The sequence below is a fragment of the Giraffa tippelskirchi genome, chromosome 5 (assembly GCF_054371585.1).
Source record: "Giraffa tippelskirchi isolate mGirTip1 chromosome 5, T2T-mGirTip1v1.2.pri, whole genome shotgun sequence".
NCBI lineage: Eukaryota > Metazoa > Chordata > Mammalia > Artiodactyla > Giraffidae > Giraffa > Giraffa tippelskirchi.
This window is the reverse complement of record NC_137279.1, coordinates 73,788,422-73,929,822: the sequence shown is the minus strand read 5'-3', so window position 1 is coordinate 73,929,822 and position 141,401 is coordinate 73,788,422. Positions and strand designations below refer to the sequence as shown.

The window sequence follows — 141,401 nt, the reverse complement described above, 5'->3', positions numbered from 1 at the left end:
AATTGTGCTCTTTTTATAGAAAATATCTCAATGTGGCACCAAATATTTGGTTTAGTTTCTCCATAAAAGAAAGCCAATAATCATTAACTAATGTTTAAGTATCTTGTTTTATTAGGGAATGACCGAGGTATTCAATATACTGTCATCATTAAACTTATTTAGCACAACTTTCCCTTGTGGCTCAGCTGGTAAAGAATCTGCCTGCAATGCAGAAGACCTGGGTTCGATCCCTGGGTTGGGAAGATCCCCTGGAGAAGGGAAAGGCTACCGACTCCAGTATTCTGGCCTGGAGAATTCCATGGACCATATAGTCCATGGGGTCTCAAAGAGTCGGACACGACTGAGCGACTTGCACTTCACTTCACTTAAAATTTAAAGTTGCCAGGGTTCTTCCCTGGTGGTCAAGTGGTTAAGAATCCAACATGCAATGCAGGGGATGCAAGTTCAATCCCTGAAAAGGGAACTAAGATCCCACATGCTGCAGAGCAACTAAGCCTACACACCACAGCTAAAGAGCCCTTGTGCCACCACTCCTGAAGCCATTTGTTCTGGAGCCTGCCTGTGGCAGCTGCTGACCTCCCATGCCACAACTAGAGAGTCTTAGTATGCTGCAATTAAAGATTCCATACAATGCGACGAGGATCCTACATGCTGCAATTAAGACCCAATGCATCTAAAGAAATAAATATTTAAAACTAAATAAATCTAGTCACAGACATAGAGAACAGACTTATGGGACATGAGCAGGGGCTGGAGGAGGAAGAAGATGAGACAAATGGAGAGAGTAGTATGGAAGCATATATACTACCATGTGTAAAATAGATAGCCAATGGAAATTTGCTATATGCCTCAGGGAACACAAACTGGGGCTTTGTAACAATCTAGCAGGGTGGGAAAGGGTGGGAGGTGGGAAGGAGGTTCATGAGGGAGGGTACATATGTATATATATATGGCTAATATCATAAAGCTATTGTCATTCAATTAAAAATAAATTAAAAAATAAACCTGGAGAGAGTATTTTTAAGTAGAGATTCCTGAAACAATTTTTTAAAGAGTTCACCAAAAAACCTCTTTTCTCATCTACATTTAATTCATTTATAAAAAATTTCATTATACCAAGTTATTTTTCTTGCTAACAAATTTGCAACAGCTATAATAAGATCTCATTTGATTTTTAATAAGCCTTAAGTACAATAAAGGTATACCTAATGTTGATGACTCTAAGACATGTCTGTATTAATTAAATAAACAAACCTTAATTCCAGGTATTAATTTATAACTGAATATTTCATAGTTCACATGAACCTGTAATCATCCTGGCCTGTTTCCTTTTATATTTCTGAGAATTTTTATAAGTGCTTAGTTTGCAATTAAACCAATTAAGTAGAGCTCATTTACAAATTAATTTTGATAATACCATCCAAAGGTAAAGACATATGTGCACATATAGACAGACACAATCAGAGATCTCATTGTTTCATTTTAAAACTTAGTCATGAATCAGGTATTACAATGTAAAACTCACCAGTTTATAACAATTGGGATAGGTTAAATTTTAAAAGGTCTCCTCCTCCTTCCTTTTTTCCCCCTCAGTCTCAGAAATGATGATCTAGGTAACTGTTTCTGAGAACCCTGGTCTCAAGGCATAGTGAGAAAAAAGAAAGTGCTCCTAGAAGGACCTCTTCCTTCAAGAGTCAGAATTCTGAAGAGATGTTTTATCAAGCCAGTCTTCTCTTACAACTGCGTACACAATAAAGGAGCCCATACTGACTATTTTCAGGGCAAAGTTTTCCTTTAATTCCCAATTAAATAAGTATTTGTAAATATAAGTTATGTATATACATAAACCTGGGGCTAGGTTGTTACTCAGAGGCTGGCTTTCTGATACTCCTTGCTTCTCTGTTTGAGAGTCTCTATTTCCCATTTTAAAGCTGAATTTGTCAGGGCTAAAATTACTAATAAAATTGTGTGGTAGGCCAGCAAGGTACTTGTTAGCTTAAGTCCTCTAGGCATCACCCTAGAGTTGTTTTAGACCACTTACATGGCACAGTTTCTCCCTCCAGTGGTCTAAGACCACTGTGAGTGCTCACATCACTGAATGATCAATTCTTCTACGTGAATCCTGGACGAGCAAATCTTTTTAACTAATAAGTGTGTTTCCCTATGGGACCACTGCACAGTATGAAATCCATAAATTTCTCAGTTGCTGAGAAAGCTTTAACTGACTGAGAGGGATCTTGTTCCTCTTCTTTGGAGCAAAGCTCTCATGTAATATCTTCATTTTTATCCTGACAAATTCTAAAGACAGCCAAATTGAGGGAAAGAGTCAGATCAGTTAGTCTCTTACCTAACTTCTCAGCCCAGACCTCTCATTGTCTTTCAACTGAGCAAACCCCAGTGTCTTTCAACTTCTCCCCACTCAGCATCTTTCAACTAGGTATTTTCCCAGTGTCTTTCAACAGACTCCACCCCCCACCCCCCACCTGTATCTTTCAGTTGAGGGGGGCGGGTACCTGTTATATACCACCAAATGAAACAGAACCATCAACCAATACAGGAAGTCCAAGAACCAGGATAGACTCACCCAAATTGGAATTTCCAAGGAGGTGGATAGGTACAAGAGGCCTCTGCTGATACCAGTGTGCAAGTTCCTTGTAGAGTTTAGGTAAAGTTCCCTTCATGGTCATCAAAACAATAGACTGGAAAAAAAAATGCACATAAAAGTTGTGAGTTCAATTTCATTTGGGGTAAATGAGGAATATAGCCCAGAAGACAGTCTCTCAGATAACTCTGAAGAACTGTTCTGGAAAGGAAAGGGGAGAGGTCAGTATACATGTGATATTGGTCAAGCACACATTTTGGCAGAATGTTGCTGCTAGTCATGAGGAGTAGATGTTTCCATTAATCAGTTCAGTGATTCTCTAGATATGAGAAGACGTAAGAAATCAGGCTCATAAAATCTTCTCCTGACAATGTCTAACTATCTGAAGGCCTGTTGTGTTAGTTTTTCCTAGAGCACAGAATCCGTCATTCTTGATCTCTGCCCTAAACTCTTTTCAGGGTGTATTGAAGGTCACTAACTGCAGTGGTGGAGAAGGCAATGGCAACCCACTCCAGTACTCTTGCCTGGAAAATCCCATGGACAGAGGAGCCTGGTAGGCTGCAGTCCATGTGGTTGCAAAGAGTTGGACATGACTGAGCGACTTCACTTTCACTTTTCACTTTCATGCATTGGAGAAGGAAATGGCAACCCACTCCATGGAGGAGTGGACAGAGGAGCCCGGTGGGCTGCCGTCTATGGCGTCACACAGAGTGGTACACGACTGAAGCGACTTAGCAGCAGCAGCAGCAACTGCAGTGGCTAGAGACTTCATTTTTGTAGTGCCAGATGGTATGACAATTTTCAGTTGACACCACACACCAGCTATATGAACCTGCACAAGTCATTCATCTTTGAGAATGTTTTCTGAAGTGTAAAATGGGGATAATACCTATCTCACAGGACTTGCATAAGGTTTAAACAAGAAAATATACGTAAAGTACTTCAGATGGTACCTGGAACATAATAGACTTAATTAATGGTAATTATATTAGAAAGAGTCCTAGTTAGGTTTCAAGAATTCAGAAGTGTAGTTTCATATGGCCCCTCAGTCATGAAGGTGGAACTAAACTGGGAAGAGTAAGTGAGAAGAAGTGACAGATATTTGGGGAAAAGATAAATATTTCTGGGGTTAGGGATTAAGAAGAACAAACTTTAGGATTTAGGAGATATAGAAAAAAGTGTCTACAGTATTGGAAGAAACATATGGATTTTATTTGTTTTGTTGTTGTTTTCAGGATTCAGAAGGATTAATAGGGAGAACTTTCAAAGCTTGGGGAAGAGAGAGAGGAGGGAGGAAGTACAGCAAGTGAAACCATGAAGGTCTCTATGGGTCTGCTGTGGGGCCCTCCCAGGCACAAATCCTTTCCATGTCCCCAGTTTCTTGTCTGTAAGAAATAGGCATCATTCAGCCTTTTTGACCTTCCCTGAATTCCAATGGGCGGATTCAAACAGTTGCTAATCAGGGAAGAGAGGAATCGAAGAAAGAAAGGAGGAGCAATCAAGAAACAGTAGCGCAGTATGGGGCAGTTACTCCCTGGAAGTAACGCTTACTCCTTGGAAGGAAGGTTATGACCAACCTAGACAGCATTAAAAAGCAGAGACGTTACTTTGCCAACAAAGTTCTGTCTAGTCAAGGCTATGTTTTTTCCAGTAGTCATGTATGGATGTGAGAGTTGGACTATAAAGAAAGCTGAGCGCCGAGGAATTGATGCTTTTGAACTGTGGTGCTGGAGAAGACTCTTGAGAGTCCCTTGGACTGCAAGGAGATCTAATCAGTCCATCCTAAAGGAAATCAGTCCTGAATATTCATTGGAAGGACTGATGTTAAAGCTGAAACTCCAATACTTTGGCCACCTGATGGAAAGAGCTGACTCATTTGAAAAGACCCTGATGCTGGAAAAGATTGAAGGTGGGAGAAGGAGACGACAGAGGATGAGATGGTTGGATGGCATCACTGACTCAATGGACATGAATTTGAGTAAACTCCAGGAGTTGGTGATGGACAGGGAGGCCTGGCTGCTGCAGTTCATGGGGTCACAAAGAGTCAGACACGACTGAGCAATTGAACTGAACTGAGATAAATTTAAACCTAAACCACCAACAGGTGTTTCATCACAAAATTCCAGGTGCATGTGGTCACAGAAATATTTTCTTAATCTGTACATTTAAAACTATTATAATCCCATTCTGAATGCTCTGATTTTTGAAGATTCAGAAAGAGTTCCATTTTTTTTGTTGTTCATTTATTATAGGTTCCTTATTTTGCAGATATATTAGAACTGGCTTCAAAGAGCAGGCAAGTATCTCATATGATATTTAGCCAATCCATAATAGGTAAATCTGGCTGTAGCTGCCCTGAGAGAGACAATGGAAATATTAACCACTCTTAAGTGGCGCTTGGGAGTGTACACAGATAGGGTAGGACAGTCCTTGAAGAAGAACCAGGCATGGCTTTCTTGACCGAAGCCATTTTGTGATCTAAGCCTGGCCACAATGCTTGCCCTTGAGCAGGTCTCAGTAATTAATGATCTTAAGAGAAGAAAAGAATGAAGAAACATTGCCTATTATTAGGCAAGAGAAGTTGTAGACTCCCAGTTCTCGTTCATTGACAACCTGATTAACCTGAAGTGCTCAACAACCAGATCTACTGGAACCTAAAGGATAATGAGGTTGACCTTTTATAAACTATGACTTCAATCAACTAAAGCTTGAACTCTGTCAACCACCCAAGCCCTTCATTGAATATGCTTAAAACTTCCCCAATTTTGCAGTTCTGAGAGACACTGCTTTGAGGAAGATCCCCAGTGTTCTTCTTACTTGCTGCAAGTAATAAATCTTTCCTTCTCTTTCTTTGACTTGGTTGGGTCTTGTGGCTCAACACCCACCAAGAGGTGAACTCAGTATGCAGGCTCCTGCTAGCTCCCTCATTGGGCTTTAATCCAGTCACAATGTTACGAAACAGAGGCTCTGAAGAAATTACTTGGGTCACTAAGGTCAGAGACTCATAAAGTTCCAGCACCCTCAAGGAATCCTCATTCCCTTGACCTTAAGGTCAACAGGCTAAAGATAAAGGAGGCCTCTGTGCTTCCCACCTCAGGGGCAGGAAGGAGAGCAGGAATGCTTCAAGAAGGATTATGCAGATATGTCTTGAAACAGACTTGGAAAGATCGATGATTCAGAATGAGGTAAGAAAACATGTTGAGGCAAGTCCCATTCAAATGTTCAGGGCAGTAAAGTGGTCTGAGGTGTCCACATAAGTACTAAGAACAATAATTATTTAACAGAATTTGGCAATCTTGTCCAAACCTTTTGTTGCCATGGGACTTTTCCTTCAAACAAAAGGTTTTGTAGGAGTCCAAATACAAACCCATGTGAAAGCAGGGTTGCTCTAGTTTGGAAAGAGTAGGGGAGGGGTTGGGCGCAGTTTAAAAAAAGGGTTTATTTATAAGATTAGAAAAATTTAAATCATCATGGGAGAAAACCTTTGAATTTACATTTATATCATTGTCTAAAGAAACACTGATCGCAGAGTGAAGTTCCCCAAACCGACACTTTATTAGTTTTTAAAGTGAAGAGCTTTTGGATTTTAAGGACATTTTTACTTAAAGCCTGGAGAATGAAACGGCAACCCACTCCAGTACTCTTGCATGGAAAATCCCATGGACGGAGGAGCCTGGAGGGCTACAGTCCATGGGGTCGCAAAGAGTCGGACACGACTGAGCGACTTCACTTACTTAAAGGCATGAGAATACGGAATATGATTTTTAGTCACACGGAAATGAGCCTTGGGTGGAAATTTTCACATTTATGGACTATGTTCTGCAGGCCCGGGGCAATGAGTCCCTAAGCCCCACCAGGTGGCGCGCACATCCGGCATTTCCAGAACGTTTAGTTCTCTAACTCAAGGGTCAGATGGCCTGCCTCGTGCTTTGTAGGTTTAGGAAATCCGATTGGATATCACACTCGAGAAAACAACACTTCTGTTCTTCTGTTGTAAACTTCTCTTTCACTTTCGTCCCAACTAGACAAATCCGCCTAACCTTGGTGTTGCCAAGGAGTCTTAACTTTTCAGCAAAGGAAGGGGGCAAAATCCCAGCCATTCCAAGCAGAAAGACCAGAAAAGCCTTCTTTCCGCGGCGTCGGGCGCAGCAAGAGGAAGGCTGAGAAGATGGATACGTTTTAGTTTAAGGCTTCGCCAACCACGTGATCGTCTCTGGCCTCAGTTTCTTCATCTTTAACGTGGCTCTGACACATACCAGCCCGTGGCATCCCGTGGCAGGGGAGTCGGACACACCTCAGCTAAAATTATATACTTTATACCTCAGTTTAAATTATATAATTCCTAGTTAAATCTATATAAGAGTGATATCATCTGGTATGCTTAAATGAAAACGTTCGTCGCGCCGGTAGTGTCACAGACAAAATGGGTTTATTATTATTGCTTTCCTTCGTTAACTCATTACCCTCCGGAGGGATGTCCCCTCATTGCCCCTCAGTCTGACAAATTACCCTTTTTTCCCCTTCATTCTTTTAAAATTCATATTCAAGGGAGGTTTTAGAACTCCAAGCTGAAACGTGTTAAGGGACAGATGGCCGTGAGGGGCCGGTGGCACTTTGGAAAGCGACGGCTGTTACTTCACAAATCCTCCATCAGAGCCTTTCTCCCTCCACAGCTCCGGCCCCCAGCCCTCAGACTGCGGCCAGAGGACCTCCCCTGGCCCGAAGTCTGCTTCCCGCTCCGCATCTCCTGGGGTCTCTCCACAGGCGCTTCCCGGAGGCGCGCCCCGCGGCGGAGGACGCTCGGCCCCGCCCCCGTGCGTCACCGCGTACTTGCGCAGAGGCATTTCCCGGGGCGTGCCGCGGTTGCTAGGCGACCGCGCCGCTCCCCCTCCCGTCTCCCTCCCTAGCTGCTTCACTCGCTCTTCCCCACCCGGGCGAGTCCCGAGCGAACGCGCGCGGAGCGCCGGTGTCCGGACGAGAGTTCCCGGGGCAGCGTCGCGGCCCGGGAGGCAGCCGCCCCGGCGCAGGTGGACGCCGCCCGCCCGCCCGCCCGCCTCTCCAACCGCCGCCCTCCCCCCAGCGGGGTCCGGAGCTGCGGGATGGGAGGCACGGCTCGGGGGCCCGGGCGGAAGGATGAGGGGCCGCCGGGGGCCGCACTCCCGCCGCAGCAGCGGAGGTAACGGCGCCGCGGGCGTAACGGGCTGGGGCGCCCGGGTGAGCGGCTGGCGCTGCTGGCGAGGGTTGGGGAGTGGGGATAGACGTGCTGGAGGCTGAGCGAATCCCCAGCGGGAGGGTTAGGGAAGGGGTCTAGCCTCTGGGACTGTCCGCCGCCTTCTCCATCAGCTGCCCTCCCCCCCACCTCCCCCCCCACCTCCCCCCCCCCGCCATGGGGGAGGAGGCTAATGGGGGGCTAGGGAAATAAATCTCACCCTGGGGGTTCTCTCTGAAGCTCTCGATCGGGGATGTACGGTCAAGAACTCCAAGAAGCTGGGACTTTTGGTGGGGCTTCTTAGCAAACTGGGAGAGACAGGGATAACCGAAGCCTTTGCCGTGAGGGGTGTGGTCTGGCCTCTGGGTGCAGGTGAGGGGCTCTGCCCGGTAGGGCTTTTCTGTGGATCCTGTTTTGAGAGTTTCTCCACCTTGCTTTGTATTTTACACCTTAGTGGAAGCAACCCCCACACGCACTTTATTTGCATGGACACTTCCTTTGGCTCTTTATAGGAAATCTTGTGGGTCTTCCATCTGTCTTTTTCTCTGTAAATGTGGACGTCTGCCCCATTGTGTTTGTTTTATTCCTGCTGTTGGCAAAGAATCAATCGCATCCAAAATTTTTGGTTCTTGTCAGTGAAGCAGTTCCAGTTAAAGACATAATTCTATCAGAACGTGAGTGTTTTTTAAAAACAGAACATTCCAAAAATATTTGTAGTGGGTTGTTTGGGTTTGTTTTTTGAGCTTTTAAAAAAACTCTTTGTATTTCTGTAACACATTGATTAAGAAAACTCTAGAACTAATTCTGCAAAACAGTTTTTACAAGCCACAGAATTATTGCAGCGTGCTTTTAAAGATTGAAAAAATTCTTCCCTGGCAGCTGGGTCATTATCATTGCATTCATAGTATATCATGTAAAAATGATACAATGAAGTGCTGATGTGTGTTACTGGGAAATCCGTGTTCTTGGTGGCAGATGAAGTACATTATTCAGGGCCATCTTGTGGATTAAAGAAATCCTCTCCGTCTTTTGTGTTCTCTTCCAGTGGTGGAGGCACAGTTTTAAAGTACAGAGAAATAATCTGTAATCATTTGGCATTTAGCTTCCACCATCCACTGGAAAATTAAGTGGATAAAGACATGAAATTCTTGTAATTTTGAGAATTTCGTTAGTATTTGCTGTAGAATTCACTGTATTTTTCTACAAATTAGATAGATGTTAAGTAGGTAAGTATAGAGAAGACAGCCCTAAGAAGGCCTTTTATTTCTTGCTTGTAAGACCCAGAAAGGTGTAGACCAGGACTATTCTTCCCTTTACAACTGTGTAGAAAATGGCTTAGAGAGGGAGCTGGTGTAGCCAGTTTTAGAGCTGAAATTAAAATCCCTGTCTCCGACTTTGAAAATACAGTCCTCCGTCTTGTTCTAGTTAGCTTTTAGGCTTCAGTATTTAAACTAGTCTTTGTTTTCAAGTAGTAAGTTAAATGAGACCCTTTGATAGTCCCTATCCTTAACAACATTCAGAAAGTAAGAATTATTTTTAACTGTTTCAAAATACAAACCTAGAAATATGTTTATTTCTTTAGATACCAAAAGAGAAAAATTGGATTTCCTCTCTTCCTTTGCGAAATACCTCTGTAGTTTGTGTTCAGTGCCAGAATTCAAAGTGAACATTTTTTTTTCCACCATAATTATTTCTATTGGGATATAATTGCTTTACAATGTTGTGTTAGTTTCTGCTGTACAACAGTGTGAATCAGCCACAGGTACACATATATCCCTTCCCTGTTGAGCCTCCCTTGTACCTCCCCGGCCCCAATCCCACCTCTCTAGGTCATCACCGAGCTCCCTGTGCTGTATATACTGCAGTTTCCCAATAGCTATCTATTGTACACATGGCAGTGTATATACAGAGTGAACATTTGTTTGTATTAATTATTCTTTGTAGAAGATAAGAAGTAGTTAACACACAAGGTGTTTTGGAAATACAGATTTATTTACTTTAGTTACTGACAGATTTTATCTGTGATCTTTTCAACTAGATTGGGGGATGGTGTCTATGATACCTTCATGATGATAGATGAAACCAAATGCCCACCCTGTTCAAATGTACTCTGCGATCCTTCTGAACCGCCTCTACCCAGAAGACTAAATGTAAGTAAAGGAAGTAATTCTTTGAGCTTTAATGGTCCTCCTGAAAAGGAGGAAGTGCTACTTTAAATGATCAAGGTACAGTTATATCTCACTGGTTAACCCAGGCTCTTTTTTTGTTTCTTTTTGGTTTCTCTTGACTTTGAAATAACAGGTTGTGAGGTCCAAGTTTAGCTTTTCAGAATGATTTTGATTCGGAGCCCATTTATTTATTCCTTTCAATCACTGGGATAAATAGGGAGAAAAATAGCATGCTACTTTTGTCTAGATAATGGTTATTTTTTTTAATAGAATGATATATATAGAGAGAGTGTATTATGATGGCTCATTTTAACAAAAACAAGGAACAGAAAATACCTCTGAACTTAGAGGTGTGTTTTTTTCTGCAAGGCAGAAATGCAGTCCTAGCTTATTAGTATGTTTAAGAGAACCATTTTATAGATCATAAATAAAACTTGAACAGTACAGTTTGGTTTTGATATGCATTTATTCATTTTGGAGCTTGCAGGCATTTAGCTTTTGACACCATTTTATTAAGATAATAAAAAAAACTAATTCTTATTCCCTCGGCACACACAGAGTGGTAGGGAGAGTGGGGTTTGGACAAGTTCCATGACAGGGAGAAGCTATCCTGTGGCTTTAAAATTTGCTGCATGTCATCTAATGAACAAATTGAATAATTGAGCTGACTAATTTATGAATAATTCTCCTTCATATTCCTGTTTAAGACCTAAAATTATTTCTATATAAAGAACTGCTTGCATTTTTCATAGTCCTTCCCAGCTGTTTGTCAGCTTTGCCACTAAAATTCAACCTTTTCACTGCTTTCAAGGCTAGTAATATTACAGAATATGGGCTAAATATATCTGGAAGGCCAGTAACCCTATTTTTAATCTCCTTTCTGGAGTGCAATAAGTTTCCTCTCCATTTTCTGCCAGCTTATTTTTATGATATATAAAAACTGAAAACTCCAGAACCACATATGTAATCCTTGTGTTGAGGATCAGATTTCTTGGTTACTTGCTGACAATTAGCATATCTCTATAAGAAAGTTTTGCAGTTGGTCATCATGTGACTTAAAATACATTTTAACTTAATTTTTTAGATTAAGAGACAAATCATTTATTAATTGATATGTTATGTATAATTTATAAATATTTTTAAAATAAAATTGCATAATTATTTTTAGTATACATTATTTTGGAAAGAATGCTAGAGAATTTGGAGATGATAATTGAATACAGATAATAGACCATTTTAACTTTAGCACTGGCCATTAGTTGGCCAGTGCTAATCACTGTCTGTGTGTTAGTTGCTTAGTCACGTCTGACTCTTTGCGACCCCATGGGGTGTAGCCCACCAGGCTCCTCCATCCATGGGATTTTCCAGGCAGGGACAGTGGAGTGGATTGCTATTTCCTTCTTCATGGGATCTTCCTGACCCAGGGATCAAACCCAGGTCTCCTGCATTGCAGGGAGACTGTTTACCATCTGAGCCACCAGGGAAGCTGTGTAGTAGGGCAATTAAATTGTGTTTCACGATCAAAATGGATTTTTTAACTGTATGATACTCACAGTAATACAATTTTGGAAACACAAGGCTTTATGTTCTAACCCAATGGTGTCTTTGCAAACTTTGATGAAAAAATACTTTTGAGGGCTTCCCTGGTAGACTAGCAGTTAAAAATCTGCGTGCCAGTGCAGGCGACAGAGGTTCAATCCCTGGTCCAGGAAGATCATACATGCTGTGGAGCAGCTAAGCCCGTGCACCACAGCTACTGAGCCAGCACCCAGGAGCCTGTGCTCTGCAACAAGAGAAGCCACTGCAGCTAGACAAAGCCCACACATAGCAATGAAGACCCAGCTCAGCCAAAAATAAATAAATAAATTTAAAAAGAAATAAACCTTTTTTTTTAAGTGCTTTCTACCTGTTAGTGACACCTGTAGTTCATTATGCCATGATTCCAAGACCCTACTGCTCATTTCACAAAGTCTCTTAGCTTTGTTGTTTATCCAAGATGCCTTACAGTCTCATTGTAAACGATAAATCATCTGCTCCTAGGCTTTTAGTAGGTTAGCTTTGTGTTGCAGAGATTTAGGGTCAAGAGGGAGAGGGTGGTGTTCTATAACTACTTTAACATGTGTGTGGAATTGTAGATTCTTCTAGAACAATGAAAGAAAGATTTTATTTATAGCACAGCAGATTTGATACATAATTGATTCAGGCTAGTATTTGAGTTATTTACAAGAAAGAAAAGAAAGCTAAGAAGAGAACCCCTCCCTGTGTGGAAAAATTCCTTCCTGGAATTCTTCAGATGCATTGGAGGTTCAGAACTTGACAATCCATGGAGGCCTAGACCTGAAGTGTCGGGTTCTGTTCTGGGAGCCACGCTTGCAGGAAGGTACAAAGTGCAGCCTGTGTTGAGAATGTGGGATCACAAGCCGTGTGAGGTGGAGGTTGCGATGGGGATGATGAGTCTATGGAAAAACGGTGGGGCAGAACAGCCCTTTTAGGTATCTGAAGAGCTTTGACGTGGAGATTTGGGCACTCCTGTGTAAGTCCAGAGAGCAGAGTAAGACTTAAATTGCAGACAGATTTAGAAATTGCAGAGAGAGATATTTAGGCTCATTTTAAGGAAAAACCATGAGTCAGCAAATCCAGATGACATCCTTAATTTTATTGTAATAGTTCTATGGCAGTTAATTTTCTGTTGTATATCTGTTTTTATTAACGTTCTGTACCTGAGACCCTCTCTTGATCACAAACAGAAATGAAGACCTCTAGAGCCAGGGCAGCCTTCCTTGTAGGCAGAGTTAGGTGGAGTACCCAGGGATGGACCCTGGACCACAAATAGCTTTCCTACCAGCTTGTCGAGTTCCTAAAGAGTCATTCCTTTGGGTTAAGACATTAATCTTCTATTGAATTTCAAATAGCTCTGGAGAGGTAGCACATTAAATTGTATAGCAAGTTGCAAGCAGGTTTTATGTGGGGGAGAAAGTGGGTGAAGTGTTTCCATGCATCCTAAGAGAAGCCCAATCAAGAAACCCTTTTTGGAGCAGAAGGCATATTTAATGCCCGACATCTGGTGGACGGGGAGTCTGGAGCCACAGAGGAAGGCACCACTGAGAGAAAAAATAAGCTAGACAGGGAAGGGAGGGTGTTTCTGCTGCTGCTGCTGCTAAGTCGCTTCAGTCATGTCCGACTCTTAGCGACCCCATGGACTGCAGCCCACCAGGCTCCTCCGTCCATGGGATTTTCCAGGCAAGAGTACTGGAGTGGGGTGCCATTGCCTTCTCCGAGGGAGGGTGTATCAGAGTTTAAATCTTACTATGTTGAGAATTTTGCCTAATTGTTATCAATATTTTTAACCTGTTTTATCATTTGTGCAGGTCTTTCACATATGTTATTAATTGATTCTTACAACAAACTACAAGGAGGTATTATCCACATTTTACAGATGAAGAAATCAGGGCTAAGAAACTGGGCTAAAGGTTTTACCTGTCCTGGGACCAACAGTTTTTGAGCAGTGTGGCCACTCCAGCCAAGGCCTTCTGACTTCATATTTTTTAAGAATGTGTCCCCAAGACTTTAGAGTAAATATTTAGATGCATTTAGGTTAGATAATAAAAATGTTAAGGAAAACTGGTTGAGATGTGTGCAGATGTTTGGTTTTGTTGTGTATATCTAGCTAAAATCAAATAATTATAATTCTTTAGTTCAGCAAAGCGTGTCTCCTAATAGATTGTAGAGCCTTGAGATCACCTGTTTTTTGGTGATCTCAATTATTCACTTATATATTCACTTTTATAGTGGTAGTGAACATCCCTAAAAACAGGAATAATTATTTGACTTAACTGATGATAAGAAAGATGTTGCATTATATTTACATTTTAGCACTTCTTGACTAGTGATCATTCTCTATTTTGGTATCAGAGAGCTCTCCTGGTCCGTATCTTGCCTCTTTATTTAGAAACCCAATGTCCAAGTATGGCTACAGATGTACTGGCTGTTTTACTTATGTGTAAGATGGTGCTATGCCTCATTTTTTAACTGTAGTACTCTATAAATGTTTAAATTGATTAAAGGACCTAAAAGGAACAGGCTGGAACTAATATCCTGCTTTTATAACTAAATTAGGGTCTGTCTAGATATACTGACACTTAATTTTTTTGATCCCTTTTTTTGTTTTTATTTATATTTTTATTTATATAGATGATAGATTCGGTGTTATTTAGGTCTTGTTAAAATTCTGTTTTTTAAATGTTTGGCCACTTTGGATCCTTATAATTTGTATCGTATTTTAAGAGATGATAACTATGGCTCAGAGCTCCCCGGAAATGATCATAGAGGCTCTCAAACGCATCAGGGGTACAGTTCTTCAGATCCATTAAACAAAATTTTTCTTGGAACTATCTTGGAATTATTATTATTTTTTTTTTGAACAGCAGATTTAGCATTTTTTTCCCTTTTTTTTTCTTCTAGCTCTTTCTTATATTTTTCTCTTTTTTTGGTGTTTGGTTTTTTTGCTCTTTTTTCCATCTGTTTTCAAAGAATCTTATTTCAGAGATGTTCAATAAGTAGAGTTTTCTTCTGTGGGTTATTACTGTTCCTTGCAGGAAAAGGTGATGTAAAATCAAGTAAAAAGAGTTGCACACCTCTGTCATGTAGGCTTTTGCTGAGGAAGAGTGGTGTGTGTGTCTATGAGCCTGGGAGAGAGAGAAGGAAAGAAGGAGGCTGTCTTTCTTTAGAAAAGGCCCCTTTCCACAGGGGCCTTGGCTTCTCACTGTTCCTCATCAGATACAGAAAAAGTTGGCCTCAGTGATCTCAAGAGTCTTCTCTGGATTAGAACTTTTGTGATTGAGTGAAGGGAGGTAGAAAGATGCAATAATTTATTTGGGGACCCGGGAGTAGATGATGAGGCCTTGGTTGATTCCAGGCCACAATTAGCATTCAAGCCCTACTGGAGAGTTAGAACAGACACCAGGAGAAGCTGGTGCCAAGTTATATTAACGTTCTGACTGAGTCAGAAGCCCTGGCTTCACATCCTGCCTCTGTCCCTTTATCATTTACAGAACACTGTAATATGCATTATTTTGCTCCTGATACGTGCCCTTAAGAGTTGGGAAGATACTGGAAACAAGTGTGAGCGATGTAGGGCAGTATCTGTATACTCAGGTGCCGGATTATACGGTAGATGGAAAAGCTACAGTTAAGATGTGAGTGGAGCCACAGTTAGTGTGGGCTTAGAGTAGCTCTGAGTAAAAGAGAAAGAGGACGAGAATTGGGCTTTGACAGCGTAGGATTCAAGTGGATGCGGTGAAAAGATCCTCAGTAGGAAGACATACCTGTTAGAAGGAATCTAGCAAGTTTAGGGTCTGGAACAAAGCAAGACCTATGTAGGGAGTTGGGGTGGCTGTAACAGTCATGGAGTCTAAAGATTAGCGTAGCATAAGTTTCTAGGGATGCCTGCTTTTCTCATCTCACTTTTGGGTCTTTTAACTACGCAACTGGACATGTTTTGTTTTGTTCAGTCCAGAGGAGGATTCTTTCGTCCTTCCACTGTTTGTAGTGGCTTTAACATAGATTCATTTCTCTTTGCCATAGATCACCACTGAGCATTTAACAAGAGATCCTACTCAGCGCTTCCTGAATGGAGGCGAGATGAAGGTAGAACAGCTATTTCAAGAATTTGGCAACAAAAGAGCTGACAACTTTCAGTCGGATGGTGTCAACGACTCTGAAAAATGCTCTCCCACTGCTTCTCAGGGTAAAAGTTCGGATAGTTTGAATACAGTGAAATCCAGCAGTTCATCCAAAGCATCCAAAGTGGTGCCTTTGACTCCAGAACAGGCCCTGAAGCAATATAAACATCACCTCACTGCTTATGAGAAGCTGGAAATTGTCAATTATCCAGAAATTTACTTTGTGGGTCCAAATGCCAAAAAAAGACATGGAGTTATTGGTGGTCCCAGTAACAGCGGGTATGATGATGCAGATGGGTCCTATATTCACGTGCCTCGAGACCATCTAGCTTATCGATATGAGGTACTGAAAATTATCGGCAAGGGCAGTTTTGGGCAGGTAGCCCGGGTCTATGACCACAAACTTCGACAGTACGTGGCCCTGAAGATGGTGCGCAATGAAAAGCGCTTCCATCGCCAAGCGGCCGAGGAGATCCGGATTTTGGAGCATCTTAAAAAGCAGGATAAAACCGGTAGCATGAATGTTATTCACATGCTAGAAAGTTTCACATTCCGGAACCATGTTTGCATGGCGTTTGAATTGCTGAGCATAGACCTTTATGAGCTCATTAAAAAAAACAAGTTCCAGGGCTTTAGCATCCAGTTAGTTCGCAAGTTTGCTCAATCCATCTTGCAGTCCTTGGATGCGCTCCACAAAAACAAGATCATTCACTGTGACCTAAAGCCAGAGAACATTCTCCTGAAACAGCACGGGCGCAGTGCGACCAAGGTCATTGACTTTGGTTCCAGCTGTTTCGAGTACCAGAAGCTGTACACCTACATCCAGTCTCGGTTCTACAGAGCTCCGGAGATCATCCTGGGAAGCCGCTACAGCACTCCCATCGACATATGGAGTTTTGGCTGCATCCTTGCAGAACTTTTAACAGGACAGCCGCTCTTCCCTGGAGAGGACGAAGGAGACCAGCTGGCCTGTATGATGGAGCTTCTGGGGATGCCACCAGCAAAACTTCTGGAGCAATCCAAACGTGCCAAGTACTTTATTAACTCCAAGGGCCTGCCTCGCTACTGTTCTGTGACCACTCAGGCCGATGGGAGGGCTGTGCTTGTGGGAGGTCGTTCGCGGAGGGGTAAGAAGCGAGGTCCCCCAGGCAGCAAAGATTGGGTGACAGCACTGAAAGGGTGTGAGGACTACTTATTTATAGAGTTTCTGAAAAGATGCCTTCACTGGGACCCCTCTGCCCGCCTGACCCCGGCTCAAGCATTAAGACACCCTTGGATTAGCAAATCAGTTCCTAGACCTCTCACCATTGAAAAGGTGTCAGGCAAACGGGTCGTAAATCCAGCAAATGCTTTCCAGGGACTGGGTTCCAAGTTGCCTCCAGTTGTAGGAATAGCTAATAAGCTTAAAGCTAACTTAATGTCAGAAACCAATGGTGGTATACCTCTGTGCAGTGTATTGCCAAAACTGATTAATTAATGGACAGCAATGTGCTCAGAGATGCATATGTATGTATTTTTAATTATCTTGCAAATCTGAAAATGGAAAGAAAAAAAGCCCATTGGTGGATGTGTTTTTTGTCAATGTAGATTTTTTTTTTTAAACAAGGCAAAGCATTTTTATATGACTATTAAAAGAACTCTTCAAGGGCTAAATTACCTAACCAGCTTGTATTGGCCATCCTGGAATATATATTAAAAGACTTTTTATAGGTCAGTGCATCTTTTGTTATTATTGGCAGGCATGCATCAACTTCCGTATTCGATTCGGTTGGTTTAAATCTCTCTCTCAAGGTAGAAGTTATGCCAGAAAGTATATCCTGCCCATTAACTTCTAGACTCCCTCAGCATCTGTTCCAGAGGGTTAATCTGGGACATAGCCATAGTTACAGGTGAGAGCCGGAGCTGGATCTCTCGCCCCAGCCCTCTGTCCTGTGGGCTCCTGCCAGGTGGAAGGGCTCACAGTAGAATACGGGGTTGGGGAAGCTCCGGGATGCAGGGCATCTCCCGGAGAAATCGAGTCACTGCTTCCAAGTGGCTCATTTCAATTCTGTGATGGGTGGTGTTTTTATTTTATGTTGTCATTATTTTGCCCCTGATTCGTTTCCTGGGCACTAAAAGCATTTTACACACATCTTGTGCTTGTGCTGAGTCACTCAGTCGTGTCTGACTCTTTCTGACTCTGTGGCCACCAGGCTCCTTTGTCCATGGGCTTCTCCAGGCAAGAACACTGGAGTGGGTTGCCATGCCCTTTTTCAGGGGATCTTCCCAACCCAGGGATTTAACCCTGGTCTCCAAATGAGCAAGAACATTAAAGGTAGCATCAGCGTGCAAATGGCAGTTGTGCATTTCCATGGATTCTTTCCTCATGAAGTGGATCACTATCACGTAGAGCTGACCACAGCTCCATTACTTTCACTCCTCTTTCCAGCTGTCTGCCACTTTAATGTGCCACAATTTTGTCACTTTCAGTTTAAACAGAAGACTATTCCCTGGATGCAGAGCGAGCTTTAGTTATAAGAAAATCCAAAAACTGTAATCCATTTCTTCTTCACTTTAATATTCTATTTCTGTGCTAAGATTTAAACAGTGAGGGCTAGTAATAAAACTAATTGCTAACCTGATGTCTTCCTCAGAAGGGTGGGAAGGGACAGCAGCTCATGCACTTGCTGTCTTGTTTTCTTCCCCTTGTCCTGCCTCTGCTTCTAGCCTCCTCCAGAACGGGAGTCCACCTGAACACTCTCCTGACAGGGTGCTCTGCAGAGTAGACCGTTGCTTTCTCTAACGCTGTTCTCAAAGTTATCCAGTTCCAGTTTTAAGATGGAATTTAGTCTCTGCAGATTCCATAAGATGGGGAGGAGGCTGGTTTTGTTGGACAACAAAGAAAAAGAAGGAAAATGCCATGGGCACTTTGCTTCAGGAACTTTTGCCCTAGCCAGAAGTTTTCCTGATGGCCGCAGCACAGGCTGTGAGAGCAAATGTCCGGAGCGTGACCCCAGCCTCTCGTGTGCAAGGCCGCAGGGCAGGGCAGGGTTCAGACTGAGGCCTCAGCCTCTTAAAAGGGGATGTTCTGGTACTTCTGGGGCCTGAGCAACTGCATATTTAAAACCTTCGTTATTTGCCCTACCCCTGGTTTGCAGAAGGCAATGGAATATGCAGGTCCTTTCAGCTCTTTAACTCCTGCTGAACACTCTGACTTGCAGAGAAGTTGTGTAAAACTCCTGCATTATCTAGGCAGAGCATATGCTGAAGTGGTTTTTCTAGTCGTTATCACACAGGGAGACCTGCTGTCTTCAGCAAACTGTTAAAAGGACTGCAGCCTCGAAGAACGCGTCTGCCATGTGCGAGATTCCGATGTTTGTGCTGTCGACAAGCTGTCCCTTGGTCACTCAGCACTGTGTGTGACTGGGGAGAGAAGGGAGCTTGTGGTCTGATTCTGCATATCAAACGGACCATGAGGTTACGGAACCCGGGCCAAGTGACAGGATATAGACAACCCATGACACTGTGCAAATTCTAGAAAGCTCTGGGAAGGTGAATGGATGTGTTTATGCCTAAATTTGGCAGCCTAGAGGGTGACGCAGAGCAGAGTCATTCAAGTTGGCATGCCTGGCTGTTGCGGGCTACTTCAAGTTTGGGGAGAGTGGGCTGCTCGAAAATGCTGTGTTTGTGCCAGATGGATTTGGAGAGGTTTATGAGTGCATTTTAAGTTTAGGGGTAATTGAAGTTTTTAGAAGCTGTCACACTGTGCCCCTTTTTTCCAGCCATTGTGAGATATTGCTTGGACTCCTGCCCAGCCATAGCACTGAGTAACTGAATTGGGTCAGAGTTGATACAGCAATTCAGGCTGTGTATTACAGTTATTGGATTGTTCTTTAGCCATTTTCATTATTTCAATTAAACAGGTCAAGTTGGTTGACTTCTTGATTTTTAAATTGAAAAAATCAACTGAGTTTCCAAATTGTTAATGACGCAGTACAGAGCTGGGTAGGAATGTTTGTTTTATTTCATTCCTAAAATCATGGTTTTCTTTCAACGTGGGAAACTGACCTGTCCAGCTAATCCCTGCTCACCTTATTAGACTCCATCCCACCTTCTGCTCTCACAGTGATGTGTTTATCATGTGCTGTCATGATTTCTCCTTTGTTAGAGTGCAAGCTTCAGACGGGCACGCCCGTTCATCGTGAAGCTATGCGTTAACCGATCGTGATGCTCCTGAGTGTGTACACATGCTGGAGGTTGTTTCCCTCCGTGTACCAGAAATGTGCTCACCACTCATCTTCTTTCAAATTGACCTACACAGTGAACCTCTGACCCCTTCTTTCTGAGAGAGGATAATTAGAGATGGGTTATGTGAGGCCACGTTTTTCTCATCCAGTATTTGACACTTGATGATAATGAAAAAGAAAATGCAACCGTAACCTAACTATGATACAAAGATTCAGCTTCTGTCCCACAAGGGCTCCATGAAAGAAGAGAGAGTCTGGCCTGGATCTCCTTCCCTGGAGAAAATTGATTATGACCATACTAACATGCTTTATTCCAAGGTGTTTTTGTTTTTGAGGGTTTTTTTAAAATTTTTAATTAGGGGATAATTACTTTATGATATTGTGATGGTTTTTGCCATACATCAGTATTAATCAGTCACAGGTATACATGTGTCTCCCTCATCCTGAACCCCCCTCCCACCTCCCTCCCCACCGCATCCCTCTGGGTTATCCCAGAGCACCTGCTTCACACATCAAACTTGCACTGGTCGTCTGTTTTACATACGGTAATGCACATGTCTCAGTGCTTTTCCCTCAAATCATCCCACCCTCACCTTCTTCCACTGAGTCCAAAAGTCTGTTCTTTACATCTGTGTCTCCTTTCCTGCCCTGCATGTAGGATCATTGGTACCATCTTTCTAAATTCCACATATATGCATTAATATACAGTGTTTGTCTTTCTCCTTCTGACTTACTTCACTCTGTATAATGGAGTGGATGGACTCCAGGTTCATCCACTTCATTAAAACTGACTCAAATGCATTCCTTTTATAGCTGAGTCATATTCCATTGTGTATATGTACCACAGCTTCCTTATCCATTCATCTGCCTTTGGACATCTAGGTTGTTTCCATTTCCTAGCTATTGTAAATAGTGCTACAGTGAACATTGGGGTACACGTGTCTTTCAATTATTCCTAGATGTTTTAAGGGGAGTTGGGACAGACAGGTTAGCTAACTAATGTCATTATATTTTAGTTTTCATGACATTGAGCCTGTTAAGAATGGAGTTTATTACATGATCAAAAAACTGAACAAAAGATTAAACAAAAATTTAACTGTGAAACTGAATCTGTAGCAGCTGGTCATGTTGAAACTTTCTGTTTTGCTTAATTCCTAACTAGGAATAAATCAAGTTAAATGCTAAATTTTAGGTAGCAGGTGATATGTGGTTCTAAGCTTTCCTGACTAACAAGAGTACGCCTACTGCTTTAGTGAATCATGGAAAATTCTCTCTCATTTATTTTTAATGATTTCTCTTGCATCTGTTATTCAGTGTCACAAACACGGAAGTTGGCAGGGTGACAGCGATTGTTCCAGACTGCATCTGAATGCTTTTTTCTCCTTTGAGAATGAAGGAGAAGTACTTATCCTTTGAATTAGGTGGAACTGCCAGAACACGTTTTCCTCCGTTTCTTCAGTCTCGCCGGAGGTAACCAGTCTGTAGAACTCGATAGCTTACTATGCACAGAGCAATTGCAGTCACCTACAACATGAACAACCTGGAGGCTTTCGAACAAGGATAGACAAGGCCAGGGATTGGCAAGTCAAGGAAGAGCTGTCCTCTGCCAGGGATCAGCCACTCAGTTTGCAATGTTTTTAATCTCTTCAGTGTGTCCCACTTTTATCTTCAACCTGTGCTTGCTAAAGCCCAAGATTTTACAAGAATTTACTTCCAAACCTGACCTTCAACCAGAATGTGATTAGGGGTAATCCTTTCAAGTGTGTCAAATTATGCCTACTATTTCAGTGAGAGAAGTTTTTAAGCAAACCTGTCCACATAAGGACTAAAAGCTCTGGTTGCTGAGAGCCATTTTCCCTGAGATAAGCCAGAGCTACAAATATATCGTCTAGACTTTGAAAGAAAGGATACAATTCTTAATAGCTCACCAACCATTAAGCCAAGCCCAGGCTCTCATAATTTTTTCTATAACAGAAGTCTGCCTGCCTGTTGACTCGAAGGGTTCTCACCTCTTCTGCTACCACACAAATAAATTAAAAAGAAAGGGCTCCCCTAAATCAGGCCAGATGGTGACCTGTGGCTATTTCAGCTCAGGATGTCAGTGTCTAAAGCATCAGGTTTGAATCATTTGGTATCATGGGATTTGATCACTGTTCACTTGAATCTGCTGACTCGCTTCCTCTGGAAAGCATGGATGAGTCAGTGGTTTTTTGTTTTTTCCTTAGGATGTTTGTTTTTTTAAAAAAAATAAAAATTGCTTTGAGAATTTTTCAGCATCTCTTGATGGTTTCAAAACCAAGGCTCACGACTTTCCCAGGAGGCCATGAGTGCTATACTCTGAAGTGTTCCCAGTATAATGGATAAGTATCAGCCACTGAATTCTTAGGGCTGCAGGTACAGCCTCTCTTAACTTGGTGATAATGATGGAGAGACAAAGTGCTCGAACAAGAAAATACTGAGATGAGAAAAGCAGTGGAATAGAAAACAGCCTTGTAGAGAGGCAGCCTATACTATCCTGTGAGTTCTCTAGAGCGTCTCTCTATGAGCTCTGGCACTGTTGTAGAGAGGGAGCTGGGGAAACAGGTGTGGGCTCAGGGATGCCCATCTTCAGGGAGCCCTAACTAGCAGCTCTCCTGTCAGGAGTTACCACATGTACCCTCCTGGGGCCCAAGCTCGGCCTAAGGGTGAAATCTGGCGAGCAGCCTAAGGAATGCAGCTTATTTGGGAAGTTTTGGTGTTTTTTTGTCTACAGGTAATGTAGCTGGCCCTGGGACCTTACTGCCCCGGCAACAGGAGCTAAGCAGATACGGAAGAACTGCCTTCAGCCACTCTTGAATTTTCCCTGAGTTCCCCCTTCTTGCCCTGGCCTACAGCTAGAAAAGGACCTTCTCATACTCAGATGAAGCAGCTGCATGTTAGAAAAACTAACTTCGTCTGGAGAAACTACAGGCCAGGGGGGAGTTAAAAGGATACCAGCCTTTACCATAGCAGTTCAACTTTGACATAGTGTACCCCAAGCCAGGATATGCCCGTGGGTTTTCGGTTCCATTTAAGGCAAATCTATCCGAACTTGGAAAAGGCAGTGAAATGACAATAGGAGCTCAAGGTGTGCTGCCTGTTGCCTTTTAACGTCCAGGAAGGCGTTCCAGTCCAGAGGCAGAAATGGGAAGCGGCTCCAGTGCCAGGGGCTGATCCTGCCCTTCCTAGAGCGTGCACAGTGCACCCCACTGTTTACAGAGGCTGCCTAGCCCTGCCTCACTCCTGATGGCACCCCACGGGAACCAGTGGAGAGAATTCTTAATCCTGCCCTGGGTGGAGCCCTGGCCCGAACCAAACTCACCTCTGCCCTTCTGCAGCCCTCTGTACAGGCCTTGTTTGGTGCATTTGTTCTCTCGACAGTGACTTATTGAGCAATTGCTGTGTGTGGAAAAAAAGAACACCCTAGTGGCATTTGTCAGGAATGAAGTGCACTGGCAGGACCGCAGACCGTTTGTTCAGAATTTTAAAAAGCCAGGCAGTGGGGTTAGAAAGAACATTAAGTTACCTACACTCCGTTCTGGTTTCAAGTCTTCAGGTGAATGGGGCGGGAAGGGGAGAGTTTCAGAAGAGAGTACTCTGATGTCTGTGTTAGAGCCTTGTGTTCTGAGCTGAAAGTGGAACAGAAAATACGGTAGAGACGAAAGGTGTAGAGACAAGCTATCCAGTTGCCACGTGGCTCTCACTTCCCTCCGTTTCTGACTTGAAGATGAGATGGGGTCACCCTTGGGGATTCTCCAACATGATTTCAGATGGGAGTGTAACTCTTGCCATTCCCTCCTCAACCATCCGAAGCTACCCCAGGGGAGGAGGAAATGGCAGGCTCTTCCCTCTCTCGCTTGATTTCCCTCCACAACAAACTGGCTTGTGAGCTGGCTTGCCTTGCCATTTTCTCCGATTGCTAAATCCACATTGTTTATTCCTGTCCCATCATCAAACCCTGTCTGAGCCTAAGACCGAAGTGAATGGTGGGGTGGAGTCAGGGACTTCAGCCCTGAGGTCCTTTCCTGCAGCTTCCGATCGGCGGTCCCACACGGTCCCGGTGCCCCTCAGCAAACCCTCTTCACCCAGGAGGCCCTTTTCTCTCCTTGGAACCCAGAGTAGCTCCCTGCTTTAAAACGTCAGGCAGATTTCCAGGCAGAGTGGCTCCAGACCTCTCTGGGAGACCACAGATGCTTCCCTTCAACCTTGCTAAAATAAGGCACTGGGGCTTCCGCGGTGCGTCTTCCTGAGGGGACAGCTGTTTCCCAGCTGCTGTGTCGCCCCTGCCGCCCCTGTTACCTCAACCTGGCAGCTGCGTTTCAGAGAAAGTGATCCCTCTGCCCTTGATGGATTCCCAGTCTTAAGTCCTACTGTATCGAGAGGAGGGAGGCACAGCCTTAGCCGGGGAAAGCGTGGGTGGGACTGAGATCTCTGGACCACAGAGTCACAGTCTGTAAAGTCGGAAGCTGGGCTGGACACCAGGGCCCCAGAGCCCCAGGGCTCTGGGGGTGCCCTCTTTTGATCCCAGGGGCTCCCCCAGCGGGCACCAGGCCCCACCTCCCACTTTCTCTGCCTACCTGCTTTCTTTCAGTAAAGGAATGTGCCAGGCACTGTGCTGGATGGCTCACACGGGAATGAGACCTTTATCCTCGCTCTCAAATTCTCTGGGAAGTTAAACTCGGGTGAAGAACTGGCATACAGTGGGATGCATGTGATGCCAGACACACTAAGCGCCCCCCTCCCAAGACGAAAGGTGAGGGGGAGAAGTCCGGGGAGGATTTTTGTGGTGACTCCCCCGTCCATCACGAGCTCTGACCATTCCGCCCCTGACCGCCCTCTGTCAGCAGTGCCTCTTGCCTCAGCGATCATGGGTGACTGGTGCGCAGGCTCTTCCCAACTGAAGATGTGGGAGACAGGCCCAGACTGGGGAGAGCAAATCCATACCCTTGTCCCTTCGGTTAGCAGCAGAACCAGGGTTTGGAGCCAGATTCTGCACCGCTACTAGCAAACAACCGTGTCCATTCAACACCCACCTCCAGGCAGTGTTTACACTGCGCTCCCAGCAACGCTCCTTCCCCTGGCCTCCATCCAGCTCCCCAAACGTGCCAAAGTGGGGGGTGGTGGTGGTTATTTTTACCAGCAGGATTGGGAAAGGGGCAAAGGCTGAGGCTGGGGCAATTCAGTGGCGCCAGCTGAGGCTTAAATATGGTGACAAAGCCCCACCCTGCCAACTCTGCCTGAGGACAACCCAGCAGGAAATCAGCAGTGCTGTGGGCCCGACCTGAGGGCCGGCCTGAGTCTGTCTGCCTGGAGGAAAGCCAGTCACATGAGCCGAAGCTGGTTAAAAAGAGCTCGGTCATCTCCCGGCTCCAGTGTCTCTGCTGGCATGGGGAGCCGTGTGGGCAAGGGTTCCAGCTCCTCTTTGTGGGGCCTAGAGGCCGGGGGGGGGGGGGCAGGGGGAAGGGGCAACTCGGGCTACAGACAGAGCCAGCTGGTGGGACCCAACTCCGGGCAAAACCCTCAGTCCCGTGTCCTGGCCCTGGGATGGGGTGATAGGTCTGGTGACAGCTGTGTGTGTAGAGGACTGAAGGGAGAAGAGCTTGGCCCCAGATCCCTGGTGAAGCCAACCGCCAAACCGTTGTTTGCCCCTCCCCTAGTGTGTGTACCACCCCTCCACCCCTGCACCGTGTATCTTTTCCTTCCGGTGGCCTTGGCCCCCTGCGTGCGTTCCTTCCCCACCTCCACCTCCCAGCTCAGCAGCTCCTTCTCCCGCTCTCCCAGGCCCACAGCTGCACCTCCCCAGGCCTCAGTTTTCCCCCAAGCTGCATGTTTCGGATCCAGCTCTCTGGGCCCTCCAGGCAAACTAGGGCAGCACATAAGGCTCCCAGGAGAAGAGTGTAACTCTGGAACTGATCTTTTTACTGAACTAGGTGAAATGATTCAGCAAGCTCAGGACCTCCTTGTTCAGATCTGAGCTCCCTGAGACGCTGGGGAACCTTGAGCCAAGAGACTCCTTTGCTCAGATCCTGCTGGTGAGACAAACACCTTGGGTGGCGTGGTTGGAAGCGTGCAGCCTCACTGCAGTGGGGGCTGGATAGCAGCCTGGGGGTCACGAGGAGACAGAACTTGCTCTCTGCAGGGTGGGGAGGCCAAGGGAACAGCCTGAGCAGGCTGATGGATGGCTCGGGGTGGGAAAGCAGCTCTCACTCAACAGCTCTGGAGTTTATTACTGACTAGATGGTTGATTGTTCAATGGGGAGATTGGGACCCCTGAACTCCACCCCAAAATACTCCAAGTTAATGAATCTCATTGGTCCAGAAAAACACTGAACATATAGGAAGGGAACATGATCATTTGTGATCTCAAGAACTTTTCTGGAACTCCAAACTCTATGCAGATTCCTCTGAGGTTGGGGTCGAATGCCCCCTTTCTCTGACTGGAAAATTTATGAAATCAGTGGGGGATTGGGACATACGCAGAAACAGCGAAGTTCCTGTAATTGTGACATTTGCTTCTGAGCCAACTGCGGGTACCAATGTAGAGTGGGCATCTAAAGAACACTGACAGTTACCCAGCTAGACATAAGGGCAAGAAAGGTTCCCATGGCTGCTGGGTTCAATCCTCACTCAAAACAGAGGAGTTGGGGAGAGTCTGATGAAGAGGCCACTTGCAAAATGTGGACACGTTTACAGAAAACTATTGAGAGACAGTGAAGCACACAAGCCATAGCCTCACAGCCAAGAGAACCGTAGAGAACAGGACGAGGCTGCAGGAGAAGCCCCACCGGAGGAGGCCGTTGGTGGAGCAAGACGGCCTGCTGACCTCTGACCAGCAAGAGAGACCAAGAGGACGGACACGGTGCCCTCTCATCTCACTCTGGTGCCTTCACTGACCGAACCTTCCTGAAAGCCAGAGGCACAGAGCACAGCGGAGAAGGCTGAGGAGGGATCCATTGGGGAGGTTAGGAACAACAGTCTCCATGATGCTGAGCAGGCAACTTCATCAGCATTAATCAACAGTTTTGGAGCATAAAACACAACAGCACTGTGCCATCTACCAAGGGGGAAACTGTGAGAACCTAGACACCTGGGGAGGCCAGAGCAGAAGTGTTCAAAGAAGCCTTCCTGGAAGAAGTGGGAATGTGAGAAGGGGCTCAGAGGACATGTAAGACAAGGCTGGGAGAGCTTTCATCCCAGTATCAGAATGCCACTTTGCAATTGGATCTGCTCCAAGGTCAAGTTTCAGACCTTCCCTCCCTGAGATTTTACATCCTAGCCAGGGCCAAAGACACCCATCTGACTAGGCTAAGCCCACATATTACTGCACTGGGAAGGATCAATTTTCCAAACTGCCTATTTTCCCCCTGGGATCTCTGGTTTCTCCACCTCCAAGAGTGATGTCCTAATTCGTCCAGCAATTCATCAATAAAAATTCACTGGACTCCGTCGGGGGAGTATGGGTGAATAAAACACACCATCCTTGCCCTCAGGAGCTCATATTTTACATAGAACAGAAACATGTAAAAAATTATTAAAATATGTTTGATAGGATGTGTAATGTAGGTATGATCCAACTTCTAGGGAAGTATAGCAGAGAGTGACTAATACCTGGAGGTGTTTAAAAAAAAAAGAGAGAGACTTCAGAGAGGTTGTATTTACACTGTAAGTCCATTAGTGAGTAGAATTTGCTGAGAAGGGAATTCCTGGCGAGGACTTGAAGTGTGTTGAGACACAAGAGATGAAAAGACATGATGAAAAACTCAGGATGGCTAGAGTATAGGATGGCAGGAATTGAATCTGGTGAAAAATGTTTGGGTTGGTTTAAAGGGACCTTTGGAGTACACTTAAGGATTTTGTCCGTTAAACAGGCAAATCAGGAACCAAAGAATGTTCTGATGCAAAGGAGTAAAATGAGCTTTCTTTTTGAAAAGAAAGTAATCTTCTAGAAGGAAACAGTATTTGTTCAAATGAAAGGAATGGAATGTGAGCTAGGGATTGGGCGCTCCTGTCCCCACCCCCACCCCACATCCACCCCTGCAATGTCCCCCAGTCCTGCAATTTCTCCTCAGAGAATATAAAGGGTTATTTGGAAACTGTTGCTGCTCTGACTTTGCAACAAGTAAGCCAAATAAATGAACTTGTTTAGTCTTCTAGGATAATGTGGGAGGAGTCAACCCCCAGAGGGTATTGCCCCTTCTTTCAGACTTTACCCCCAGCCTCAGATTTTATGACCCAGGGAATGAATGAGATGGAACCTTAACTAGAACTAGGACTTAGGGCCTGCCAATCCTAGAATAACCAGCCAACCCCAGAGCTTTTCAGCCTCCCTGCAGTTCTATCCAAACTTTGTGGCTATTCCTCCAGGTCTTAGCTGAAAAACACCAGAAATAGGCCAGCCCTTTTCCATTTAATTAGCCTTTCCTCTGAGGACATCAGATGGAATGAAGCAGAGACAGATGCACTGGGGCAAGGAGGGGTGGGCTGCTGCTGCTGCTGCTGCTAAGTCGCTTCAGTCGTGTCTGACTCTGTGCGACCCCATAGACGGCAGCCCACCAGGCTCCACAGTCCCTGGGATTCTCCAGGGAAGAACACTGGAGTGGGTTACCATTTCCTTCTCCGATGCATGAAAGTGAAAAGTGAAAGTGAAGTCCCTCAGTCGTGTCTGACTCTTCGAGACCCCATGGACTGCAGCCTACCAGGCTCCTCCGTCCACGGGACTTTCCAGGCAAGAGTACTGGAGTGGGGTGCCATTGCCTTCTCGGAGGAGGGGTGGGAGTCGATGCTAAATGGGGTTGTCTTATGAGCCCAAACTCCCCCCACAGAGGGTGTCTCTTAGAGCAAGGAGCCCAAGAGGCAGCCTTCAGGTTCGCAGGCCAGGGGTCCAGCTGATGCTCTCAGGCCTGGTCTGCGCGGTGGCCAGAGGGTGGAAGCAGATGTCTGGGCCCCGCCCTGGGCTGGAGGAGGAAGCCAGCTCCCTCCATGGGGCTCACGCACAGCTGCCTCACCTGAAGGAACTTACCTGCCCTCACCTGGCTCCTGTCTCAGCGGCTGTGGGCAGCCAGTAGCCCACACTGGGAGCCTGTGACACAGGCAAGTGAGGTGCTGGAGTTTATTTCTGGAGCTGTTCAAGAGTGGGGGAAACAGCCAGCTGTCAGGGATCAGATGAGGCCTGCAGCGCCTTCCTTATCGGAGAGTGACATCTGCTCAGTAAATGCAGGCAGCAGGGGCAGAGGAGCGCTGAAAGGACCCTTAGAGCCTTAGAGGGCCTCACCCATGGCTTAGGTGCGGTGCACCTTCTCTGCACGGCAGAGACCACCGATGTGGAGCGACTGCCCCCTCTGGTGGTGATCACAGGGATAAAGTTACATTGGGGGCCGCTTCGCTATCCCCTACCTTGGTCCGTGGGCAGTCTTTCCTTCCAAGCTCCAAAAAAAGAAGCCTGTGACTCCAGGCTTGAGTCCCTCTAGCTTCCTTCTCTTTCTCCTAATTGCAGTTATGGCTCCTAGCCAGGATCTTCTTTTCAGTTTTACAGATTGACACATTTAGTGGCAAAAAAACACTGGAGCTATTCTGTGAACAGCAGCCCAGCCTGGTTCCAACGAGAACACAATCACTTTTCGTTTTTGCTCCATGGAGGAAAACAGACTTCTTGTTTATATCTTTAGTCAAGCCTAGCTGTTTCCATATTTGCCATGTGGCGAGGAGGGAAGCACTGTGACCCCTCCCCAAAAAGGCCAGTGTTGCTCCCAGTGTTGCAGGTGGGGGGCAAGGAGTCACCGTGTGTCCAGGGGAAGGGACCACTGCCTAATCCTGGGACCACTGCTGGAGTGGTCTTCCTTGTTGGAAGCTGGCATCACTGTCCCTCCAGCCTGGACAGAGACCCCCACATGGCTCAGCCCCCCTGGCTGCCAGGCTCCCAGATCCTGGTCAGGAAGTCACCTTTCCCAGCTGTCCAGGGCTGCCTGCCAAGGAAGGTCAAAGTGGCCTGGTGATTGTGGCACTCATGCTGGAAAGACAAAGTCCTGGGTCTGTATTGCTGTTGCCATTGTCACTTAGTCTTTATGATTTACGTTTATTTTTAGGCACCTTACTGGACGTTTTAAAAATGTGCACTGTGACTTAGTCTATCAGATACTGGATGCTCTTGGCAGGAAACAAGCCAGAAGAACAAGTTTTATGCTTCAATTATGGTCCTGACCCTTTCCACGTATAAACTGATGGAGCTTTCGGTACTGTTTGTCCCCACCCTCCCTACCCCTTTCCTTCCTTTCTTTCTGTACTGATAGCTTGAAAGTAAAATGAGCTGAGTGCATGAATGTTATGAACAGTCAGTTCTTTGGATAGGTGTCCATTCAGGAGAAATGTTGCACAGTGTGTTTCAGGATTATTTTTTACTTTGCTAAGTGTACTTTTTATTGTGATAACATGTATATATCATGAAATTTACAATATTAACCATTTTTAAAGTGTGCAATGCTGTGGCATTAAAGGATATTTATGTTATGCAACTATCACCACTATCCATCTCTAGAACTTTCTTATGGACCTCTTTTTAACACTGGACTCTGTGAGAGATGCTGGAGTCCAGTGTGGCCATTGAACTTCTGGTGACTTTGCCTTCTACTGTTCTTCCTAGCGTGGGCAGAAAAGTAGTGTCCACTGTGTTCTAGCCCCTTCCCCAGTGGGAATTCATCAGATACTGACAACAGCAGATAAAGAGGAGATGCTGCCTGTTTTCTACAGTTGCCAGAAGGCACCCCTAGAGGTCCTTTGAACGCCCCTTCCCACAGCAGAGACACAGCCACACTGGGGCCTAGTGCTGCGCATGATTGATAACGGGCACAGAATAAACACTTGTTTAATGAATGCATGAGCCTGTACATGCAGATCACCATCTCTGGAAAGGAGACTTCATGGCTGTTTGTGGTTATAGGAAGATGACAAGGCATGTGCTTTAGGGTCTTAAAGATCTGGGTTCAAGTGCTGTCTTTTCCCTGAAAAAGGAAAAACTGAACTTGAGCCTCCCAATTTCTTTTTTTTCCAATTTCTATTTTATTGGATAAAATAGATTTGTTGAAATTTGTTTGTTGATGTTATGTGTTATCTCTTTCCTCCTACCCACCCTCATACATAATCACCCTCATAAGCCACTCCTCATCCTTTAAACTAAACTTTCATGTCTTTTATTATTTTCAAATCCAAGAACTTGGCTCTGCTCTCCTGGGGCAGAGGGCACAGGGCTTACTATGGGCCCCAGGTTTTAATAGTAACTAGATCCTATCAATCATTCATTGGAGGCAATACAGTTATATGGCTCCTTCAGTGAATTTGCAGGGGAAGAAAGCAGAGAAACGGGGCAGGTGTCAGGGAGAAGCAGAACTGAAGGCCAAGGATACTTAAAAATGTTACAAGATCAAAGTGAAGAGTCAGCTGAGTGGGAGTGGGACACATACTGTCAGTTACAAAAGCTGACCTCTCTCTTTTTCTTCCCTTGGGATGGGCGACCCCTGACAGGGGAGGAGTTGGAGGAATTCCACTTGCTCTTTCCAGTGATTGCTGGAGGATGAGCATGTGACCCACTTCCGGCCAATGAGACATAAGGATGAATCTGCTGAGGTTACCTGGAAATCAGTCAGTTCAGTTCATTTGCTCAGTCATGTCTGACTCTTTGCGATCCCATGGACTGCAGCACGCCAGGCTTCCCTGTCCATCACCAACTCCCGGAGTTTACTCAAACTCATGTCCGTTGAGTCGGTGATGCCATCCAACCATCTCATCCTCTCTCGTTCCCTTCTCCTCCCACCTTCAATCTTTCCCAGCATCAGGGTCTCTTCAAATCAGTTAGCTCTTCATATCAGGTGGCCAAAGTATTGGAGTTTCAGCTTCAACATCAGTCCTTCCAGTGAATATTCAGGCCTGATTTCCTTTAGGATGGACTGGTTGGATCTCCTTGCTGTCCAAATATGTTTTGGTAAATAAGATAGTCAACACAGCAAAAATGCCTTTAAAAATTTACAATTTGTTTGTATTCTTTGTTTCACTCCTGCCTCTTTCCTTGCTCTGTTTAGCCGTATCCTCTGGAGATGAGAAGCTTGAAGCCACTGCAGCCTCCTTGGAACAGGGAAGGGATGCGCTGAGCTGGAGGGTGACACCCAGTCCTTTGAGGATGGCAATACAGCAGGGTGGTGGGACCTGGATCCTTGATGGTACTTGACGACTTTGTTGAGCTGCCAAACAACCAGAGATCACCTCTGTTAGGGCTTGTTAAGAAACTATTATCTGCTTTATGAGTTAAGCTACTGCTAGTTACCTTTCCAGGGCTTCGCTGGTAGCTCAGCTGGTAAAGAATCTGCCTGCAATGCAGGAGACTCCAGCTTGATTCCTGGGCCACAAAGATCCCTTGGAGAAGGGATAGGCTACCCTCTCCAGTATTCTTGGGTTTCCCTGGTGACTCAGATGGTAAAGAGTCCACCTGCAATGTGGGACACCTGGGTTTGATCCCTGGGTTGAGAAGATCCCTTGGAGAAGGGCATGGCAACCCACTCCAGTATTCTTGCCTGGAGAATCCCCATGGACAGAGGAGCCTGGTGGGCTACAGTCCACGGGGTTGCAAAGAGTCGGACACAACTACACGACAAAGTACAGTACAGTACAACACAGTTATCTTTCCAGCTGAATGCATCTCACTGGTATGGGGAGGTTGTTATATTCTGGACCCAAGGTATCTTAGGTTGATCTTAAAATGGTATCAGAGTACCAGTAAGACTTTTAAAGATATTGAGGTAAAGCATCTCTGACTGGGGCTTCTTCACCTAAAGTAGCAATCAAGACCAGCACTCTTTGAAACAATTCTGAGCTGCCAATTACTTTGTGATGGATAGTGAAGGTTATGGAAGTCAGATCTCTTTACCTTTCTGATTGAAGCCAGGCTAAACTCCTTAAAATCTTTCAAGCTAGGCTTCAACAGTACATGAACTGAGATGTTCAAGCTGTATTTAGAAAAGGCAGAGAAATCAGAGATCAAACTGCCAACATCCTTTGGATCATAGAAAAAGCAAGGGAGTTCCAAAAAAAAATTCTACTTCTGCTTCATTGACTACACTAAAGCCGTTGACTGTGTGGATTACAACAAACTGTGGAAAATTCTTAAAGAGATGGGATTACCAGACCACCTTACTTGTCTCCTGAGAAACCTGTATGCAGTCCAAGAAGCAATAGTTAGAACTAGGCATGGACTGATTCAAAATTGAGAAAGGAGTATGTCAAGGCTGTATATTGTTACCCCGCTTATTTAACTTCTATGCAGAGTACATCATGCAAAATACCAGGCTGGGTGACTCACAAGCTGGAATCAAGATTGCCAGGAGAATATCAACAACCTCAGATATGCAGATGATATCACTCTAATGGCAGAAAGCAAAGAGAAACTAAGGAGCCTCTTGATGAAAGTGAACGAGAGTGAAAAGCTGGCTTAAAGCTCAACATTCAAAAAACTAAGATCATGGCATCCAGTCCCATTACTTCATGACAAATAGATGGGGGAAAAGTGGAAAGAGTGAGAGATTTTATTTTCTTGGGCTCCAAAATCACTGTGGATGGTGACTGCAGACACAAAATTAAAAGATGCCTGCTCCTTGAAAGAAAAGCATGACAAACCTAGACAGCATATTAAAAGCAGAAACATCACTTTGCTGACAGAGGTTCATATAGTCAAAGTTATGGTTTTTCCAGTAGTCATGTATGGATGTGAGAGTTGGACCATAAAGAAGGCTGAGTGCGGAAGAACTTGTGCTTTCAAATTATGGTGCTGGAGAAGACTCTCGAGAGTCCCTGGGACTGCAAAGAGATCAAACTAGTCAATCCTAAAGGAAATCTACCCTGCCTATTCACTGGAAGGACTGATGCTGAAGCTCCAATACTTCGGCAACCTGATGCTAAGAGCTGACTCATTGGAAAAGACCCTGATACTTGGGAAGATTGAGGGCAGGAGGAGAAGGGGATGACAGAGAATGAGATGGTTGGATGGCATCACCAACTCAATGGACATGAGCTTGAGTAAACTTGGGGAGCTGGTGATGGACAAGGAGGCCTGGGTGCTGTAGTCCATGGCGTCGCAAAGAGTCGGACACGACTGAGCGACTGAACTGAACTGACTTGTAAGGCGTGAGCAGCTGAGATCCCTTGCCTGTGCAGTTCACTGGAGGGTTCCTGCTCCTACGAGAATCTAATCCACTGCTGATCTGACAGGATGAGGAGCTCAGGGGGTAATGTGAGCAACGGAGAGTGGCCGTAAATACAGACGAAGTTTCACCCGCTCACCCTGCCACTCACCTCTTGCTATGCAGCCTGGTTCCTAACAGGCCATGAACTGGTGAGGGACCCTTGAGCCAGGTCAAGTTTGAAAACCAAACTTGGGATACCTTCTTCAACAAAGCCGTACGATGTACATGGGATGCAATGTGTTTTTCTCACTCTCTTTCCTTGTTCAGGACTAGGGCACAAACCAGAGTCATATCACAGAAGACAGCAGAATTGTTCTGTGCAAGGATTTCTGGGGAGGAGGGGGGTGGATTTCTGCAGGGCCAGCTTCATGGGTGTGTGACCCGTGTGTTCACACAGAGACGTGTGCTTTCGGAACCCCATATTTGGCTTAATGCTCTGCGGTTGCTCTCTTGAAATTCTTCATAATTTCTGGATAATTTACTGAGGACAGCCAGGGTTAAAATGAGTGTGGATGAGAAGCGTGTGGATCATAAGAGTTGCAGCCTATCTCACAGGCTTGCTGTGAGTGTTAAATGAACAAATGCATATAAAGAGCTCGGAACAGTGTCTGGCACGTAGTGATCGCTGTGTGTGTGTTAGTATTCAGTTCAGTTCAGTTCAGTCGCTCAGTCGTGTCCAACTCTTTGCGACCCTATGAATTGCAGCACGCCAGGCCTCTCTGTCCATCACCAACTCCCGGAGTCTACCCAAACCCATGTCCATCGAGTCGGTGATGCCATCTAACCATCTCATCCTCTGTCGTCCCCTTCTCCTCCTGCCCCCAATCCCACCCAGCATTAGGGTCTTTTCCAATGAGTCAACTCTTCGCATGAGGTGGCCAAAGTATTGGAGTTTCAGCTTCAACATCAGTCCTTCCAATGAACACCCAGGATTGATCTCCTTTAGGATGGATTGATTGGATCTCCTTGCAGTCCAAGGGACTCTCAAGAGTCTTCTCCAACACCACAGTTCAAAAGCATCAATTCTTCGGCGCTCAGCTTTCTTCACTGTCTAACTCTCACATCCATACATGACCACTGGGAAAACCATAGCCTTGACTAGACGGACTTTTGTTGGCAAAGTAATGTCTCCGCTTTTAAATATGCTATCTAGGTTGGCCATAACCTTCCTTCCAAGGAGTAAGCGTCTTTTAATTTCATGGCTGCAATCACCATCAGCAGAGATTTTGGAGCCCAAAAAAATAAAGTCTGACACTGTTTCCACTGTTTCCCCATCTATTTCCCATGAAGTGATGGGACCAGATGCCATGATCTTAGTTTTCTGAATGTTGAGCTTTAAGCCAACTTTTTCACTCTCCTCTTTCACTTTCATCAAGAGGCTCTTTAGTTCTTCACTTTCTGCCTTAAGGGTGGTGTCATCTGCATATCTGAGGTGTGGCTGAGAGGAGCTAGGCCAGGGGCCGACAGGAGCTAGGCCGGGCTGGGGGCTGGGAGCGGCAGCCAAGAGGAGTAGGCCGGGCTGGGGGCGGGGGCGGTGGCGAGAAGAGTTACCCCAGGCCCAAGGAGCAGGGGCTGCGTGGGCACAGGAGGGCAGAGAGGAGTTACTCCACATTCAAGGTCAGGAGGGACCGTCGTGAGTCCAAGTCAAGGTAAGGAGCAACGGCTGCACTTTGCTGGAGCAGCCGTGAAGAAATACCCCACGTCCAAGGTAAGAGAAACCCAAGTAAGACGGTATGTGTTGTGAGAGGGCATCAGAGGACAGACACACTGAAACTAAAATTACAGAAAACTAACTAATCTGATCACACGGACCACAGCCTTGTCTATCTCAATGAAACTAAGCCTTGGGTGTGGGGCCACCCAAGACGGATGGGTCATGGTGGAGAGGTCTGACAGAATGTGGTGTTAGTATTATTCCCTCTCTATGTGGATTCCTCACCTGACAGCCTCAGGTTGATTATTCACAGGGTCGCAGTTAACTTCTCATATTCACATTGTTAGACTGGCACTCACCATCCTGCCCCAGGCTTATGACTGTCTTTGGGGGGGAAAAAACCAACAATAAAAAATACCACAATAAATAAATGTGTGATCTCACATCCTCTCATCCCTAGTGTAGCTAAATAGTGCTTCGGCGTGCATCTGTGTGGGATGTGTTTCTCTGTGTGTCTTTGCGTCTGAGCGGAAGCTTTTTTTTTTAATCTTAACTCAAAATTAGAGGTTCTCTCTGGTGGTTTAATTTTTTTCTCTACCTGCCTTCTTTTTTGTTCATAGGGAAAAGACTCTTGAGCCACCTGCTTCTTCCCTCCCTCTGTGTGTCCTCAGATCCCCAGGGGAGGGCGGGACGAAAGGAAGGACAAGTTACTACTGTCATCAGGGTAATGGCTCCCTCCCCCGCTTCCCCCCACTCCCGTCTGAGTCCCCAGAGCCTATCAAGTGCTCAACCTTTGTCCTTGGAGCTCAGCTCCTTTGACTGGTGGTAAAAAATTAAAATACTGGCCTGACACTTCTACTCCAGGAACCTTTGTAGTGATCAAAGTCTGGAAACTGTTCCCCCCTGCCCCGTCCTAATCTTGGGTGGTCCAACCCATTCCCAGTAAGCAGAGCTCTCTCTTACTGTCCTGAGGTTTCAGGTCTGTGGAGGACTGCATATTTTTTCCTTAGCAGAAATAGTTGTGGTTTTTCCTAACAACTTTGCAAGTTCCCCATAGAGTTGGAAATTCCCTTCTTGGTTATGGCTTTCAGTGGATGGACAAGAAACCTGGTCCGGTCCTATCTTTCCTGCTGTGTGATTCTAGGAAGTCAGCTGAAGGTCTCTGGGCCTTGGATCACAAGAATTTCCTAGACTGGGACAGACTGGGAGCTGAAAAGGGAAGGATTGATTTTTGGAGGACCCTGGGAGAAGGGATTTATAAACATCCCTGCGGTGAGAATAACTATTTGGGGAACTACCAACCCATTTAAGATTCCTCTTCTTGGGGAAAAAAAAAAAAGAGTTTAATAATTTCTGTTGGTAATTTCTATCCCCTACCCTCATCTCCAAGTCTGCCTGCACCCCCAGCTGTTGACTGATAGAGCAGATAAGCAGTGGCCTCCCCCTCCCACTTATACACGCACTCTGGGAGGCCCTAGATAAATAGGAGGCAGTGGCAAGCCTGAGGAACTATTATTATCATTATGATGATTATTATGTTTTCTGCATGAGAAACAGGAAGTGAAACTGACTAAAATGACCAGTGATACATGCCTAGCCCCATCTTCTCAGCCAGACCTAAAGGAAAAGAAGCCAAAGAAAACTGGCTCTGCCGCAGGCTCTGTCAGACTCCAGTGCGTGCCTGCGTGTGTGTGTGTCTGTGTGTGTGTGTGTGTGTGTGTGTGAGAGAGAGAGAGAGAGAGAGAGAGAAAGAGACAAAGAGTGTCTTTCAATAACTGGTTTCCAGGACTTGCGATCTTTCAACCATATTCTAATGCCCATGCTTCCCACTTCATGTGATATCCTCAGGGTCCTTTCTTACGACTTCCTTCCCCATTTCCTAGACAGAGCTTCCCACAGCTGTCAGATGTTAAAGAACGCATCCAGTGATTAATTGGTTCCTCTGCACACACACCTTATCTGCTAAGGCCAGGTCCGAGGCTGATGCCTTCCTCGGGGGCCCGTTTTGTCCCCAGAGCAGACATTTCCTGAGCCAGTGGTCTTTCCTCCCTCTCCCTTGAGGGGATCTCTGTTTCCTCCTCTGGCCTGGCTGCCCCACACTCCATCTGCATGGCTGATTATTCACATCCTCTGTCATTCTTGGGAATCGATTGTGGATAAACGGTAGTCATAGAACAGGGCATGGGGCGATGTCATTGCCCCACGTTGACATTTCCATTCCCAGCACCAGGATCCCTGGAAAGCCTGAAATACAGTAGAAATGACCTGATTCTCAGACTGCCTTGTTAGCTCCACTTCCCATGGGGAAAAGAGCTGACAGCTGGGTGGGGAGTATAAGAAGCAAGCTGGCATTTGGAAATACCTCCGCATCTGGACAGCGTTCCGAAAAATGCAGAGGGAACAGCAGAGTAAAGGCATCAGGAGAGGGAGCAGAGAAGGGAAGAGTAGGATGCTGGGCTCTGCTTCTCCTCCCAACACCTTTAACGGCTTTTGGATCAAGATCTTGATCCAAATGAAAGGATTATTGGAATTACGGTGTGGGAAAAACATAACTATCTCATCATGACTTTTTCCAAGCCCAGAACAGGGTCCAGTGGCGCCCACTCAGGTCTGGGAGGGGGCTGAGGTTAGAGCTGGGCACCTGATCGGAGACGAAACTGTAGGAAAGAGTCTCATGCCCCAGGCTTGTCTGCCTTTGGGTGGCCCCTGCTCCCTGCTCCCTGTCTTGGGTTGGGTCCCAGCTTCCTGCATTCAGATCCCCAGTCCAGTCCTTACTTCAGGTCACTGAAGTACACGGGGCCTCAGTTTCCTCATCCGGGCCCCTGAATGGGTATTACTAATACTCACCTTGTAGAGTTCTGGTGAGAACTGATTGAGTCAACACACGGAGGGCACTTAGAACCACGTCAGGAACACAATAAGCGCTTGATCAATGGGCGTGATTGTTAACGACTTTTGTCTTTGTCTGAGTGGCAGCCACCATCCTGCATTCCGTCTGCCCAGCACGAGTGAGTGTCGTGTTCTGGGGCTGGCACTGGGCACGTCACTAGGGGTGGATCCCAGCCTGCGGGACACGCGTCTCCCCAGAGGCTGCACTGCCGCCCGGGTCTCTGTCCCTAACACGGAACGGAGCACGAAACGGGGTGTCATCTTGCCTCCAGTTGCTCCTGGCTCCTCGCCCCAGGTCCTCACCTGTGTGCCTTCGTTTGCTTCTTACCCGCTCTCTTTTCCCAGCTCTGCGGAAGACAGTCCCCCGTGTCCTGGCGCAGGCTGCCTCAGCCTCCTCCCCACTGTATATCCACTCCAGCCCCAGGCCGTCCCGCCTGTCTCCTTTCCTTTCCCTACAGGTGCTAGGAGAACCTCAGAGGGAAATGGATCACCTGGTCCCAGGAAGCTCCGAGTGAAGGCTCCACGCTCTCCAGGCCTTCGGACTCAGGTGACACGGCGGGTCCAGGGCTTCCTGCTTGACAGCCTGACTTTGGAGTTGAGGATCTGATGTCCTGGGATTCAGGCCAAATCCAATCCATGCCAGTTCCTAAGTGAAAGGTTGGCCTGACTCAGATACCACTGGAAGGCTGCACCGGCCAACGGGGCGGAGAACTGGATGGCTGAGGGCTTCGAGTGGGACAGAGCTGTTTATTACATGGCCTTCAGGGTCCCTGCACTGGGAACCATGCGGATGTGTTCAAGTTTCCAGAAGAGAGAGAGAGAATATGCTGTAATTTTGTAACTCTTCTAACCTGTTGAATGCAGAGAAGAACCCTTTGGTCCTCTCTTCAGGGCAGAAGGGATGCTGATGCAGTCGCGCTGAGGAGGCCACATCTGGGACCGACTTCAGCCTCAGAAGGGCTATTAGAGGCAGGTGGCTGCTTGTGGAGATTTTCTGAGTGTCTGAACCACCTGGAATCTGGAACTATGAGGCGACACATTGCTAACTGCAGTGGTCCATCCCGGCCTGGAACACCACTCTCCTATCCAGTGGACTAATGGAGAGTTGAGCTCCTCCCTACAGGAGAGGGCAACAGAGGGGAGCCATTTGGGTGCCTTTGCAATCAGAACCAACGTGGTGGGGTTGGCCAGAGCTAGCACCCTGGGAACCCATCCTGGTAGAAGCCAGAAGCTGCCTCCAATTTCCAGGTAGGGCTCCCCTAGTGGCTCAGATGGTAAAGCGTTAGCCTGCAATGCAGGAGACTTGGGTTCAATCCCTTGGGTTCAATCCCTGGAGAAGGAAATAGCAACCCACTCCAGTACTCTTGCCTGGAAAATCCCATGGACAGAGGAGCCTGGTAGGTTACAGTCCATGGGGTCGCAAAGAGTCAGACACGGCTGAGCGACTTCACTTAGTACATTTGTTTCTTTAAAAACATTTCTTTCTTTAGCATCCCAGGCTCTTGGATTTATATCCTGTGTTGAAACTTGTACAGCACTTTCACATAATATCACTTATGGCTCCTGTAGTCCAAAGTCCAAAGCCTTAGCGGAGTCCTTAAGCCTGCCTGTCAACTCACATCTTGGTACCCTCCCCTACACACCCCATGCTGACCACCTGCTGCTTCAGAAGAAGCCAAGCAATTTCTTCTCTCCCTTTGCTCCATTGTTTGATGTTACCCCTTTCTCCTCCTTTGCCTGGAGAATTTTTGCCCATCTTTAGATTCCTAGGTCAAATGCCATTTTTTTGGTGAGAACTTTCAGATGATTCTCTCTTGCTAGTGAGTCCAGAAGACTCATGCTTAAACCTTCTCAACGCCACACCCATCAGGATGGCTATTACCAAAATGCAAAAACAAAACACCAAGAAAATAACAAGTGTTAGCTAAGTAGAGAAATTGGAACTCTTATGCATTGCTGATGGGAATGTAAAATGATGCAACTGCTATGGAAAATAGCTTGACACTTCTCAAAGAATTTCACACAGAATTACCACATGACCTAGCAATTCAACTTCTGAGTGTATACCTAAAAGAATTGTAAGCAGGAACTCAAACAGACATTTGTACACCCATGTTCATAGCTAGCAAGGTAATGCTAAAAATCCTTCAAGCTAGGCTTCAACAGTATGTGAACTGAAAACTTCCAGATGTACAAACTGGATTTAGAAAAGGCAGAGGAACCAGAGATCAAATTGTCAACATCCGTTGTGTGTGTGTGTGTGTGTGTGTGTGTGTGTGTGTGCTTATTCGCTCAGTTGTGTCTGACTCTTGTGACTCCATAGACTGTAGCCTGTGAGGCTCCTCTGTCCATGGAATTCTCCAGGCAAGAATACTGGAGTGGGTTGCCATTTCCTTATCCGTTGTATCATAGAAAAAGCAAGAGAATTTCAGAAAAACATCTACTTCTGCTTCATTGACTACGCTAAAGCCTTTGACTGTGTGGATCACAATAAACTATGGAAAATTCTTAAAGAGATGGGGATACCAGACCACCTTACCTACCTCCTGAGAAAACTGTATGTAGGTCAACAGTCAGAACCAGATATGAAACAAAGGACAGATTCCAAATTGGGAAAGGAGTACGTCAAGGCCACCCTGCTTATTTAACATATATGCAGAGTACATCAGGTGAAACGCCAGGCTGGATGAAGTACAAGCTGTAATCAAGATTGCCCAGAGAAATATCAGTAACCTCAGATATGCAGATGACACCACCCTTATGGTAGAAAGCAAAGAGGAACTAAAGAGTCTCTTGATGAAAGTAAAAGAGGAGAGTGAAAAAGCTGGCTTAAAGCTCAACATTAACAAAATGAAGATCATGGCATCCAGTCCCATCACTTCGTGGCAAATAGATGGGGAAACAACGGAAATAGTGACAAACTTTATTTTCTTGGGCTCCAAAATCACTGCAGATGGTGACTGCAGTCATGAAATCAAAAGACGCTTGCTCCTTGGAAGAAAAGCTATGACAAATCTAGACAGTGTATTAAAAAGCAGTGACGTTACTTTGCTGACAAAGGTCCATACAGTCAAAGCTATAGTTTTCCCAGTAGTCACGTATGGATGTGAGAGTTGGACTATAAAGAAGCCTGAGCACCATGGAATTGATGCTTTCAAATTGTGGTGCTGGAGAAGACTCTTGAGAGTCCCTTGGACTGCAAGTAGATCAAACCAGTCAATCTTAAAGGAAATCAATCCTGAATATTCATTGAAAGGACTGATGCTAACATCGAAGGTCCAATACTTTGGCCACCTGGTGTGAAGAGCCAACTCACTGGAAAAGGCCCTGATGCTGGGCAAGATTGAAGGGAGGAGGAGAAGGGGATGACAAAGGATGAGATGGTTGGATGGCATCCCAGACTCAATGGACACGAGTTTGAGCAAGCTCCAGGAGATGGTGACAGACAGGGAAGCCTGGTGTGCTGTAGTCCATGGGGTTCCAAATAGTCGGACATGACTGAGTGACTGAACGGTGATGATGATGTTCATAGCATCATTATTCACACTAGCCAAAGGGTGAAAGCAAATCAAGTGTCTATCAAGAGGGATGAACGAATAAATAAAAGCTGGTACATATATATATACAATCAAGTCATCTAGTCGCTCACTCATGTCTGACTCTTTGTGTCCCCAGGATCCACAAAGTTCCTCTGTCCATGGGATTCTCCAGGCAAGAGTACTGGAGTGGGTTGCTAGTTCCTTCTCCAGGGGATCTTCCCAACCTAGGAATCAAACCTGTGTCTCCCACATCACAGGCAGATTCTTTACCATCTGAGCCACCAGGGAAGCCCAATATATATGATGGCACAGCCCTGCACAAAAAAAAAGACATTCTGACACATGCCACAGCATGAATTTAAATACATTGTGGTAAGTAAAACAAGCCAGTCACAAAGACAAATACTATATGATTTCACACGTATGAGTTTCCTAGAATAGTCAAATCCATAGAGACAGCAAGTAGAGTGGTGGTCGCCAGGGGCCGGGAGGAGGATGGGAGTGGGGAGTTATTATTTAATGTGAACAGAAAAATAACTTGGGAAGATGAAAAGTTCTAGAGGTGGATGATGCTGATGGCTGCACAACAATGTGAGTGTACTTAATGCCTCTGAATTAGTTAAGAGTTAAAATGACAAACTTTTTGTCTATATAACCATCATATGTATATACACGTGTGTATATATATACATATATATATGTAACTTTTCAAGGCACTCAAGGTCTGTCAGCATCCCCTGGGCGTTCCTATGCCTAGTACAATACTTGGTCCTAACTGGTGCTCTGTCAGTGTCTGTGGATATGAAAGGGGGTGCTAAACTGATCATGGGGGCAGGCGCAGCTGTCAGGATGGCCCACATATGCCAACTTCTCTCTTCCAGCATACTCAATTTTCCCTTACACTTACCGCTCCAATGAAGAGGAGGGGGCTCTGGACATCTATCCAGAGGTGTAGGGAGACCCCTCACCAGCATCAATGAGTGAGCTTCCAGGAATGAGAGGGACTTGCCCTCAATGTGTACTATATAGGTCACGCAAAAGAAAGAACTTCCTCTTGTGGTACAGAGAGGCACCGGAAGTTCTGAGCCTAAAGTTTCTCAGGTCACACACCTACTTGTCTACACACATGTGCAGACAATCTGAAAGCAGACAGATCAGGTCCTTTCCATCTCTACAATATTATAGTTTTTGTAACCTAAAGAGAAATGTGGGGGAAAAGGTTAGCTCCTACCTCTGGCACTTAATAAGCAAAAAACAAAATGAAATGTGGGATATACCACATACTTCATATATTTAGGTCTTTTCTCAAAAGCTTGTACATCCCAAGACCCCCAGTTCATTGCTGTTTAAATGACTTTATTCATTGCCTTTAACTCTTGGTCTTGGAGGGAGAGAGTCTTTGGAATTTGATGATTGCAGACTGTTTCCTTCTTGTGAGCCATGAACACAGCCTGGGATGGTTTCCCCAGAATGGCCTCGCAGGTGTCAGGTGGCTGGACCACCTATAGGAGCATTTAGTAATGTGGACACTGACGTGTGGAAACAGCAAGGGTCTGAATTCCAGTTTTTCTGTCTAGTGTATTTAACCTTTCTGAGCAACAATGTTTTCAGTGATTGGAATAGCAGAAATAATACTAAGTACAGCCTTGTTGAGAGGACTGAAGGAGATGATTGGTATTGAAGGTACCTGCTGCATAATAACAGGTCCCATTTATAGAGGCCAATTAGTATGTGTCAATAACAGCTCAAAATGTTGCCTGGGTATTTAATCTAGGGAATATTCTCACCTCTGTCATTATACAAAAAGAATGCAGAGCCACAGTTACTATAGTTGTAAGTGGTGGAGGTAGGATTTGAACCCAGACTTGATTCCACTATGCTCTGCCACCTCAAAATTATGGTCTCGTGGGAAGCTGCTTATTTTTATACCTTTTGAACATCACTACCCAGTCCACACACACACACTCTCACATCTCTTCCTACCTTTCCTACTTGCCCACCTGCATTTACTCATCTTAAATGAGGGATGGAGAAAAATCCCAAGGGTCAGTAGGTCACCAGATGAAGACCAGTGATCCTTTGGGTTGACACATCCTGGTTGTGTTCCTGGTTTGCAAATCCCCTTTACCCCTCTGTCTTCCCCATTTCACTCTCCAGGCTGAATGCTCATCTGAATTGCAACTGACATGCCAGACATAGGCTAGACTGGAGGGGCACAGCTTTTGATACATGACAACAGTCTTAGGCTGTCTTGACTATGGTGGAATAATCACCTCTTTCCTTTTCATTTCCTATACTAAGGCACAGAATTTACAATTAGGCATCCTGTAGTCTTAAGTAGTCCCATCTGCAGTCCCCTTGGACCAGGTTTTGCTTGTTGATGTGCAGAAGCCAAGTTTCTGTTCCCCCTTGGTTACTTCCTTCTTTCTCTTCCCATTCCCATTCTTCCCCTCAGCTCTTGCTGCTCCCTGCTGTGGCATGAAACAGCAAAGGATGGGGTGCAGATAAGGGCATTGGGGTGGGGGAGCAGAGCATTTCTTCCCCTCTGAGATGTCCTCACAGAGGGCAGTGCCCACAACATTTGCTTTGGGTAAAATTTCTTTCTGTGGATCAGTCCCTAGCACTTTCAGAGAGTTCAGAAATTTTTGTGACTAATGATTCTTATGTATCTGTCATTTTTGCTTTGGAGAATTTCTCAGTTTCTCAAAGAAAGACTAGACTACAACATGAAGACTGCTTATTTTTCCCTGGCTTCAAGTCATTTTCCTTTCCAAGAGAGAGTTTTCAGTGAAGAGAACTTTTCCTGTGAATCATGCTCCCTTCTGCAGTATTTTGTGTGTCCCAGCAGTAGACACAAAGATCTGTATCTGTGTGCATATATCTGTCCAACAGCTTGTGGATAATCCTATCTCATCAAAAGCATGTCATCTGAAAATCTGCAGGAAGTTCATGTCCATAGATTTTCACCCCGTCATCCATTCATAATGCCACATCACAGTAAAACAGGAAATTTTTACTCTCTGATCGTGTGAAGGCATGGTAGGGGAAGCTGGAGAAGACAGACTGTCACAGAATCATGATTAATCCTGTGATAATAACCTAGCCATGCAAATTAACACAGACCTATACTCTGTAACAGATTAGGCCAAGATTGAAGGAAATTGAGGTGCGGGAGATTTAAAGTTAATCTAAAATGGAAAGTATAGGTCATACCTCTTTAGGCCATTCCTGCCCGGAAATGGCAGATATCATATTTCTGAGATTGAGAAGGACGTGTGGGTGTATGTCGACAGGATTTACAGTGGGGGCTGTGATAATGGACTTTGGGTTAGAAAAACCCTTGGAAAATTATTCAATTTCTCAAGGACTCAATTTCCTCATTTTAAAACAGATACATGAGGACAACAGCACATACCTCATAGAGCCATGTAATAGTTAGAATGGGATTTGAATGTTAATGAAAGAAAACTTAGAGCATCAGTTACTGTAATAAGAAGGACATTTATTTCCATCTCATATGAAGGCTGGGTGAGTTGTTTAGGGTTGATACAATGTATCCAGACTCCATCTTCTAGCCAGGCTCCTTCTACCCTTTTGCTCTATCATCCTCAACTGTAGCCTCTACTTCATGATTCAAGACAGCTGCTCAAGCTCCAGCAATTACTTTAGAAAATTATTTATTATTTGTTTTATTTTTGGCTGTGCTCAGTCTTCATCGCTGGAAGCAGACTTTCTCTAGCTGCAGTGCTGGGATTTCGGTGGCTTCTTTCTTGCAGAGCACAGGGCTCTAGGCACACAGGCTCAGTAGTTATGGCGCATGGGCTTAGCTGCTCCAAGTCATATTGGATCTTCCTGGACCGGGGACCAAACCTGTGTCCCCTGCATTGGCAGGTGAATTCTTAACCACTTGGCCACCAGGGACACCCTGGGCATTACATTTTTATTCTAGCCACCAGGAAGGAGAAAAGAGGAAGAGGAGGAAAGAGGAGGAGAAGAAAGGAGGAGAAGGAGGAAAAGAGGCTGCTGCTTCCCTGAACAGCTTTCATTTACAAGTCATGAACACAACCAGCTGTAATGGAGGCTAGGAAGTGTAGTTTTTATTCCAGGCAGTCATGAACTTAGCTAATTATTCAAGATTCTTTACTATCAAAGAGGGGGGAATGGATACTGGCAGAAACAACCAGCAGTCTCTACCACTGATCCTCATGAGATTTAAATGAAACATTGGAGGGTTGAGCATAGTTTTGGATATAGAGTAAGCACTCATTAATCACCATCACCATCACCATCTCATCATGAGGAGGTGGGGAATACTCTGGAACTATGACAACATGTTTTTTATTTTAACCTCATCTTTCTGATAAAGTCACCATATCCATCTCCCTTTTCAGACACAATGAGCTTTACCTTTTTTGAAGGTCAGACACCTTTATGTGTCCTTATGAAAGAAAGGAAATCAGTCCTGAATATTCATTGGAAGGACTGATGGTGAAACTGAAGCTCCAGTACTCTGGCCACCTGATGCAAAGAGCTGACTCATTAGAAAAGACCCTGATACTGGGAAAGATTGAAGGCAGGAGGAGAAGGGGATGACAGAGGATGAGATGGCTGGATGGCATCATCCACTCGATGGACATGAGTTTGAGTAAACTTCAGGAGTTGGTGATGGACAGGGAGGCCTGGGTGCTGCAGTCCATGGGGTTGCAAAGTGTCGGACACGACTGAGCTGAACGGATGAAACAAAACTACATAAAAGGAAAGTCAAAGAATGACAAACATTGGATTCAAGATAATGGTTATCTTGGCCAGAGAACACAGAGTTGGGTTGGGGGTGAATAGGGCAACCACCTGGTTAGACGCGTGCTTTCTGTCAAAGTCCTAGTTCTCACCTCGGGTAGTGGACTCCCAGGTGCCTGCTGCATTATTAAAAATAACTAGGGGACTCCCTGGTGGCCCGGTGGTTAGGATTTGACACCTTCACCACCATGGCCTGGATTCAACTTCTGGTCAAGGAACTAAAGTCCTGTATGCCACAAAACAAGGTCCCCAAAACCCCCCAAAACCAAAAAGACAAAAAACTAATAACGAATTAAATAAAAGCAGAGATTCAAGGAGCAATGATTCAATGATGAGGATGTGCCATCAATCAAGAATTATAATTAACCCAATTCTTTGTACCTGAGGTCTTTAAATGGTCTTTGTGTATACGGTATTGCATGGCATATGTGTTTGCATGTCAACAAAAGTAGTACTTTCTATTTGCATAGACTTTTAACTTTTGAAGTGCTTCTACATAGCCATAAAAATTGTTTAAGTAGTTCATTACAGATGGTCGAACTCTGGATTTCTATGTCCTAAGAAGAAATATTTTATTTTTCCAGTAGCTCTACAGGGAGGCAGGACAGATCTTATCATCACTATTTGACAGATGAAAAAGATGGAACTGAGAGGCACAGGACCTGCATGAGATGATACAGCTAGTTAGGAATGGACTGGACCTTGAGGCACTGCATCTGTTGCCCATCTAAGGTCCTTCCCTTAGCTCATCTCTCTCCCCAGTTACTATCTGTCCATTAGACATTTAGTCTGTTTCCGCTACATACCAGGCACATTGCACTTACGTATTTGCGTTCATATATGTGTGTGTTTTCTGGGTGCTGTGTGTGCACTTTATGTAATCTCTATGCATTGAGTCCTTGTGTGCCCCCTAGGCCTAACTGGTCCTTGTAATTCCAGGAGGAAGCCTCAGCTGGGGTTTCAGTTGCCTAGTTATTCCTAGGTCACTGGGCTGCAGCATCTCCCAGAGTCCCAGCTAGATAGGAAGGCAGCTCTGGTATCATGGCCAGATCCCCAGGTAGTGGGCACAGAGCAGAAGAGCAAGCCAACAAAGCTTCAGCCATGATAACATTTACTATTTCATGATCATTTCTAGTTTCTGGGGAATTTTCGTGAATACTATCTCATTTAATTCTCACTCAACCTTGATATTCAAATGTATTATTTTTCTCTCTCTCTTTCAGATACAGAGGAGAGACTTGAATTCAGGTCATTTGTCTCTAAATTCTCTTCTCTTTCCACTGTGCCTCTGTCTCTGAAAGAGCAAAAAGAGCTTATCCTCTTTCTAACCTTGTGGAGAGAAGCCGGTGAAAACTCAGTGCCAGGTAGTGACTGGCCCCAGTGACTCTGCAGAGGGAGAAAGACCAACTGCCAGCCCTGCACAGCCCCAGCCCAGCTGAGATGAGACCAAGGAGCTGGTGTTTCCGCCTCCCCATCCCTGCATCTTTCTCTCAGTCCGCAGGCATCTTCCTTGTGTGCCTCAGGGAGGTGACAGCAGTACTGCAGAATGGGTGAAATGTCTTTCAATCTCTGTGGCTGTCTTTGAGGAGTTAGAGGAATGGGGAACTGTCTAACCTGTCTGCCCTCCAGCACGAGAGGAAGCTTCCAGTCTTGCAGACAGAGGAGGATCCCTCTGTCTTCCCCTCCCAGATTGTGTTAGTGCCACTCTCTTGATGCTGTCTGCTTGTACTTGTCTTCTTTCCCACAGATCAACACCATCCACCACTGCAGGTCTGAGCATGGCATCTTGCCCAAGGTCAAAGTATTCACTAAATTAACTGCTGAGAAAGAGCGAGTATTGGTGTTAGGGGAACCGTATTTCTCCTTGGCCCTGGAGTGAGTCCTGGAAGGGACTGTGCTCCTTTCTTGGCTACCCTTCATTCCTTCCCTGCCTGGGCTCAGGCCCCAGGGCACCTGTCCTTAGGATGTTCCCTCCTCTGCTTCTCCCTGAGCAGGGTCTCCCTGGACAAGGGGACTCCAGAATGCTGGGGGAACATGTGAGGAGCCACGTGTGGCCATTAGGTCAAGTCACACTCTCTAATTCAGCCTTCTCAGTTATTAAGCTGAGGTTTTGTCTTCACCTGTGTGGTTCCTTTATCTTATTTCTAAACTGTTTTACCAGTCAGAGTGAGGAGGAGGTCAGCAGGGATGTATTTCATGATCATCCCCAAACCTTCATTAGAATATATACAGAGAGCCTCTGGCAGAGGAAATGTTTAGGGCCTCTCCGACCTCCTCCCCTGATCTGGGTTACCTTTAGGTCCAGCTAGACCCTTGGTGGGCTTCCCTGGTGGCTCAGTTGGTAAAGAATCCGCCTGCAATGTGGGAGACCTGAGTTTGATCCCTGGGTTGGGAAGATCCCCTGGAGAAGGGAAAGACTACCCACTCCAGTATTCTGGCCTGGAGAATTCCATGGACTGTATAGTCCACGGGGTCCCAAAGAGTCAGACACGACTGAGTGACTTTCACTTTCCTTGGTGTCTTCCTCAGAGACATGAGGCTAAACTGGACCAGAATTTGGCTTCTTCAAAAACACCCATTTCTTATGGCTCTAGGTTCAGGGGCTAACTTTTCCATATTGGAGATGAGGTACATTGTCTCTTTTTGGTACACTGTCTCAGGGAATTCTCTCCACACCCTGTTCTTCCCACTGGGAGCGGTGCACGGATTAGCTCAGGCTCACACAGCCAGTCAAAGGAGAAGGCCGCCTGAATTCAGGCAGTCTGAACGCCGTCCTCTTCTGGCTCTGTATCCCCTTTTAACTAATTTACCTGGAAAAAAAAATGCTCAAAAGTATAATTACCAAAGTGTTCATACAGTAACAAATCTTTACTGAAAAACAAATTTGTGGGTAAAGAAATGCAAAACTAAGAGGAAAGTGTTCAAGTTAAGAAAAGAGTCCGTATTTGCGTCACCCTATTCCGGGGATGAAAGGCTTCAGTAATTCCAGCTCACCCCGGAGGTGGTCTCACCCCGGCTCATACTCACGAGTCATTCATTTCTCGCCTTGAAAAGACACCCCCCCCCAAAAAAGAAAGAAAAGACACCCCAGCGGCTGCAGTCTTGAGCTAGACAATTGGAGAAGGTGGATTTGTCTTAAAAGATCTAGACAATTGCAGAAGGTCTGTTTTCGATCTGATTATGCACTTTCATGCACCTCCCCTTTCCCTTTGCGCGGCCCTCCCTTACGGAAACGAAGATTTTGAATGAGATGGTTGGATGGCATCCCCGACTCAATGGACATGAGTTTGAGTCAACTCCGGGAGCTGGTGATGGTCAGGGAGGCCTGGTGTGCTGCAGTCCATGGGGTCGCAAAGAGTCGGACACGGCTGAGCGACTGAACTGAACTGAGGACTTCTCGGTGCCGCGGTCCTCACGGCCTTGTCCCCAGCTGGGACGGCCCTCTGCTAACGGGAAGCCGCGCGCCCTCCCCTTTAAGGCCAGCCCCGCCCCGCCTCCTCCAGGCCCCGCCCATTCCCCGCCCCCCGCGGCCCTCCCCTTTAAGGCCCGGCCCCGGACGCAGACGCGGCTGTGACGCGGCCGCCGGCCCCCGGGCTGGGTACTCTGTCGCGCGGCCGCTTCCCCCCCGGCCGGGCCCCGCGCGCCGTCCCCCGCGTCCCGCCGATCGCCTGGCCCCCGGGGGGAGGGCGGCAGGCAGGCAGGCAGGCAGCAGGGTCGGCGGGCGCCAGCGGCGCGCAGCGGGGACCCACGGAGACGCGCGACCTGCCGAGCCTGGAGCCGGGCCGGGGCGGGGAAGCCGGCTCCCGCCCGGAGCAAACTTCGCAGCCGGGCGGGGGGCGGCGGGGCCCGCGTCCGGAGCCGGAGGCGGGGCCGGCCGCCGCGCCCGCGCCCGCAGGCACCATGCTGTCCGGCGCGGGCGCCGCGCCCCCGCCCGCCGCCGCCGCGGCCGCGCCGTGCTGCCCGCCGCCCGCGCCGTGCCCCGGCCCGCCGCCTCCCCCTGCCCCGGCACAGCCGCCGCCGCCGCAGTTCCCCCAGTTCCACGTCAGGTCGAGCCTGCAGATCAAGAAGAACGCCATCATCGACGACTACAAGGTCACCACGCAGGTCCTGGGGCTGGGCATCAACGGCAAAGTTCTGCAGATCTTCAGCAAGAGGACGCAGGAGAAATTCGCCCTGAAAGTAGGTGGCGCGGGGCTGGTGGGGGGCTCCCAGGACCCGCGCCCCCGGGCGGCTCATCGTGGCGGCGCGGGCGCGCTCCCCAGACCCGCGTCCGGGCGGCCGAGCAGTGGCCGCGGCCGCGCCGGCCGCCCCGCCCCGCGTGCGCCCCGCGCGCGGTAGGGGTTGCGGGCGCCGCGGGAGGGTCGGGGCGCCGCGGGCCGGGTTTCCGGTCACCTGCGGGGACTCCCGGGGACTCGTGAGGACTCGGGCGTTTGGGGTCTGAACGCTCTCCGGCCGAGTCGCCGCGGTTGGCTTCGGGGACCACTTGGGCTCGTCTCCCCGTCTCAGGAAGCGGCTTTCGGGAGGCTTGTGGTTCCCCGTCCTCTCCTGCCGCCTCTCTTTTTTTTCCGCGGGCACAAAAGGCCCATTACTCATTGAGCTGGTTGGTGGGTTGGTTTGGAGAAGTCGGATCTCAAGAGGTTTATTTAGCCTCGCTCCTTATTTGGGAGCCGGAATGTGTGATTTCACTTCCCTGGGCCTCGTGAGTGAGGCTGTGCCGCCTCTGGGCGCGCGCCGGCCGGGGAGGTGCAAGGCTGGAGATTCTGGGCGCGGGGGCAGGGATTGTTTTGATCCGGAAGCTGGCCCCCTCCTACCTTCGGTGCCCTCGAACCTCCAGATGGGAGGCCAGCAGGCTCCAGCGCGGTGTCTGCTGTTTCCATAGTTCCGTTGATCATTGTAAACCGGCTCTGGAAAACCACGGCTTGGACCCGGGCTGATTCCACAAATCGGAGATGGCCACTTGAGTCTTGGACTTGGGCGATTGGTGGACAGTAGGAGGGAGCGTTTTCCTGGAGCTGGGAAAAGCCAGCCTCTTTTCATTATTTGTTTAAGGAGCCTGGTGTGGGGAGAAGGGGGATTTCAGTGGAAATATCTACTTCAAAGTTAAAAATAATGAAGTTGGAGGTTTGATGAGGCCCCAGTGCAGTGTGGGCAAGTGTCTAGGGTCACTAAAAAGGTTTTCCCCTAAGAGGGGTTTCAGATCAAACCGCATCTCTAAAGGTGACACATAATGCCTGTTTCCCTTGAGGTGTCTTTAATGATTGGAGGAGGAGAAAAATACTTCCTGTGTTATATTTTCTCTTCCCCCTCAACCCCTATGGCTAGCTGTGTTTCATCTATTCATACACGACTAAGATATGTGTCATGGGTGGGACTGTTGGAATATATAATTAGATATAATAAAACCCTGGTACTTGGGGTTATAGAAGGCAAGCATGTTTGATTTACAGATTTTAAGGCCTCTAAAACTGTTTTCTTGCTGCTTTCATTCTTCCTTTCCGGGGAGAACTTCAGCTAGCCTCAACACTCAGATTTCTTTGGTTTTTACTACAAGCTATTGCTTTGGACTTTTGGAGAAGGAATGCATCAGTATCTTGAACCCTTTAATATTTGTGCCTTCAACTGTTCTTTCCATCCTCAGAACTGGTGCAGGGAGGGAGAGTGGTTGTTAGACCGTGGCTCTGACCTTGGGGAGTGGAGTTGAGTGAACACTGTTGGACCACAGTTAACCTGTACCGTTGAGGAAGTGACAGATGTTCTTTCCAGGAGAGTTTTCTGCCCCCTCTGAGACGCCATCTGCCTTCACCCATCAGCAGTTTGGGGACACTGGCTGCTCATTTTCTTGGATAGTTGGAATATGGTATAAAGACTCAGAACAAAAGCTTTCAACCGCTGCTCCTTACTCTATTGGATAGACACACAAAACTACCCTCTAAAATGCTTTTGGGTGGCAATTCAGATTTCTATTGTAATTAATGGGAGAGAGATTTGGATTTTTTTCCCCTTTAAATAATTTTGAAAGGGAAGATCTGACAGTATTTTAAATAACACTCATAGTTTGCCCTTCTCAGGTTAGAAGCAGGTGACGATTGAAGTCAAGAGTGTGTTTTGACAGGCAGCCTGCTCCCAGATCTCAGAAGTTGACTCAACTGTTAAATTGTAGATTTCTCGCACATCTTTGTATAAAAACTTAATAATAGAGGAAGAAAGAAGGGATGAGGCATTCAGAAACTGACAGCAGTATCAACAGTGCTTCCTTGTCCAAATGCTGGGTAAGACATAATTACAGCCGTGGAGGAAGCCTGCTTCAAACAGTTCTCTTCCAGAGACACACCAAAGAGATTTCCAGATCTTGAATCTTGACTAACTTAACCGTAGGTGCTGAGTAGTGAAATGATTTTCAAAACCAGGAGTGTTTTGATTATGAAGCAAGGGAGGAAGATGTGGTGGGGATTGCCTCATCAGAAAGGTGCCTGAAGAGAAAGGGAGGAGGCCTCTACTATGTGTAGAGTGTGAGGCCATTCCTGGGGGTTTAGGGCAGAGAGCTGCAGGGCCTCTGATGGGGTTCTAGTAACTGCTATCTCACAGCCCTGAGACTTGATGAGAGGTGGCAGCTGCCGTGATGGCCTGCTCCTCTGTCTGTGGTCTGGTGACCTCTTAGTCCTATTAAATGTAATCAGTGCTTTTAAAAATAGCCTCAACCCACCCTGCTATTTCTCTCCATCCACCTGAGAGATGCAGCATTTAAATGCTTTTTGGTCGGTGCGATGACCTTGCCTCATGGTCTCTCCTGGCTACTTTTGCTAAGGTCTGAGTCATATTCATACTTCACTCAGAGTTGGAAGGACATTAGAGGTCATCTCATCTAACCCCCTCATTTTGCAGATGAGAAAACCAAGGCCCAGAGCAAAGGCCTTCTTGAGGTGAGACAGCCATGCCCTTGGCAGAATCAGGATCAGAACCCGGGATGTCTGACCTCTTCCCACTTGATAACTACAGTGACATCAGCGGGCTTGGTCCTAGGATGGTTGCTCCAGAGCCCCTCAAGCCCCAGGAACTACTCTCACTGCAGGTCCCTCCTTGACTGTTGGGTCAGGGGTTTCTGCATGGGGCTATATCACCTCCCAGCAGTGATCCCCAAAATTGGAGGGGCAGCTTATAAACCAACTCAGCAGCTCCATAAGTTTTGAATCTGGAGTAACAACTTTTTTTTTTTTAACCACCCCCTCCTCTTTTTAGGAAGTGTTTGCTAGAAATCTTATTTACTATTACTATTTTTTTTTGTGCAAGAACATGAGAATTCTATTCGCTATTTCTTTGGTAGGGACACCTAGTCTCAACCCACTTGTGCATTAATTGGTCCTGTTCCCTGCTGCTTCCTGCTTTCATTATGTCATGGTGACTCTTAGGTATTAGCTGAACAAATTTAATTAAAGCCAGCACCCATTGTCCCCCTCTGATGTGTGAGTCTGATTTGGTGAAGCATGTTATTGCTTTACAGAGTATAGAATGTTGTCGTAACTTATCTCTGTTTGTCTTTCCATTGTGTGAATTAACAAAGTCCTGTTCCTTCTTCCCCTTCTCCAGCGGTCCTCTCTCCCCAGGTGACTCCCATCGCTGCCATGTTGGCTTCCTTGGTGTCTGCTGATACCAAGGGCCGCTGATCAGAACCTCTCAGGGTTGGTTTGGACACTGTTAGAGAGAGAGCAGGGCTGCCTCATCCCCGCAGGGTAGGCAGCACCCTCTGCTGTGTGCCTATCAGGGAGCAAGCAGAGTTAGTATAGCTGGGTGAGGGGCAGTGTTCCAGATTGGGGTTTGCTGGATGGAATCACAAGGTGAGGAAAGGTTCACTGACCAGCCAGCCTCTTTTATCTCTGCTATCATTACAGGTAGTTAACAGATCTCTGAGCATCCTACCATATGCTTTGTGTTGTATGGAGGATACAGACATTGCAAGTGGCCTTAAAAATTTGGAGGTCCAGAAACTCTTTTGGAGAAAGTGAAATTATGAAATTAACAAATGTAGTCTAAGGCTGTACTGTCCACTATGGTAGCCGATGCTCATGCAGAGCTGTTTAAATTAAAATTAGTTAAAATTGATGAATTAAATTAACCTAAGTTAAATTTAAAAGCCAGCTGCTAACCACATGTCAAGTGTCAGTAGCTAGATGTGGCTAATGGCTACTGCGATGAACAGTGGAGAGGAACGTTTTCAAGCTAGTAGAAAATTCTACCGGGCTTTGCTGGCCTGGGGTTAAGTTGTGTGGTTGGAAGTAGAGGAACTTGGAAGAGGGCATCTGTGAGGACTGAAGGCGCTGGGGACAGTGCGTTGCTTGGTCCCTGAGGGATGCACACATCTACCTGCAGGAGGGGATGGTGGTCGTAGGGGAGCGGAGGGGAGGGCTCCCGCTGGTGAGGAGCACGCAGGTCTGGGGGCTCAGAGTGGAGCCTAACGGATCTTTGTGTTAAAAGCGGATGCTAAAGTGTTTGAGGAGCATGAAGTAAACTAACAGGATGTTATAAAGAAAGGTTACAAATCTCTGAGGTTGGGGCCTGTGGTTTTTTTGGGGAAGGTCTGCCTTCTGGGTTCAGAGACCCTGTGCCTTACTTTGGGCCCTGCCTGTTGCAGCAGGGCTCTTGACGCCCACTGAGGCAGGATCAGAGCTGGGCCAGCGCGTGGTTCTTTTTCACTTATGAGTTCTGGGCTCTGACAGCTTGAAAATAATCTCCAGCTAAGATGTGGGGTCCGCGGCTGACAGCAGTGGGGAGGAGCGCAGCCTTAGGACCAAATATTGATAGGTGTCTGGGAAATACAGGGGCTCCCCCCGCCTTTTTTTTTTTTTAATCAATTTAACATCTGGTGGACTAGAATACAACCAGATTCTTTTTTCAGTTTGTATCATGGTTGTGGCTTTTATTTATTTATTTACTTTTATATTCTTATTTATTTGTTACTTTTGGCTGGTTCTTTGTTGCTGAGCACGGGCTCTTCTCTGATTGTGGTGGGTGGGGGCTGCTGTTTAGTTGACGTGGACGGACTCTCCTCGTGGCCTCTCTTGCTGTGGTGCACGGGCTCTAAAGCACAGGTTCAGTAGCTGCGGCTCCTCTGCTCTAGAGCGCAGGCTCAGTAGCTGCGGCGCCCCCGGCTCTAGCGCGCAGGCTCAGTAGCTGCGGCTCCCCCGGCTCTAGCGCGCGCAGGCTCAGTAGCTGCGGCTCCCCCGGCTCTAGCGCGCAGGCTCAGTAGCTGCGGCTCCCCCGGCTCTAGTGCGCAGGCTCAGTAGCTGCGGCTCCCGGCTCTAGCGCACAGCCTCAGTAGTTGTGGCGCATGGGCTTAGTGGCTCCACGGCACGTGGAATCTTCCCAGACCAGGGATTGAACCCGCGTCTCCTGCATTAGCAGGTGGATTCTTTACCACTGAGCCACCAAGGAAGCCCTTGCTGCTGCTGCTAAGTTGCTTCAGTCATGTCCGACTCTGTGCGACCCCATAGATGGCAGCCCACCTGGCTCCGCTGTCCCTGGGATTCTCCAGGCAAGAACACTGGAGTGGGTTGCCATTTCCTTCTCCAATGCATGAAAGTGAAAAGTGAAAGTGAAGTCGCTCAGTCGAGTCCAACTCTTCGCGACCCCGTGGACTGCAGCCCACCAGGCTCCTCCATCCATGGGATTTTCCAGGCAAGAGTACTGGAGTGGGTTACCATTGCCTTCTCTGAAGGAAGCTGTTAGGGGCTCCTTTTTAGGGGATGAAGGTATTGGTATTCCTGATTAAGATGTTTTGGTTGCTTGGAATCTGAGTTGGGCCATCATCAGTGGATGATTTTATTGGGAGAGGCCTTGAGGAGCCAAGCTCCAGGACTTCTGGAGGCAAACGAAATTCCTGGATGTCCTGGAGCTGGGAGAGGTCCCCCTCCCCACCCACAGAGCCCAGGGATGTGTGGATTCTGTGCCCGGAGGAAGGTCAGCACGTCAGCATCTGCGTCTGAATTCTTTCTTTATTCCCAAGTGGCCCTTCTGTGCCCTGGTGCAGGACTCTCCTGGTTGTTTGATGTCTGTGGCACAGGATTCATACTTGACTGCCTCCTCCTCCCCTGCTTCAGGCCTTCTCCAGGGTCCTGTGGAGTCTCTTCTTTCCCCTCTTTTCCTGTGCTGCACCTTTCTAGTAGCTGCCATGACCTGGACAGAGTGCGTGGGTAGGACAGAGCTGTTCTTTGTGTCTAAAGAGGCTTCAGCTACTCTTGGTCATGATGAAAGGCTCAGGGACCCATCTTTAAGGGACCCACAATTCATAGCTTAGCGCTCACGACTCTCCTGTTCCTCTTTCTTGACCTTTTCCACTTCCCCAAGGAAGAGGCTGGGCCATTCTGGAGAGGTTCAGCCATACATCCAAGATCTTACCTGGTATCAGCGTCAGAGCCATGTCTTGGGACCTGGTTCCCCAGGATCTTCTCCGGGTCTGGGTTCCTTTGGTGTTTTGGTTGCTGGAGGAAGGAGTGTGGGGACTGTGGACCTGGCAGTGCAAACCTCAGTCTCCGCTAACCAGTCACTGGGCTCTTTCTTCATCAGTCAGGTTAGAAATGGGGACGCTGGTAAAGAGATAAGGTCATGCCGCTGAGCATCTTGATGTGTACCAGATATGAAACCAGAATCACATTTTGTACCTTTTCTAGTCTTTCGGGGAATACTGATACTTTGTGTTTAAGATATGTATGGATACAAATATTTAGGGATGACCCTGTTACCGTGGGTTATGTGCTAGATTAGAAAGAAAAGAGAGAGAGATCGATCTAGTCTTGGTGCCCTGCTAACTAGTTGCGTGACTTTGAAGAGGTTAGTTAAGCTTCCCAGGCCTCAGTGTACATGTCGGAGGGTCAGGCTACCGGTGGCCCCTGGGCACAGCAGTGTGGGGTAGGCGGGCCATGCTGGAGGCAAGAGGCGGGAGAGCTGGCTGCCTTGCTCCACGTCTGACCATCAGCAGTACCATCCAGCGTGGTTGCCCTTTTGACAGGCTCCCTGCTGAGTTCCAGGGCAGCTCCCGTCCAGTTAATTAATAACCATCATGGACCAGCTGTTCCTTCTCTTGTGTGAAGACTTGGTCCGTGTTCCAGCAAGAGCATCAGCGGAGAGGATGGGCTTTGTAACTCAGTGGGCTGTGAATCCTCTCCTTCCTTAGAAATCAGAAGAATCAGTGTTGTGTGGTTCAGGGTAGAGATGGGAACTCTCCATCTGAAACTCCTTCCCGTTCGAAGCTGTGGGGCCAGACACGGCTGCTGAGGTTGGCTCTGCCCTGTGCGGGGCGCTTGGCGTCCAGTTGTCAGGCTTTGCCTTGGCGTGTGTCTGCATCCATCCAGATGGGCGCCTTCTTCTAATTCACCTGAGGTTATAGTATGGGTTTGGGGCTGTTCTGAGGTGAGAATTGGGAACTGATTCCCAGAGCTGATGGGGAAGTTAGGATTCATACCGGGTACACCTGGGTACCCCTTACCCGTAGGACTGGGTGCTAAGGGATGTGACGAGACTGAGGAGGCAACAGGAGAGGGAGATGCCTGGTGATACGTGTTTTCTTTCCTCTTCTTGCTGCCCATTCAGGGCTAACGCAGTGGTTTCAGCCCTGAACTTTGGACCAGGGTCCTCAGTGCCAGGCCAGGAGATACTGTTGAAGGACGAGAAGACTCAGTGGAAAGGGGGCTAGGGTTGTTCTCAGCCTCTGGCAGTGTAGAGTTCTCGAGGGTCTCTCTTCTCTGACCTGGTAAACACCTTTGCGTGCCATCTGGCAGGGAGTAGAGGCTGGGATGTGGCCCCAAGGTCAACCTTTATCGAAAGCGATGTTCCCTTCTAAGACCAGCCAAGCGGTGTGTGTGTTCTTCTCGGAACCTGAGCTGTCCAGAAGGGTCATATGAAAGGGCACCTTCCTTTTGAGGGATGTTTGCAGGTCCCTCCATGGCCAGTGTCCCTCCAGGACTCTTCCTGGGAGGTGAGGAGTGGTGACCAAAGGCAGAAGCCGTTTCTGTCTCAGAGAAGATGACAGGTACATCTCTGTGTGGCTTATCTCTGGGATGGTTCTTTTGAACCTGAAACAAAAGCAGAATCTCTCTAGTCCCAGGTACGGGGACCTGGGAGGGGACCTCTTGATGCGCCCCCACCAGCTCCTACACCTTCATGTTCCTGGGGGGCTCCACCCCGCTTCTCCCAACATCCCACCACCCCCAAGCAGGTCATCAAGTTGACCACTTTGCTGCCATTTTGATTCTTCATGTTGTCATGAGGCTCCCAGCCCACACTGGACGTTTGTCACCTGGCGTCCCGCCTGGGGCCCAGAACAGTCACTCAGCCCCTCTTGTCTCAGCTGCTAAAAATAAACCTGCCCTGCGGCCATCTCCCATCACAGCTCGGCCCAATGCTGGGCCAGGTCTTCCTGCTGCACTGCTGAGCTGTTTCTCACACTCTCTGGCACCCCCTCCCCGTTTGCTCCCTTCTTCTAACCTGAGCTTGGTGGGTGGCTTGGGCCAGCTGTCTTTTCCGAGTGCAGAGAGTGAGCTGCGGATGCTGGTCTCCAGGTGTTGAGATGTGTGTCCGGAGGCTCCGTGGGGCTAGGGGAAGGGTCGGTCAGCCAGTGAGGGGGGTGAGACGCTCTGTGCGCTGGCCTCCAGCTCTGCCTTCCTCCAGGCTCTGCCTGCAGGGGGCTCCCCTGGGGGGGTGTGGGGCTGAGTGGAGAGCCCCTCTGAGTGATAAGGGTGGCTGCTACGCCCTCACCCCAGCTGCCCTGGGACTGAGCAGCTACCTGCCCCTGCCCAGGGCTCTGCAGCCCGGGGCTTGGGTTACCGCGTTCACAGTGTGACCTCATCCCCTCGGCTTCCAAGAACAGCTAGGTCTCTGCTCTGGGGCCTCTTTCCTGAGTCAGGCCCTGCCCCTGCGGCCTCCCGCTGGGCCACCTGCAGGATGTCACCGAGAGCCTAGGTCTCCTCTCCCTCCTGACTGTGTCCCTTGAGGCCCACTGAGGTGGCCTCTTCTGCTGCCCGTGGGTCCTGGTACCCCTGGGACCATAGAACCATGTGAGGACATGGGCTTAGGTAGCTGATGTTCCTGGTTACCAGATAGATACTGGGCAGAGTGTTCCCTTTAGTTGGCTTCGACATTCTCTTCTTGTTCCTAATCCTTGGAGGGTGTCGGTACTGACCCCGTCGAACAGAGGACTTTTGTGTCTTTTTTCGGTATTGGGGCTTATTTGGGAGAAGGGGTGCCTTGAGGGACCCCCGGCCTGCAACTGGAGTCCCATCCTGAGCCCATCTCTGTGACCGCCTGCTCCTGGATGTCCTCTGGGGGCCTGTTTCTTCCGTGGGGAGGGGTTTCTTTGCCAAGGCCCATGGGCCTCTGGAGGGGAGGAGCTGGGTGTAGATTGCTAAGAGTTTATTTTTAACTCTGACAGGAGTCCCTGTCCTTGGGGGAGCCATGCCCTCCCTCTCCTCTCCGGATCCTGGGCCTCCTGGCCTGGCTTCTGTAATTCTTAGAGGAAGACGAGGAGGAATTTTAAAGGCAGGCTTCCGGGAGCTTTAGGTGAGGGAGGTCTTACCGAGGGAAGAATCTGTAGATTGCTTGTCCTGTCTGATTTCTGCAGAGTTCAAAGGGTGGGGGGTGGTGGTGGGGAAGACAGGGAGCCCAGGGTGCTTAAAGCCACACGTGTGGAACTCAGAGCATCCGAGGAATGCACGTGGACGGGGGAAGAGCTTGAGTGCCCTGGAGCTTGCTGCGGTCTGCCTGTGCTGCTGTGCTGGCCGGTGGGGAGCAAGGTCATCTTGTACCTTTTCTGTGCTTTGCTCCTGACAAGCACCCAGGTCTGAGGAAGGCTGGAAGCCACAGTGGACTGAGTAGCATCACCTCTCAGGCTTACAGAAGCATCGTTTTGTTCCTCCCCTTGGCTGCCGCTCCCCAGCTCCATATCCCTCCCACTGGACCCCAGTGGGACTCTCAGGACTTCTCGCCTCTGTGTCCAGCCCCCCACCCCCACCCCGTGGCCCTCGGTCACCTGGGCTCTCAGGGAGGAGGAGGGGCCTCGAGTGCCCGTTCGCTGGTGCTCTGCTGCTCTCATGGGCACTTTTGGTTTCCTTGCTTTAGATGTTTAAAAGGGAAATAAAATTGAGTTTGAGGTGTAGTTAGAGGGCTGGCTGTGGAATGAAGTCTTGCTCCCTCAGTTCTTTGGTGAGCATGGGGATTGGTTTTGCCTGAAGTACAGCTCTGATCATGTTGCTTCCCAGCTTAAACGGTGGATTCGTTTTGACTGCAGAGCTCAGGAGGTTTCCAGATCCTTCTCAGATCTGACCACAGTCTGTTTTTTCCTTAATGTATGCTGCGCTGCAGCCTCACTGACGTATGTATACTGTTTGCTCATGGGACCCTGCTTTCTAAGCCCCGCTCCTTTACCCAGGGCCTGTCTCCCATTCGTCCTGGGTCGTCTTGGCCCCCCGCCTCGCCCCAGCCCTTGTCTGAGTCTGCCTCTTTCACCCTGTGCACAAGCTGCTCCTTCCTTTGTGACCCCTTTCAGGCCAGAAGCGAGTCTTCCCATCCCTCCCCGTCACACTTGCCAAGATGCTTTTACCTTTTCTTTCTGGTTTTAAGTGTAATTCTCCATGTGCAAAGTGCAGATGTTGGATTGTAAGTTCCTTGCAGACCTACATCTCCGTTATCTTTGTATCCTCTTATTTCTATGTAGTGACTATCTACCATTATTAAAAAAATTTCAGAGTATTTTGGCCTTGTGCATTATACCCAGCTGCCTCACAAAGATGTGATTACTGAGTAATAGTGGATGCTGCCTACGCAAGTGTAACATACTAGCGGTGGTCCTCAGGGTTTCAGGGGGTGACTGGATGAGGGACAGCGTTGGCCTGGACTCTGAGAATGAGTTGGGGCTCTAGTGAGGGTCCCCCTAAGGGTCTCTCCCTGCTCTCCCTCCTGTCTGCTAAAAGGCCATTCAGGACAGCCTTCTGGGAGGTCTTCCCCTCACCCACTGGGGTCTGCTGACTCAAGCTGGCACCTGGTGTTTCTGCTAAGGGAGTTCTCTTTCTTGTAAGGGCCCTGACCACAGTTTCCCATTGATGCCTCTCCTCCTCCTGTTTCCGGTTGCGCTGTGGAGATGACCCTCCTGCCCTTGGGGGAACTTGAACCCAGGGAGGGGCAGGTGTGGAGCTTGCCGGCTCTCCCGCAGCTCTTGGCGTCTGCAGCTCTTGGCGTCTTCGAGTCAGCCCCAGACACAGGGACACCTGGATGCAGTCCAAGGTGGTCTTCCTGTCTGCTGGCTCGCCCTGTGTGTTGCAAGGGGACCCGCATCGAGCACCATGATGTCGGGCCTGGGGTTAGAGGTTTGAACCTCGAGGAACCGGTGAGTTCCAGGCAGGGGAAAAAGAACCCGCCTGGCCTCTGAGGCACCCGCCCGACTGTGTGGTTCTCAGCCAGTTCTTGAGCCTGTCGGGGCCTCACTCAGCTTCTTCATTCATAAATCCAGGCTCTCCTGTGCTGAAGGGTACTCTTCTTCACTGCTGCTGACGCCCCTCTGCTGGGAATGAGGTGGTCAGCCCAGGCTCCAGGGCCCCGGGATTGGGAACCACCCTCTCTGCCCTCCCTTTCTGCAGGCCAGTGTTCTTTCATCCCTCCTTGGGCTGTAGTATTTTTATCCATTCAGCCGTTCAACTAATGTTTGGAAATGTGAATTCTCTTTGTGCCTGCCTCCTGTCTTCCCTGCTGAGTGGCCATTCGGAGGCCCAGATGGCAGGATTAGCCTAGAGGGGCGACCACTCTGGGTCATCCTCTTCGGTTTAGACTCCTTTAATACCTCTGCTATGTGAGAAGAGAGGGGTTTAGAACAAGGAGGGTTGATTATTTTCTAGCAACTTAGACTGGACCCCTTCCTTTCTAAGTGGAATTTGCCCCAGGGTACCTTCTAGCCCTCTGAGATCCAAAGCAACTCACTACTCAAGAAAATTAGCACTGCCAAGGATGACTTTTGCCACCTCCCTAAGGATAGATTAGAACAGCAGAATGACTGATACATACAACAGTATTCTATCTTCTGTCTTCTTCAGATCACTGTCCAAAGCTTAGCAACACTGTTAAGGTTTTCCAGATTAATAGCAAGTCTTTACCTAGCAGATATTATGTATCAGGCATTGTACTAAGTGTTTCACTTACATTCTTGTTAATCCTTAATATTGCAAACTCCCTGTTTTACAGACGAGGAAACATGTTCAGAATCATTGAGTCACTAGCAGTTATTTATTGAGCACTTACTAAGTGCTAAGTGTTATTTCAGGCTCTAGGGATACATCAGTGTACCAAAAAGACCAAAAAAAGAAAATCCTGCTTGTGTGGCGCTTGCATTCTAGCATGGGGAGACAGACAAAATACAATCAGATAAATGATACAGTTTGTCAGATGACAGTAAGGAGAAAATAAAAGGGAGGAGACCCTAGAATGCTGGGGACGTGTGTGGTGTTGAAATTTCAAATAGGGGCTCAGAGAAGGCTTCACTGCAAAAGTGGCATTTGAGTGAGCCCTAGAAATATTTGGGGGAGAGGCAGGCAGAAGGAATACAAGTGTAGAGCCCTGAGGCTACTAATGCTGGGTGTGTCTGGCTTTCAAACCTGGCTCCCTGTAGCTTCCAGTACTGTGTCTCCTCTTGGTTCTTCCCTGACTCCACTGTGATTCAGGACTTAGTTGATTCAACTCTTTGTTTTTTCATCAAATATTTATGGAATGCTTATTGTGTGCAAATTGCTACAGTGATCAGATGGGAGCCCTGCCTTTGGGAACTTAGAGGGGGAGCGAACACCTTTGTATATAAAAGGAATGCATATAGCCTCCACACTCTGTACGGTGCCCATTCACAGGTATTCCCTCTTGATGCTCTCCAACAGAAGCAGTGCCTCCATGTGGTTTGATTCCAGGTTTTACACAGAAAGAGGTTCAGGGAGCCGGCTGTGGGGAAGGTGGTAGAATTAGAGCCACAAAGGAAACAGAGGCTCGGGTGGTCTCCTCCAGTACAGAGGGGTCGGGCGTGTGGTCCCTTTTGCCTGGTGAGGGACCAGTGCACACATAAGGTTGGGCAGCAGGAGGGCGAGTGCGAGGCTTCAGGACTCCCCTGGGGCTTCCATCTTCCATTGGCTGAGGTCTTCCCAGGGCTGTTTCTGTAACAGGAAGCGCTTGGGATTACTGTGACCGGCCATCCGTGGAGCCGTGGAGCACAGGGTGACGAGAATGAGTTGGCCAGGCCACCGCCAAGGCTGCAGGTCCTCCTCTGGGCCCTCACAGGGCTCCTCCCTTCCCTGGAGGAGTCGCGACCTTCCTGTGGGGGCCTCCAGGTGGACCGGGGCGCCAGGAGGCTCTCTGTGCCCTCGGTCTGGCCTCTTGGGAGCTGGGTGAGCGGAAGTCCAGGCCCAGGATGGAACCGGCCATTAGTGCGGATGGGAAAGTGAAGCAATGGCTTTGGTTGGTTTCTTCCTGAGCATGTGCTGTGACAAAGGAAGTTGCAACATTTTTTTTTTCTTTCTTTCTTTCTTTTTATAGAGCAAGAAGGGAAAATTTTTAACAGTCTTCCAGTAAACTTCAGAAAAAGATCTAGCCTTTGCTGGATGGTTCCCCCCTCCCCCACAGGGCGTTTTTAGCATGTGGTCTTTCTCCCATTCCGCCTCCTCCGTCCATCCCTGCCCGTGTCCCTCTTCTCTGAGGGCCTGTGTCCCTGAAGCAGGATAAGTACCTCTCCCAAGAGGAGACAGTCAGCAACTTGGTCTGCGGGAGCCTTGAGGGAGCGTCATGTCCATTGTCCTCTCCACATGCTAATTATTTAAATATGACAGGTGTTTGCAGATACCCACCTGGCCTCTCTCAGTGCAGCTTTAGTCTGTGTTCACTTGGTGCCCCAGAAGGTTGAGGTGGTACTTGTTTCTCGGCTCAGATAACCACCCCCTTTGACTCAGAGTGTATGTCCAGTCAGATGCTGGGGAAAGAGGCCCAAATGTGGGAGCAGGAATCAAGCTGAAAGACCATGCATGTGAAGCTGGAGTCCTTAGGTTGTATCTGGCCTTTGTGCTGCGCATGGGTGGGGCTTTCCAGGTGGCTCAGTTGTAAAGAATCCGCCCGCCAGTGCCGAAGATGCAGGTTTGACCTCTGGGTTGGGAAGATCCCCTGAAGAAGGTAATGGCAACCCATTCCAGTATTCTTGCCTAGGAAATCCTATGGACAGAGGCAGCTGGCAGACTACAAACCATGCGGTCAGAAGGAGTTGGACACAACTTAGTGATTAAACAGTAGCAGCAGCTGTACTTGGCCAGGAATCCAGTTGTCCTTTTTAGTGTGCAGATGATATATTTTCCTGATGAAAACTGTTGAGGTCTGGAAAAGTAGTGCAACTTTTTTTTTTTGGTGAGGTTTATGCTCCCTTGAATATCTACTGGTCTTCCCTGAAAGCTCAAATGGGAAAGAATCTGCCTGCAATGTAGGGAGAGCCTGGTTCGATTCCTGGGTCAGGAAGATCCTCAGGAGAAGGGATAGGCTACCCACTCCAGTATTCATGGGCTTCCCTTGTGGCTTCACTGGTAAAGAATCCGTCTGCAATGCGGGGGACCTGGGTTCGATCCCTGGGTTGGGAAGATCCCCTGGAGAAGGGAAAGGCTACCCACTCCAGAATTCTGGCCTGGAGAATTCCATGGACTACACACAGTCCATGGGGTCTCAGGGAGTCGGACACGGCTGAAAATGTGTATAGGTATCCAGTATCTATACTCCAGATATACTATCCTGTATACATATAGTTTACTCTAGATATACTACAGGATATCTATACTCCAGAACAGCCAAAAAGTTCCAGTACAACTCAGCTTTGAGACTCCAGCTTTGGACAGCTAAAGGGATATTCTAGGTCATCCTTGAGAACGAGGCCCACTTGCTCTGGGGGAGCTGAGGGCTTGCACTGGCCGATAGGCCCCGTTGTCTTGGTTGGGGTGACGGCTGCTAGTGTTACTTGCTGTCTTGGGCAGAGAAGGGCACAGCCCTGCAGGGTGAGGATTGTTGTTCAGGCTTTTTGTTCTTTGTACCTGTTGTCTGTGGCGCAGCTGACACAGAGCTCCTCCTTTCCTGCCGTTTTCTCTGAATTTCATCTCGCCGTCACAGGTCGGTGTCTTCAGGTGGGAGCTGAGCTCCAAGAGGTGGTGGAAGGAGCAGTCAGAATTTGCTCATTTGTGTGGCTCTCAGAGTGAATGCACAAGCCCTTTTTCACAGCTAGTTGTGCTGCTGGTCCAGTAGCCACTAGCCACATGTGACTATTTAAATACTTAAATAAAGTTAAAAATTAGTTTCTCTGCAGCAGCCACATATCAAGTGCTCAAGAGTCACATAGAGCTAGTGGCTACTGTGTTGGGCAGTGCAGATAGAGAACATTCCACCATTGCAGACTGCTCTCATACAGCGCCAGACTGAGGTCATTGTTCTGCACCCTGGTAAAGATTTAGCAGAGATGGGAGGGAATTTGTGTAAGAACATGAGGAGAGGTTTTGGGGTCCAGGGGAGAGAGTACAGAGAAGGTGATCTTTAGAAAGGCAACTGCTGTTTTTCTTGTTTAGGACTGCCTCCCCACAATTGGTCGTCCAGCTCAGTGGCTCCCAACCAAGTCGATTGTCAAAATCACCTGTGTGGGTAACATTTGAAAATACAGATTCCTGGGTCCTACTCTGTGTATTTTAGTGAGTCCAAGATTATGGGGGTGGTGTTCAGGAATGTGTGTTTTTGTCTATGATAAATATCTCTGTTTGGCATCCTATGGAACCTCTTCTTAACTTCCTCCAGTGATGGGGAGCTTACCTCTTTTGAAGAAAACCTTACTCTTAAAAACTTTTTCTGGTTTTATGTTTTTTTAAAGTTTTATGTTTATCGAGTCAAAGTTTGGTTCCCTGAAGGTGCATTATCCCTTGGTGCTAGTGGCGTTTTCCAGAGCCTCACGGATTGCATCAGCCCATCCCCACCCGGCCTTCTGCAGACACCTGTGTGTGGCTGTGTCTGTCACCCCCTCGCCATGGCGGGGTTTCAGAGTACCCGACCTGCCGAGGGCCCCCAAGAGATGCAGGCCGCGACGCCATTCCGGGGATCCTGCCGATTGTCAGGCTTCGCTGAGAGATCATGGAGAGGTGCACGTCTCGGGGGACCCTGACGGTGGAGAGCCCCAAGAGCCATTGAGCCGGTCATCCCCCAGTCTCCATCCTGCTCCATGTTTCTCTGCATAGTTCACACCTGCTTTTTGAGGCCACTGATCCAGTTTTCTTAAGAGGCATTCAGGGACAGCCATCTAGCCAGATACGACCACAGTTACGTCTGTTTAGAGACCTCCAGTGGCCTCCCCTTGCCTGCAGTGTGACACCTAAACTCCTAAATATGGTGTTCAGGCAAGCTGGCTTTGACCTTTCTTTCTTCCCCTACTCCTATCCGCAACACACCTGTGTGAGCACGCGCGTACACACACACGCACACATGCATGCACGCACACACATGCACATGCTCTTTCCCTTCCAGGAGAGGACTCCATCCCACACTGCGGTATGTTTTTTCTGCTTCCAGATCTTCTGTGTCTTTCTCTTTTTCATCCTTTTATTCGTGGTAGAAGTTTGTTTCTGCTTGGAAGCTTAGATTTCACCTGCGCCGCCCCCCCCCCCCCCCCCCAGTTCCAGGCAGAATAACTTTCGGCCCTATATTAGTGATAGTTCACACTAGCTACACTGCTCTGAATTTAAATTATAGCCACTCCCATGTCTTGGCTTGTGAGTGCCTTGGGGACAAGATATGTGTCATTTGTTTGGTACCTCCCAGAGTAAGCACAGTGCTAGGCACTTAGCTGAGCTGCATCAGACCCTGAGAATGGCTGAGCCTCTTGCCTGTTTGTCTTCATTTGGATTCTGACAAGACGGCCACAGGGGAGTTCGGGCCCCTTTTCTAACACCAGCTTTTTTACCCCTGGTGTCCTCAGACCACGTCAGCTTCAGTGAAGAAAGTACTGCTTAGCAGCTGATAATTAACAAGCTGAACGGAGCCTTGTCTGCCTTAGAGGCAAAACTGGTATTTAAACTATAATAAAGTTGCTAAAATCAAGAATTAAAGCGTCAGCTTCGGAAGAGCTACATCCAAACACAAGCCCGCCCAGTTAGAGAAGATAAGTGGAATAATGGAGCCCAGGAATTCTCTGTAGCCTTGAGGAGAAGTCCGGGGGCAGGAAGCCGGTGGGGAGGTTGGGGGGCTGGCAGGAGCTAGGGAAGGCGCTTTTCTGTCTCTATTCTCGAGAAACAGGGGCCTGGGGTCTGGGGTTGCTTGGGAAGATTGGGGGACGCTTTACTGGAAAGGGCTTTCAGTGTTCCCTGCGCTCCCACTGTCTAGAGATTGAACTGGTTTTGCTGGGTGGGCAAGAAGAGAAATTTGGGGAAATAGGGCAGAAATAAACAATGAGCTTTTTTCTAAGGTGATAAAACATGCCCTTTTGTATTTGGTTACAGTGGAGACTGTTCAGCGTTACCTCATGGGCTCTCACCTCATTGTCTTCTGAGGTTTCCAGGGTTGGGAGGGGAGAGCAGACTAGGCCCTCCCCTCTGCTTAGGTCAGAACCAGAGCCCTCGGAGTTCCCCAACCTCTTGGTGGTGCCCAGAGAAGAGCCACAGTCTTCATCTCCGCTGAAGGTGTTCTCAGAAATGTGCACGCCGGGAATAGTCTGTGGCTTCAGAACAAGGGCAGACGCTGTAAGAGGCAGAGGTTTCCTGGGTGCAGGCAGAGGGCTGAGGGCACTGCCTGGTGCTCAGCTGCAGAGGTCAGTGGGAGGCACCCCTCCAGGGTGCGCTTTACTGTGAATGAAGCAGGAATCCCGCACCAGGGTACCAGAGGGGCTCCTGAAGGGGCTCTTCTGCAAAGTTACCCCAACACACACAGCCTCTATTTTTCCAAGCCGAAGGAAGGGTCTGTCTGACAAACAAGTTTGTTTTTTTTTTTTAGTATGGGGACTACTTCCAGATCCAAGAGACAACCTGAAATATATAGTTTGAATATAAAAATACTGGACTTTCTGGGAGATGTTGACAGTCATGTCATTTCTGAGTGTCTGTCACTCCCATGATGGGAGGAAGGTTGGGTGAGAACCCTTTCTGGTCCAGCTTGGTTAGCCCGCTGTTTGTTTCAGGTTTCTCTGTTGGAATTGGTGGTGTCAGTGGCGGAGGTTACCCCAACCACGTGTGATACTTACGGAGGTGGTATCTCACTGACCACAGGTGTGTACATTCAGTGCAGTCAGCCAGTTACTTTTATGGCCAAATGCAAAACAGCTGAGGAAGTCTAGGGAGCGATTTGGTCAGGGAATAAAACCAGCCGGTTCATCTGCAACTGAACTCTGGTCCTTGATGACATAAGCACAGATGATTCAGAGGCAGGGTTGGCTTGAGCGTATGCAGAGGTTCAGTCTTTTGGATGAAGTTCTAGTGGTCTTTGTGGAAGCTTCATCACTGGTTGAACCGAACTGTGAAAGATAACCACAGCATGCTCGTGAATCTATTCATCTGTTCACTGGAAGCTTATTGAGAAGGAAGCATGTAAACAAAATATTTCTCATGTATTTCAAATAGTAGAAGAGCTACATAAGGGGACTGAGCATGGAATAAAGTCACCCATTTCTCCAAACCCCAGACAGTCTTGGATTGTGTTGGTGGAACACCAGTCCTGAGATACCCTGTGATCAAATGAATCTGGGAAACATTCTTCAGCACACATTAACATTCTAAAGGCACTGAGAAGTCCTGTAGTAGAAGAGTCTGTTCGGCTTTGTATAACCTGGTGCTTCTGACATGTGTTGGGCCCCTTTTTCTTGATACCTGTCACTTATTAACATCCTGCAGAATACTTTTTGAGAAATGGTGGTGAAGTCTCCCTGCTCCGGGAGAACTGTCCAGTGATTCAGAGAAAAATTCACCTGACTATATGTTAACACAGGTTTGAGAGGCTTAAAAAATTGTGTGCACGCTGTGGGGTGTGGCAGAGCAGGGCCCCCTGGCAGGTGGCTTCCATTGATGTCGGCCTGTCTGCATTCCTGCTGGCTTTGTGCTTCTGGAGAAGGCTTTTGTCCTGTCTTGAACATACTGAATAGCAGTTACATCTGTCTTGCCTGGAAAGCGGCGGTGTGCAGCGTGGTGGGGGGTGGGGGGGAGCAAGCAGTGGGCGGTCTCCCCTGCTTGAGCCCCAGGCTACTGAGAGCTCCTCGCCCTTGGAGAAAGGGCTTGGTGATTCAGAGGCAGCTGCTTGCCAGGTCTGGAAGTGTATGGGCGCAAGAGTTAGCTCCCTTACCTCTGCGTGGCCTCCTTGTCTGATTGGGGGTCTCTGTACCTTGAGGTGGCCGCGTGGGAGAGGTAGATGGACTGTGTGTTTTCTCCCTTCCCCACCGGCCAGGGCGGAAAGGCACTAGGGAAACTCCATCACCTGGGGGAACCGAGATGAAGGCATTTTGGCTGAAATTTAAGTAAGGATTCAGAATTGGGAAGTGGACTTACTAAAGTCTGTGGAATTTTAAAATTTAGGAGTCCTAGGCTGGAGTTGTTTTCAGACCATTGGTGACCAGAGGTGGATGTGAAGATTGGTCCCCTTGGCGGCTGGCTCCTGAGGAAGGCCTCTTCCCTTGCAGAAGAGCCTCACTTCACACTTGAGTCCCCTGCGCGCCTCTGCGCCCTCCTGGTGCAGCTTGCTAGGAGGGCATGGTTGTTTACAAGGAAGTTAGCAACTGAGGGAAAAGGGGAGTGTTGGTGGGAGTTGGCAACTCTTCTGGAGATTGTGCACTGCCAGTGTCGGTGGCTTCCCTGGTGGCTCAGACGGTAAAGCGTCTGCCTACAATGCGGGAGACCCGGGTTCGATCCCTGGGTCGGGAAGATCCCCTGGAGAAGGGAATGCCAACCCACTCCAGTATTCTTGCCTGGAGAATCCCATGGACAGAGGAGCCTGGTGGCTACAGTCCATGGGGCCGCAAAGACATGACTGAGCGACTCACAATTCACTTAATGTAGATGGAGCTCCGTGTCCCGATGGCAGGCCCCAGACTTCCTCCCTGTTTGTGGGTGTGTGTGTTTGTATTTTTGTGTCGCTTCTTCTCTTTTGACCTTCCCAAAGGGAAGAGAGGTAGTCTGTCCTCAGGAACTAGGGTGCCTGTCCTGTCTCCCAGCTTCCCTGGCGTCTCCCTGCCTTCCCTCAGCTGCCGCCGCAGCGTCTGGTGTAGCTCAGGTGGGGAGGGGAAGCCCAGGACCCCGGCCGTGCAGGTGGAGGAGGGGAAGGGCAGCTGACCACCCCCCCCACCCCACCCCACACCCAGCTCTGGGAAGCCGGGAGTATTAGCGCTGCCGCCAGCCTGGGCTGTGTTTGCAGAGTCCCAGGCTCCAGTGTCCCCAGAGGGACCAGTAACTCTGAGCCCCCAGGACTGGTGGCCCCCAGGGAGGGAGCCCTTGCCAGGAAGCTCTGAGCTTACTTGAGGTGGGTGTCGGTAAGGGCAGCAGAGAGCTGGGCGGCGGCAGAGAAGGGGCGACTCCTCCCTCCCTCCCTCCTAGTCAGCTGGAATGCATCATCACCACTGCTGGGAATGCTTTCAGGCCACTTGTAGGAAAATCGGTCATTATGGAAATTCTTTGTGACCCGGGGTGGAGCTTTCCTTATTTAGAAGAACCTTCAGCTGTGCTCTTTCCAGGTCCTGGCACTGACGGACTGAGCTGTTGACCTGCTGACCCCTCAAGGCTAGAAGGCAGGGCGGGGCCTGAGCCTGACCCTGTCGTCTCTCTCTGTTTCCCCTTCACCTGCTGTGCCCTGTCCAGTCTTCACCTGTCCCGCTGTCCCCTCTCCCCATCCCCTCCATCCCCCCGTCCCCTCTCCCCTGTCCCCCGTCCCCTCTCTCCCCGTCTCTCCCCCATCCCGCCATCCCCCGTCTCGCTGTCCCCTCTCCCCCCGTCCTGCCGTGCCCTCTCCCCCCCATCCCGCCGACCCCTCTCCCCACCCCCGTCCCCGCTCCCCCCGTCTCCCAGTCCTGCTGTTCCTTGTCCCATCGTTCCTTGTCCCATCGTCACCTGCCCCTGCGGAGTAGGCAGGGTTTGGGGGATGGGTGGCCCTGCACCCCTGGTGTCCTCTTTCCCACAGGTCCTGGCCTTGTTGGGTCTGCGTTTCCAGCATGGCCCTCCTTGCAACTGGGGCACATCTGGACTTCGACAGGGTGTCCTGTTGTCCGGCCTGATGAGGATTCCAGATTTCCCCTAGGTGACCGGCCAGTTATTCCAGGAGAGGAGAGGGGTTTCTCCCACCGGCAGGCAGTCCCGCCTCCTGGGAGAGTCTTAACCTCTTAGCCGCTTGCCCTCACGCCCTCCTCCCAGGAGAATGGCAGAAAGGAAGTCCTGCCTGAAGTTGTGTTTTGGTTTGTGAGGTAACCTTGGTTTGAGAAGCACAGAACGTGTACCCCTCCCCTTGAAGATCTGAGGCCAGAAGCCCCAGCTTCTTTGGTTTCCAGGGAAACCAGATGGGTCAGGCAGAGAAAGAGGGACTGGTTATGGGGACTGAAGCTCCTGAGAGGTCCCAGGGGTCTCCTGTACTCTTCTGGGAATGGCTCTTCTCAGGGCCTGGGTTGTACCCCTCACTCCGTCAGCAGCCGGCTGTGGACCTTGACGGATGTGCTCAGTTCTCTGCACCCTAGTTTCCATGCATTTGAAATGAAGATCATGTCGCTGCACATGGTTTATGACTTTAAAGGGCTATAGAATATATAAAAATTAAACACATTTTTGGGTTGTATTTCGTAACCTAGAAAGAGAGAATCATGTTAAAGAATTTAGCATCAGAAGAAACCTTTGACCTCAGGTAGTCTAGGCTTATCCTAGAGAGGAGGAGACTGAGCACAGGTGCCTTGAGTTCAGATTCCCAGCAAGGTGACTGCAGAGCTGGGACCAGGACCAGGCCGCTCAGCTTTCTGGCATCTTTCTCTTGGCCAGCTCCAGGCCGTGTGTCCTCGGGGTGGAAAGCCACAGAGGAGGTAATCACACCACAGAAAATCCGACCGTCTTGTATACTGTAAGGTTTACATGGTCTGTGCTGTTGTGGGCAGGGAAACAGGGATAGTTAAGATAATTTTCACATCGTTGAAATTCGACTTTTCAAAGTATCAGTGGTTTTTTTTTTTTTTTTCTCCAGCAAATCTATTTTCTTAATTCGCTTGAATTTCCATAATATTCTATGTGCCAGAAACCTGCTGTGTGTTTGGGGCAGAGTACAGTGGTTCCTGTATTGGTTCAGTGTTGGCTGTGGATAATCTACAAAGTAGATAACTCACATGCAGACAGAGCTAGTTAGTTGCACCAGTCCCTTTTTTGAGGACATACTGATTTGATAGCCATCTCCTTGCTGTAGGAAACTGGCTGGCGCTCGCTGCAACTGTAATTGCATCTCTGCGTTCCTTGGGTCCTGTCTGGAAACATGGTTTGCACAGATGTAGTGAATAGTTGACTGTCAGAACTGCTTCCTCCACTGTCCAGGGGAAAGGACCACAGCCACAGAGGGGCAGGGCTAGGGTCAGAGAGCGATGGAGCAGTCCCATGGGAACAAGAACTTAACGCCAGTGAAGGTCTGAGTGGGCTCACATATGCTCCATCTTGGCTGAGATTTCCTGCCCCCAGGTTGGCCGGGCCCTTTGCAGTTCTGCCCTTGAGAGGCCCCTGTGTTGACAGAAGCAGTCCCTGTCCTTCCCCTTGCTGCTGTCCTGCCAAGACCTCCTGGCCACTCTTCTTTCCCCTGTGCTCCTTACTGGCTGTTGCTTCCTACATTCTCCTTCCATTAGGAAACACTTTAACAGGCGGTGAACTTGAGAGAATTGTACCGTGAACACCCATATACCCAACGACCTAAATTCTACCCATAACATTTGACTCTACTTGCTTTCTCATGTCTTTTCTTCATCTGTCTCTCTACGCATTTATCAGCCTGTCTTATTTTGAGAATGCATTTTATAGGAAGTGGCAGACATTAGTACCGTTTGTCCTTAAACATTTTAGCGTGTATAAGCACTGAAATTCAGTATTTGTTCATGCATTTAATTAATTATTTTGTGGTAAAATTTATATAGCAGGGAAATGCTCAGATTTTAAGTGTATCATTTGATGACTTTCATCCATGCAATCCAAACCTCCGTCAAGATAGAGAACAAAAATTTTTATTACCCTACAAGTTCCCTCATGCTCCTTCCCAGGCCATCACAATTCTGGTGTTTTTTGCACTAGGGATTCGTTTTGCCTGTTCCACAATGTCATATAAAAGGAAATTAATCACAGTGTCCTCTCTTATGTAAAGTTCATCCACCTGGTTACCTGTATTGGTAGCTTATTCCTTTTTATACAGAGTAGTTTTCCATTGTATACAGTTTGCTTATCCGTTCTCCTTTGGAGCATTTCCAGTTTTTGGCTATGATGAGTAAAGCTCCTGTGAATATTCTTGCACAAGTCTTTTTGTGGACATAATGTTTTCATTTCTCTTGGGTCAGTACCTAGGAGTGGGATTGTTGGGTCAAAGGAGGCAGTTACTTCTTGTTCTTGAAATAATGCCCTGTGTTCTGTAGTCAAGATTGTGAGTATCAGAAAACACCTTATTTGTCTAGATTATTCTTTCACTCAGTGTAGGAGTCCCCTGAGAGCCTCTGCCTGAGTGTGTCCGGGGTAAGGAGCTTACTACCTTACAAGCCCTTACTGTTGGGGGTCAGCTCCTTGTAATTTCTGCCATGGAGAGTCACATAGTCCTCTTCTCTGTGACAGCCCTATAGAATTTTAGGATTGTTATCACATCCAGTCTCTCAACTGCTTAGAATAATTGTCCCAGTTTACTGATTCATTTGTCCTGTGACTTTCTTCTCAGACCTTTTATGCCCTGGTCATTATTTTTTTGAAGTTTAATAGTTTCCTTTTGCTTAGACGTGACAGTGAATTCGTGTGATGTGAGAAGAGCTGGGTGTGGCTGGGTCTGGACGCCTGTCTTGATTTAGGTTCTTGATCTGCCAGGGAGCTGAAGGTGATGCTTACTTTTTGGCAGCTGCATCATGACCACATCATGGTATTAAATCAGATATTTGTAAAAAAAATACCACAAATCTAAGGTGATGTTAAGGTACTCCTGCAGCTTGAAGTCGTTTAGAACCTCTGATACTAACAGCATCTTGTGTGCCTTCTGCTTGCCATCTTCTCAGTTTGTGTTTGCCACCACTTTATGAGAAAGATGCTATTAAAACAAACTTAATAAAAACTGTTTGGTTTAAAACAGCGTTTGTCAGCTTGGGTACTATTGACTTTTTGGACTAGTCTGTTGTGGAGAAAGTCCGTTATGGAAATTGTCCAATGCTTCTTAGGAATTAGCATCCTGGTCCTCTACCTACCAGATCCCAGATACAGCCCTCTCTATGCTGCTCCAACTTGCAACAATCAGAAATGTCTCCAGACATTTTCAAATGTCTCTTGGAGAAAATCATCTCAGGCTGAGAACCATTCCCACAGTGTAGAACTTAGTAATTGATAAAAATTTAAATAATGGAGCTCTTCTGAAAGATAACCACTGTTACTCTTTACATGTCTACTTCCCTATTATGTTCATTCATTGTGCAGACAGTCCTTGCTTTTCACAGTTACAGTATACATGAATTTCATTTACTGCAGCTTAGTTAAATAGCACCAGTCCCAAAACAACATAGTTCCAGTTTGAGTTGTTCTGATATGTGAACTATGAGTAATTGTATAGAGTACAAACTTTGCTACTAGCTCTTCAGTTCACAAATCCCTATGTACCTAACAGATATGTGTTAGGATCAGTGACCAGTCACAGCCCTTCTTTGCGTCTGTTGGTGGTGGTCACTGCCCGTCTGTTGTTGAGTTCACATGGGCAAGTGTACAGCTGTTGTGTTGCTTCCTTGTCTCCTAGCAATAAACTCATGTGATGTTTTACAAAAATGGATAATCAAAAGAGGAAATTGCCCAACGTTGATGAAATTTCAGCAAAGAAATGAAAAATGGTAATGCTGAAAGTGAAATTCCATAACTGAACATAAGTGGAATTATAGAATAAACAGCTGACTGTAGAAATGTCGACACTGCTGCTGTTTGAGACTCTGCGTGTGCGGCCAGAGGAGTTAAGTGAAGGCAAGTTCCCTGACCCAGCAGTTGTGACGCAGAGGACGAAGTGCCAGAGGAAGTGACACTGGGAAAAAGCTTCTCACTGAAGGGACTCTTGGAGGTATTTTGCAACATTAAAAGCCCAAAGGATAAAATGTTGGAAACTGATTCAAATTTACAAAGACTGTGGCAATTTGTAAAGGCACGGAAAAGATGTTTGCTCTGTCTTGTATGTTAAACCTTGAGAAGGCAAGCCCTTCTCTGCCTGAGTTTTTGCAAAGAAACACAACACTCATTCTCAGTGTTTCTGTTTTTTAGTTACAGTGTGCTAAATCAATCTTAGTTTTAGACTAGTTTCTTACTTCTTTATTCATTTATAACTGACAGTAAAAGAGTTTTTAATTTTTTGACAAAAATTTGTAAAGGTCATGGAACAATCACAGTTTTCCCCATTGATGATAAAGATTATTTTGTATGGTCATTTGTATGGTTCCGTGTTACTTCCCAGGTGGCCCTAGTGGTAAAGAATCTGCCTGCCTGTTCAGGAGACACAAGAGATGCAGGTCCAATCCCTGGGTCTGTAAGATCCTCTGGAGGAGGGCATGTCAATCCACTCCAGTATTCTTGCCTGGAAAATCCCATAGAGGAGCGTGGCAGGCTACAGTCCATGGGGTTGCAAAGAGTCGGACATGACTGAGTGTACACACACACACACACACTACTAAGTAAAGCAAAAGCTGTCTATATTTACAAGAAAGTGGGTAAACACACACATACACACACACATCTGCCTTTTCTTTTTCAAAACATTTTGCAAAACTGGGACCAGACTGTGTGTATCAATCTGCAGCTTGCCTTTTTCATGGAAGAATATCTTTTTTGGAGAAATTTTGATCTCAGTTTATCTAGATCTACCTCCTGTTTTATAATCGCATATTACTTAATGTACCATTATGGGTATACCATAATTTATTTGACCAGTTTCTATTAGTGAGCATTTAGTTTATACCATTTTTTTTAACCCACTTGAAATACACTTGACTCTTGAACAGTGTGAGGGTTAGGGGCACTGACCCCCATGCATTAAAAATCCACGTGTAACTTTGCAGTCAGTCCTCTGCACCTGCAGTTCTGTATCCTTGGAATCAGCCAACTGGGGATGCTGTTGTCCTGTAGTACGTATTTATTAATCAAACTCCGCATGTAAGTGGGCCTGTGCAGTTTAAACCCGTGTTGTTCAAGGATTAACTGTAATGCTAAAATGAATATCTCTGACAGATACTGCCATTAGCCCCATTTAATGGATGGAAACATTGGAGATTAGAAAGTAAGGGAATTCCCTGGCAGTCCAGTGGTTAGGACTCTGCACTTCCACTCCTGGGGACCGAGGTTCTATCCTTGGTCAGGGAGCTCATTTAAAAAAAAAGAAAAGGAATGGAGATAACTGCCTAAGGTCAGGCAGCTGTTAATACTAAGCTTAGGGCTGGCTTGAATTTAGGGCAGTCTGATTGTAAGGCCCTTGCTTTTAACAACAATGCTTTATAGTTTCTCTTAGAAGTAACTTTTAACAACAGTAACAGCAACATCATCAAGAAACAATAGTAGTGTTTATTGAATTGCCCTATGAAGTAGGTACTGTTATTATCCCTGCATTGCAATGGAAGAAACTGGAGGTATAAGTTAGGAGACTTCCAGAATCTCATGGTTAGTTAGTGGGAGAACTGAGACTCATACAGGCAGCCTGCCTTCAGAGCCTTCGCTCTCACTCATTGAGTTGTATGGATCTGACTTCAGAAAGGTCTCTCTCATCACATGCTCTTATTTTAGTAGTTGTTTTTTGAGCCCCAACATATGACATTTTTAGGGAGTTACTTTGGCCCGTATTTTCACTTACTGTGATCTTTAAAAAAATCTGTTACCTAGCACATGCCCAGTATTTGAGTCACTTGCAAGTTTGATGAACTTCCTGTCTACTACATCTTTAGCCAGTGTATTGGTAAAATTGTAGGCAAAGCCAAGGATGGCATTCCGTGGTTTGTCACTGGAGGTGTTCTCTGGGTTTAGTCAACAAGCAAATATTTATTGAGTACATCCATGAATCCATGTATTAGGCCCAGGATTAGGAATCAAAAAGTAAACAAGACACGGTCCTAGTCTCCAAAAAGCACGTGGTCTGTATGGCAGAAGGAGGACCAGTGTGTGTGTTGAAGTAGGAACTTAACAAGAGTCTTGTGGGAGCAGAGAGGAAAGAGGGGCTGACTGTGCCTGGAAATCACTAGGGAGGCTTCACAGAGGAGGTGACTTTGCACTGGTGCTGGAAGGATGCAAAGACGTGGAGTCCTGACGAGGCGCGGTGTGTTTGAGGACAGTGGCTTTCAGCGTAGCTTAAATAGGATGAGGGCAGAGGTATGGGCAGGAGCTAGGAAAGACCAAGCTAAGGAATTGGGATTTTATTCTCTTAGCCAGTGGTGACGTTTAAGGAAGAAATCTGTCTTCTCAGATTTGCCTTTGAGAGGTTGATGTGGGAAGTGTTGGAGAGCAGACTAAGTCTGCTGTCTAGAAACTAGTTAGAAAGCATGGAAGGGCTGAGGGGACCAAACAAGTGGCAGCAAGACTGGAAAAGAGAAGATTGATTGGGGAGATCTTTCCATAGACGAAGGTGGATTGGCTCTGTTGGGGGTGGGTGGAGAGAGGCTGCAGATGACTGCTTCAAGATTTATATCCGGGAGCCTGGCTACATGTGATGTCATTGTCATTTATCGAGACTGGGCAACAAGTCAGAATGAGTGGCAAGTTCAGTTTGGTGCATGTTCAGCCTGTCCCCAGTGGCTCAGCAGTAAAGAATCTGCCTGCTAATGCGGGAAGGACGGATTCAATCCCTGGGTCAGGAAGATCCCCTGGAGAAGGAAATGGCAACCCACTCCAGTATTCCTGCCTGGGAAATCCCATGGACAGAGGAGCCTGGCGGGCTACAGTCCCTGGGGTCGCCAAGTTGGACACAACTTAGTGACTAAACAACAACAACACTTAGCCTGTCCTAGATCCATTAATAACACTTTAGTATTGGTCATTGATAACAATTACAAATAAACTCAAAGTACTTTGTCATCTCACTCCCTCTTTCTTTATCATCCCAAAGGTCTAGCAGGAGAATTTGTTCATGTCTTTTGTAGAAGTCAAGGACCCAGGCGTTAATATCTGTTGTTTGTTTGGCCTATAATTTAGTAAGCCTGCTGGAAAAGGTAATGTGTTTAAGTGTGCCATGACCTCTCAGGGAGCTAGCCCAGGTTGGTGATGGTCTAGTTCATGACCTGCACTAGAGCTTTGCCAGAGACAGATGTGACGTCAGGTGGTCCTCTTATTAGCAATTCTGTGTGCATATTGTTTCTTTTTCCTTGACTCCCTTTCCTTCACTAGGCTGAACTCCTTGACCCCCCCCCCGCCCCCGCCCCCCGCCAGTGCCTGGAGCAGGGCGGGCAGTGGGGGAATGCTAGCTGCCAAAAAGCCGAGCACTGCCCATTTTCCCCACAGCTCCTCGGTGATTGCCAGTGGTGGTTTGGGCATCACACCTGCTGCAGGTTCCTTCTGATCGTGGAGTGTGATTCTTCTGAGACTGGGATGTGTCTTTTAGCTCAGTCATCTTTGGGTGCTTATAAGTTGGTTCTTGGGTGAGCTTGGTTTTGACGTTGGCCCTAAATATGGTCCAGTTTGAAGAGCTTTCTCCTTGACAGAAAAGAGGGAGCACAGTCTGTATCATTTTGGTAGATGAGAGCCTCTGTCCCTCCCCATGAGGGGCTCCCTTCCTCCCTGGTTCTTCTTCCAGCTTTGCGTGTAGGTTTAAGACATATTTCAAGTGGTTCTTGCGTTTTCATCAGCTCTGCTCATCTGTTTTTGAGCTCATCTCACTCTCTTTGGGACTGTCCTGGGTTCTGGGCACTTGGCTCGTGTCTTTGGACACCTCCTCAGCGCCCTGTGCCGTGACCTTGCCTTTGGCAGCTGGGGATTATCGTGCTTTAGATGCTCAGAATCCACTTGTTGGAGACCAGGCCTTGTCTTTCCAACTGCATTCCCTTTTGGGATCTCTGCCTATACAGTACCTTTGTCTCAACATCTAACCATTGATTTTTCAGGAAGTACAGGCCAAACGATTGTTTTTGTCTCCAGGCTTTTTCTTCCCTCCTTTGAACTCCAGATTGACGAGTTTATCCCCCAATATGGTGTTCTTGTTGTTGTTATTGTTTTTGCTAATTGCGGTTTCTTTCTTTTTTTTTTTTTTTATGTAATTTACTAGCCTTTGCTTTCTGGTTAGAATCGAGTTCTAGGTAACAATTCCCTTCTTGCATCTTCAGCTGTATGAGAGGTGAACTCCTTAATGAGGCAAGATAGGAATGTGTCAGGGACCCTGCTCTTAGCAGAAAAGGACTTCGTCTTTCTCTCCGATGTCCATGTACTCATGGTGGGTGGTTGGAGCTCTGTCCTGCATCTGGGCCGTTTTCGTCAACTGTGTAGGAAAGAGCAGTTCACATCTCTTAGCCCGTATTCCCCCATGTGTTACCACAGTACCCACTTCTTGTTCTTTTTCGTTCTCTCTTCACCCAGCTGTCTTACAAGACCCTTCTCTTCTACTTTCTTTCTCAACTCCCTCCACGACCCCCAGATCCGCTGAACTAGCACGATGAAGATGAGCGGCGTTTATTGCTTCCAACTGAAGATTTGTATTTGCTTTTTAAGCTGCGTAGGGTCAGATGGATGGGGGCCATGTGTGGACCAGAAGCAGTGTTCATGATCCCCTTTCGTCTTATTTTCTCTTGATGGTTTCCCATCTCTGGATTTCATAAAATAATACTTACATACTACAAAGAACAGGGTGTTTCTCTCCCTGCCACTCGGATTTTAGCTTACAGCAGACTTGGATAGTCCTGTGTGTTTCCTCCCTCCCCCCATCCACCTGTGTCCGGGGAAATATGCCTTGTCTCGTGCAGTAAGACACAGCCTGTGTAGCTGTCCGGATCCATGATCCCCCATTTGGTTGGTAAGTGTGTGTTGCAGCTCCTTTGCGTCAAGCTCTGTGCTGGGCCTGGTGGACGCAGAGATGACTGAGGCCGACCTGCAGCTGGGAGGGGAGGCCTTTGGGAGGAAGGAGACAGGAACAGGCACTAGTATCAGCAGCCCGGGGTTTGTTTGTCGAAGCCTCAATTGTAGTGAAAACAGGGACCTGGAGGTTGGGGTCTGAATGGGGTTGAATTCTGGCTGTCATCACTAGCTGTGTGACCTGGGGCAAGTTGCCTTACCAGCCCCGGTTGCCACACGTGTAAATGGAGTCAGCAACTGACTGTTTTCCAGAGGCCTGTGAGGAGGTTTAAATACAGCATATTTTCTATATATAAAGTACACCTGATGCCTGGTCGGTGCAGTACACACGAAGATTCTTCTTTCTCTTTCTGTCTGCTGGAAGAAACAGAAATCTCTGTGTCCCGTGGCTTTTCGGTTCCTTCCCAAGACTCCTTCGTGGTTGACATCCACGCTGAGTGCAGGGCTTTTTTTCCAGATAAGTCAGAAGTGGTCAGCAGTGGTGGTTTGGGGCCACAGCCTGCTCTTTATCATATTTGGGTTGTTGTTCTTTAGCCGCTAAGTCATGTTTGACTCTTTTGCGACCCCATGGACTGTAGCCCACCAGGCTCCTCTGTCCATGGGCTTGTCCAGGCAAGAATATTGGAGTGGTTTGCCATTTCCTCTTCCAGGGGATTTTCCGAATCCAGTGATTGAACCCATGTCTCCTGTATTGGCAAGCGGATTCTTTACTGCTGAGCCACCAGGGGAGCCATATTCAGTTTATATACTCCTGGGAAGATGGCAGATCTTCTCATTACCTGGGCTCCGCTCATACTCTTGAGTACCAGCAGGGCCCCCCCGCCCACCGTGGTCCACGAGGGGTCCCCATCTCTGCTCCTCCTGCTCTAACAAGAAGGTGGACTTGCTTCTGGGGGACTCAGGCTGGTAGTCAAATGTAGGACCAAAGCATACCGCACCTGTTGAGAATCCCTAGACTTAATTTTTAGGAAGAAATACATGCGGATGATAGAGATCCAAACAATACAGAAAAAATGTAAAATGAAAAGGGAGAAAGATGGAGAAATATAAGCTTTTCTCTAGTAACTACTCCCTTTTGGTGAACACTGTTGATGTTTTTTGGGGGGACGTAATTTAACCTCCAGAAAGATGTTAAACATTCATGAGTCTGTATATTGTTTCCCTTTGCCTTAATCAAAACAAAACAACCACCCAAGTGGTATATTTTACATTCTATTTAGTACTTTCTTTCATTTTTGCAAATTTAAAAAATGCAGAAAAGAAAATTGTTACCTATGGTACAACCATTTATGTGTAGAGGCTTGCAGGATCTTAGTTCCCTGACCAGGGATGGATCCTGTGCCCCCCACTAATGAACCTTTTGGTATGTTTGCTTCTAGTTTTTGTGAACGTACTTTAAACGTTACCTAAGTAATGTGAATGCAGCTCCATTAAAAAAAAATTGGACATAAACAAAAAAGCCAAAGTATCCTTCTGTTCTCCGCTTTTCCGTTTATTAACGCCTGGTCCCCTCTCAGTGGTGAGTGCAGCCCTGCCTCTCCCTTTCAGCAGGCTGTGCCCACCCTGTCCTGTGTGCCACCTATCTCATCAGTTCCTTAGTGGTAGATGTTTAGGTTATGACCAATTTTTTTTCCATTAAGATGCTTTAGGAACACATTTGTAGGATGATTTCCTAGCTAAGTAGTTACTGGGCCTAAGGTTTGAACATTACGATTTTGATAGACATAGCCAAAAATATACCAGTTTATATCCCTGTTGTGTGTATGAGAGAGTGCCTTTTCCTCAAGAATCTTTGCATAAGCCCAGGAGTTTGTTTTTTTGGTTGGATGGCTTGCAGGGTCTTAGTTCCCTGTCCAGCAATGGATCCTACGCCCTCCACAGTGGAAGCCCAGAGTCCTAACCACTGGATTGCCAGAGAATTCCTTCTTTTGTTTTGTTTTTGGTCAAACATTAAAAAAAAAAAATTTGCCATTCTGGTGATAATTATTGTTATGTTTTATAAACATTTCTCTTTTAATGAGTTGCAGCAAGCTTCTTTCTTTTGATTTTCTCTTTCTTTGAGCTGTCTGTTCTTCTTTGGCCAGTTTTACATTGGATTGTTAATCTTTTACAATTGATTTGCCAGAGTTAACCTTTGGCTAGTACATGGTGCAAAATTTTAAAAAATTTGTTGTTTATAAGCATAACTTGTAAGCCTCTTGTCTTTTGGTTGGAGGCTGGTGCTTTTTGGCTGCCCAGGAGAGTGAGAGCGAGGCTGAGGCGGGAACCGCAGGGAAGGTCACACTCATCTTCCGGGCAGAGTGGCTCAGGGCTGTAAAGGCTTTGGGTACTGGGTTCCCTGCTGTAAGTTTTAGCTTTGCTTTGGGTTGGGATTTTCTCCCGTCACATTAATGAAAACCAGTAAACAATATGGAAAACCGCTTTTACCTCCCAACCAAATGTTTGGGAATGTGTGCGCCAACATGTAGGACCCTGATGATGTACTTCTGTGTGCGTTTTATTTCAGTGACTTTCTCGCCTTCAAAGATTGAAAAAAACGTGCTGTTAGATTTCTGTTTCGATCAGTTCCTAGGGGAGGTCCATCAGTTGCTCCTCTCTGAGCTGGGCAGAGGTTCTAGAGGGGGATCATACTCTTTCTGTCCCTGTAGATGTAGAGGAAAGCCATCATTTCACCCAAGACTTGTCCATGTCTCCTGTCTCATGTCCTGAGCTGAGCTGGATGAAGAGACAAGTGACACCTCTCTCCAGCCTTTCATCTCTGTGAAATTTGGGGAAAAAAAGAGGTTCTTGCTCAGCACCACTGCTGCTTCTGTGGCAGCACATAATTTATGTTCTTTATAGCACAAATCATGATGTGTAATTTAAAAAAAAAAAAACAAAAAATTTGCTCGTCGCGTACTTCCTGCACTAATGTGTAAGCTCCGTGGGGTCCAGGCTTGCGTTGTCATGTTCTCCGTTGTGTTCCAGCAGCTTCCACGCCAGCACGTGACGCGTGCCGGGCGTTCCAGGTTTGCCCAGTGATGATCGTCTGGGGAGATGAGGTCAGGGGCTGTGAGGGCCACGTGTCTCGCGTCCCCTTAACTGCTGCAGATCCAGGGAGGGGGGCTTTAGGGAGATCACACATGGTACCAGGACAGTGTGGACTGGGCCCGCAGCCTGTGACTCCGCAGACCTCCTTGTTCGCCATTCAGGGCTGTGGGGGCCAAGTTTCCCAGGTTTCAGGCTGAATGAGAGGAGAGGTCCCGTGATCTTTCAGCCAGACACGGATGCCCCGCTCCTAGCCGGAGCACTGGGGAGACGAGGGTCGGGGCTGGGTGAGCTGGAGAGGGCAGAGGGTGGTCGTGTGGCTCGCACTGCAGGTCTGCCCGTCTCCTCTCCTTAGGGGCCTGTGCGGCAGCGGGCGCCCACTGGGCACGAGCCACTGCCTTGCTCAAGACTCCAGAGTGCAGCCCCTGGCGCTGGTCTGTGCCCACGCCCCCTGGCAGAGCTGCCTGGGTGCCCACAGCCGCTGTTCCCCGGCCACGGGGTCTGGGGGTTTGAGTGATAGCCTCCGAGTCAAATGCAGAGAGCTGAGCTTCTCTGGCTCTTTAAAAAGTATATATGCTAATTATGAGTCACTTGGAGAATAAAAATATAGTAAAGAAAATTAAGGTGCCTATTATCATATCTTTCAGATATATCGTTATTAACATTTTACTGAGTGTGACTGCCTTTCCATATATATGTATATATACACACATATACAAGCTGATTTATACATCTGTGTACATATACATACAAGTATAAATAAATATACATGTGTATATGTATACATATACATGTATTGTATACATATGCTAATATACATATAGGACTATACTTACTTAAATATACATATAGGACTGCACTTAAAAGGTTTTTTAGAAGATCATTTTAAGGCTTTTAATTGGAGGAACATTGCTCTACAGTGTCGTGTTGATTTCGGCTCTGCAACACGGTGAATCAGCTGTAAGCACGCAGATGGCCCCTCCCTCTGAGCCTCCCTTCCTCCCACCCCTGTCTCCCCCGAGCTCCTCTCGGAGCCCCAGGCTGAGTGCCCTGTGCTGACAGCTTCCCACCAGCTCTCTGTCCCACACGTGGTCGTGTACCTGTGTCACTGCCCGTCTCTACTCGTCCCACCCTCTGCGACCACAGGTCCGTCCTCTGTGTCTGCAACTCTATTCCTGTCCTTCAGTTAGGTTCATCGGTACCGTTTTTCTAGATTTCATATATATGCTTTACTATACAATGTTTGTTTTTCTTTTTCTGACTTAACTTCACTCTGTATAACAGGCTATAGGATCATCCACCTCATTGTCGCTTGTTTTTTCACTTACAACCAGACAGACTTAAAGAAACTTCAGATGGAGATTTGTGCTGCAAAAGAAAAAATAAAGTGCTACTGTTGATACTGTCAAGGTGACTGAAACACTTAGAAATCCATTTCCCCTTAAATATTCTTCTGAAATATTCTTTTAATGATTGAAGATCATATAGATAAACTCCTGAAAAAGCATCTCTGTTGCCTGTTGCTGGGCATTTGGTTTGTTACTCATTTCTGGTTAAAGTAAGCAACGCTTACAATATATATAGTGTTAAATCTTCAGCTATGGTTAGTGCCATAGGGTAAAATTCTAAAATTCTTGAATTCTGGGATTTCAGGGTTAAAGAGTTGCTTTGCGCTTTCAGGCTTGTTTACATTTTCAGCCCCTGATGTTGGCTGTTGGTATCATGGATACTCTTGGGCAGATGTTTTGCCCTTTGCCCTTCCATGGGGTGGTGGGAAAGGGGCTTTGGGTGCAGTGAGAATGGGGTTCAGATTCCAGCGCTGCTGGGAACAGCCAGCTCAGAGACCTCAAACTGGTAGCTTAGTTTCTCTGCTCTTGTGTTTTCTCACTTACAAAATAGGATGCGTCCTTGTAGGGTGGGTGTGTGGGCTCCTGTTGGAAGTGCTTATTAGCACATGTTTGACTCAGAGGGCTCCCCTTTCCCGGGTCCTCTGGGTCCTCCAAGGCTGCTGCTTGCTTGCCGCCAGCCCTGTGCTCAGGCGCTTGCTGGGATTCGGCCCACAGCAGCAGCCCTCCTCCCCAAGTCCTCTTCTTTTTTTCTAGCCTGCTGAGCGCCTAGGTGGCCTCCTTCACAGAGGTGCCGCCCTTCTGCTGGGAGTGCAGAGAAGGTCTTACCAGGGTGCCCCACACGTGGGCCCCGCATTCTGTGCCTGAGACAGGCTTTCGCATCCCTCCCTCTGGGCACTCAGTCGTGGGGAGGATGGACGGCTTTCTTCTCTCTGCACACATGCACCCTGCCCCCAGCTGTCTAGGTGTGGTATGAAGGGAGAGGGAGACCCGGGGCTAAGATGCCAAGGCCCACTTCTCTCCGGTGTTCTGGGTGCCCCTCTCCTAGTGCCTGGAGCCGTCAGTAGCACCTTGAATGAGACGCGTGTGAGCGAGGTCCCTGCTCCCCGTCCCAGTGGAACTCATGGAGGGGTTTGGGGGCAGAGCAATAATAGTGACACTGTGCAGGGCTTACTCTGCCAAGCACCATTCTTTTTTTTTTTTTTTGAAAGGTAGTACCAGTACCATTTTATTTAGTGTTGTAGGAAATTCTTAGGTTACTTCTCAAAAACAAAAGCAAAGAAATTCAAAATTCCCAAAGTAACAAGGCAGGAGATAAGAATTCTATAATCCAGAAATGCTGAGTGAGCTTTCAATCAGAGGGAAGAAGAGGTCACGTCAGTAGCTCACACAATAGATACTGAGGAAACCACAGGGTTGAGATTGGTGTAGACTGGAGGTTAAGCTCTCCGCCCCCCCGAAGGCAACAGATCCTTCAGCCTGGAGGGACCATTCGTCAGTGAATGGGTCTAAAAGAGAAGGGGCACGGGGAGTGAAGATTGTGCCTAATTTTACATCAAGTTGCCTCTGGCCTTCAATCTGGCAGGTGGCTGAGGGTTGTGGACCCTCCCCACTCTGTGCCCTTCTGAGCTCCCACCATCAGCAGAGCTAGAAACCACACATGTGTGCCACTCACTGCCCACACACCCTCCACTCCAGGTCAATGGCTGTTCATGTGGCGAAGGGCACACTTTCTTGCTCTTCCATTCCGCTACCTGGGGAGGCTGACCCACAGGAAATAAAAGGGGTGGGCAGGACATCTGTCAAAGCCCAATGACAGAGATGATATGAAACAACTGGGCAAAGGATTGACATTTTTTTCCAGATGCTGACCTCCAGTGGAAGTTCATCACAAGGTGTTTGGTATTTCATTGGATGCTTCCCTGAAGTACTGACTGGTCTTCTGGGGGTGGGGGGTGCGCAGCAAGGCAGGGCCAAGAAGGAGCTGCTTCTGCTTCTGCAGGGCATGGCTTCCTCCTAGGACCCATCAGTTCAGTGAGCATTCTCAGTAGCCAGAGGCTAAACCAGACTCTCCTGGTGCAGACAGCTGGGTGTAAGCCCTCAGACCCACATCCAAGCACCATTCTTGGTACAATAATTCATGTAATGTACATGTGTTAATTCACTTAGAATGGGTGGGTACTGTTATTATCCTATTTAGTAGATAAGCCTAGACAGCATATTAAAAAGCAGAGACATTACTTTGTCCACAAAAGTCCTTCTAGTCAAGGCTGTGGTTTTACCAGTAGTCATGTATGGATGTGAGAGTTGGACTATAAAGAAAGCTGAGAGCAAAGAATTGATGCTTTTGAACTGTGGTGTTGGAGACGACTCTTGAGAGTCCCTTGGACTGACTGCAAGGAGATCCAACCAGTCCATCCTAAAGGAGATCAGTCCTGAATATTCATTGGAAGGACTGATGCTGAAGCTGAAACTCCAATACTTCGTCCACCTGATGCGAAGAGCTGACTCATTGGAAAAGACCCTGATGCTGGGAAAGATTGAGGGCAGGAGGAGAAGGGGACGAGAGAGGATGAGGTGGTTGAATGGCATCACTGACTCAATGGACATGAGTTTAGGTGGACTCTGGGAGTTGGTGATGGACAGGGAGGCCTGGCGTGCTGCGATTCATGGGGTCGCAAAGAGTCGGACATGACTGAATGACTGAAGTGAACTAGTAGATCAGGAAACTTACGCACAAAAGGATTAAAACTTCCCCAACTTCACACGCTTGGTGAGTGGTGAGGGGATGGTCCTTGGGGACCTGGGGCTTGTTCCTTCCTGTCTGTCCTCAGATTGGCCTCGCTGGTGAGCAGCGCTCAGACCCTGGCCTCTGTTTCTTTCCACTTCTCTGGCTCATCAAGGCTTAGAATGCTGACCACCCTGGATCGTCATGCGATCCCATGGTGGAGGATTTATTTGGTGGAGGATATAAGGCAGACTGTCCTTTTTGCCTCCAGATTCCAGCGAAGACAGAGGCATGGAACAGTGTTTTGTTTTTTTGTTTTGGATTTAAAATTTTTTTGAATTGGAGTATAGTTGATTTACAGTGTTGTGTTAGTTTCAGGTGTACAGCAAAGGGATTCAGCTATATGTGTATGTATATTCACTCCTTTTTAGATTCTTTTCTCACGTAGTTTATCACAGAATATTGAGTAGAGTTCCCTGTGCTATACAGTAGGTCCTTGTTGATTACTTTATATGTAGTAGTGTATATCTGTTAATCCCAAATTCCTAATTTATCCCTCCCCTTCCCCTTTCCCCATTGGTAACCATAAATTTGTTTTCTGTCTGTGAGTCTTTTTCTCTTTTGTAAATAAGTTCATTTGTATCATTTCTTTTAGATTCTACATATAAATGATATCATATGATATTTGTTTTTGCTTCACTTAGTGTGATAATCTCTCTGTCCATCCATGTTGCTACAAATGGCATTATTTCATTCTTTTTATGGCTGAGTAATATTCCATTGTATTTATGTACCACATCTTCCCTGTCTTGGCTGTTGTAAATAGTGCTGCTATTTGGATGCATGTATCTTTTTGAATTGGAGTTTTTCTGGATACATACCCAGAAGTGGGATCGCTGGATCATGTGGTAATGGATCAGTATTTGGGAGAGTTCCCTCATTGCCACCATCACCCTCGAGGCTCCTCCCCAGGCAGCGGGCACGGGTCTGGTCCCTGGCTCCTGCCACACCTGTAGGTAGGCGGCCTTGCCTGTTGCATTGCAGTTTAGTACATGTGACAGTTAACCTTCTCTACCGGGCAAGGGAATTGCAGATGCAAACTCTAGGGGGCCGAGGCAAGTCACAGTATTCATTGCAGGCTTAGCATGGGCTGAAAATGTTTTATAATCCCCTCAGGCATTCCTTGTCTCGGGGCCTCTGGCTTTTTGGTGGGAAGACCCTTCCCTCAGCCGGGGGCCCTCAGGGCTGCGGTCCTGGGCCTTTTGGCCTCTCCTGTCCTTGTCCAGGCCGAAGAGGTGGAAGCCTTTCCATGTGACTCTCTTGGCTTCTGGTCGAGCCTGTTACGTTCCTCTGTTGGTGGCCCCTGGCAGCGAGTCAGAATCCTGTTTTCTCTCCCTGACGCTCCTCGGGCCAGAGCTCAGCACCTCCCCTGTTGGTCTTTACTTAGCCCAGTCCTCCAGATTAGCACATTCCTGCCTGCCTCTCTGCTGGCTTCTGTACCCCACAGCTGTCCACACAGCCTCTTTGGCTCTTCACGGATCTGCCCCAGTGACATCAGCCAGCCTGGAAGCCTGACCGAGTTGAAGGTCTTGCTTTCATTGTGTGGGCTGATTTTTATATCCATTCAAGGATGTCTGATACATCCCTGACTGTCAGTTACTGGTATTCATGGGAAATTCTTACTCGGCTTCTCTTAGAATTTGAAAATACTACTCTGTCCAACTTTCTTGTTTTGACAAGCTGAGAAGTGCAGAACTGGGATGCAAATTGTGTGGGATTCGCAAAGCCAGGTTTGTTGTACTACGTCACTCCAGCTCCTCTGCCAGCTACGGAGTGAATTGTGTGCAAATCTAAAGGTGGAAGGTGAACCTAGGCTTCCTGGCTGCATGTTCTGTTTTGCCTAACGCCTCACACACTGATGTGTCTAAGGTAAAGAGAGCAGGCAGAACCTGCAGTGTGTGCTCTGAGTTCAGGAGGGGCTGAGGGCCGTGCATGTGGTTTGGGCCTTGGTATGTGCTCACTTGGAGAAGGAAATGGCAACCCACTCCAGTGTTCTTGCCTGGAGAATCCCAGGGACGGAAGAGCCTAGTGGGCTGCCGTCTATGGGGTCGCACAGAGGCGGACACGACTGAAGTGACGCAGCAGCAGCAGCAGTGTGCTCACTTAGCACAGCTGTGGAAAGTTTGAGCAGAGCTGGTTTCTAGGCGGTGGTCACGGGGCTGCAGACACAAACCCAGCCTACGGTCTTGCTGGTGACTTGTAACATCAGGGTTTGTCGGTTATATCAGAGTGTTCCAGCCTCAACTCAGAGGTGACAGAGAGGGCCCCTGTGCTGTGGCAGTTATGCTGATGGTTTGCAGAGGTGAGTGCCTTTCTGATAACGAAGCGTGCTTAGAGGTTCTTTCATTAGAAGCTTGCAGTGGCTCTGTGAAGGAGGGAGGCAGATATTCTAACCCCTGACTTGCAAATGTGGAGCAGGCTCAAAAGGTGACAGTCTCTCCAAGGCTGTGCAACCAGAAATTGACAGATTTCAGACCCAGGCCCAAGTCTCTCCTAACTGCAGATCCTTCACCTCCTGTTGCCTCTGAGTGAATGGGACAGCTTGGGCTTCAGCACTGTGTGCCTGTAGAGGGCGATAGAGGTCTTTCTTTTTAGATTGTTCTGAGAACTTTTTCTCTTGAACTCTTTGAACTTATCAGTCTCGCAGCAGATTATCTCACTGGGTTATAAGCATTTTCTGTGTGGCGACCTCCCCGCAGGCCCCCTCCCCCAGTTTCTTTCAGATTGTTGTTCAGTCGCTCAGTCGTGTCTGACTCTTTGTGACCCCATGGACTGCAGCCCATCAGGCTTCCCTGTCCTTCATCTCCCGGAAGTTGCTCAAACTCATGTCCAATGATGCCATCCAACTGTCCCTTTCAGACTGAGACTCTTCTTTTTGGTTTTGTCATCTAGCATAATGTGTGGTCCATAGTAGGAGCTCTGTAAATGGTTGTTGAATTGAAATACTTGCAAATGAGATTGGCCAGAGTCTCTTCCTGCTTTTCATAGTGTGTGGGAAGGGAAAATAACCTTTTTGAATGAATGAAGTTGAAGGGAGCAAAACTCAGGATCTGTGCAGTGTCCCTAGACTGCCAGCAGGTGGCAGTGTGACCCCGTGGTGACTGCTCCCTAGGAGACTGAGTTATCTGGGCACCTGTTGGTTGCATCTGTGAACCCAGTTTGCATTTGGTGATCTGAGACTAACAAGTCTTGGCTTCCACCCCTCCTCTAAAAGTTGCATGGTATCATGGAAAAAGTTTAGGCTTGGGAATCCACGTGGCCTGGATTCCAACCCGGGCTTCCCCCAGGAAATGAGCCTGGGACACATTGCTTCTTTGAGCCTCAGTTTCCTCAGCCTGTAAAATGGGCAGCTGTTGTACAGTTAGGCAAAGCCCAGCAGGTCATAGACTATAGCATAACTGAATGTTAGTTTTATTGTTGGAAATACCTGGTTTGGTTTTCTCCTTCCTGTGTAGTCTGGCTCCTTTCTGGCCATCTGATCTTCCTCACCAAGACTCATGCGCTTCCCAGCAGTGTCTTAGTGCTCCTCTGTATCACCCCCCCCACCTCAAGGTACCCCTTGGTACCAGAGTGACTGCCTTGGCACAAGGTGCCATGCGTGGGAACATGGTGCCTTCTGTGCTGCTTTCAAGAGGCCTCTCTGCAGATTTCCTGTGGAGTGCTGCCTGACCAGTGTTGGGTCTTAGTAAAGAGCTTGGGATTAATGAAACCGGCTTAGACTAGTCAAGTCTTAGCCTTTGAGGCAGGTAAGGGAGCCGGGCTCCTTTAACATGTTGGCATCTGGTCCCCGAAAGAAGAGGGGTTGGGAATAAGGCTCACGTTAAGTGACTTGCTCCAGGTTGGGGATCTATTAAGAACCAAGAGTTAGATCACGCTGGCTGGCTCCTGAGGCTGGCTGTTGTTGAAAAGATATGGCTGTGGATTTGGTATGCTGGGTTTAGGGATCTTAGAGCTTCCTTCCCTAACAGATCTGGAGGCTCCCCTCTCTAGGCCCTTTTCCACGGTTATCTGGATTTTCCTCAGTCTATCTTCCTACCCAGGCGTTCTGTACTCTCTGCCTCCCAGTGCTCAGCCCTGCCCGCCTTTTGCAGTAGGCTTCACGCCCTTAGCTGGGGAGAGGCCCAACCGTCTTTCCCTACATGGTCTAGGATGGTCTCAGGTCAGCTGTGGAGACCTCATAAGGGGTCATCCTGTTGTTTCTTTTAGAGCAGATAAGAGAGCTGCAGAGCCCCAAGTCAGGCTTGGGAGGGGGTGCGGGGCTGTGACAAGAGGGCTGGTGCAGGCTGGGTAGGGGCTCAATGGACCGGGGTGGGGGGCGGATGGACCGGGGCGGGGGGCGGATGGACCGGGGCGGGGGGCGGATGGACCGGGGCGGGGGGGCGGATGGACCGGGGTGGGGGGGCGGATGGGCCGTGGTGGGGGGTGGATGGGCCGGGGTGGGGGGTGGATGGGCCAGGGTTGGGGGTCGGTGGCCTGTGGGACCAGGGTGGGGGGTCGATGGACTGGGGTTGGGGCCTGATGGACCGGGGCGGGGGGGGGGAATGGGTCAGTGGCCTGTGGATCAGGGTGGGGGGTGGATGGGCCAGGGTTGGGGGTGGATGGGCCGGGGTGGGGGCTTGATGGACCAGGGCTGGGGGTGGATGGCGTGCTGGTGGGGGCTGGCGGGCACACAGGCTGGGCCGGGGGAGGTCCAGGCGGGGCAGCTCGCCCCTGCGGTCCCTCAGGAGGTGCTGGCTTGCAGATGCTGCAGGACTGCCCCAAGGCCCGCCGCGAGGTGGAGCTGCACTGGCGCGCCTCGCAGTGCCCGCACATCGTGCGCATCGTGGACGTCTACGAGAACCTGTACGCGGGGCGGAAGTGCCTGCTGATCGTCATGGAGTGGTGAGCAGCCCTTCCCTCTGGTTCCCCGCCCAGCCTGACCCTGCTCCCCGTCTGGGCCCCTTCCCTTCTGAGGACTGCGGCGGGGGATGCTGAAATGCAAAATGCAAACTTCTCATTCCTTTTGGGGGGCAGTGGCGAACGCGGTAGTGTGATGTCACGGCCCCATCTCACTGTGGCTTTATTTCAGTTTGGACGGCGGAGAGCTGTTCAGTCGAATTCAGGACCGAGGAGACCAGGCCTTCACGGAACGAGGTAGAAAGGGTCTGTTGTGGGGCCCGGCCGGGCGGCGGGGCTCCAAGGGCCTGCTACCGGGGAGGTGCTCAGGCCCGCCGTCCCGCCTGCTGCTGGGGCTCTGCCCGCTCCTGCGCCTCGCCTTCTGGGGCAGGTGGGGGCGTCGGGGGCCTTAGGCTTCCCAGGGGGGCTCTTGCTTCGGCCTTTCAAACCTAAGGACACGTCTTGTGACTTCGCTTCTGTCTCCCCGCTCCCGTCTCCTCTGCAGAGGCCTCAGAGATCATGAAGAGCATTGGCGAGGCCATCCAGTATTTGCACTCGATCAACATTGCCCATCGGGATGTCAAGGTACCAGCTGCTTGTACTGCCTGCCCCAGCCCCCAACCCAGGGGGCCAGGAGACCGTGGGGGTCAGGGTCATGGTGGCCCTCGGAAGGGTCCCCAGGGTCATCCTGCATCCCTGCGGCCTGGCTCCCGCGGCAGAGAGGGCAGAATGCCTCTCTGCCCCTCAGGCCCTGCCTTCTCTGGGCAAACCCCGCTCCTGGCCAGGAAGCCTTCTGAGGCCGTGCTCCTCAGCCACCCCCACAGCCCCACCTTCGGTCTGTGTCCCTGTGGTGCTCACTCTGTCTCTGCGGTAGTGTCTTACTCCCACGCCTGCTGTAAGCCCTTGGGAGGTGGGGGCTAGGGGCCTCCTCGTGTGCAGATTGGATCGCAGGGGCTGGACACGCAGTTGCTGAATGGTGGCGGGGAGGAAGGGAGGAATCGTTACCCTGTGGGTTTCTGATGGCTGCTCACAGGTTCAGCAGACATACTCCTTATGTCTCTCTCTAGCCCGAGAACCTCTTGTACACCTCCAAAAGGCCCAACGCCATTCTCAAACTCACTGATTTTGGCTTTGCCAAGGAAACCACCAGTCACAACTCTCTGACCACTCCTTGTTACACGCCATACTATGTGGGTAAGTCCAGAGAAACCCTGGGGAGCCCATCTTTGCCCGGAGCCTCTCCCAGAGCCTCCTCTTGCTGGTCTCAGGGCCCCAGGGCCTAGGAGAGTTGTGTCTACCAGCCCTTTGTCACCCCGATTCGGAGGTGACCTGACCTGACGTAGGCTTAGCAGATCTCAGCTGGGCCTGAAGTGATAGAGGAAGTTACGTGCCTGAGGTTACGGGTGGAATTTTGTGCACGTGCGCCCTTGCACTGAGAAGAGCCCTTCTCCCCGTCAGACCCCCAGGGGTGTCTGGGATGTGCCTCTGGTTCAGGACCCCCAGCCGACTGCACAGAGTAAACTCTCAAAATGTGTTTGTCAAACTAAAAGGCAGTCTGAAAGGCTCTTGCAGTTTATGACTTGCTTTATCTGGAGATTCTGGCTCTCGGGCTCCCCCCTGAGGAGGGTCTCCTGGCTCCTTTACCCAGCCCTGGGCCTGGGCTACGACTGTCGCCCTTCCCGGCCTAGCTGCGGTCCCGTCATGATGGGCTGAAGGGCTGGGTGGGGACACCACCCACAGAGGGCCTGGGTGGATCCCGGTGTTCTGAGGACCAGGCCCACTGCCTTCATCTTTGTTTACAGCTCCAGAGGTGCTGGGCCCAGAGAAGTATGACAAGTCCTGTGACATGTGGTCCTTGGGTGTCATCATGTACATCCTGTGAGTGTGGGGAGGGGCCTGGGAACGCAGGCTGGGCGGGCATGGACGGAAGCCTCTACCTCTGGGTGAGGGGACAAGGCCGCGGTTAGCATCCCGTTCTGGATGGGGGGTGCCCTGGGGGGGGGCTGCGTGTCCCCTCTCTCAGAGTTGAGTGGACTCTAATAGCTCAATGCTACAAATTAGCTAAGGGGCAGGAAAATGTGTGGTTTAGATACTTGGTATGTTGGTTTCCTGGGCCCTGTCCCTGACTTTGTACCTGAATCAGTGAGTCCCAATTTCTTTGTGAACTTTGCAAGAAGTCCTGGTGCAGGACCCTAAATAACATCAGCTCTGTTCCTCTCGTCCCACTTCCTCTCGGCTCAGGCTGTGTGGGTACCCTCCTTTCTATTCCAACCACGGCCTTGCCATCTCTCCGGGCATGAAGAGTCGCATCCGAATGGGCCAGTATGAATTCCCCAACCCAGAATGGTCAGAAGTATCAGAGGAAGGTAAAGAGCCCGTGTGTGTGTGTGTGTGCATGTGTGTGTCTGTGATCTCCCATCAGTGACGTGGCTCTGGGTCTTCACCGAGCCCACACCTGCTGGGTATGTCCTGCCTGCGTGTCTGTGTGTCTGTATGTCTGTGTGTGTGTGTAGGGATGATCTCCCATCAGTGACGTGGCTCTGGGTGTTCACCGAGCCCACACCTGCTGGGTATGTCCTGCCTGTGTGTCTGTGTGTGTGTATGTCTGTGTGTGTGTGTAGGGATGATCTCCCATCAATGATGTGGCTCTGGGTCTTCACCGAGTGTGTGTGTGTGTGGGGATGATCTCCCATAAGTGACTGGGTCTTCACCCAGCCCACACCTGCTCTGTGTGAAGGGCCCAGCAGGGCCGGGGCTTAGGACGTGCAGGGCCGTCCGATGGTGGAGCTGTCTGTAATGGTCCTCTGGGCCAGCATCTTGGGTGGTCTGTGTCCATGCCCCCTTTGAGTCTGGCTTCTCCCTGAAAACTGGGAAGGAGCAGGAGGGGAGGGTAGCCCCTGAGCTGTCTCTGTCCCCTGTGGACACCCCGCTTTCCTCCCGCAGTGAAGATGCTCATCCGGAACCTGCTGAAGACAGAGCCCACCCAGAGGATGACCATCACCGAGTTCATGAACCACCCCTGGATCATGGTGAGCCCGGTGGACTGGAGGCACCTGGGTCCATGCGGCCGGTCCCTGCGGACCCCACCCCGCCCCAGGTCTTTAGTCGGACCCTTTTCTCTGCCCCCAGCAATCGACGAAGGTCCCTCAAACCCCACTGCACACCAGCCGGGTCCTGAAGGAGGACAAGGAGAGGTGGGAGGACGTCAAGGTGAGGGGGCGCCTGGCCGGGGGGCTCGGCGGTGCTCATGGAGGTGGCTGGCTCTGCATCCTCTTGCCCCAGTTGTCTGTTACAACAGTGACTCTGAGCTGCTTCCCCAACCGGGCTGTGGGCAGAGGCTTCTGCGTCAGTCTAAAGTTGGCTGTGGCTGTTTCCTGCCAGCCCTTTACACTCTGCCTCTGAAAGGGCTTGAAAGGTCGTCGGGCACCGTCTCCTCACTTTGCAGATGAGGAAACTGAGGTCCAGGGTGGGGCCCTGTTCACCATCGCCCAGCTAATGCCTGGCTGGAGCAGATGTGAGTCCTGTTCTCCCGGCTCCTAGTCGGTGCTCTTTTGCTCCCCCAGGCTTGCTGGGGGACTCTGGGCCCTAGGGGGGCTCTGCTGACCCGGCCCTGGGCTCACTGGCCGGCTTGCCCTCTGTCTCCGCTCCCGCATGTCACCCCATCCTCGCCCTGCTCCGTCTGTGGCCTCTGATGTCTCTCCCGGTCGCCACCCCCAGGAGGAGATGACCAGTGCCTTGGCCACGATGCGGGTCGACTACGAGCAGATCAAGATAAAAAAGATTGAAGACGCGTCCAACCCTCTGCTTCTGAAGAGGCGGAAGAAAGCGCGGGCCCTGGAGGCCGCGGCCCTCGCTCACTGAGCGCTGGGCCGGCAGCTCCACTGGAGGACAAGCAATAACTCTCGACCTGGATGGATTTTTTAAACAGAGAGGCCCAGAGCCGTCTCCTCCCGCTTCCCCTCCTCCTCGGCCGCGTGGGGCCCGGACCTCTTCAGAGGCTGCGTTCTGCCTTCGGTTCCGGCCACCTACCTGAGAGGGGGCGCCGGGAGGCTGGGGCCCTTGCGAAAGGGGGCACCATGCTCTCAACCCTGTGCTCATTTGGCAATTTTATCAGTAATTTGACTTAGAATTTTTACAAACTTTCTTTTATTGTTCTTGCCCTCACTCCCGCCCGTGTCCCCCAAACCTCGCCCTGTCTGGAGACTGCAAGGGTTTGGGGTGTGTCCCAGGGTGTCTGGGGAACCCTCTTGAGGGGCGTCCCTGTGTTGCCCCGCTGGCACTACGCCCCATGTCCCCACTGGCTGAGGCCTGCCAGGAGCTGCAGACCATGGGGGGCCGGGCCCGGAGGCTCTGCTGAGCCCTCGGATGTCCCCGGTGTGCCAGACGGATAGGAGTGAGTGTGTGTGTGCGTGTGCGTGCGTGCGTGCGTGTACCCGCGCCCGGGTCAGTGCCTGTGCGCGTGAGGGGCCCCTACCGCGCTCGGAACCGTCTCTCCCCGGGCCCACCCTGCCCACGCTGGGCCTGCCGAAGTGCCTGGGAGCCTGTCTGTGCCCCCGCCAGGCCGCCCGTCCCGCCTGTGTGGGCTGCTCCGGGGGCAGGCGAGGACGCATGGAGCACTGGCGCAGCGCCAGGAAGCCGGGAGCCTCGCTCGGAATTCTCTCCTCCGTTCGTGCGGTCCTAGGCCTCCGCCGAGCTACCGAGTCAGTCCTCTGTGCCCCCTTCCTGCCGTTCTTAACCTGCTGGTGTTTGTTCTTTTATGTCTGCAGCCGTTTTGCAGCAGGCCTGCCCTCAGCCCACGTGGGTGAGCCTGCGTTTCGAGTGCCTCCCGGGCTCCGGGGCGAGCGCAGCACCCCCGTGGCCTCTGCAAGTGTCCGTGGTGCGGCCCAGCGGGCGGGTGGGGGAGGCCTTGCACCAAAGATGTCCCGACCCTGCTCCTCTCCCACCAGCCGCTCCCCCGCCCCAAACAACTCAGCGACGTGTCCAGGCCAGTGTGGGGTGGGGAGGCCCCCATGTTAACCGGAGCGCTGTGGGGAGAGGGCCTGCGCCGCGGTCCTGGGGCAGGGGGCGGTGATGCTTCAGCTCTCATCTCCCTTGGGTGGGGCTGGGGGTGCCCGGGGCCTTCTCGGGGTGCGAGAGCAGGGCTCCGATGCCTGCAGCACCTCCCCACCTCTGACGGCGCCCAGCTCTCAGACTGTTGTAAACTCTTGTCGTTTTGTATGAGCAAAATTGTCTTTACTAAACAGACTTAACAGTTGAAAGGCTTTCTCTCTTCCTTCCTGAGGTTCAGCCCCTTGACTCCCCCCACCTCTCATCTTCCCATGCATGGTGAGGGGTTCCCTGCGTTGGGAGGGCAGAGTCAGGGTATCCTGGGAGGGGAGAGACGTCCCCCCAGCCCGAGGGAGCCAGCGCTCGCCCTGTCGGGGGCCAGGGGGACGTCTCTGGCCTGGGCATGGGCCCTGTGGTGGGGGAGCCCACGTGCTTTGCCAGTTACTGAGTCAGGAGCCCAGCTGCTTCCAGCCGGGTCTTAGACCTGTTTAGCTACCCCAGATGCTAACACCCTCAGCCGGGGGTTGGGGTCGGGGTCAGGGTTAGGGCTAGGGCTGGCACGGGGACTGTGAAGAACGTGGTGGTGGTGAATTGGTCCAAATCCTGGGGAAGTGTCGAGGAGCAGGTGGACGTAGTTCCTGAAAGCTCCAGTAGGGGGTGCGGGGCGCCAGGCAGAAAACAAACCATCAGCTGGAAGAGGCCTCAGCGCTCCTGTGACAGTTCAGTCAGCAAATGTGAAGGCCAAGGCCCGGGGTATTTGAGATCTCATGGTGAATTAACTCTTGGTAGTGCCTAAGGAAGAAATTGGTTTATTGACCTCACTGCTCTCCCACCCAGTCAGGTAGAAAAGGAGCTGTTGATGAGTTTACCTGTATTTTCTCACTTGATCCTCGGAGCTGTCAGGGAGACAGGCAGGGCAGGATGGTTATCCCCACTTTATGAGTGAGAAAAGCGACAGTGAAGGGATGCGCTGGGGGTCCCCCTGCTAGTGGGTCTGGACTAGAACTCAGGATCCAAGGCCTGGGGTGTTCTTGTCCTAAGACCTTCTGCTGGGAGGAGAGAGGCCTGCTCACCCCCAGTCATCAGTGGGGTCCCGTCTCCCCTACCCAGCCTCGTGGCAGAGACAAGGCCCCCACAGCCTACCCCTCACAAATCCTGAATGTGGTTGGTTCCTGCCTTGAAACTCAACCCATGTCTCTAGAAACCATGTCTCTGCTCAAATGAGCCAGCGTGAAGTTTTCCTGTCAGAGAAATCCAGTCATGTTGTCTGCGCTTAACGTGGGTATCAGAGGTAATAAGAACCCGGGGAAAGAGGGAATAAGGGGTGATGGGGCGGGAATTGGGGTGCAGGGGAGCATTTCCCAGTGCTCTGCTCTCTTTGGGGGCCGTGTTAGTTTCCTGTTACCGCTCTAATACCACACGTTTAATTGTTAGACTTGTGAGGTCAGGAGTCCGATGGTCCCTCTGGTCTGAGATCGACACAGGGCTGGGTGGGCTGCGTTTCTCTCTGAAGCCTTTGCAGCTTCCAGAAACGTCTCCATTTCTTGGTGTGAGGCCCTCTTTCTCTGTCTTCAAGGCCAGCAACGTCACATCTCTCTGACCTCTGTTGTCACATCACTCTGACCTCGTCAGGAAGGCGCCTCCACTTTGAAGGACCTGTGTGGTCAGAGTGGGCCTACGTAGACACTGCAGCGGCCCTTCACCTCAGTCCCACCGGCAGAGTCCCTTTGCCATGAGGCGGTGTGTTCCCAGGCCCCGCGGTTGGATGTGAGCGTCCGTGGGGCCACTGCCCGGTCCCCGAGGCCCATGTCATGTCACCTTCTCATCCACCTGCCCCACACTTCAGCCCCGCATTCTGCTTCCTCTTCCACCCAGGTCAGCCTGCTTCACAGACTGGACCTGGCATTCGGAAAGGGTGGCTAGGGTGAAGGGCAGGAGGGGCCTGGCTTGATGAGAATGTTACCACGCCTGTCTACCCTCTCCAAGCCCCTGACTGTCCACGCTGGCGTCACCCTGTGATTCTCTGCCTCTGGGAAGCACTTTACCTCCTGCTAAACTCCCAGGTGGGGTGGCGGGGAAACTTTTGTACCTGAAGGCAGATGCTGGCTGGCAGGGTTGGAGGAAGCAACATAGGATGTGATTCTGGAACACCCTCGAGTGGTGTGAGAGGTAGGGAAGGCCCACGGACACTCGTGGGCACGTAGGAAGCCCTGGTGCTGCGCTGGGCGATCCCCTGGGTCTCTTTACAGTCATAAAAGCCTTCTGGGGGCGTTGGTCTAGCCTCCAGTTAACCTCAGAGAAGTAAAATGAAGAAGATAACTCAGCCTCAGAGAAGTGAAATGACTCTCCCAAGGCCTCATGACTAAGCAGAGGTCAATCTGATTTGGATCTCCTGCTTCCAAGTTTAGAGCTTCTTAAAAGCAAAACCCACCAAAGATAAGGAAGGGGAAAGAGGTGCCAGGCAGGGAGACAGCGGGATTCCTCTTCACTGGGCACACTTCTGTTTCTGTGGCATGGCAGTGGCTCTCCTCGGCCTTAGGGGCATTGAGTGCTGTGAGACGGTGGACTGGGACGTCTCGTCCGGGCCAGGCGGCTTTCCTCACGTCTGTCCTGCCCTCTTGTGGGCTGCCCTGCCGGGAGGGCTCGGGGAAGCCCAGGTTTGAAGCGGGGACTGTGGTCTAGGCTGAGTCCATGTTCCTGCTCGGCTTGAGGCCGCTGGGTTGGTAAACAAAAACAGAAAATGTGGGGCTTTCCTCTGAGGGGGTTGGAGACAGGAAATGCGGGGGTTTGTGAGTGATGGGTGGGTATCGCTGGTGGGCAGAGCAGGCCCCAGGCTGCTCAGGGTGTGGAGGAGCCTGAGCTGTTCAGGGACGAGGGTGGAGCTGGTGAGGCCGGGGAAAGGGGCTGTCTCCCCCACCAGCTGAATGTCCACAGACCTGCTGGGCCTTCTCTAGGCAGCGGGAGGCAGCTTAGAGGGGCGGCCTCTGTAACTCTCAGACTTCCCTGGTGGCTCAGCGGTCAATAATCCGCCTGCAATGCTGGTGACACAGGTTCGATCCCTGGGTCAAGAAGATACCTTGGAGGAAGAAATGGCAACCTACTCCAGTATGCTTGCCTGGAAAATCCCATGGACCGAGGAGCCCAGCAGACTACAATGCACAGGGTTGCAAAGAGTTGGACACGACTGAGCATGCGTGCACACGGCGCTCTGTGTCCTCAGCCTTGTGCATACGGCCCCTCCCAGGCTCTGTCTCTTGAAGCCCACGTGTACCGCCCACCCGCCCCCAAGAGGGAGACTGGCTGAGTTGGGGAGTAGTCGTTCTTTGGAAGGGACACCAGGCTCCGGTGGGGCCTTTTCAGCGAATTTGTCTTCCTTTCCCTGCACTCAGTCAGACCCAACATACTAAGTCACCAAATGAATGCCCAGGCGTTTCCTACCTGCACTATGCTTTAGTGGAAAAACCAAGTGTAAGACCCAGTGTCTGCCTGAATGCTAGTCCTTGAGATACAAAATCTGCGTGCAACTCTCAGAGATCTGGTCTTTCCTTTCTCTGCATCTGGAGTCCCAGACACATAAATTTTGTGGTTTGAATTGATTCAGTCAAGACTGCCCCAGTGAGGGGGTGCAGTCCCAGCCCAAGTGGTCTCTGTGGGCCCCAGAGGTTTTGAGACTGGAGGGATGAGTGAGGTCAGAAGATCCTGGACCCTCATCCCCTGTTGGGTGAAGCCCTCTGTGTGTGCCTCGCTGCGGGGGGACAATATTGGTCCTCCCCGACCCAGACGCGTGAGCGTGAAATGTGGCCAAGCCAGGACTTCAAGAGGGGGAGAGCACTGACCAGGTGCAGGGGTGGCCCCCTCCCCCGGACAGGCTGCCCTTCAGAGGGTCGGAGCTACTCTGAGGAGACTCCCTCCAGGAGCAGCAAGGCCACATTCTGATTCAGTTTAGTCTCAGTATGGCTTTACTATCCACAGTCTCTTTGTGGGGGTGTCCAGCCCTCCTGGCAGGGACAGTCGGTGCTCTCTGGTCAGCGGCCCTGGCCAGTGGCCCTGGCCGTGGTGGGGAGGGGAGCGCTGGGGCTGGCGGGTTTGACTGAGCTGATGGTCGGAAATGAGGGAGTGCGCGGTGGAGGTGTTCCCGTCAGGTTTCTGCAGCGTCCGAGTCCACTGTTCCTCTCCCTGAGTCTGGGATCACCCCTCTGGCTTTTGGTCTGCTTATCACTTCAGCTGGACCTTTGGCCATCTAAAACCTGACTTGGCCCCGGCAGTGGGGCATCCTTGGTGTTTTCTGTCTGTTTTCTCTTTTCAGCCCCTTCAACCTGGATTCCCCTCCTTCACCATGTTTGTTTCCCCCAAACCCAAATTTGGGAACATAGCCTGACAGAGATTTTCCCACGTATTTTGGAAGAAATTGGGATATAGTTGATTTACAGTACCATATGTTTCAGGTGTACAGTACAGTGATGTACAGTTTTTGTTAAATGTTACACTCTCTTTAAGTTATGTAGTGTTAGCTGTATTCCCTGCACTGTACAGTGTATCGCTTATTTATTTTATAGTTCGTAGTTTGTGTCTCTTAATCCTGTCTTGCCCCACGCCCTTCCTTCTCTTCACTCGCACCTAGGCCCTTATCTTTTGCTGTCTGGCTGCACCGCGCCTTGTGCGGGATCTTAGTTCCCTACCAGGGATTGAACTTGTGCCTCCTGCCCTGCAGTGAAAGCTTGGACCACCAGGGAAGTCCACCTCACCTGTTCTTAAATTTCTTAATGTTTCAATAACACTTACATGGTTATACCTTAAACTTAGATCATTTTTAGTTGTGCATTCTACACATTATGGGAAAGGGTAACATTGCAGGAAATTGGAGGGCCCTGGAGAATTGGGGTGAATAGTTTTCAAGGGCTTCGATGCTCTTTCCCTCTGCTGCATGCAAAGTCACTTCAGTCATGTCCGACTCTGTGCGACCCCGTGGGTTGTAGCCCACCAGGCTCCTCTGTTCATGGGATTCTCCAGGCAAGAATACTGGAGTGCATAGCCATTTCCTTCTCCAGGGAATCTTCCTGACCCAGGGATTGAACCCACATCTCTTATGTCTTCCCCTGCACTGGCAGGTGGGTCTTTACCCCCTAGTGCCACCTGGGAAGCCCCTCTGAGTGTCCCTGAAAATCTAGAGTTCTTTGTACGTCTTTCTGATCCCTGTTTACCATGGTCCCTACACCATGGGTTCAGATATGTTAAACCTGAAGCCCTTAGGAGCTTACTTGTAAAAAATACACAGTTTAATGTACCTAAGCTTCCATACTTCTTATTTTGCACGCACCAGCATCTCCAGCCTGGGTCTACCTTATGTCCATCCACCCCTTGGAGGGAATAATGATTGCTCTGAAGGGAAGTCAGAGCCGATAATCAGGAAGTCTTGTCTGTCAAGCCTGCAGGATTTCAGGTGGGACTCTGGGAGAAGTGACTGCTCCTGAGAGCAGGGAACCTGCATGTGATAAGTCATTTTTAGAGGGCAGGCTGCCATGCAAATGCATTCATTTGCATAACTTTCTTGCTCTAAGGGACAGTGAAGTTTCCTACCCTATCCGGCACCCCTGCCAGGATTTGCATGTGAAATATTGGGACTGGCTTTCCCCCTCCTTTCATGAGTCCTCTCCCCTCCACCCTGAGTTTAGTTTCTGTCCCCCAAGTCCTGTGTGACCAAATACTGTCTTGCCCTCTCTGATCCTAGGGGAGGAGTGTTCCTGGGCCCTGAGATGCAAAGGTCATGCAAATGAGCCTTCAGACGGGGTGGCTCTGGCCCAAGCCCAGGCCAAGTTGCTGGCTCAGGCCGCTGGTGTCTGGGACCATGTGAGACGTGATCCTGGTCCTTCCTCAGTTTCGGCAGCTGCTAGTCTCTTGTTCCTCAAATAGCTAGAGCCTCCCGAGGCCGTGAGGCCTTAAGGTTCAGAAAGAGCTGAGTTCTCCCAGCCCTTAGCCTCTGATTTGGAGGCCTGTGGTTCTGAATTCGCCAGGCAGAGGTTTACTCTGCAAAGAAATCACAATCTCATCTGACTGTGAGACCAAGTCCTTGGTTAGTTGTGACTGGAGCCTGTGCTGCAGGAGGTCTGGTTTCTGTAGTAAGACCCAGAGTGGCTGAGGGTTTTCTGGCACTCAGCTGTCTATTTTTCCGATCAGAAACCTTTTTTACGGAAACGGTCCTTATAGTGAGATTCTAACACAACCTCTCACTCCACCCACCCAGCCACAGCCGGCAGGACGAGAGCAGGCCATTTTCTGAGTCTGCAAGGAAGAGGAAGACGAGAAATCCAGTTTCTTCCTCTTATTCCACGTTCTGAGAATGGCAGCTCACCCAGCAAAGGTGTGTGGTACTTGCTGGCTGGATGAGTGCATCTAAAGAACGATTAACATAAGCGAGTCCAATCATTCAAATAAATTATGTGTGCTAAATCACTTTAGTCGTGTCCAACTCTTTGGAACTTACGGACTAACCTGCCAGGCTCCTCTGTCCATGGGATTCTCCAGTCAAGAATACTGGAGTGGGTTGTCATTTCCTCCTCCAGGGGACCTTCCTGACCCAGCAAGATCGAACCTGCATCTCTTGCAGCTCCTGCATTGGCAGGAGGGTTCTTTATCACTAGCACCACCTGGGAATCCCAAAGAAATTATATACACATGTAATTACATACACATACAGAGTGAAATGTGAAAGTTTTCTCTCTATAGTGTCACCCAACTATGCCAACTCCCTCTTCAGAAATAACTACTTTTTCTATTTTTTTTTTTTTTTGGCTGCACCACATGGCATGTAAAGTTTCCCTGACCAGGGATAGACCACAGTAGAAGCGCGGAGTCTTAACTACAGGACTACCAGGGAAGTCCTGAAGTGACTACTTTCAACGGCTTGATTTTATTTTGATTTGTCTATTTGTCTGCATACATCTATACTTAGAAACACAGGTGAGAAACTTCTATGAAGCCTATAGCAATTGAAAATGGAATCACTAGGCATATTGTTCAACAATTTGCTGTTTAAAAAAGATTGTGGTGAGGGAATTCCCTGGTGGTCCAGGGGTGAGGGTTCAGCACTTTCACTGCAGGGCCTGAGTTTGATCCTTGGTCAGGGAACTAAGATCCCACAAGCCGCATAGTGCAGCCAAAAAATAAAAAAAAATTGTGGTGCAATACACTACGCATAACATAAAATTTACTGCCTCTACCATTTTTAAGTGTAGAGTTCAATAGTGTTAAGTATATTCGCATTGTTGTGCAACCCATCTCCAGAACTTTTTCATACCTGTTAATTATGCAACTTGCTTTTTAAATTTGGCATCTCTTAGTGGGTGCCTGTGACAGAACTCAGAATGATCATATTCATTTTTAACAGCTGAGATTATTCCATAGTGTGGATGTACCATAATTTATTTATCTGCTATTGATGGATGTCTTATTTTTTTTAAAAAAAACTGTTAGTATTAATGATGCAAGCATCTTGCACAATATCATTATGCATATAGTAAGGAGTTCTATAGGCTAGATTCCTAGAAGTGGAATAGTTACATCAGAGGGTATTCACATTTTAGCTTTTGGTAGCACTGCCAAAAAGACAGTATCAGTTTATGAATGAATGTACTTGGTATATTGCTTTCTGAATGAGAAGTCCATGAAAGAATTAGCTGTCAGCAGTGGAGCAATATGGGGATAGAGTAAGTCAGCTGATAAGAGGGCGTTCGAAGCACTTCTCCAAAAAACAGATGCATACCACCTTGCATTGTGGGTGACTGGAAAAATCAAATCTGGAAGGGGGAAGGGGATTCCTAAAACCTAATCCCGCATCAGCAGCTCTGCTCACTCAATTACGATTATTTGCATAGGTTTTAGATGTGTAGGCAGAATGGCTCAAAGATGATTCTGAGGTTCAGCCTTAGTTCAACCTTCTACTGGTGTTTGAACAGGTTACCTGACCCACTCCTGAGACTAAGCAAGTGTCCCTGATGGGAACACCAAGTAGATGACAGTGTGCAAGGGACTTTAATATAAGAAAGACTGGTGGCTGCTGCAAGAGCCCCAGCGGGAGTTGGGTACCATGTGGGGTTACCGAGGAGGGAGGGTCCCTCCAATTAGGGAGATTGGGGGAAGAGAGGCTTGTGACGGTGGAGATGACTCTAACTCAGGATCCCTGGTATTACGGAGGACTCAGGAGATACGAAAGGAATTTTTCCTTACTATTCAGGAGCTCAGCCTCATTTCCCCTGAAAACCCTTTTTGGGATGCAGTTTGTATGCTCAGCCGTCTGCTGATTACCGAGTGTGAGATCCGGCTTGTGATGCAGTGGTCAATAACTCAGATGCACACTGCACAGAAGTCTTTGTAGTTGTGCTCAATTTGATTCCAACTATGGACAGGTGACTTGATCTCTCTGGGCCTCAGTTTACCAACCAGTATAATGGGGATAATAATTGTGGTGCCCCACAATTATTAATTAGATATTTATATTTATAATAATTATTAATTGTGAGAGTGTGCCTCACAGGTCTCTGGTTCCAGCATGATCATCCAAGGGCCCCAGCGCTTGCTCTGAAGCCCATGTGGCTTCTGCCTGGAGGCCATCCTCCCCCAGCCAGTGACTGGGCCCAGCAGGGATGCTAAGGCACCTGGGTTTCTGGGGGAGCCAGAACTCGAGTGGCTTTGACTGGAGGCTCCCTGGCAACTGTGTAGAACCTCTAGGACACCTGTGCCCAACATCTCCTCCCTCACTCCACAATGGCATCAGGTGGGGTCTGAAGGCTCTCTCTGCCTGGCCTGGGTCCCACTCTATTTTGTCTCGTAAAGGCATTTCTGCTCAGTAAAATGCTTGCATGTTTAAGCTCTTTTTGTCATCTGCCTCTCGAAGGACTCAGACTAACACTATAATACCACTGACCTCATTCGGTTGTTGTGAGAAATGAAAACTATAAAAATCATGTAAAAGCTCAAGCAATGCCTGGCACACAGCACGTGTTCCCATGTATCATAGGGGGTCATGTTATTATTGTATCACTGCGAGCAGGTTGACTTAACTAAAAAGGAGAGTTTGGGGTTGGGGATCTGGAAACGTGTCTTCCTTCCCCTCCCCTGCTCCATTTCCTCCCGCTCTCTCTCCCCACTGACCCGTGCCCTTTCCTAGTGGTGGCAGCTGTCCCTGCGGTGTCCTGGGCTGGCCCCTGTTGCCCTCTGCCTGGGAAAAGATGATGAATGCTGTGTGGCTTTGGTTGAGCAAGGCAACTACAGGGTCTGCAGCGTGGATGTTCAGACCCACGGACTCTGCGACTCTCCAGCCCGGCAGAGAGGACCCCTGTGCACACAGGGATGTGACTTGCAGGGGGGCAGCCTGAGTAGCTGGTGGTGGGGTTTTGGGGGGGAGGGTGTTGGCAGCCAGACAGAGCTGGGGGCCGAGGGAGTCTGATGGGAAGATGGTGTACCTTTGAGTGAAACAGGGCCCGTGAGAGGTGAGAGTGAGTCACGGGGTTTCTCTCAAAACCCCTTGCCCCTGGTATCGAGCATGAGCTGAAAGTGGAGCCCGCTGGCCCCAGGCTCAGCCCCAGTTCTAAGAATGGGTCTCCTTCCCTCCATTCCCACAGCTGACAAAATTAATCAGGCCCCTGACTTCGGAGGTGAGAACCACCAGGTTATATCCCAGCAGAGGAGGCCACTGAGACTGGGGCTGATGGAAAGGAAATGTGAGAGAAGCCGTGTCTAGGTTGGGTTTCAGAACCCAGTTCTTCGTGCTCACACCAGCAAATACAGTGTGGCTTGAGGGATTGAGCAGCAGAGGTGTTGCGGTGTGGTGTGGACCACAACCAGGACTCCCACAGCACCAGGTCACGTTCTGGCTTTCCCACTTACCGGCTCAGAGCTTTCAACCTCTGTGAGAAGCCTTCCTTTCCCATCAGTGAAACAGTGATGGAAAGGGCATCTTTGTCATGCTGTTTTGTGAGAATTAAATAGCTAACGGGTGTAAATGCTTGGCCCAGTTCCTGGCACACCGTGAATGAAAGAACACACCCAGCCCAGCTCAGAGATCCCATCCCCCTTTGTGACTTCTTTCTGCTCTTGTGGATTTTGACCTCCAACAGCCCTGTGAGACAAGTGATATTATCATCCCCATTTCATGGATTTGTAAGTGGAGGCTCAACTTGATTGAGTACCTAGAAAACGATGCTTTGTAGTTCAGGACCCTGATGTGATCCCCCAAAGGCCAAGAGCAGGCAGTGAGGTCAGCTGAGGCTCAGAGAGGCTCAGGGTTGCTCATCCTGGACAAGCTGCAGCACTCATGGACCTGAGGACTGGAAGATGCTGCACCCCCTCTCCCTGCCCCCCAGACTCCCCCCTCCTCCCCCAGACCCCTAGGGTGGAACGCTCCTCCTTCAGATACCTGCCACTTGTTTCCTTTACGTTCTGTTCCTGTGTCATTTTTTCAATGACGTCTACCCTGATTGCTCTTCTTCAAACTGCCGCTTCCTCCCCGCCCCCACCCCTCACTCTGGGTGCTAGGTTCGTTTCCGTGACTTTATTTTTAAAAATCGTTATTATTGAAGTATGATGTGCATGCAAAACAGCCACCCTACTTAGACACCCCCCTCCCCCATAGATCTGATCATCTTCTTACAAGCTGCATCACTTATTTGTAATGACTGGAACGTGAGCTCCACGAGGGCAGGCGTTTGTGTCTGCTTTATTCACAATGCCCCCCCCGGCGCCTGGCCCTGTTCGGTGATTGTTGGCGGGAACCTAGGAAGTCCTAGTATTGAGCACAAGACAGAGAGGCCCTGCCTCCCTGACAGTTTCGAGGAGGTGCCTATGACTCAGTGCCAAAGGGTGTGGCAGAGACTGCGGCACGTGCGGCGGGGGTGGTCCCCAGGGGCCAGGGAGCGGGCCTCCCAGCGGAGGGAGGCGGTGGGCACCCGACCCTCCCCGCCCTCCTGCCGGCCGAGACGGCGCCCCCGTCCCCGGAGGGGAGCCTTCTCCCCGGCAGACCCCCGTCCCCCTCGCTGATGCTTCACCCGTTTCCTCCTGTTCCGCCCTCAGTGGGTCCTGTGGCAGCAACCACACTAACCATGCCCCCCAAGCGCACTCCTCAGCCTGACCTCCCCGCAGGCCTGCCAGGGGCTGCCACAAAGCAGCCACAAACCTGTGCAGCCTACAAGGGGCACGTGGAAAAAAATGTGCCCCTGGAGTTGAGGTGAAGTCCTGGAGGCACCGTCCCTGGTTCCTGTTAGGAAGCTGATGTAAATACCGGGTGAGCCAATGGATGCAGCTGAGGCTTAAAAGATGTCCTGAGAATTCCATTTTTTTTCTTTTAGTCTCTATTTTAATACTTGATCTATGTCTTAAAATTGCCATCTTTGAAAGTAAAAGTGTTAGTCGCTCAGTTTCGTCTGACTGAGACCCCATGGACTGTAGCCTGCCAGGCCCTTCTGTCCATGGGATTCTCCAGGCAAGAACACTGGAGTGGGTTGCCATGTCCTTCTCCAAGGGATCCTCCTGATCCAGGGATTGAACCCGGGTCTCCCACATTGCAGGCAGATTCTTTACCATCTGAACCGCCAGGGGAGCCCTAAAAATTCCTTTTAATAACCTAGCATCTGTCTACATTTCAGCAGCTACATTATTTAGACAAGTTATTGGTCATGTCACTCTATTATTTATTTGTATTTAGTATTTCAAATCAGAAATCAAATTGCCAACATCCGTTGGATCATAGAAAAAGCAAGAGAGTTCCAGAAAAACATCTACTTCTGCTTCATTGACTACGCTAAAACCTTTGACTCTGTGGATCACAACAAACTGTGGAAAATTCTTCAAAAGAGATGGGAGTACCAGACCACCTTATCTGCCTTTTGAGAAACCTGTATGCAGGTCAAGAAGCAATAGTTAGAACTGGACATGAAACAACGGACTGGTTCCAAATTGGGAAAGGAGTACATCAAGGCTGTATATTGTCACCCTACTTATTTAACTTCTATGCAGAGTACATCATGTGAAATGCCAGGCTGGATGAAGCAGAAACTGAAATCAAGATTGCTGGGAGAAATATCAATAACCTCAGAAATGCAGATGACACCACCCTTATGGCAGAAAGTGAAGAGGAACTAAAGCCTCTTGATGAAAGTGAAAGAGGAGAGTGACAAAGCTGGCTTAAAGCTCAACATTCAGAAAACTAAGATCATGGCATCCGGTCCCATCACTTCATGGCAAATAGATGGGGAAACAATGGAAATAGTGACAGACTTTATTTTCTTGGTTTCCAAAATCACTTCAGATGGTGACTGCAGCCATGAAATTAAAAGATGCTTGTTCCTTGGAAGAAAAGCCATGACCAACCTAGACAGCATATTAAAAAGCAGAGACATTACTTTGCCAATAAAGGTCCATCTAGTCAAAGCTATGGTTTTCCCTCTAGTCATGTATGGATGTGAGAGTTGGACCATAAAGAAGGCTGAGCACTGAAGAATTGATGCTTTTGAACTGTGGTGTTGGAGAAGACTCTTGAGAGTCCCTTGGACTGCAAGGAGATCCAACCAATCCATCCTAAAGGAAATCAGTTCTGGATGTTCATTGGAAGGACTGATGTTGAAGCTGAACCTCCAGTGCTTTGGCCAGCTGATGTGAAGAGCTAACTTATTAGAAAAGACCCTGATGCTGGGAAAGATTGAAGGCAGGAGAAGGGGACAACAAGAGGATGAGATGGTTGGATGGCATCACCGACTCAAATGGACATGAGTTTGAGCAAGCTCTGGGAGATGGTGAAGGACAAGGAAGTCTGGCATGCTGCAGTCCTTGGGGTCACAAATAGTCAGACATGACTGAGCAACTAAACAACAGCAATTAAGAACTCTATTTTTATATCAGCTTTTTCCAAGTGGAAGCTTCCAAAATCGTATTCATTGTGGTATAATAGAGCGATTAAAAATAAATAAAAATCAAGAAAAAAGAAAAGTGGGACAGTAACTACATCCCCCAGAAGCTCTGGGCCGCAGCGGGACTGGGTCACACTGGAGCCCAGACATTTAAAGCCCTGCTATTGTCTATAAGAGGGTGGAGCGTCACAATTCTTATGGGAACCCATTGTTGTTGTTTAGTCACTAAGTTGTGTCTGACTCTTCTGTGACCCCAGGGACTGTAGCCCGCCAGGCTCCTCTGTCCATGAGATTCTTCAGGCAAGAATACTGGAGTGGGTTGCCATGCCCTCTCCCAGGGGATTGTCCCAACCCAGGGATCAAACCTGAGTCTCTTATGTCTCTTGCATTGGCAGGCAGGTTCTTTACCACTAGCGCCACCTGGGAAGCCCAATTTTATTAATATAAAGCTATCAAAATGTGGAAATGGCAATGGTATTACATAATAAATGTGCTTCTTTACTAATACATGAATTAACAGCAGTGGGCCAACAAATCATTGACATTTCTAAGTAGTGATGAGTGTTGAGGTATCTAAAACAACCATAATGGGATACAGAATATCTGTGATTTCTGTCAGTGACAAGGTCATAGGCACTGTTAATGCTACTGTGGTCTGTATTTGTTTTCTATCCTCTTAATAAAAACAAAAGGTTACATTTTGACTAGAGGTTAGTGAAAAGATAAGACATGGCTTTTTCCCATTCTCCTGCCGGGTTAGGAATTCCTATTTTAGAGCATCTCTTCCACTCACCATGCTTTGAGGGCCCGGGAGAGGTCCCAAGAGATTAAGCCTGTTCACGCTGGTACTCTTGGGTCATCCAGCTCAGTGTCCACACATGTGAGACTTGAAGTTTGTTTTGGGGATTAAAAGGAAAAGAATTGAGTACATCCTTATTCTCCTAGGTTAGGGCTCAGTTGTGTCCGACTGTTTGTGACCCCATGGACTGTAGCCTGCCAGGCTCCTCTGTCCATGGTTTTCTCCAGGCAAGAATACTGGAGTGGGTTGCTATTTCCTTCTCCAGGTCATCCCGATCCGGGATCGAACTCACATCTTCTGCATTGGCAGGCAGATTCTTTAACCTGGGAAGCAAAAAGAAAAAAAGCCAGCTGCCTCCCTCTCTGGTACATTGAAAAGCAGGTTGAGTGATGGACATTCTGAGAACGTCCTCGAATCAGAGAATCTCAGGGCTAGAGGCCTGCAGAGGGATATTGCTGCTTCCCAAACTTTCTAAAATCGTGCAACATCAAATAATATTGTTCACACTTAACCCTATAAACCTGCTACTTAAAAAGTGTCCCTGCTCTAAGTCACTGAATAGCTACATACAGAGCAAAAAGCAAACTGCAGTCAGTCCTTTAGGGATATGGTCTCAAAGAGGTAACATTTTATCTGTTTCGCTAACAGAAAATGTATAGCAATATTTCTGCCAATTCTTATAGCACATCTGCCTTTGTTTTCATAGGATCTGGGCTGGAGTTCGGTGAACTCTATAGCTTGTCACCAGCATCAGAGTTTACCCCCATGCCCCAGGAAGGAGTTTCTGTAGCCGTGTCAGAACCTATGCCACTTTCCTCTTGGTTCGTCCTTGGTGACCGTGAAAAGGGGCAAGAGGTGGCCGATTTACAGTTGTCCTGTGAGACCTTTACAGTGAAGCCAACGGCGCTTCAGTTCAGAGCCCTGACATGCAGAGGCCCTTTTCTAATTTGGGACCTGTTCCCTTTATTTTTTCTTAAAGACAGCCTCTACATTACTCAGGCTTTGGGCCCCACAAAGCCTAGATTGCTTGCTGCTTGCAATCCACCATGGCAGGGAAGGCTGGCCCCGAGCCACGGGTTCCTACCCCTTCCCCAGCTGCTGCGGGGAGAAGCTGCCCAGCTTGGGACTGCGTTTTCCTCAGCGACTGAGTTCTAATCAGTGCAATGTGAGCAGAAAGGAAATGCCCACATTCCCTGCTTTACCTGTTAAAACCTCCCATCAGTCTTCTGTTTTCCTTTCTACCTTCGCTTCTGGCCTTGGTGTTGACACTCAAAGCAACTATGAAAGCTGTGTGTTGCTGAAGCAAAGTGAGTGAAGAGTCTGACTTCGTTTTTGATGTTTGACTGGGACATCCTTCGAGCCTACCCCTCCCCTCACCTCTTCCGTCTCCAGGAAACTTGCCCCGTCCTTTGGCACTAGTGGGAGGTGCAAACCATGCGGGTCAGCCCGAGCCTCGGAGCCCTTAGCAAGTCCCCTCACCTAAATATCACCAGCCCCCAACTCCCTGCTCTCTCCCAAACCATTCCTGGGTCTGTTCCTCAGGAATGAGGAAGTCTGAGAAGCTGCCCTATTCCCCACAGAGAGCCTCATTATGTGAGCAATAAACCTTTCCATATCCTCTTGAGCTATGTGTGTGTGTGTGTGTGTGATTATCAGTGTGAACCACATTTGGGTGTGTTTGGGGTCCACCCCGTCTCTGCGGGGTGACTCTGACACAGAACCTCCATCACCACGGATGACGTGTGGAACAGGATTCTTGTCTCTATCTCTCTGCAACCCTCTTGCTGCCAACCCCTCCACACACATCCTTTCCGGGAGTGACAAATACATTTCTATTGTGTTAGGTTACTGAGATGGCAGGGTTTACCTGTCACAGCAAGCTAGTATTACCATAACTTACCATAGGCAATGACAAAGGTGACTCTAGTTCTAGTCACGTCTGTCAAATTAATCCTCACATCGTAAGAAGCTTCTGGGAAACTGGGGGGAAAAAATCACTGGATGTCTTCCTTTCTGGCTTGAGAGTAGGTGCTGACTCTTATCTAGCAAAGAGATTGTGGATAGTAAAGCCATTTGATCCAGGACGTAGGAATAAAGATGCTGTGATTCAGAAACGATGAATTATTTATTTATATTAATATGACTTTACTCATTCACAGTATTTTCCCATGGAAATAAGAGGGGAGGGAGGAGGTTATCATGCGTTATACAGCAATAGGAGAAGGGAAGGAAAGAACGAACCCAGAGCAGCAAAATCAATCATCCAATAAGCAGTCCAGTCATGCAGTCTCCACAGCCCAAGGAAGGTGCAGGTCAGGAACTTCCCTCCCCTCCCTCCTCCAATTCAAGATTTCACCCAAAACGGTGGTTTCTCGAAGAAAACAGGGAGTTACACTTGTCCCCTCTCCTACTGAACAAATTTCAGCTCCTGTGACTTGTGTTTTTCTTGATACGTGAGCATCTTTCCTTCTCACTCTCCCACTCCCAGTTTCTATGTGGAAGCACTGTCCCCACCCTCAGAGGAGAGAGGAACCCTGGATTACGAAACAGTAATGTGTGAGCAAGTGAGGAGAAGGCAGCCGTCACCAGAATTCAGTCAATTTCACTAAGGTTTCACCTGTAAGGCTGTGATGCCATCTGTGTCGTGAAGGTGCTCCAGGAGACACCTGAGACTGGAAGAGTCTGCAGATGTGAGTGCAGAGTCAGATTTTAGAGGAGCCTTAAAGCCATGCCTGGGAGACAAAGTATCTCTGATAGGCAGGCTGGGACAAGACTGTGGCTCAGAGAAATTCAGGCTCACTCACCAAAATGAGCAGACGCTTTTACACGGTGGCCGTCTAGTGTGGACAGGGCAGATTCGAGGTCTTTCTGCTCTAAATAAGCTACTTGTTTCATATGGTCACTGGACCGGTAGATGTGGACGTCCAGGATACAGACTTGACCATCTGGATTTCATCAAGGCATCTGAGAAAGTCTAACATGATCAATTTCTGGATGAGCTCCAATTGTTTCTTATTTCTAGCTGGCAGAAGGACCTTGACTGATATCTGATGTGCTGTGGCCTTGACACACCATGTTTAATGTTCTATCAACTTGGGCAAAGATAGAGAAGCCACATTTATCAAAAGCTAGGTCAATTATCCCAAATATTTAAGAGTAAAGGAGACACAGATGAGCATACACCATAGATTCAATGTAAAAATCTGTATAACACAGAATGAAGATGAAGTGACTTGGTCATAGTTCAAATTTAAAAGATGGGATTTTAACTGACTCCAGGGTATTAGTTCCTAGGGCTTCTGTAAAAAGTGGCCACAAATGGGATGTCTTAAAACAACAGAAATGTATCCTCTCACAATTCTGGAGGCTTGAAGTCCAAAATTAAGGAGTCATCAGGGCTATACTCATTGTGAAGGCTCCAGGAAAGACTCTTCCCTGCCTCTTCTGGCTCCTGGTGATTGCCAGCAATGCTAGTGTTCGTTGATTTGTGGCAGCATAGCTCCAGCTCTACCTTTGTAGAGGACCTTCACAGGACCTTCTTTCCCGTGTCTACATCTCTGGATCCCGATTATTTCCCTTTTGTTGTAAGGACCAGTCACTGGATTAGGGTTGGCACCGCTTCCGTATAACTTCATCTTAATGACATCTATGAAGACCCTATTTTCAAATAAGATCACATTCCAGGTACTGGGAGTTTAGGACTTGAACAGATCTTTCTTTTAAAAATGGAAATAACTTGAACAAATTCTAAGGGGAGACATCGTTCAACCCATAACACCTCATATGGCCAACAGTGTGCTGCAGCTGCCGCTGAACGATCTCACGATAGTGATGAGGCCACATCGCAACAGGCGATCCTGGGGAAGGAGGGCAGCCTCCTAACCAGCCGGCGGATGCATCCTGAGGCTTCTTGGCGGGATGTGGCTCCTCCTGATCCCCTTGGCTTCCATGCCTCATTCTCCATTTCTCTCTCTCTCTCTAATTGTTTATTTTTAATTGGCAGATAATTGCTTTACTGTATTGTGTTGTGTGGAAAATTCTTAAAGAGATGGTAATACCAGACCACCTGACCTGCCTCTTGAGAAACCTGTATGCAGGTCAGGAAGCAACAGTTAGAACTGGATATGCAACAACAGACTGGTTCCAAATCGGGAAAGGAGTACATTCAGGGTTGTATATTGTCACCCTACTTATTTAACTTATATGCTGAGTACATCATGAAAAATGCTGGGCTGGATGAAGCACAAGCTGGAATCAAGATTGCCAGGAGAAATATCAATAACCTCAGATATGCAGATTACACCACCCTTATGGCAGAAAGTGAAGAAGACCTAAAGAGCCTCTTGATGAAAGTGAAAGAGGAGAGTGAAAAAGTTGGCTTAAAGCTCAACATTCAGAAAACTAAGATCATGGCGTCCGGTCCCATCACTTCGTGGGAAATAGATGGGGAAACAGTGGCTGACTTTAATTTTGTGGGCTCCAAAATCACTGCAGATGGTGACTGCAGCCATGAAATTAAAAGACGCTTACTCCTGGGAAGGAAAGTTATGACCAACCTAGGCAGCATATTAAAAAGCAGAGACATTACTTTGCCAAGAAAGGTCCGTCTAGTCAAGGCTATGCATTTTCCAGTAGTTATGTATGGATGTGAGAGCTGGATTATAAAGAAAGCTGAGCGCCAAAAAATTGATGCTTTTGAACTGTGGTGTTGGAGAAGACTCTTGAGATTTCCTTAGACTCCAAGGAGATCCAACCAGTCCATCCTAAAGGAGATCAGTCCTGGGTGTTCATTGGAGGGGCTGATGTTGAAGCTGAATCTCCAATACTTTGGCCACCTGATTCGAAGAACAGTCTCATTTGAAAAGACCCTGATGCTGGGAAAGATTGAGGGCAGAGGAGAAGGGGACGACAGAGGATGAGATGGCTGGATGGCATCACCAAACTCGATGGACATGGATTTGGGTAGGCTCTGGGAGTTGGTGATGGACACGGAGGCCTGGCGTGCTGTGGTTCATGGGGTCACAAAGAGTCGGACACGACTGAGCGACTAAACTGAACTGAACTGATTGTGTTGGTTTCTGCCACATATCAATGTGAATCAGCCATCGGGACACATATGTTCCCTCCCTCTTGAACCTCCTTCCCACCTCCCACCCCAAGCCGCCCCTCTAGGTTGTCACAGAGCATCAGGTTTGACTCCCTGGGTCACACAGCAGATTCCCACTGGCTGTCTAGTTTTACATATGGTAATGTGCTTGTTTCTGTTCCTCCTTGGTCTCCATTTCTGATACCTCTTCCTCAGCCCACCCATTAAACAACTCTTAGATTCTCACGCTATATACTTTTTATGAGTGAGCTGACCTCCCACAGCTTCCGTGTTGCTATCCCAAAGACTCGAAGATCTGTGCCAGTGTCTCCTGAAATCAAATTAGATGTCTCCATCTAGATAGATATCATAAAGGACCTCAACTGAATATATCCCAAACTGGGCTTCGCAGCTTCTTCTTTTTCAAAGCCTGGGCCTCATCCGGTGTTTCCAGCCTCAGTCTGTGGCATCGCCGTTTGTCTCCAAGATCCTCGATCTCCCCCTGTTCTTCTTTGCCCACATCCAGCCAGACACCAAGTTTAATTGATGCTACATCTGAACTATTGCACAAATATGTCTCTGTAATTTCCTTTTTATTTCACTGCTGTTACCTTGGTTCAAGTCACTGATATTGTTTTTTGTCTTGGGTAACTGTAACAGGCTTTGAATTGGTCTCCCAGACTCTGATCTTATTCTCAGCTAATTTGCTTTCCACACAGCAGCCAGAATGCAAATACAATCATGTTATTTCCCTGCTTAAAACCCTTCAATGGATTCCCAACTTCTTTAGGATATGAGTCAACCTCCCTAACGTGGTCTCATAGAGACACTGTGGCCTGATCGCTGCTTCCGTCTTAAGACCTGCTTCTCTATGTTGCCTCCTCTCTCTCTCCCTCCTTTGCCTCACCCTCCGCATCTTCGTACCTGCTTTCCGTTAGCACCGCACATTGTTCCTTTCTCTTTTTGCCTAATTAACTAATACTCATATTTCAGGTCTCAGTTTGAATGTCCTTCTTGTACGGAGGCCTTTCCTGATCCACGGCTTGGTCCCATCAATGACTGGTCTACCACATTGCACAACTCCAAAGGGTGAAATGTGTGTTGTACTGTGTGTGAATGGTGCCCGGACATTGTGCAACGCAGTGACCAGGCACACATACGTGGTTCCTCACTGTGATTGTTCACTCGGTTCTTCTCCTGGGGCTGCAGGTTCCACCTCCAATCCTCTGCTATGCTCCTGGCACACAGGAGGAGCTCAGGCAACACTTGTGAAATGAGTAAATGAGGCATGAGAGAGAAATGACTCTCTTAGTGAGTGCATACAAGAAAAAGAAAAGTGCGGGAATGGAAAACATCCTAGAAACCATACCTTTTACAGAAAAACTTAAGAACCTATGGGTAGTTAGCCTGAACAGATTAAGACTAGAATAGATAGAACAGCTGTCTTCCATATTTGAAGGGCTAATCCATGTGAAGATGAAATACGTTTCTTCTGTTTTATCCCAGAAAATATAAATGAAACAATTGAAGGCAAGTTACAGGGAAGCAAATTTGGTCCTGATAATAAAATTCAAATAGCTTTCCAATAGCGAAGGCTCTCCAGAAATGGAACAGGTGGCACACAAAGTGATAAGTTGTGCTTTATCGCAAACATTGACCTGTGAGCCCGAGGTCTGTCTGTTAGGATCGTTGTGGCTGGCAGTTGGGCAGCTGAACAAGAGAGCCTCTGAAGGTGTAACTCAAAATGTTTGTGATTTAATGACTATAGAGAAAGCTTTCTTTTTCATTAAGCTCAAGCATTTATTTAATGCTTTCTCTGAGCTTGACACTGTTGGGGATATAGGACTGCCAAGATCCTGCACTCAAAGGTTCTCCACTGGACACAGTGAGGAAGGAGAGGGTGGGATGAGCTGAGAGTAGCATTGACATAAATATTTTACTGTGGGAAGATAGCTGGTGGGAAGGTGCTGTGCAGCTCAGAGAGCTCAGCTCATTGCTCTGTGATGACCTGGAAGTGTGGGTGGGGGTGGGCAGGAGGGAGGCTCAGGAAGAAGGGAATATACGTATGCATAGAGCTGATTCGTGTTGTTGTACAGCAGAAACTGACACATCATTGTAAAGAAATTATGCCTAAATTAAAAAACTAAAAAAACCCATTAAGACAGTTTCACAGTCAGGTTTCAGAAACAATGTCAAGCTTAGGAAATAATTAGAAGACAAAGCCTTTCAGATTATCATCGATTGTCTAAACGTGTGACACAGAGGTGTGGTCAATGAGAGGAGATAAGAATGCTGTCTTCCACTGTGGTAGAAGCCTTCGTAGAAGAAGAATCATCTGAAAAGGCCCTGAGAGGGTGGGAAAGAGCTGTAAAGTGGTTCCACCTCAGAAGAAACAGGGTGAGATGGTAGAGCTCTGTGAGAAATGCAGATGAGGGCAAGATTGTGAAGCTGGGGCTCGTCATACACTTCATTGCTGGCATCAGAGTGTGGGCTTAGCTCTGCAGAGCTCTGGTGTCTTTAGATGAAGGCAGTCAGAAGGTGGGACATGGGCTGGCCTAGGACTTGGCTGAAAGGGAGGATTCCTGTCTTGGGGTGAAAGGGGATGAACTCCTTCCACTCCTTCCCTGTCCTGAACTCCCTCAAATGCTGGGGGTTCAGTGAATGAGTCAGAGGTGACTCAGCCACTCAGAAAGAGGAAGGAATATGGGGAGCCTCAAGATGGAGGAGGCTGGACTGCATATAGACCGAGAGGTCCCGCATATTTTTCATGCAGATTTTGGCTGTAACCGCAAACTCAAATAACAGTGACTTAGTCAAAAGGAAAATTATTATCTTGCATATTGAAAATTCTCAAGTGGTTCTCAGAATTTGATTGGTCAATTGATTGATTGTTAATTCATGGGTTTTACAAAGTCACCAAGGTCCTAATTCTTTCCATTATTCTGTGTGCTATTTTCTGCTTGTTGATTTATCTTCTCAGGCTGAGTTCCCTCTTGGTCTCAAGAAAGGCTTAGAAATGTGGACAACAACCAGAGGGATAAAAAGGTCTAATTTTTTTGCTCTGGAGAGCGAGAAACTCATTTCTCAGTAGTCCTTCAGCCAGCCTCTCACCGAACTTTGATTTGGTTATATCACAAATCTTTGTCTAAATCAGTCCCTGGACAGGAGGAATAAAATTAAAATGGAAGAGTCCCAGCTCCCGTGAACTACAGGGAAGCCTCACATTGGAACAAAATCAGGGTTCTTTCTCATGAGAGAAGAGGAAAATAGCAGCCAATGGCAGCTGCCACATTTTCTTCCTAGTTACGATACTGAGTTCTTTAGGTTTAATGGAGAGATGACCTCACTTGCCTGAACTGCAGTCCTTGTCAGGACCTGTGGTTGGTATATTGCTGCGGTCCTGTAATTCTCATTGGAGCAATGAGTTGTGAGTTCAACCCCATGGTTTTTAAGGCAACTCATAGTCCTTACTGTGGGCCTGGTATTGTGCACAGTATTTCATGTAGTGCATATCTCAATATGCAATTCAAGGGCTATTTCCCCTACCTTCAGATGAGGAATTAAGATTAGCCAATTTACACAAGTCAACAGTAGGTGCAGAGCAGGGATTTGAAATCTAATATATGTATTTCTTTTTTTTTTAAGTGAAGTGTAGTTGATTTACAGTTTTGTATTACTTTCATGTGTGCAGCAAAGAGATTCAATTATATATATATATATATATATATATATATATATATATTTCCAGATTCTTGTCCTTTATAGGTTATTACAAGATACTGAATATAATTCCCTGTGCTACACAGTAGGCTTCAGTTGCTCAGTCATGTCCAACTCTTTGCGACCCCATGGACTGCATCACGCCAGGCCTCCCTGTTCATCACCAACTCCCGGAGTTTACTCAAACTCCCATCCATTGAGTTGGTGATGCCATCCAACCATCTCATCCTCTGTTGTCCCCTTCTCCTCCTGCCTTCAATCTTTCCCAACACCAGGGTCTTTTCCAATGAGTCAATTCTTCACATCAGGTGGCCAAAGTATTCGAGTTTCAGCTTCAACATCCGTCCTACAAATGAACACCCAGGACTGATCTCCTTTAGGATGGACTGGTTGGATCTCCTTGCAGTCCAAGGGAATCTCAAGAGTCTTCTCCAACACCACAGTTCAAAAGCATCAATTCTTCGGTGCTCAGCTTTCTTTAGAGTCCAACTCTCACGTCCATACATGACTACTGGAAAAACCATAGGCTTGACTAGACGGACCTTTGCTGGCAAAGTAGTGTCTCTGCTTCTTAATAAGCTGTCTAGGTTGGTCATAGCTTTTCTTCCAAGGAGCAAGCGTCTTTTAGTTTCATGGCTGCAGTCACCATCTGCAGTGATTTTGGAGCCCCCCAGATACCTATATATAAATACACTTGTATTGTTTTTGGCTGTGCCATGTGTCTTGTGGGGTCTTTGTTCTCTGAGCAGGTATTGAAACTGGCCCCCTGCAGGGAAAGCTCCAAGTGCTCACCACTGAGCCACCAGGGAATTCCCAGTAAGCCTTTGTTATTTATCTGTTTTATATATAGTATGTATCTGTTAATCCCAAATTCCTAATTTATCCCTCTCCCTCCTCTATCCCCTTTGGTAATCCTAAGTTTATCTTCTATGTTTGTGAGTCTGTTTCTGTTTTGTAAATAAATTCATTTGTATTTGTATTTTAGATTCCACATAGAGGTTATATCATGTGATATTTGTCTTTATCTGACTTACTTCACTTAGTATGCTAATCTTTATGTCCATCCATGTTGCTATAAATGGCATTATTTTATCCTTTTTTGTGATTATGTGGTATTTCATTGTATATTTATGTATACATAGCATCTTCTTTATTCACTCATCTGTTGATGGACACCTAGGTTGTTTCCATGCTTTGGCCCTTGTAAATAATGCAGCTATTAACATTGGACTGCATGTATCTTGTATTTCTACCATTTGTATCTCTCTGTCTCTTTCTTCTAATTTAGACTTCACCTGGGTCTGGGAATAAGCTTTGGTGTGTGATTTAGAGCCTTGCTTTGACTAAGAAGAGCTTCCCTGGTGGCTCAGATGGCAAAGAATCTGCCTGTAATGCAGGACCCCTGGGTTCTACCCCTGGGTAGGGAAGATCCCCTGAAGAGGGGAATGGCTACCCACTCCAGTATTCTCGCCTGGAGAATTCCATGGACAGAGGAGCCTGGTGAGCTACAGTCCATGGGGCCGCAAAGAGTCAGGCACAATTGAGCAACTAACACACTTTTTGGCTAAGACCCAGACTGAAGAAAAAATTCCAGTCCATTATGGATCAATATTTTAATAAACACAATAACAAAAATTACTAGGAAAATGAAATAAAAATGATAAAAATATATAAAATGCAAACCCCATTTCAGTGATTCAATCTAATAAACAAACAAACAAAATACCCTGTCACATTGCTATGCAGTTTTTTAGGCACTTACTCTTCGTTACTTTTCCTCCCTTGCCAGAGTCTGGTCACTGTTGGTAGACCAGCACTGGTCTTCAGCCACAGTGAACAGCACTGATTTAGACAGCTTTCTGCCTCCATTCTCTTTCCCTAGACTGCAACTTAGGATGTTTGGTGCTAATGCCTCAGTCAAGATGAGGATGGGAGAATTACTGGTTATAATGCTGGGCCAAAACATCAGAGGAAGAGGTTAGATTTTGCACTGTTGTTATCATGGGGCTTTTTCTTTTCATCAACAGACAAATTATACTTGGGAAAACACTTTTTTTTAAGTAAATTTTTTTTGGAGCACCGTTGCTTTACAATGTTATGTTAGTTTCTACTGTACAGCCAAGTGAATCAGTTATATGCATACATATATCCCCTCTCTTTTGGATTTCCTTCCCGGTTAAGGTCACCACAGAGCACTGGTGATTTTCTATCCTCTTATTAAGTAGGAAAGATTGATACAAAAATGATCACATGTGAGCTGAAACAGACTTGTGTTGGGGGAGTGGCAAAGAATGTGCACTCTAGAGGAAAAGATCTGTGTTTGGAGGTTCCCAGCTGGATGTGTCACTAGGTGATGATTCATCTTGGCAAAAAAAAATACGGTTCTTGATTTGAGTGACTCCAGGGTTGGTGCTTGAACACTGTTATTTTTCTGACGTAAAAATGACTTCAGTCTGGTGAGATATGTTTATAAATATGTCAGTCCTTTTATTTATTAGGAAAGTCCAAGAAATCTATATTTAGGGAGCCTTCTAAGAAATCTAGATCTAGTCTCCTGTAAGATTTAGAAAGTCTAAAATGGTCATATGTGCAGTGTATGGAACTGATAGCGGTACATATGTGGAAATAAGAATCCGCCAGCTGTCCGGGACCCTCCAGCGCCTTCCGCCTCCCGTTTTCATCCACATATGATTTGAGTGCCTCTCTGTACTCCTCCTTGAACTGCCTTCTGCTGGCCTCCCTTCTACTGCTGTGAGCCTGGGTAACTTCAGTGCCCTTGCAGATGACTTACCCAAAACGTGGCTTTTTAACTCCACGACCTCCATATTTCCAATGATCTCTTCCTCTGCCTTTACTCAGTCATCTGCTGTAAGATTTATAGCCTGGACTTTGTTATGAAAGCTACCCAACCTCCCAAATCTCCTTGTTTAGTCCTTCCGCTCTATCTACTGCCTCTTCTTGGCGTTTCAGATGCTACCACCACAACTATTCCCTGACCTCAGCGCAACCTCCGGTTCCTTGCCTGGCTTATCCACATGATCTCTTTTCATCAGCTCTCTTCTGTCTTCACTTCCCTTCTTAGTCAACTTTGAATCCTGGATCCAACTTTCCAATCCAGCTCTTCTGTATACTCTCAGTGTCCTCTGTCCCTTGTCCTTCTGTGATACTCATGGAGCAAAGCAATTCTACCTTCTCTAAGCTTGCTCTAGGTCACCAAGACAATCCTGGGAAAGGTGGTACAACCTGGCAGAACACTTCAATTCATGCTTCTTTACCTCAACCAGGCTCAGCACTGCCTGGAAATCCGCCATGTTTCTTGCAAGTTGTTTGTGTCCCACATTTTTGGCAACATTGTTTCAAATCTTTGTTTCTCCCCTCAAACCTTCTTGTGTTCTCTGGTCCTTACAGACTCTTCAGAGAGAATAGAAACCATCTGATGGAAAGAACCTCAACTTCCTGCCAATGAATCTTCAGCCCAGACTGCTTCTGTACCCACTGTCCCTGCTTCCTTCCTGTTCTTGGGTGGAGGTGTTCCTCCTCCTTTCAAAGGCCTCCCCCCTTGCTTTTCCCTTCATCCCACCCACTCCTGCTTTCTGAAGACTCTGTGTTCAGGGGCTCTCCCATTTCACTCCTCTGTCTTCCACTGCTTTTCCTCCTCGATTGGCCCAGCATCTTAGCAGAGCTGTCCACACATGTCCTCACTTTTCCAGCCCCCATTCATACAATCCCATCTATCTCACCTATCGCTACTCCCCTGCAGTCTTCGAGGTGAAGTCACCAGGGCCCCACTTGCTACATCCAGTAGAGGCTGTTTTGTCTTGACCTTACTTGACTTCCCAATAGCATTTTACTTGGCTGACCATTTCTTGCCCCTTGGCATCGTCTTTTCCCTTGTCCTCAGGGATGCCACACCCTTCTGGTATTTCTTTTTACCACTCAGGTCACTCTTTCAAGTTGTTTTTCAGCCTCTCCTGCTCTGAATTATAAATATCTGGCTTCTCTGGGGTTTGATTCTGGACTCTCTTCTCTCGTCACTCTACACTCTTGCCCTTGGTGATTCGCTCCAGACCATGAGTTCGCTTTTTGTCTCTATAGCAGTGATAAGCGGCCTACTGCGCTTTGTCTCCAGACTCCATGTCTCTGTCCAGCTGACCTCTATGGACATATTCACTCAAAACCTCAGAGGCAACTCCGACTCTACAGGGCCAATGTAGAGGGTGTCAACTCAAAAAAAAAAGCACAATGTGAGAGTTACAAGTTGAGTTTTATCTGGGGCAAAATCAGGACCATAGCCGGGAGACAGCACTTTAGATAGCTCTGAGAAACTGCTCCAAAGAGGTGGGGCGGCGTGGAGGGGGGAAGGTCAGTATATGTGTCATTTTGGTGAGGGGGCATTCATGCAATCAAGCACCTATCTTACCAAAAGTTTTCTGAGAGTCGTGAGGAACAGGTGTCATCATGAAGGAATTTAGTGCTTTTCTGGATTTGAGGAGATGCAAAAATTGGGGTCATAAAATCAGCTCCTAAAAATAACCAACTATCTGAAGACCTGTTCTGCCAGTTTTTCCAGAGCACAGAGTGCCTCATTCCTGATTTCTGCCCTCACCTCTCAACACAACACACAACTGCTGTGTTGAAGTTCAGCAGTTACAGCAGCACATGATTTAATCCTTGGAGGGGTAGATGGCAAGTGCCCTTGGCAAGTGCCAATTTGTAGGTGGCAAGTGTATCACCCTCCTCTCCAAACCTGCTTCTTCTCCACCCGGTTGTTCAAGTCAGAAATCTGAGGTTTGGTTTGGTCATCACCTGCTGTCACCACTCTCTCATCTGAGTAGTTGCTGAATATCTGATCACTTGCATTTCTCTCAATTCCTGTTTCTTACACCTTAGTCCAGACTGCAATTTCCTCTTGTCTGGATTGCTAGCAAATGGCCCCTACGTGGTCTCGTTCAAAAGATACGTATTTTTCTCTCTACCTAATAGCCTTCAATAGCGTCCCTTTGCTCTTAGGTTAAAGTCTAAAAATTTTATCCCTGCCCATTGCTTCAAGCTCATCTTAAATCTCTCTCCCTCAAGCATGATGTCCCTCACTTATTGGGCTTCATTTTTTATTTCCTTAAACAGTTTAAGTTCTGTCCTACTTCCAAGCCTCAGATTATGAGAGGGTATGGAGAGGTCAGAGGGTCCTGAAAGGGTCCAGGTCCAGCTATCAGTACAAATCACCCTTGCTTCAGAGACACCCGCTTCCCGTTCTTCTCAGTTCTAAGGGGTCTTTACTTTTTTTTAAAATTTTACATTTGTTTGTTTTTTAATTGAAGGATAATTACTTTACAGAATTGAGTTGGCTTCTGCCAAACCTCAACATGAATCAGCCATAGGTATACATCTGTCCCCTCCCTCCTGAACCTCCCTCCCACCTCCCTTCCTATCCCACCCTGCATGGGGTCTTTAATACACAGTTCTCTCTGCTAATGTTCTCATCACCTCCCTTTTTGTTGGCCAGCTCCTGTTCATTTTCCATGTCCAGGTGAATGTCACCTTCCCACAGAAGCCTCCCTCTAACCAGAGTCTAGGTGAGTTGCTCTCTTAAAGGTCCTATTTCTCATTTAGTTGACATCACAATTATCATAAAATTGCGTTGTTAACTTGGCAATGTCCATTTCCACCCCTAGCTATGAAATCCATGAGGGTAGATTCCATGTCTGTCTCACTGCCTTTTTCTTCAGCACTCAACATAGTACTTACAGCATAACAGGTTCTGAGTGAATAAATGTACCTCTCATAACAATTCTGATTTGAGGCAAAGTCCAGCGAGGAGCCCAGTCTGCCTGTTTTTATTTGAACCTCATCCTTGTCACATATGTATGTAGAAATAATTCTGTAAGGTGACTTGATTAGTTATTTATGCTGCATACTAATCTTAGCTACTATCTAAACCCTGGTGGAGAGATTTGATTGGATCTGGTTGGGGAAATGATATCCTCCCCCGACCCCCCCCATAATCCAGGAAGATGTCTTCCGATAGACATGCCGTTCCAGGTTGTAAATGGGGCAAACTCTAGGCTCTGTTATACAATGGCCTTTTGATCTTGGAAAAAAAATATTTTTCTTAAATAATGGTAAAAGAAAAAGCAAGGTAGTAGTAGACTGTCTCATTTTTCAGGTTGTTAGCAGGTAAGTAACAACGATGGATAATGAGCAAGTATGAACAAAGCTCAGTGTTGTAATCAAGTGAAACTTTCTGCATAGTTAATCTAATGTATTTAATGTTATGTGCAACTACTATTGCGCTGAATAAAATTAGGTGCTTTTGTTAAGCAGTTCACTAGATTTATGCAACTCTAATGACTGTAATTCATATGTATATTTCTTAACTTTATCAAACCAAATATTTCTGAGACCAACTTCAAGCACTCAAAAAACTATCATTTCCCTTTTTTCTTCTTAAATGGTTCATTTTTGCTTTCCTCTTAGAATTGGTGAGTAGGGAGGAAGAAGGCATTATAATGAAAGGTATAGGTCTAGTGAATGGCACACAAGGGATGTCCAGCTCTTGTTCATGGTGTTGCCACTGATCTTACCATCTCTCATGTGTGCATTTTCCCAAACAGCTAAAGAACGTGCTGTGCTGCTCAGTCGTGTCCGACTCTTTGTGACCTGGAGGACTGCAGCCCGCCAGGGTCCTCTGTCCATGGGATTTTCCAGGCAAGAATACTGGAGCGGGTTGCCATTTTCTACTCCAGGGGATCTTCCTGACCCAGGGATTGAGCCTGCATCTCCTGCATTGGCAGGTGAATTCTTTACCTCCCTGGAAACCTGGAGCTGCTTTAATTAGTTACTCTGTGCTTTACATGTATCCACGCCTTTTTCACTTATGACAACAACACCTTGAAAGAATGATTATTCTCTCTGTATTATAGAGAATACTGAAGTAAGTCATGTGGCTTGCAGCCAAAACTGAGCAGATTCCAGAGCCTGCCCATGTCATCCGGGTGCTGTGGAATAAGAAGTAATCTGTGTTATTCCCATACCCTCTCCAGGCAGAGTGCTGAGCTTCTGGAAGCTCAGGGCTCTGTGGGTGCTCAGCCCTTTTCGGAGAGGGGAGCTGTTGACACATGGATCACTGGGAAGCTGTTTGGAAAATCCCCAGTGCAGACCTTGTAGACAAACGAGCATGTCCTGGAAGAGGGTGTAAGTGGAAGTGGGTCTGGCAGACTGAAAGAATCTGCTGCTGGGATTAGGAACTGAGGGCTTGAAGGGAATTTAAATTTACTGGTTTTAAAGCTTTTGACCACAAGGGCCTGCTGGAACCAATTTTCCTCTGAGAGTCTATTTTAAACTATTTTGACTGGTTAAATGTTTTTTGAAGGAAATAATTCCATTTTCTGATTGTTTATCAAAGGTGTGATACATAATTACCAAGAAGAGTTTTCAATCAGCAAGAAGTAACCTGTTTTTCCATACAAAGTGGCTATTACTTTAGCCAAGCACGTACCATGGCTTTTTTGGCGTCTGGACAGACTTATGGGAGGTAGGGCTGACAAATAAAGAATTCCCACTAGAAGTCTTCAAATTTTGGAAATTATTCAAAGGCAATCCTCTCCCAGCCCATGAGTGCCTTCAAGAACCCACATGAATGGGCCCAGTTCGAAACCATTGGTCCAGACCTAGTTCCTTACTTTATTATTGAGGAAAATGAGGCCCAGACAAGGCACGTAAAGTCATCAAGTGAGTTAGTGCTTAAAAGGAGTATTAAATAATGGGATACATACCACCTGGGACCCACCAGCCACTCAGAGATACAGAGTTGACTGGTTCATTCTGCAGCCAGTTCTGTAGTTTATGTGAGTTCAAAGATCTTTCTGCCATTTTAAATTTTGGTTGTATGTTATGATCCAGCTCCTGTTTCCTTGTAGTGTTACGTCTGCTTTTCCCTAACTCGCTCCAGGCCTAGAGCTGGTTCCCATGTTCAACAATTAAATCCGCTTACCAAGTGTTTTGAGGAGAAACAGGGCATCTAATGGGCGGTTCTCCCATCTGACTGGTCCTCCTCTTTCCTCTTTCTGTTCGTCTTTGACCTCATTCCCTTCCTTCCAGATTGTGCCTCACCCCCAGGATGGAAGAACATGCTTGCTTTCTCTCTGATTCTGCCAGGGTTCAGATTGGGTAACCACACTGTCATCACAGATTTGGGGAGCTGATCTCACGGGGTCCACTCTCCTCAATTTGGCAGCTGGGACCACAAGCAAGCAGAGTCTCATTCTCCACTGACAGCCAACCTCCGCCGTGAGGGGACCGGTGGACAAGGGGGAAGGTGAGGTCGTTTGTTCTTAGGGAATAAAGATAGGAAGCAAAGGCCCCATCCAAACCTCATCTCTGGACCTCCTATTCAAAACACATGGACATCTTCATTCCTGACACTCCACTTGACTCTGACATCACACCTGGTGTGTTAGTCAGCCCAAGCTGCCATAACAAAGTGCCAGAGACTGAGTGTCTTAAACAAAAGACATTATTTTTCTCAGTTCTGAATGCTGAAAGTCCAAGATTAAGGTGCTGGCAAAGTAGCTTTCATCCTGAGGCCTCTTCTACTCACCCGATCTCCTTTCTTTGTGTTTGGGAGGAGGGAGGAGACACAGAGATCACACATGCATGAGCTCTCTGCCATCTTTCCTTATTAGGACACTAATCTCATCACGAGGTCCCCACCCTTATGACCTCATCTAACTCTGATTACCTTCCAAAGGACCCATCTCCAAATACCATCACATTGGGGGTTAGGGCTTTAACACATACATTTTTTTTTTTTATATAAATTTATTTATTTTAGTTGGGGGCTAATTACTTTACAATATTGTAATATTTTTTGCCATACATTGACATGAATCAGCCATGAGTTTACATGTGTTCCCCCTCCTGGACCCCCCACCCACCTCCCTCCTCATCCCATCCCTCTGGGTCATCCCATTGCCCCGGCCCTGAGCATTTGTCTCATGCATTGAACCTGGAATGGTGTTCTGTTTCACATATGATAATATACATGTTTCAATGCCATTCTCCCAGAACGTCCCACCCTCACCTTCTCCCTCAGAGTCCATAAGATTGTTCTATGCATCTGTGTCTCTTATTCTGTCTCTCATATAGAGTTATCGTTACCATCTTTCAAATTCCATATCTATGCATTAGTATACTGTATTGGTGTTTTTCTTTCTGGCTTACTTCACTCTGTATAATGGGCTCCAGTTTCATCCATCTCAGTAGAACCGATTCAAATGTATTTTTTTTAATGGCTGAGTAATATTCCATTGTGTATATGTACCACAGCTTCCTTATCCATTCGTCTGCTGATGGACATCTAGGTTGCTTCCATGTCCTGGCTATTGTAAACAGTGCTGCGATGAACATTGGGGTACACGCGTCTCTTTCAATTCTGGTTTCCTCGGTGTAACACATACATTTTGAGGAGACACATGCAGTTCACAACACCTGGAAAACAAGTTTTGCTCATTTTCCAGATGAGACGCTGAGGCTCAGAGAAGTAATTATATTAGATTGAACCTGTAAGAGAGTACCGAAGAGGGTGGGATTCTTGATGATGACCTATCCACACACTCTGATATCTATACAAACCTCCTCCTTCCCCTTAATAATCCAGGCACCTGATGGATTGTTCAAAGCAATTTCTTCTAAATTCTTAGAAGGGTGTAGTAGTTTTAAAGCATGTCCACAGATTCTCCGATACTCTGTCCTTCCAAAGGTGGAATCTAATTCCTCTCCCCTGCAATATCCTTGGAGAAGGCAATGGCATCCCACTCCAGTACTCTTGCCTGGAAAATCCCGTGGATGGAGGAGCCTGGTGTAGGCTACAGTCCATGGGGTCGCTGCGAGTCGGACACAACTGAGCGACTTCACTTTTACTTTTCCCTTTCATGCACTGGAGAAGGAAATGGCAACCCACTCCAGTATTCTTGCCTGGAGAATCCTAGGGACGGCAGAGCCTGGTGGGCTGCCGTCTATAGGGTCGCAAAGAGTCGGACACGACTGAAGCGACTTAGCAGCAGCAGCAGCAGCAGCAATATCCTTAACAATGTGCTTCTAACAAATGGAATGTGGCAGAAGTGATGGTGTGAGATTTCTGAGGTTAGGTCAAAAGGATACCTTGGATCATTGGCTCAGGAAAACAACTGCCGTGTTGTGAAGACACTCAGGAAGCTGTGTGCAGCGGCTCATGTGGCAAGAAGCCAGGCCACCTGCCAGTGGTCAGTGATGCGCTGAGGCCACTTCCCAACAGCCCTGTGAGTGTGCTGTTGGGCATGTAATTGTCCAGCCCCAGTCAAGACTTCAAGTGATTGCTTCCCTGGCTGTCATTTTGACTACAGCCTCCTTCGTGACCTGTGCTGTCCCAAGATTCCTGATCTATAGAAACTGTGAAATAACAGACGTTTGTAGTTCTGAGCTGCTTTACTTGTGGGGGACGGGGGTGCAATGATAGGTAATTGGTACAAAGGTACAAAGGGAAAGACCTTTCGTGCTGCTGTTCTCAATGGTCCGTTCTCCACATCACTCACGTGGCCAAGCCAGATCAACATTTTTGAGCATCAGTTTCTTATAGAAAACAGCAATAAAATATCATAAAGTGTAACTGGTGCATATCGTGCATGCCTAGAACAGATTGGCTCAAAAGAAGTACTCAAGAAGTCGTCGTTTTTGTCAGCATCTTATCAACGATGTGGCTTCTCTAGGTGAGTTTCTTTCTGTTGGTTTCAGATGCCCACTTCCCTCACGTGAGGTGTCAACCTCAAACCAAAGTTAGAGTGCATTACCTGTCAGCGAGCCCAACCACCTGAACTTTCCCAGCTGAGGGGCTCATGGCTTCTTCTCCTTTTCAATATAGAGAGTCTTCCTCCCTCTCTCACTGTCTTCTGCTAGCCTTCATTCTCTTTTGTTTTCTAACTTTTTATTTTATAGAGGAGTATAGCTGATTAGGGCTTCCCGGATGGCGCTAGTGGTAAAGAACCTGCCTGCCAATGCAGGAGACATAAGAGAGGCAGGTTTGATCCCTGGGTGGGGAAGATCCCCTGGAGGAGGGCAGGGCAGCCCATTTCAGTTTTCTTGCCTGGAGAAGCCCATGGACAGAGGAGCCTGGCGGGCTACAGTTCATAGGGTCGCACAGGGTCAGACATGACTGAAGTGATTTAGAATGGATGCATAGCTGAATAACAATATTGTGATAGTTTCAGGTGACTGAAGTGACTCAACCATGCATATACATATATCCATTCTCCCCCAGACTCTCCTCCCATCCAGGCTGGCACTTAACACTGAGCAGAGTTCCCTGTGCTGTACAGGCAATCCTTGTTGCTTAGCAGTGTGTACACATCCAGGCCAAACTCCCTAACTATCCCTTCCCCCCTTTCTTCCCCACTGGTAACCATAAATTCAATCTCTAAGTCTGTGAGACTGTTTCTGTTTTGTAAATACGCTCATTTGTATCATTTCTTTTTAGATTCTGCATATAAGAATTGCCATGAGATATTTCCCTTTCTCTGTCTGACTTACTTCACTCAGTATGACCATCTCTAGGTCCACCCATGTTGCTGCAAATGACATTATTTTATTCTCTTTCATGCTAGCCTCTGTTCTCAACCCTAACCTTTCATCTCAGAATTTCAGCTTTGATGCTTCCCACTTCCTTCCTATGGTTACTTTAACCGGAGTGAGTCAGGTTTTACTGAAAAACTGACCACAGCCGCTCGGCTCCCATCCTCCCCCAGACCAGGGCTGCCCGAGCAAAGGGTGAGGGGGGTTGGGGTTTCCTTAGCCCTTCTTTCCCCTCTCTGCATCAAGTCATGGGCTTTGAGCAGGGCTTCCCCAGCCACCATGCCCCTCCCAGCAGACCGCAGTCTGAAGACGATCTCAGGTTTGTCTGGCGGCTCAAGGAGAGAGCAGAAATGCAGCAGCTTGAATCCTTGGGCCGCCTTGCTTATATTCCACCCTACTGGGTCCAGCCTGTTGACTCTGAGCTCAGCTCAAGGAGGATTTGGTAGATTTTAGGTGTGAATACTAATAACAGCCAACTGTGTGCACTAGGACCATCTCCTAGTGTCCGGAGATATGTAGCCCTTTATCTTAATCCTCACAATAACCTGGGCAAATTAATATTCACCCCTGGAACTTTGGAGCTTGAAGAAGCAGACAAAAATAACAAAAAACAAGACAAACAAAAATCCACCAAAACCCCCAAACCAAAACACTGGAAAACTTCCTCTGCCTAGCTTTTCAATTTTGGTATGCACAGAATCCCATCCTTAACCTTGAAAATTAGCACGATCGTGAAGGATGATTCTTTAAAGGATTGAGTCTATGGGAAAACTATGGTGGCCTTCGCTCTTGGCATTTGAAAGGGTGACAGCTTTTCCCCGGTTAGGTTTGGAGGCTTTCCTTTTCTGGGAGATGGTATCCAGCTTTTTTTCCCTGGAATGCAGAATTCATTCATCTACTCTCTTCTATCTTGGAAACTTTGAGGGAACATTTTTAGCCAGACAGAAGTCAACCGACACCGTAACGTGGTTTTAATGACTCATTTATTTATTCAAAATTAAAATCTGCTATGAAGACAGACAAACAATGTAACATTCCCAGAGGAATTGAGTTGCTTCTAGTTCAAACTGAGTTCTATTAGAACCAATTTTAGGTTGTTATAAATAACAAGCCGACCACAGCTTTCAAGAATGAAATGGTTGGGGAATGAGGTCAGGGGAATCCCTCAGAGCCACTGGAATATTAATCGTCAGAGGGGCTCCCTAGTTTCTCTTCCTAAGAGCGTAAGAGTCTCAATTACATTTGGGGAGCCCAGGGACCCGGGTGGGTCCAGGGACAAGCGAAATTAGAGGGCGGTCAGGGAAAATAGCCCAACAGCTGACAAGCATGGTTAGGCTTGGAATGGAAACTGCAGTTGGCTCCACAAGGAACATTTCTTTATATAACTTACAATTTCTCTTTAAACACTAAAATACCATAGGGTATCATCCTATGGAAACAGCTTAAACACAGGTGAAATTAATAAATACTGAAAAAAGTATAATATTCTGCTTCTTTCTAAATAGTTCACAGAGAAGCTCAGTAAATAAATAGACATGGGAGCTGAGGTATTAGAGGTAATAAATATTCTAGGAGAGAGGTACAGTAGAGGTCTCCAGGGAGCTGGTTCTGCTCTCTCAGAACCCTGGATCAGATTTCAGAGATCTTCCATTTATGTCATAGAGTCTAGTAGAGTCAGCATCCTGGAGGTCTTCTTCCCTAGAATGCTTCAGTTTTCCATCTTCGTTGTCATGTAGGTTTCTATGTAGTTGATGAAGATGTCAAACTCACTCATGGCTTTGTAGACACCCTTCTCTTGGAGCTGTGTGGGGAGAGAAGACATCTTCAGTGAAAACTCCATCTGAGCAAGTGAGTGAGTCCCTGCTGGGGTGGTCATGACCCTGGGCCCAGAGGCTGCACTGGTTTGCTTGCATTGGGAGATGAAGGACAGACTCTGGGCATCTGGAGATATACCTATCAGCAAAGGCTATGCATTGGCCTGGGCCTTGCCCAGTGGGCAGCAAGAGAAACATTCACTTCGCAAAGCGCAGTTTTTCAAATGGTGCCTTTCCAGCAATTTTAAAGGTCATGTGCTCACGTGACGCTTATTCAAAATCTGATGAAAACACATTAGCGGAACCACTTTGAAAGAGAGACAATGAGAGAGAGAGAGAAAAGATATCCTTGTTCCTGTTTATGTTCCCCTACCCGTGGAGTGAGCAGGCCCAGCCCCGCTGCTCTGACCTCCTGCAGGGGAGTTCATGTCCCTTATGCTGGAACCTGCCCAGGGTCTGTCCTCAGCCCACGAGGAGGACATAGGCCCTATGGCTTCTGGAAAATGGGGTAGAAGAGCTCATGGACAGTTGGAAGTGAGAAAGCCCACTTCGTTTGAGAGCTGAGATTCTCAGGCACCTTGTGTGGTGTGACTGGCAGGTGGAAAGAGAGGGGGGCCAAGTCCAGGTAAGGAGAGCTCTGCTTCCTGCTCTGGGTTCAGGGGCGTTCAGGCTGCACCTGTGGGTGTGTTTAAGTGCACGTTCACGTGTCAGCTTCCTGCACGTGTGGCTTCAGACTGGATTCCCAACAAGCTACTTTCTGTTTCCTCTATCACTCTCCCCAGCACCCCGCTCACTGTGTTCACAGCTGGCTGGACGGCCCAACCTGCAGGCCTGCGAAGGCAGGGAGCAGTCATTTAGAAACCCCCAAAGACACTTCACAGAAAACAAATATAACTGAGGTGGCAGCCCCTCACTGGATGAAGAGGTCACACCACTTGCCGGGTTCCCACACTCCCTCCGAGCAAAGTTCAGGGCCTGCTGAGCACCTGCCCACCTCTGCCCCTTCGGGAGTGGATGGAGGTCACGGTCCTCAGGCCCTCCCTGCCAGCATCCCAGGCTCACCTTACTGAAGACGCTCTTCACCTCCTCCACCGCCTTACTCTTGTTTTCACAGGGCAGAAAGCGATGCTGTGGAAAAGGAGAAAGTATGAGCCACACTGGTGCCTGGTCCCAGATGCACTGTGCTTGGGAGACAACCTGGGAACAGGAGGAGACCAGCTCATCTTGAATGTCTACCCCTGCAGCTCAGGGAGGACTGAGCCTGTGTGCCCTTCCTCGCCAGACAGAGAAGAAGCACAGCAGAGGCAGGGGCCGGGCAACATGTGTGTCTCTGGGAGCCACTCCCCACCGTTAACAAGGCTGCAGCAACGCCTTGGTCTTGGAGTTTCCTTCCGTGCACATCCCAGTGCTGCCCAGAGTGCTGAGCCAGCCCTTCTTCCGTCCTGTCCTGCTTCTGGCCTGTCCCCCTCCTCGGTCCCAGCCACAAGGACCATTTCTAAGTCCCCCGCGGAGCAGAGACACAGGGTCAGCCCTGCCAGCCAACCCCCTTGCCTACCACTGTCCTGCAAATAGAGCCCAACCGATTTCTCAACATCGGCGAGGAAGCAGAGGAAACCAGTGGGGAGGGTATCATTGCAGTTGGAGGAATCAGTAATCCTGGGGGATTATTCGCAGACACTAGCCTGGGACCGAGGAGCCCCCTGGCCCTTCTAAAATGCTGGGAAAATCCTGGCAGTCACCCGGGCCCCACCTGAAGCTCTGCTTTCGAAAGGTTGAGAAAGAGAGGAAGGGGCTTTCCCTCTCTGGGGCCCTCCGCCTCTGGCTCCTCCGACGGGGCCCAGGGCCTCGGGCCCCAGAGACAAGGGAGCTCTGGCTGAAGCTCTGGGCCCCTTTCACGTTGAGACCGGGGACTGGCTAATAACCCACGAATGACTCACAAATAACAGGAAAGCTATTGCAAATCTTCACATGTAAGCACTCAGCAGCCACCCCCACCAGCGGCTCAGAGAGAGCCAAGCCAGGCCTGGGGCTCCACGCATACCCGGAGGGGCAGGGGGCCCACGGGCCCGTGCCTCGGGGTCTCCAGGCAGCAGCAGGGCTCCAAGAGGAGGTCTCAGAATGAGCCCAGAGGAGACAGAGCTGGTCTGCTACTCACACAGCGCCGCAGCCGCAGCCTGAGGGTCTTCAGCTTCTCCCCCAGGGAATTCACGTGCTCCTTGATGTCAGGGCCGTGGTTCTCAGCCTGTGGCATCACCTCCTCCAGGTAAAACTGGATCATTTCCGACAAGGCTTGGCAACCCAGGTAACCCTAAGGGCGGAAGCCAAGGAGGGTGGTGACCTGGGAGGAAGGGCTATACTGCCTGAGAGGATGGCTTTGTTCCCCAGGAACCTTTTTCAGTGGCCACCTCCCCCTGGAACGGAGCCCTTGGCAACACCCAGCCCCCTGCCTCCCCTTGGCTTCTGGCTATGTGCTGAGTTAAGATCTTCCCACTTCTCCTTTTTGAAGTGAAGGAAGCAGACCCAACTCCCTGCAGGCAAAGAAGCAGAGCCTCCCTTAGTCACACTGCATGCTCCCCACACCCCCAAACACACTCACCCCAGCCCTCACCTTAAAGTCATCCAGCAGAGACTGGGTCAACAGCAAGTTGTCCAGTTGGTCCTTCATTTGCTGCAAGAAGAACACAAGGAGAGTGAACCCAAGGTTTGGAGCAATACTGAGAATGACTGTCTTTCTGATATCCTTTTACTGAGAGACTTCTTGATTTTTAATCAACACAGCCCTGCCTCCAAAAGGGAAAGGAGAGCTTTCGAAACAGGACGTTCAACAGTGCTGGACCTCTTAGTTAAACCAGGTCCTTCCTCCTGGGATCAAGTTCTTTTAAAAACCTGGCAGATTTTGAAGGCGAGACAGAAGCCTGCCTGGGTCCAAGTCTTCTTTCTGTAGAGCTGTGTCACATGTGCAGGACCCCCATGCTAACCCCTCAGGGCCCTTTGCTTTTCTGTCTCCTCCCTGCCAACATCCAGCTGCAGCGCTGACAGTTCTCTGGGAGTGGCAAGCATCTTCTGAGGCAAGTTTCCCCCTGTATGTGCTACCCCTAGCCATCCATCTTTCAGGTTCTAGAAGCCCTCCAAGCTGAGGCAACTTTTGTATCCCTGCCACGGGGTATGGGAACATCTTCACCTCCAATCAGACCCTTCATGATCTCTCCTGGCCAATGAGGTATTGAGCTCCAGAGGAATCCTTTACAGATTTCCTAGCATAGGCGAGACAGTGCCTTTACATTTTTAAAGACAACTTTTCTTGCACAACCTGCTGCATTACCAGAGCTCAGATTAACTCACTGAACCCACCAGGGACTCTTAAGAATTTCAGCTTTGGGGGGAATGGGTGCTATGTGTGGAGGTGAATGGAAAGGAGGCTCTTTTGAGCTCCTGCAGAATGGCTCTTCCTGCAGTCCTAGGGGAGGAAGGAAGGACAGGAGGGCTTTATACTCACAAAGAAAGTCTTCACCCTGCCGAAGGCAGCTCGGAGCTCCCGCAGCATGTGGGGCAGGCTGGCTGGGAAGTGGGTACAGCTGCTGTCAGGTGGGGTGCCCGCATCTCGGCTGGCTGCCACCCCGGCCAGGAAGACCAGGCAACAGAGCAGGGCTGAGCTGCTGGGCATGGCGGAGCTCTGTCTTCTTCGTTGAGTCGGACTTGTGGTTTGGTTTTGCAAGAGCAAGCCCCTGTTGTGTAGACCTTCACCTACTGTGCCCCCTTTTATATTGTGCGAGGCCTCCCATTCACAAAAAGCCACAGTGTCACAGATTTCCTGGCAAAGGTTTCTTTGCCCCTCCCTTCCCTAGACCTCTCCAGCTTTGCATTCAGTGAACCTCTTACTCAAAAGTTTTTAAATATTGCATCGTAAGCAAAAGAGATGGGTGAAAAATGAACTTCTGCATATGTCTATTTTTAGGAGAAGCTACCTCTCTCTCCCTTTTAAAATAAATTTCAACTTCTCTTAATAAAAAAAAAAAGTTGATTTCCTGGGGTGAACAGCTGTTCTGTAGGCAGGGACCCACAGTTGTGGGTTCCATTCACGTGTCTCTAGATCACAGTGACGTGGACAAATTGGCCATTCCAGAATACAATGTGATTAAGAAATAACTGGGTCCCCTCCTCAACCTGGGTTGATACTCAGGGCTTCTTCTTGCTGGGTTGGGAAGTTACCTCAACTCTCCAGGCCTTAGTATCCCCAAATGAAAACAAAGATGTGAGCTAAATGTCCTCAAAGCTCCCTTCTGGTTCTTTTATGTTCCAGGACTACTCCTTAAAGTGGCCAGCTTCCCATAGGACAGTCAGGGACATGGGGTGTGTTCCAGATTCCTTCCCTGGCCCTAGGTTCATTTAGACTCTCATATCTATGCCTCTAACCCCCTCCGGTAGTCCTATCCTCAGGGGGAGTTAGAAGGAGTAGTCCATGCTTACCGGAAGCTGTGCCTGCCAGTCACCGTCACCCTCACCTCCACTGTGCCATGAACAAACCGAGGCACAGAGATGTTAGGTACCCTGCATATGGGTGCCTAGGGAGGGAGCCAGAATCTGCACTTAGGTCTGCCCAACATTCAGGCCAACTATTCCCTATTCTGCAGTGGCCCCAGTGTGCAGAACGGACACTTTGGATCAAAGAGTCATTACATTTCTTCTGGGTTGTGAGCTGCTATGGCTGGAGACTCACACTTGAAAAATGGGGAGAAAGAAGCAGAAGTAACAAGGAAAATAAGTTGAGATTCTATGAAGGCTGGACATGAGGCCTCTTTCTCCCCTCTTCCCTATCCCTTCTCCTTCCAAAGAAACCTTAGTTGTCTTTCTTTGGATTTGGTGTGTGTGTGTGCGTGTGTGTGTGCAGGGGTGGAGTAGCCAGATGTAGTGAGGAATGTTGCTCTGTGTGTGTGTGTGTGCGCGCCTGCAGGAGTGAAATAGCCAGATGTAGTGAGGAATATTGCTCTACCACTAGAAGGAAAGGATGGAGACTGTGCCTTCAACTCCTCCTTCTGCAGGGGCTTCTGCCCGCCTCTCCCACGAAAAACTCTGATCCAGGGGCCAGGAGGCCTGGGCTCTGCCACACTTTAAACCCGGGCAAGTCACTTGACCCTCCCCTGCCTGTTTTCTGCCCATCTCGAGGGGGCAGCAGTACCTACCTCCTGCCTGCTGGGGGACCTTTGAGCTTCACATGGGAAGGAGGGCTGGGAGGTAACTCGTGGATCCAGACATAGGGTGTCTCCAGCGTTTCTGTTATTTTCTTGCCTTCCTGCATCAGCATTGGTGGCCCTGGGTTCTGAGCCTTCCCCATTAAAGAAGCTCACTGCTCCAGACAAGGAGGGCAGATGTACCGGGGCTGTTGTGAGTAGGTGGGGGCAGGAAGGAGGCGAGGGCCCAGGCCCATGCTGTACCTCGTGGGCAGGACCAGCTGGCTGTAGCTTCGCTTCCCACCCTTTAGGGAATGTCAAGGCAGAAATCTAAGACTCATGAAGGGAGAGAGAAGCTTTAGAAATAGGCATGAAACTATATTCCATATCCAATGATAAGCCATAATGGAAAAGAAAATGAAAAAGAATATATATATATATATGTATAACTGATTCACTTCACAGTACAGCATAAATTAACACAACATTATACATTGACTAATGCTTTAATAAAATTAAAAAATTATATAGGTGTAGAACTGACTCAGGAATTGCTGCTCCTGCCATATTTACACTGGGCTTAGCTAAGAGTTCTGACTTTGGCTACTTTGGCCACCAGGAAAAAGAGCGAAGGGGTCAGAGGCTGCCTTCTGCCCTGCCCCTCACCTCTTGGCTCCTGGGTTTTCTGCGTTGTGTCTGCTTTAGCCCATAGGGCTAACCCTTCTCTGAGCTGGGTGTTCTGGGTGCAGACTAAGCCTGGCAGACCCATCAGGCCAGAGGACCTAAACCTGGTGGAGACTGCAAGGCTCTACTTCTGGGCCCGGGTGGTGCAGTCCCCCCTCTCCCCCAGTTTGCCACCATGCCCTGTGCCCCTCTACGCTACTCAATCGACAACAGCTGTTGCCATCATCCGTGTACTCCACTGCCTCTGAGAGTCAGCGTGAGCTCTCTGAGACCGGGCACTGTTTCACTATCCTATATACCTGGTGCCAAGTACAGGGTCTGGCCCATGGAATGTGCTAGGCACATAACTTCCTTTTCCCTGTGTCGGGATGGGCATAGGAGAGAATCCTGTGAGCCTGGATCGGGGCTGGAGGAGCCTGGACCTGGGCAGGTCTAGACACAGCCAAGCACTCAGAGAAACAGGGACAGCAACTCAGGAAGGCAGGCTGAATCTCTTCCACTTTCTTCTTATAATTTCAGATATTAAAGACACACTCACACAGACATGCACACGCACACATGCATGCAATGGCAGGTGAAACGAGGTGGGAAGAGCCATTTCTATCTTTCTTCTGTAATCTGTTAGGTAGGGTGAGGGTTAGGTTCTGCCTTCCTTGTTTTGGAATGTGTTGCCAATTACTTCAAGTCACTTGTTGAATTGTTGATCTTCCTCCACTGATTTGAAACCGTTGTCCTCTCTCATCTCCAAATTTTTACAGTCCAAATGGTCAGAGACCTTTTAGGCAATCTCCCTGATGCAATTACTTAATTAAAAAATAGAGACAACAATATCTTCCCTATCCATATATCTCATAGAACCGACGTGTCAAGATGATACAGGAGAAGAGGTATGCACATTTTGGGAAAAGTTAAGACCTTCTGGTTATATATTGACCAAACAGTAAGAACAACAAAGATGACACCTGTTTCTCAAGACCGTGAAGGAATCATTCATCTGATCCATGGGGAAAAGTCCCAAACTCACAGGGTCACATAGGTGAGACATGAATAAATGTCAACAGTCTGCATGTTAGATTTGAGCTGGCCTTTCCAGCCCAGGGAAGAGCCCTGGGGAGAAAACGAGTGAGCAGACCCCTGCGGATGGACGGTGCGTCATCTGGGCACATTCGGCCTGTGGCTCTCAAGACAACACAGACGCTGCTTATTAGACTGTGGGCTCCTTGAGAGCAAATGACCTGAGCCCAGTTATCCCTCAAGTCTAGACTCATGGCAGATGTCTGATACGTGCTCATTAAA

At 48.1% G+C, this 141,401-nt stretch overlaps 3 protein-coding genes across 6 annotated transcripts; 2 read left to right on the top strand and 1 right to left on the bottom strand.

Moving 5' to 3' along the window:
- The first annotated feature begins 7,534 nt into the window (after nucleotides 1-7,534).
- Nucleotides 7,535-17,374, top strand: DYRK3 (dual specificity tyrosine phosphorylation regulated kinase 3). 2 transcript variants are annotated; one of them, XM_081493265.1, is made up of 3 exons: nucleotides 7,535-7,778; nucleotides 9,850-9,961; nucleotides 15,563-17,374. In XM_081493265.1, exons 1-3 carry the CDS (start codon nucleotides 7,702-7,704, stop codon nucleotides 17,135-17,137), a joined length of 1,764 nt encoding a protein of 587 aa, XP_081349391.1. In that variant the 5' UTR covers nucleotides 7,535-7,701; the 3' UTR covers nucleotides 17,138-17,374. The 2 variants fall into 2 exon arrangements, with proteins under 2 accessions (XP_081349391.1, XP_081349392.1); XM_081493266.1 differs by having other exon boundaries at nucleotides 7,535-7,816.
- Nucleotides 17,375-50,589: 33,215 nt separating this feature from the next.
- Nucleotides 50,590-98,549, top strand: MAPKAPK2 (MAPK activated protein kinase 2). 3 transcript variants are annotated; one of them, XM_081493261.1, is made up of 10 exons: nucleotides 50,590-51,184; nucleotides 93,158-93,297; nucleotides 93,485-93,549; nucleotides 93,797-93,876; nucleotides 94,359-94,485; nucleotides 95,094-95,169; nucleotides 95,533-95,657; nucleotides 96,235-96,320; nucleotides 96,421-96,501; nucleotides 97,009-98,549. In XM_081493261.1, the coding sequence occupies exons 1-10, from the start codon at nucleotides 50,906-50,908 to the stop codon at nucleotides 97,150-97,152; spliced, it is 1,203 nt and encodes a 400-aa protein (XP_081349387.1). In that variant the 5' UTR covers nucleotides 50,590-50,905; the 3' UTR covers nucleotides 97,153-98,549. The 3 variants fall into 3 exon arrangements, with proteins under 3 accessions (XP_081349387.1, XP_081349390.1, XP_081349389.1); XM_081493264.1 differs by lacking the exon at nucleotides 50,590-51,184 and adding an exon at nucleotides 56,251-56,674; XM_081493263.1 differs by lacking the exon at nucleotides 50,590-51,184 and adding an exon at nucleotides 56,286-56,674 and having other exon boundaries at nucleotides 93,485-93,558.
- A 34,856-nt stretch (nucleotides 98,550-133,405) lies between these two features.
- IL10 (interleukin 10) lies at nucleotides 133,406-138,046 on the bottom strand. The gene is made up of 5 exons (XM_081489167.1): nucleotides 137,750-138,046; nucleotides 136,862-136,921; nucleotides 136,409-136,561; nucleotides 135,316-135,381; nucleotides 133,406-134,240 (listed from the first exon to the last, which is right to left on the bottom strand). Exons 1-5 carry the CDS (start codon nucleotides 137,915-137,917, stop codon nucleotides 134,148-134,150), a joined length of 540 nt encoding a protein of 179 aa, XP_081345293.1. The 5' UTR covers nucleotides 137,918-138,046; the 3' UTR covers nucleotides 133,406-134,147.
- Nucleotides 138,047-141,401: the final 3,355 nt, after the last annotated feature.

Coding starts and splice junctions, on each gene's coding strand:
- DYRK3 (XM_081493265.1), top strand. CDS start 7,702: ATGGGAGGCACGGCTCGGGGGCCCGGGCGGAAGGATGAGGGGCCGCCG. Junction 7,779..9,849: donor CTCCCGCCGCAGCAGCGGAG/GTAACGGCGCCG, acceptor CTTTTCAACTAG/ATTGGGGGATGGTGTCTATG. Junction 9,962..15,562: donor CTCTACCCAGAAGACTAAAT/GTAAGTAAAGGA, acceptor TCTTTGCCATAG/ATCACCACTGAGCATTTAAC.
- MAPKAPK2 (XM_081493261.1), top strand. CDS start 50,906: ATGCTGTCCGGCGCGGGCGCCGCGCCCCCGCCCGCCGCCGCCGCGGCC. Junction 93,877..94,358: donor TTGCCCATCGGGATGTCAAG/GTACCAGCTGCT, acceptor GTCTCTCTCTAG/CCCGAGAACCTCTTGTACAC. Junction 94,486..95,093: donor TTACACGCCATACTATGTGG/GTAAGTCCAGAG, acceptor CTTTGTTTACAG/CTCCAGAGGTGCTGGGCCCA.
- IL10 (XM_081489167.1), bottom strand. CDS start 137,917: ATGCCCAGCAGCTCAGCCCTGCTCTGTTGCCTGGTCTTCCTGGCCGGG. Junction 136,562..136,861: donor CTCTGCTGGATGACTTTAAG/GTGAGGGCTGGG, acceptor TTCCGCCCTTAG/GGTTACCTGGGTTGCCAAGC. Junction 134,241..135,315: donor TGAAGAGCGTCTTCAGTAAG/GTGAGCCTGGGA, acceptor CTCCCCACACAG/CTCCAAGAGAAGGGTGTCTA.